This window comes from Giraffa tippelskirchi, chromosome 3 (genome assembly GCF_054371585.1).
Source record: "Giraffa tippelskirchi isolate mGirTip1 chromosome 3, T2T-mGirTip1v1.2.pri, whole genome shotgun sequence".
NCBI classification, from domain to species: domain Eukaryota; kingdom Metazoa; phylum Chordata; class Mammalia; order Artiodactyla; family Giraffidae; genus Giraffa; species Giraffa tippelskirchi.
This window is the reverse complement of record NC_137277.1, coordinates 154,199,718-154,319,176: the sequence shown is the minus strand read 5'-3', so window position 1 is coordinate 154,319,176 and position 119,459 is coordinate 154,199,718. Positions and strand designations below refer to the sequence as shown.

The window sequence follows — 119,459 nt, the reverse complement described above, 5'->3', positions numbered from 1 at the left end:
GCCGCTTAAGGGACACGGATGAATTCCCAGCTCTGCTCTTTACCATGAGCTGTGTGACCTCCAGCAAGTCACTTCACCATCCTGAGCCCTTCCCATCTGTCAAATGGGGTGGTAAAGTTTCCCTTGCAGGATTATGATGAAGACCAAGTATGATTAAGAACCACTGGGAGGTGGGAGAGAGATTCAAGAGGGAGGGGACATAGGTATACTGATGGCTGATGTTTGACAGAAACCAACACAATACTGTAAAGCAATTATCCTTCAATTAAAAACAAATTTTAAAAATTAAAGATTAATAAAAATTAAGTGGGAGAAAAAGAACCACTGTTCCTTTTCTACTCTTTATTCTAGTCTGTGAGTTATTTGATCACGAACTATCCTCATTTTGACAAAACTCATGGCAGTACAGTTTCCCTGGAGTGCTTTTCAAACAGCAGAAACTTGATTTACTATTTCAGAGGCACTTGGCTTTTTTTTTTTTTTCTGAGACTGGTCAACAAGGTTAAACTTAGGGAAAACTGTGCTGTGATGTATCAGTAAGAATTTAGTTCAGTTTCTGGATTTGACTGATCATAGTCATGGGCTGTTCAAAAGTATATCATTTAATCATTTGGTAAATATTTATGGAACACCTACGATGAAGTAGGCCCTGTGCTGCATACAGATGGCTGGCTGTCTCCTTTTATTTTTATAATAATAAAAACTCTTATCAATAACTGTTCCTTAAATAATCAAAGAGATAAGGACAAGGTCTTGGATCTGAATGATGTAGAAACATGTTTAAATGTGTCTAAGTTGCCATATACACAACAGATAAAGACTATCCGGATTACATAAATATTGTTTAAAGTCCCACTAAAAATCAAACCAAAGAATGGGCAACTTACAGAAAACATAACCTAAACTGCCAATAAACATATGAAGTACACAGTGGAAGGTTGTGCAGTATTTAAAAAGAGTGAGTTAACATAAGATTATCATATGATCCAGCAATTCCCCTTCTGATTATTTTCCCAAAAGAATTTAAAGCAGCGACTCAAAAATCTGCACCCCCATGTTCATGGCAGCATTATTCCCAAGAGCCAAAAGGTACAACCACCCGAGTGTCCATTAACAAATGCACATACATACAATGGGCTATATTATTCAGACTTTGAAAAGAAGGAAATTCTATTACATGCTACAACTCGGATGAACCTCAAAGACACTATGCGAAGTGCAATACGCTGGACAAAGAGACATATACTGTATGATTCCACTTATATGAGCCACCTAGAGTAGTCAAATTCACACAGACAGTAAGTAGAACAGTGGCTGCCAGGGGCTGAAGAGGAAGGAATGGAGAGCTGGTGTTTCATGGGTACAGAGTTTAGTGGAACACAGAGTTCTGGAGATGGACAGTGGTAATAATTGTACAACAATGTGAGTGGACTTAATGTCACTGAATTGTAAACCTAAAAATGGTTAAAATGGTAAATTTTATGTTATAGATATTTAATCACAATCTTAAAAGCATTTCTAAATTTGGATTCCAAAGTAACTATTTTTTTAATCTTTAATTAGGTTCACTGGATATTCTTCCTCCCCCTCCCATCACTGAATCTCCTCAGTGAGCGTTTGCTGTTTAAAATGCAAGAGGGGGGAAAAAAAATACACGATAGACAAAGAAAGAAGTCTAAGATAAATCATTTTGTGAAAAGGGGTGATGGCAAGTTTGATGTGTACAGTATTGTCCCATGTATATTAAGGAAAAGAAAACACATCATATGTGAAAAAGCATAAAGAAGTGTCTCCTAGGAAATACCCAATACTGGTCTCAGAGGTTACCTCTGAGGAGGAGAAGAGGAGATAAAGGAGAACTCCTGATTTATCTTTATTGTTGAATAATTAAAAATAGATCCACAATTTCCCAGTACCTGAGAGGAAGGCTGCGGTCTCCTGCCCAGAGGACTTGGCAAGTGAGGCCTCAGATTGCCCCATCTGATTTTGATAGCATCCTACAAAGTGAAAAACAGGCTACTGCATGCCGGGAGACCACGATGACAAATATCATGAACCACTGTCTACAAAGATTGAAGCATATCTGTGATGTCACCACTTTCTGTTTTCAGTGTGGAAAATACTCTCACCATGGCTCTGCCTGGGTGATAATAGCTCAGCTTTGAGCCGGAAATATAGGAATATGAATACACATTTTATTGGTATGAAGTAGGCAAACTTACTTAACCTCTTCATGCATCAGTTTTCTCATCTGTAAAATGGTTATAACAAAAATATAGATTTGGGGAGGTGAGGATTACAAAGCATCTGTCATATACCAAGCACCCAATAAGTACCATTAATATTAAATAATGAGACCTCATTTCTTTAAAAGAGTATTTAGAGTTCAGTTCAGTTCAGTTGTTCAGTCGTGTCACTCTTTGCGACCTCATGGACCGCAGCACACCAGGCCTCCCTGTCCATCACCACCTCCCGAGTTTACTCAAACTCATGTCCATTGAGTCGGTGATGTCATCCAACCATCTCATCCTCTGTCCTCCCCTTCTCCTCTTGCCTTCAATCTTTCCCAGCATCAGGGTCTTTTCAAATGAGTCAGCTCTTCACATCAGGTGGCCAAAGTATTGGAGTTTCAGCTTCAACATCAGTCCTTCCAATAAACACCCAGGACTGATCTCCTTTAGGATGGACTGGTTGGATCTCCTTGCAGTCCAAGGGACTCTCAAGAGTCTTCTCCAACACCACAGTTCAAAGGCATCAATTCTTCGGCATTCAGCTTTCTTCACAGTCCAACTCTCACATCCATACATGACTACTAGAAAAACCATAGTCTTGACTAGACGGACCTTTGTTGACAAAGTAATGTCTCTGCTTTTAAATATGCTATCTAGGTTGGTCATAACTTTACTTCCAAGGAGTATGCGTCTTTTAATTTCATGGCTGCAGTCACCATCTGCAGTGATTTTGGAGCCCAGAAAAATAAAGTCAGCCACTGTTTCCACTGTTTCCCCATCTATCTGCCATGAAGTGATGGGACTGGATGTCATGATCTTAGTTTTCTGAATGCTGAGCTTTAAGCCAACGTTTTCACTCTCCTCTTTCACTTTCATCAAGAGGCTCTTTAGTTCTTCACTTTCTGTCATAAGGGTGGTGTCATCTGCATATCTGAGGTTATTGATATTTCTCCCAGCCATCTTGATTCCAGCTTGTGCATCCTCCAGCCCAGCATTTCTCATCATGTACTCTGCATATAAGTTAAATAAGCAGGGTGACAATATCCAGCCTTAATGTACTCCTTTTCCTATTTGGAACCAGTCTGTTATCCCATGTCCAGTTCTCACTGTTGCTTCCAGACCTGCATACAGATTTCTCAACAGGCAGGTCAGGTGGTCTGGTATTCCCAGTTCTTTCAGAATTTTCCACAGTTTATTGTGATCCACACAGTCAATGGCTTTGGCATAGCCAATAAAGCAGAAATAGATGTTTTTCTGGAACTCTCTTGCTTTTTCAATGATCCAGTGGATGATCTCTGGTTCTTCTGCCTTTTCTAAAACCAGCCTGAACATCTGGAAGCTCACAATTCACGTATTGTTGAATTTAGAGTTATGACCTCTCAAAAGCCAAAGTCAAAGCTATTTCTCTCCCTTTCCCAGTAGCTGGCATTAGAAGTGTTAGTCTCTTAGTCTTATCTGACTCTTTGCGACTCCATGGGGGTGTAGCCTGCAAGGCTCACCTGTCCATGGAATTCTCCAGACAAGAATACTGGAGTGGGTTGCCATTCCCTTCTCTGGGGATCTTTCCAATCCAGGGATCAAACCCAGTCTCCTGCATTGCAGGCAGATTTTCTACTGTCTGAGCCAACAGGGAAGACCCATTTAGAAGGCAATCAATAAATAGGACCCTGTGCCCTATCCACTGGAGAAGGCAATGGCACCCCACTCCAGTACTCTTGCCCGGAAAATCCCATGGATGGAGGAGCCTGGTAGGCTACAGTCCACGGGGTCGCTAAGAGTCAGACACGACTGAGCGACTTCACTTTTACTTTTCCCTTTCATGCACTGGAGAAGGAAATGGCAACCCACTCCAGTATTCTTGCCTGGAGAATCCTAGGGACGGCGGAGCCTGGTGGGCTGCTGTCTATAGGGTTGCAAAGTCAGACACGACTGAAGCGACTTAGCAGCAGCAGCAGCAGCAGCCTTATCCACAGGACCTGTGGTTCACAAACCTCAGTGGGCATCCAAATAACCTGAGGAGCTTGTTAAAAATACAGATTCCCAGGGGGAATTCCCTGGCAGTCCAGTGGTTATGACTCTCTGCTTTCACTGCCAAGAGTGAAGTTTCAATTCTTTTTTTTTTTAATTAATTTATTTAATTGGAGGCTAACTACTTAAGAATATTATAGTGGTTTTTGCCATACATTGACATGAATCAGCCATGGGTGTACATGTGTCCCCCATCCTGAACCCCCCTCCCACATCCTTCCCCATCCCATCCCTCAGGGTCATCCCAGTGCACCGGCCCTGAGTTCCCTGTCTCATGCATCAAACCTGGACTGGCAATCTATTTCACATATGGTAATATACATGTTAGGGTGAAGGTACAATTCTTGATCAGAGAACTAAAATGCTGTAAACCTTGCAGCCAAAAGAAAAAAAAATAAACCTGAAAAACAAAACCAGATTCCCAGAGCCCATATATAGAAACTGTGATCCAGTTGTGACCCCAGAATCTGCAATTTACCTTCTGTGATGCATGAAGCAAAGGTAAGAAACCCTGTTCTAAGAGTAATGTTTGAAAACGGGGGCGGGGGGTGGTGGTGGGAGCAGAGTACTCCACCAGAATGTTCTTCTCCCTACTCTGCCCTCCCCTCCTTCTCTATAAGAAAGTGAGCACTTCCTTTCTTCTCCCTTCTCCAGAGTTTTAGGAAGCACACTTTCTAGAAATGATGCCCTTTCTATTTCTTCACAAAATCTCAACAGGACAGTTTCTAAAAGAAAAGGAAGGGAAGTGGGGAAGGAAGGAAGCAAAAAAGACAGTTTCTTAGAGATGGAGTGGGAGGAGGAAGCAGAGGATTTCCAACTTTTGGTATTTAAACCAAAAAGACTAAAAATCCTTACATATCCCACGTAATGGGGCAGACAGACCCTTTCTATCCTCTGGGATAAAATCCAGAGTTTTCCAGTTGGGATAATAGTGGAAATGAGAGATACAGGAAAAAAAAAAAAAAAACAGGCTGGAGGAAGAGAGGGCAAGATATTGTGGGTCAGGGGTTTGTTTTTAATATAATTTATTTAATTATAGTTTATATATTTATTTAATATTTATTTATTGGCTACTCTGGGTCTTCCTTGCTACACGGATTTTTCTCTAGCTACTCCCTAATTGCAGGAAAACTGAGGACCACAGGATGCAGCCACATAACTGGGATGTGAGTTCAGGACAAGACAAAAGTTCCCCTTTTCAGTAGCTTTTAAACAAAAAAATAAATAAGTAAAAATAAAAACTCACCTAATGCTTTTTTTCGGTTTCCTGCTGCTCAGCAAACACCAACTAATGAATTCATCTGCCCAGGACAGCCCCTCTAGAGGGAGGTAAACAGTTCCAGGCTCTTAGACCCTATCTGCTAAGTAAACCAGAACTACAATGGGCTAGGAGTTAAGCAGCTTGTGTGGTGAGAGGCTGCATAAAGTTAATTAATTGTGTCTCGGCTGTAGCTGATAAAGCAGGTCTAGTGAGTGGCTATTTTACAGTCACACAGCTCTAGGTGAAAGTTGAAAATTAACGTAGCTGCTTCAGCAGGAGCCTTGAGGTTCCAGAGTCAAGCCGTATTAACACTAGGGCTTCAAATGAAGGGGCGGGTTGATTAGAGAAACAGGAGAAGCTGGGGTCGGGGGTTGGTGGGGAGGAGAAAGAGGGCCCATTAAAGTTGGTAGCTAAGGCAGCTGCTAACCTGGAGTTTTAATTCAAAAGACAAGAAAGACACGTGCAGCAGTACAAGGCCTGGATTCTTCCAAGAGAATCCATATTTCTTGTTCTACATCAGCAGCCATCCAGCTATGACCGACCCCTCCTTCATCATACCTACACCCCCCTCCATCCAATATGCTTAATTATTTTTAAAAACTTGTTATTATAGAAAATTTCAAGCATACATATAACCCCCACCCCATCCCTCCACTTCAACCTTAACAACTATGCACTCACGGAGAGTCTTGTTTCACCTAAACCAGTGGTTCTCAAACTTGAGTGGGCATCAGAGTCACCTGAGGAGCTTGCTAAACCGCAGATTGCTGGGCCCTCCTCTCAGGATTTCTAATCCAGTAGCCTGGGGTAGGACCTGAGAATTAGGATTTTTCAAGTTCCCAGGTGTTGTTGATGCTGCTGTCCAGGCAAGCACATCTTGAGAATCATTTATCTCTATACCCTCTCACTTTTTCCTCCAGTATGATTATTATTGAAGCCAATGTCAGAAAACGTATCATTTTATCGGAAATATTCAGTGCTCTAAAAGATAATGGTATTCTCATACCTAAAAAATAATGAAAACTCATTAATGTCATTCAGTTCAGTTCAGTCACTCAGTCATGCCCGACTCTTTGTGACCCCATGAATCGCAGCATGCCAGACCTCCCTGTCCATCACCAACTCCCGGAGTCCACCCAAACTCATGTCCATCGAGTCGGTGATGCCATCCAACCATCTCATCCTCTGTTGTCCCCTTCTCCTCCTGCCCCTAATCCTTCCCAGCATCAGGGTCTTTTCCAATGAGTCAACTCTTCGCATCAGGTGGCCAAAGTATTGGAGTTTCAGCTTCAACATCAGTCCTTCCAATGAACAGCCAGGACTGATCTTCTTTAGGATAGACTGGTTGGATCTCCTTGCAGTCCAAGGGACTCTCAAGAATCTTCTCCAACACCACAGTTCAAAAGCATCAATTCTTCGGCACTCAGCTTTCTTCACAGTCCAACTCTCACATCCATACATGACTACTAGAAAAACCATAGTCTTGACTAGACGGACCTTTGTTGACAAAGTAATGTCTCTGCTTTTAAATATGCTATCTAGGTTGGTCATAACTTTACTTCCAAGGAGTATGCGTCTTTTAATTTCATGGCTGCAATCACCATCTGCAGTAATTTTGGAGACCCAAAAAATAAAGTCATGTCATTAGATACCTAGTAAGAACTCAAATCTCCAAATACTCCATAAATGTCATAATTTATTTTTTAGTTTGCTTACTTTAATCAGAATCCAAGTAAGATGTGCGTATCGTGGTCATGTGATAAGGCTTTAAGTCTCTTTTAATCGTTAACCATTAACATTCCTTGAACTCTTTTATTCCTTGCAATTAACTTGTTAAGGGACCTCTATTATTTTTTAAGAGGTAGAAGAACATAGCGGTAACTGTCTCTGGAATCTTGGCTCCACCACAAGCCTTGTGACCTTGACCAAGTTAGTCAAGCCTCTGTCAGGACAGAGTACTGGTAAATGTTTAACAACCAGTCTGGGCATGGGGCGAGGGTAGGGGCATGGGCAGAGTACAAGCCCTAATTTGTACACTGGCCAATTTTTATGGTATAAATCCCCCCACCGTGGCAGAGTCAAGCCACCAACATGATGTTGCAAAATGGAAAGCTGGGAGGAGACTGCGAAGTTACACATGATTACACAATATTTCCTTTGTATGGGTACAACATACATATACCACCTCCAAAGCACAGATGATAGTGAAAAGTAATAAAATAATTAGGAAGTGATAAATTTGAGTACCTATTACCTTTGTAATATAATTTATTTGTAGTTTATATATTTAATTGTTTCATATTTATTTATTGGCTGTGCTGGGTCTTCACTGCTGCACGAGTTTTTCTCTAGCTACTCCCTAACTGCAGTGCATGGGCTTCTCATTGTGGCGGCTTCTCTTGTTGCGGAGCACGGGCTCTAGGGTGCACAGGCTTCAGTGGTTGTGACAGGGTCTAGAGCACAGGTTCAATAGTTGTCGCACACGGGCTTAATTGCTCCACAGCATGTGGGATCTTCCTGGACCAGGGATCAAATGCGTGTCTCCTGTGTTGGCAGGAGGATTCTTCACCACGGAGGCACCAGGGAAGCCCTATATATTTAATAGTTGTGTGTAACTACTAGCTTGCCAAACTCCTTAAAGTTTACCAGTCAGTGCTGGTTCCTGCACACAGCTGTCTCTAAGTCTTGTCTTTCTTATCTGTGAAATGGGCGACATAATAGCAATGATGCTTAGTGGTGAGGATGGAAGGAGATGGTCCATTTGAGCAAACAATACAGATTCAGAGCATGCACCTGGTCTGGTGGACATCAAATAGAGAATTACTCGCTTGCCCTGGCTGGCAGGGAAAGCAGCGATGTGGGGGCTTGTGATCACTAGATACAGTTTTCAGAATTCTCAGCCACCGAGGCTCCAGGAATTGGCCCTTGGGCCTGCCTCGGTCACCACACAAATTCCAACTGCCCAGAAGAAATGCACTTTCAGCAAGCTGATTCAGGCCTGCTCCACCCTCCACTTTACACAGAGGCCACTTAAACTGTTTGCTAAAATCAAGACCCTTCTTTTGAGATAGATCAGGTTACCGGCAAGGTGATTATTGCTTCTAATGGTCTGCAAACAGGTTCTTAACTGCCAACCCCTCCAGTCTCTGGGGACACTGGGCCAAGCCGATGGGCAGAGCCAACAAAAGCACCAGAGCCTCAAGGGTTGAGAGATGCTAAAAGAAAGCGGCTGGAGTTAGGAGGGCCCATTTCTAGTTAATGAATTGAAGCTCAATTCCAAGCTGAGTGCTTAACACCCACAGTAGTTCCCCAAGGAGAAGGCAATGGCAACCCACACCAGTACTCTTGCCTGGAAAATCCCATGGACGGAGAAGCCTGGTAGGCTGCAGTCCACGGAGTCACTAGGAGTTGGATACGACTGAGCGACTTCACTTTCACTTTCCACTTTCATGCACTGGAGAAGGAAATGGCAACCCACTCCAGTATTCTTGCTTGGAGAATCCCAGGGACGGGGGAGCCTGGTGGGCTGCTGTCTATGGGATCGCACAGAGTCGGACACGACTGAAGCAACTTAGCAGCAGCAGCAGCAGCAGTTCCTCAAACAGCCTATGGACCCCTCCTGGAGGTCTCAGATTCCTAGGAGGCCCAGAGTTTAAGCCAGGGGCAGAAGATTTCATAGGCACACCAATCATTGTCCACAGAATAAGTAAATAAAAGAGGCAGGATGGAGTGGCACTAAATCTTCTAGTTGCCAGGCCACCACTTCCCATCTGTGAGTGTGAGCTTGGACAAGTTACTGAACCTCTCTGAGCCTCCATTTCCTCATCTATACAACGGGAATAACAATGGTTTGCACTCTGTAAGGTTGTGGGATGAACAGAAGATGATGTGTACACAGCACTTAGCAAAATACCTGGCACATAACAAGTACACAATAAATAGTAGCTGCTAGGGACTTCCCTGGTGGTCTGGTGGTTAAGACTCCGTGCTTCCAGTGTAAGGGGCCTGGGTTCAGTTCCTGGGGGGATCCCACATGCCATGAGACGTGGTCAAAAAGAAAAATAGTAGCAGCTAATAATTATTTAATGCTTGTAGATTCTGTCATAATTAATAAAATACACATTTGTTTAAAGATATTGTATTTAATTAAAAGTAGCTTTTCCTTTCCATGTACTGTTTCATTCAAAAGATATTCAAAGTATTATAGGGAATGTCTTTGGGGTGTTTAGACTTTAAGAAAGGGTCCCTATTCCTGGGGAACCACTGATCCAGCCTCTAAGAGAGCAGCACTTTCTCCATGCACCTCAGGAGGTCTCGAGCCCACAAAAAGTGACAGTGTTTTTTGCACAGCTGACAAGGGAAGAAAAATAAAAGCCATAGGGATCAAACAGCATGATCTTAGATATCGAGAAGACAGAGGCTGGAATGAGGTGGATAGAATGGAAAGCTGTACCTCTCTTAAGAGAAAAACTGTTTAGAAAACATATCATCAGAGCATTCTTTTTCCCCTTAGTGGAATATTTAACATGAAAATAGGAATTTGCTGACACTCAGAAATGTCCATCTCTGTCTTGGTGTTCAAGGCACAAAACGCCTTCCTTTGGTTCTAAGCATTGCCATGAAGCAGGGTACAGCCATGTGGATGGGGTGAGCCCATTTATATGGAAGTGTATGCCTAGAAAGAGTACATGGAAGGTTAATGCCTGAAATAGCAAACAGTGGTTGGCTCAGAGGTGCAAAATTCAGATATAAGAATAGTTTTTGCTTTCTTCATTACTTCAGGATAAAGTCTAGTGACAATCATGAACTATGTTTTCTACTTTTTAAATTTAGATATAACTTACAACGTAAAAGCACACAGATACACAGACTGTTCTAACAAATGCATATACCCATGGAATCCACACCTTCATCGAGATATTGAACATTTTTAACACCCCTGAAAGTTCCCTCATGCCCCATCCCAGTTAATCCTTTGCTTCTATACCCCTTCTATCTCCCTGTTCTTCCAGCCCCTGCAAGCAAACACTGCTCTGATTTCTAGTTTTGCCTGATCTAGAACTTCATATAAACAGAACCATATGGAATGAACTCTTGTATCTGGCTTCTTCCACTCATCATAATGTTTGAGATTCATCTGTGTGGTCAAATTTATCAGTAATTGATTCCTTCTTGCCTGGAGAATCCCATGGACAGAGGAGCCTGGCGAGCTATAATCCATGGGTCAAGAGTCGGACACAACTTAGTGATTAAACCACATTGTATTGGTGAGTAATGTTCCGTGGCATAAATCACAGTTTATGTAGCCATCTGTCAATGGGCACCTGGGTTGTATTCAGTTTTTTTATTATTATGAATAAAGATGCAAAAAAAAAAATTCACATCCAAGCTTTTTTCAAGGCATATATTTTCTCTCAGGCAAATGTCTAGGAGTGAGATTGCTGGATTCAAGTTGACTGTTTTATGCGTTACTACTCAGGGCCTCATGAGCCACTGTCAGGATGAAATGGAGGCAAAGAGAGTTGGGGAGAAAAAAGTAAATCTGGAATGAGGAGGATGTGGCATTGTAAGGCAGAAGATACCATAGATGGTGATTTGGGAGACCTCTGATTTCAGCCCCAAACTGGCTCTTTGTCTTTGGGCAAATCAGTTACTTAGGGGGACTTCCCTGGTGGTCCAGTGGTTAAGACTCCGAGCTCCCACTGCAGGGGGCGCAGGTTTGATCCTTGGTCAGAGAACAAAGATTCCACATGCCGCAGTTGAGCTTAAAAAATAAAATCAATCACTCAGGGTCCTGGGTTTCTCATCTGGAAAAGAGGAGCAATAATGCTAGAGGTGGAAGTTAGGAGCAGACATTTTCAGGTAGACACACCAAGAATGCAGTGGGCATGGGGTCATTATTGGACCTCTTGCCCTTTGAGGTGGGAAAACATGGTCAGCATCCCCATTGCTGAGCATCCATGAGGAATAGACATTGTTCATCACAGCTTTCTGGATGTGGCCAGGGAAGAAAAAAGGAAGGATGAGTCTAGCTCTGTGAAGTCTCCGGCTCACAGTTTACCAGGACCAATTTCCTGTCTTCTGAACCTCTTTTTCCTTCCTCCACAACCCAGCCAAGCAGGGGATCCAAGTCCAGATTTCACAGACCACTATCGAAATTCTCTGGTGGGATCAACTTGGTGCTGATGGGAGTGGTGTGCTATGTGGATGATCGAGGAAGTTCTGGAAACCACCCTTTAGTGCTTGTCCAGGGAAGCATTGCCAGTGAGACTTTACCCCTGGACCAGGGGCAGGCAGTGAGAGGATCCCTGGGGGTCATTGATCACTATCTACCAGGCCCCGAGGTTACTCCTGGGTTTGGTCTTCCCTGCTGCATTATCATCTCCTAGATGTCTGGAGAGTGCGGTTTGCACTTCGTATCTCTACAACTTCCCTGGAAATAGTGAGGTCCTTTGAGTTGTGGGTTTTTTGTTTTGTTTTGTTGGTCCTACCACAGCATGGGGGCTTCCCAGGAGCATCAGCCATAAAGAACCTGCCTGCGAATGCAGGAGACGCTGGAGACACAGGTTCGATTCCTGGATCAGGAAGATCCCCTAGAGAAGGAAATGGCAACCCACTCCAGTATTCTTGCCTGGAAAATTTCATGGACAACGGCGCCTGGTGGGCTACAGTCCATAGGGTAGCAAAGAGTTGGACATGACTGAGTGACTGAGCAGGCACGCACACAGCATGCAGGATCTTAGTTCCTTCACCAGGGATTGAACCCCCGCCCGCTGGGGTGGAAGTTTTAACCCCTGGACTGCCAGGGAAGTCCCTCCATGGACTACTGAATAAATGAACAAACTATCCTTTTTGTGACTTCAAGTTGGGAAGAAAAGAAGCTGAAGCAACATTTTTAAGGTCATGTAGGATGGCTGTCCCCCTGAGTGACCAAACACTGGGATCATTCTTTCCTGAGCGCTAGATTTTCCTGTTGCTCATTCCAATATAAGTCTCAAAATTCTAAGTCCCTTCCCTGAAATTTTTCCCTTTGTTTACAGACAGGAATATTTCCCCTCTGTAAGTGATTCATGTAAATGATGTGTGTTATTCACTTACATATTTTTCTGAGTACCTATCCTGCCTCTGGCAAGATCTTAAACACCATCAGGGCAGAAAATTACACAAAGTAAATAGAACTTGGGGCAGTGGGGTGGGGAGAAGAGAGGTGGATGTGAGCCTTAGGATTTTACCGGTTCCTGCACCTGGCCCAGGGAGTGTCTGTGGCTCTGGTCACAGTAATTTCTCCTGGATCTATTAGCTCTTATTTGGTGAAAATGACTTACCCTCGCTTTTCCCTCCTCACTCCTGAAGGCTTGGCCTTGGGAGGGAGACAGTTTTGCAGCTCTAAGAACGGTAGGAGCAGGAGGGGAGGCAAGGGCCTGACGCTAACGCCCGCTGCAGCTCCTGCACCAAGGCTGAGGCCCCTCTGATGACAGCCCCCAGGGAGCAATGACAATGTGGGCTTAGATTTTTGTTTCCAAAAAAAAAAATCAGCAGAGCTTGGAAAGTAAGCTCAGGTTCTTTGGATTGCAGTCCTGGCCACTGCTAACCAGGGTAGCCTGGACAAGCCACTTCAAGTCCAGGCGCCGCAGGGAGCCTTCCTTCAGACACCCAGGGAGAGCAGCAATATAAAACTGACAGAGAAGTATTTCCACAGAAGTCATGAGAGGGGCTGAGGACCAGCGTTTAGGGGCATAGGAAAAAGCAACTCATAAAATTACCCCACACTGTGCTACTTCCTGTCTCTTCCCACCTTCTTGTTCCCTAGTCAAGTAGAACAGCCCTTCAGACACACACACACACTCTCACACTCATACTGCAATGATTTCCCACTGGGCTCCAAGAATGCTCTTCCCTCATCCCTGCAGAGGTGAAGGCCTCAGGTCCTGCAGCTCCAGCATGAAGAGGGTGTAGACAGGTCTGGGGTAGGAGGCTGGCCCCATTCACTCCTGGGCCTATCTGATTGGGCGAGTTACTTAATTTTACTTTCCCTACGTGTTAAGTGGAGCCAGTATCACCTTCCTTGGAGGGTTCTTGTGACGACTAAATTAGAAAATGTCTATTAATATTTAGCATACTGCCCTCATGTAATAGGTACTCAGAAAAATATGTAAGTGAATAACACACATCATTTACATGAATCACTTACAGAATGATCCATGGGTGGCTGGGGAGCTGTGAAATTTTAGATATGAAGAGAACCTGAAATTGTGAGCTCTGTGAAATTAGGAACCCTGTCTTATTTACCTGACGCAGTGCCTGGCATATAGTTGGCACTTTATCAGTGCTTGTCCAATGAGTTGTTCATATAGAAGTTTGTTGGGGGGCAAACTAAGAAGTCTGGGGACCATTTTATGTTTTCACTAAACTCACATTTATTAAGGACCGACTGTGTGCCAGGTAGATTCCGAGGAGAAAAGAAGACAGGCTCTGCCTTCCAGAGGGCTACAGAAAAGCCAGGGCATAGGATCGAGTTGGGGGTGGGGCAGGAAGGGAGAAAGGTTGGATGAACTGGAGAAGAAGGAGCAGGGAGGTTGTGGGCTGGGAGGCTGGCCTGTCAGAGCCCAGTCAGGCTTCGAGTCCACCAGAGGCGCTGGTGAGGGAGAGAGTTCAGGGGAGAACTCTTACCAGGTGGAGGGACAGGGAGGACCTAGGATAAAGTCAAGTTTTGGTCTCCCTGTTCTTGGCCATGGAAAAATGGACCCTCATTTGCCCCATGGTGACAGGTTTCTTGGCCTGGGGAAGGAGGCCTCCTCTCCTTCTAGAAGGGCAGCAGGTTTGTCAGAGACCTCCACAGACAGGACTCCAGAACCCCAGAAGCTTGTTTGAACCTGGAAAGCAGGGGTCTTCCCATTGCCCCTGGGAGAAGACAGCACCCAACCCCACCCTTAACTAGAAACTCTGTCCTGCCCACAGCAAATGTAGAGAACAATCCCCAGCATAACACAAAATGCCACGGTCCAAGACCAAAGGCCTGGAGACTTTCAGAGAGGGAGTGGGGTTTGGGCTGGGCTCAGGAGGAGCTTGCGTCCGTGGGTGCATGCGTGCTCAATTGCTTCAGTCATGTCCGACTCTTTGCGACCCCATGGACTGTACCTGCCAGGCTCTTCTATCCATGAGATTTTCCAGGCAAAAATACTGGAATGGGTTGCCATGCCCTCCTCCAGGGGATCTTCCTGACCTAGGGATCAAACCCGCCTCTCCTGCACTGCAGGTGGATTCTTTACCCCTGAGCCACCGGGGAAGCCCCAGGAGGAGCTTACCTGATCATTAAACAAACATCTTTCATTATACTAACCCAGGGTGTTTCAGTCTGTGTCTCCTTTACATGCAATTAACTGTTCCCACTTTTTTCCATATTATTTCTCTCCCTATGTCTCTCGGTCTCTCTCTCTTCCTCACTCTCTCAATGGTGTGAGATTTTTATGTACCCATTCATTTAACACTTAATTAGCCATTGAGTGCCAACATGCTAGAGATGAAAACAAGTTAGAATTCCAGCTCTCTAGCCTGGCAATAGTTATTAAAAAGTTAAATATTATCACAGCCTTTGACTCAGCAATTCAATTCCCAAGAATATATTTTAAAGATATATGCCCACCAGTGCCAACACTTCTATGTAAAAAGATAATCCCTGAACTATTTTAAATAACAATTCAAAATTAGGAACATTGATAAGGAAGTGATAAAATAGATCATGAAAAATTGAAACAATGGAATACTGTAACTGTCAAAAAAAACAATAAATTTTGTGGAATGATAAGAAAAGATAGCCAGTTAAGATTATTCAGTAAAAGAGCTTGTATATTATACCACTTAATTTGTGTAATTATGTATATAAAAAGTCTATCTAGATGAGCTGTCCAACGTGGTAGCAGTAGCCACACACGGCTATTAAACACGTGAAATGTGGCTGATCTGAATTCATCTATTAGTGCAAAATTTCACAGCCTATTTCAAAGATTTAGTATGAAAACAAGAATCTAAAACATTTCAATAATTATTTTGATTATAGGTTGAAATGATAATATTTGTATATATTAAATAAAAGATAATGTTGAAACTGGTTTTAGGTTTTTTTTTTTTTAAGAAAAACTGGATTTTTTAATGAACCTACAAGAAAATGTAACATTACATGTATGGTTCAAATTATACTTCTATTAGACATCAAGTACCATTTTAGGTCAGGAGACGGCAAACAGTCTCAGGGCCAAATTAGGATGAAGCCTATTTTTGCAAAGCAAGCACTATTGCCACACAGCTATACCTGTTTATTTAGGCGTTCTTTATGGCTACTTCCCTGCTATAATGGAGTAGAAAATGGCAACCCACTCCAGTATTCTTGCCTGGAAAAATCCAATGGACAGAGGATCCTGGCGGGCTACAGTCCACGGGATTGCAAGGAGCTGGACATAACTGAGCGACTAACCTTTCACTTCACTTTTCCCTGCTATAAAGTTGAGTAGTTGTGACAATGATCATATGGCCACAAAGCCAAAAATATTTACTATTCGAACCATAGCAGAAAAGGGGTCTCAAAGTTGCCCCAACCTTTATTCTAGAGAAATCTATAGAAACCACAACCTATAGTGATTATCTTTACAGGCTGAGATGAAAGTCAATTTTTTAAATGTTTTTCTTCCTGGTAAGAAGAGGAGAAAACCAATTAAAATAACTTTAAAAGCCTTCTTTTGAGGGAGTACACAGTCTAGTAGGGGGTCAAGCAAGTAAATAACTAGAGAGTCAAGGAAAAGTATAAAGTCATTGTTAGGTGTTGAAATGTCAAGTAGACAATAACAATAATAATAGCCAGCAATTACTAAACACCTAGTAGATACTGGCCACCATGAGGAAAGTAAGGCTTTGTATATCTTATTTCATTTTATTGTAACATCTTCACTTTACAGTTGAGGAAACTGAAGCCTGGAGACACAAATAGCTTGCTCAATGAAACGAGTGCAAGCTTGTTTCACATTGGACTGAACTTTTCCACACTGGACTCTTCCAGGGAGTCAGCCTGGAGAAGCCATCTCGATGACCTTTATTATCACTCTCCCTGCTTCTGTTTATTTCTCTAACTAACATTTTCCTCTGTTTTCCTATAATAGGCTTGAAACTGAGGAAAGCAATGTGGGGGCTCCTTCTCTGGGGTGTGCTAAGTGCCTTTAAGAATCTTTTCATGATAAGCATTAACCTGCTGGTAAAACTCTGCAGCTATTCAAAAGCAAAAAGGATCTTTCCCAGACTGCGCACCATTCCCCCCACCTCTCCTGTGCCCCAGCTGGAGGGTGACCTCCCAGACTTCATACTTGAGAGTATATATAAAGCTTTTAGCAGAAGTAGTGCATAATGATACTGTCAGAAAGCCTGCTTTTATTACTTAACAATAGAGCATGGACCCCTTTACATGATAGCACTCATAATCTAGTCAGTTTTTTTATTAATGGTGTTATTTTAGTAACCCCCTTTTCAATGAAACCATCAATTAAAATTCTGACCAAATACTAGAAAAATAACTTTAAAGAATCACTTTTGCCCTGTAGCCTTTGTTTTCAGGAAATGGATTTACCTATGTTTATGATTTCTCTGCCAACACAGCAGCAGGCTGGGGCAGCTCGGGGTGTGCTGTAAAACAGGCTCCATATCAGTTTTCAGTTTGCAGTAGCAATCTGCAGAGGAAGAGATGCAACAGAACACAACTGTCTATGGCCCTCGATGTGCTTACACAATCGACAGTGTCATACACCCGTAAAACCCAACACAATAACTGTCACAGTAATTATAACTTGCCAGGGGAACATCAAAGTCATGCCCAGGCAGGGTAGGGTGAGGAATAAGGCCCTAGTGCCTTCCTCTCTTTTTCTACTCTTTCAGCCACTGAACTAGGTTGGGCCTCTTCCCTTTGTCCCTGCACTCCTACCCAGGTCTCCAGGAGTCTCCTAACCTCAGTTCTCCTCTGCTACCATCCACTTGTCAAATGGTGGCCAGATTACACTTCCCCAAACCCTGTCTTGTGCATGTTGCCCCTGGCCCAAATACCTGAGCAAAATTCCAGATCTTTATCTTGGCATCCAAGTTCCTCCTCCGTGTTGCCCTAATCTATTATTCTGGCTTTAGCACCGAGTTCCTCTCTAAACCCATCTCCCTATCTCCAGTCAAAGTGGTCCTCTTGGCCCCCAACTCACCTTGCTCGTTGCACACTCTGCCTCTGCTTGAGTCTCCTGCCTAACTCCCACAACTCTCTTGTTCTATCTAAATCCTTCCCTAACTCAAATGAAATTCTCTGGAAGACTGCTGATCCCCTCAAGCCTAAATGTATTCCTCATCCTAACAGGTTGATTTCATGTTCATTCTCTGATCATGTGATGGTTTCAATCGCTAGTTGTCTTTTATACATAAAGATCGTGTACCTCCCCATGTTTTTCCTTGAGTTTTTTTCAATAATTTGTTTCATAAACAAAATATTAAACCACTTCAATTCATGGATTTGGGGATGGAAGACTTGATTTTAGCCCATTCTAAGAAAAGAAGCAGAAAGATATATAATACTATATTCCCAATTTTATATTTGTTGACGCTCAGCTACATGTGAAACTACTTGTTCTACTAAATGTCATTCTACTATAAATATAATCCTTGATGAATTACATGTTCAGTAACTTAAAGTTGCGTGTTTGCATTGTCCTGCCATGTCTCTCAACAAGAAGCTGTACTTGTAGCTAGGATTCCCCCAACTAGACTGTACTAGATGAAAGTACCTATCATTTTATATCTTTTTCATATAATTTTCTATCTTTCTCATATCATTATATATCTTTTACAGAACGTACCTGAGCACCTTTCATATGATACATTGTCCATAAAAGTGGCACAGATTGATTAACAGGAAACTCACTGTCTCTGTGGGGCTTCCCTGGTGGCTCAGACAGTAAAGAATCTGCCTGAAATGCAGGAGCCCCAGAGGTGGGGAAGATCTGCTGGAGAAGGGAATAGTAACCCACTCCAGTATTCTTGCCTGGAGAATCCTATGGACAGAAGAGCCTGGTGGGCTACAGTCCATAGGCTCGAAAAAAGTCAGACATGACTGAGTAACTAACTTTCTTTTCTTTCTTTCTTTTCACTGCTTCTGATCCAGTAAGTTAAGCCAAGTGATCTTCTCTTCCTGGAATTTCAGAGACTCTGTCTGTCCTCTTTATGGACGTTATGATATTATCATTACCTAGCAGGACATCTTGGAAATGTTCCATGTGAACCAGAAAGAGCCTCTTCCTCCCCCTCCTCCTCTCCCTTCTCCCCTTCTTCCTCCTCCTCTTCCTCTTTCTTCTCTTCTGCCTTCCTCATAGTTGCATGCTATTTTATTCTAAGGATGTACCATAATTTATTTAACTGTTTTCTACTGATCGTCATTTAGATTACTCCCAATATTTTACTAGGAATATAACACTGTTCTGAATAATTTTGTAATCTGTGGATAATTCTGTAGAACAAGATCCTTATGTTAAAATTGTTAAAAACCAATGCGTGTTCATTTGTAGTTTTGAAATATATTTTCAAATTCCCCTCCTCGAGGGGTTACTCCCACCTATAAAGTTGGAGAGATAGTCATTGTATTTAATGTTTTTAAAGAATTCCACTGAGCAGAAGATCCATACTGATCAAGCCATGCCATTATTTCTGTAGTTAAGCTCTTTTCCTATTCAATAGAGAGACCTACTTCCATAGTCCCAGAAATTGAGAACTTGATCCTTTGTCTTATAAATCACACAGCTTCTCCACAGATAAACAATAAAACCCAAGCATTGGGCTTCCCTGGTGGTTCAGTGGTAAAGAATCTGCCTGCCAATGCAGGAGACACGGGTTCGATCCCTGGTCCCGGAAGATCCTACATGCCACGGAGCAGCTAAGCCCATGCGCCACAACTACTGAGCCTATGATCTAAAGCCCAGGAGCTACAATGACTGAGCCCATGAGCTGCCCTAGAACACAGGCTCTGAAACAAGAGAAACCACTGCAATGAGGAGCCTATGCACCGAAACGCAGAGTAACCCCAGCTCTCTGCAACTAGAGAAAGCCCACGCAGCAACAAAGACCCAGCGCAACCAAAAATAAATAAATAAATAAAATTATTTTAAAAAACCCAAGCACCCAACTCTGTTTTACTTTACATACATGGATGTCCTCCAAAAACAACATGTAAAAATTAAATTTTTATAAATTCAATCAAACAACAAGAAGATTCAGCGTAATTCAGTAGAATCAACACAGATTTCAAGGTCAAAGGAGTAAATTTTCATCTTTCTAAGTTGTATGATCTTGGATAAGCCACTTAATCTCTCTGAGCCATAATTTTCCCCTCTGAAAAATAATCTAGTATTACATGTTTTGACATGAATGACAATGTAAGGATAGAAGGCTCAGGGAACATGTCTTACTCAGTTTCATCCCCTGGGTCCAGGGCACTTCCTGGGATGTTGCATCTATTCAATATGTAGTGGATAAATGAAGCATACTTCCACTTACCCTTAGGATAAGTGACCTGTCCAAGGTCATGTAACAAATGACCAAGAAAAGTTAAAGGTAGTGAAGGTAGGAGCTCACAAAGGTATATCTGACTATTACCTTTCTATCTTTCTTTCTTTCTATCTGACCAAAGACTTCATAATTGTCCTCAACTTTGCTTTATTTCAAGTGAAGAGCTGTCAGGAAGGCACCTTCTATAAGAATTTTCACAGTCATTTGCTTCCCTTACTTATTCATGTATCTCACACTTTTAAGACAGCATCTTTTTCTTTAGACAAATGAGACTTGATTTTATATCTGGGTCCCAACTCTATCTCTTAGCCTTAAATCAAACTTGTTGTTTAAAATCAGCCAATACTCAATGGATCTGACCCTTGCCTTTGAGTATAATATGATGCATGCATGCCAAGTCACTTCAGTTGTGTCAGACTCTGTGTGACCCTACGGGCTGTAGCCTGCCAGGCTCCTCTGTCCATGGGATTCTCCAAGCAAGAATACTAGAGTGGGTTGCCATGCCCTCCTCTAGGGATCTTTCCAACTCAGGGATCAAACCTGAGTCTCTTATGTCTCCTGCATTGGCAGGCAGTTTCTTTGCCACTAATGCCACATATTTACACCTGAAGAAAATACCTTCTGACCTCTGTCCCATATTCCCTATCCCTTTCTTAACTCTTCCCCAATGAGGTTCTGGGACCCATATTAATTTTCTGATATTATCTCAAGCTCTCATAGTTTGAGTCTGCAAGCCAGCTCTATAATTTGATGATAAGACCTAGAAATTTTACCTTTTTATTATTTGGGTTTTTTTTTTTTCAGTGTAGTTGATTTACAATGTTGTGTTAATTTCAAGTGTTCAGCAAATTGAATCAGTTATACATATACATACCAGAAAATTTAAATTATCTGTCCAAGTTTACAGAGTAAATTGAGGGCCTAGATGGACCCCATGATCTGGGTGGACTCAGATCTTCAGGTTCTAGATCCAGAGCTTGGTCAACAGTCTACTCCCTTATACTCACCCCCTACAATTTTAAGTTTGCAAAGTGCTTTTGTTTCTAGTTGCTTATGTAATCATCATAATAGTCTTGGAGGCATGGCCTCATTGCAATTGCTGGGGTGGCAAAACACCTCAAAATTCAGAGTCTTAAAATAACAAGCACTTCCTATTTCAGCTCCGGCATCTGCAGTTTATGTGAAGTTTTGTTAGGCAGACTTGCTGACCTTGGCTGGGTTTGTTCCTATATCTCTGGGTCAACTGGACAGCTCTGTTCCAGGCTGGGCTGGGAAGGCTTCCTTGGGGCAGTTTTGACCAATATATCTCTCATCCCCCCTGGGACCAGTGGGCCAGCCCAGGGATGCACTTCTCATAGAAAGAGAAAGATGCAAGAGGCCAAGGTCCAATGACACAAGCATACTTTCAAGCCTCTCCTAACATCCTATTGAACAAAGCAGGTGTCATGGTCAGAATCAGTAAATTGGAGAGGCTTCCCTGGCAGTCCAGTGGTTAAGACTCCCAGCTCCCAATGCAGAAGGCATGGGTTCGATTCTTGGTCAGGGAAAATCCCACATGACCAAAAAAGAAAAAAAAAAAAGTGGGTTGGAGAAGACATTCATCTCTTTACAGGAAGAACTACAAAGTCACGTGGAAGAGGGTAGAAATATAGGGAGGATTGAAGATTTGAGGCATTAAGACAATCTACTTAAATATCAAGCCATCCTAGCTTAAGCTAATTTTTCTTCATGCCTCCAAGCACAAGCCAATGCTCTAAAGCATGGTCTCCACTCACAGGTACCAGAGCACATGAGTACAGCTAGAATGGGTCCTGAGGGTACTTCCTTTGCTGATAACTCCAGCACAAGGCCACATTTTGGCCTGTTGCAGCAGCGTCAACAGAAAATGAGAGTGACAAACTGGCCCTGGCTTCAACTTCCTGGCTCTGTATCCAGCTGTCCCAGGCTAACAGCTTCTTGAAATGTGACTCACTGCTCTAGGAAGAGAAAAGTAATTGAGGGTGTAATTTATATTGGGAAAATTGCTCTGAAAAAGAAAATTAGAGCAACAGACCAAACACTCTGGCTTGAAGGGAGTCTTATACCAAAAGTCTAAGGGAAGTGAACAAACCAGGAAAAGGGATGTGATGAACTGGAAGGGTAGGTGGGTGCCCTGCAGAGGCAGAAGCTAGAGATGGAGGAGAGATCTAAAACCAGAAAGAACAATGGGCAATACCAAGAAATTCTGAAATAATTGCAGAAGAGAAATATGGAAGAGCAACAAGCCTCACAGTTTCTGAGATTTGTTTTGCTTCTTAGAAGGGCTCAAGAAGGAAGACTTGTATAACACCAAGTTTTTAAGAGAAACGTCTCCAATAGATTTCTTGCATATCCTACGCCTTCCATTGCCAAAATAAATACACTAGGAAGCTGATCACCTATGACAGAAATCCAAACAAACTGCTAAACTCAGGGAAACCTGGGAAGATCCAGTTTCCAACTCAGATAACTCGGTGATCATCAGTTCTCTCTCTGGTTTAGATTAGAAGCTCACTATATTCCCTGGTGGCTCAGATGGTAAAGAATCTGCTGGAAATTTGGGAGGTCTGGGTTTGATCCCTGAGTTGGGAAGATCCTCTGGAGAAGGAAATGGCAACCCACTCCAGTATTCTCGCCTGGAGAATTCCATGGACAGAGGAGCCTGACAAGCTACAGTCCGTGGGGTCGCAGAGTCAGACACGACTGAGTGACTAACACATAAAGAAACTTTCATAATTACACAAATAACAATATTCAAATGTGAATACGCTACCAGTGTTAAATTAAATAATAATAAAAATGTCACCAGTCACAAAGCTGTCCTGACCAAGGCCACACATCTGTGCATCTGAGGACTGGAGGAATAGTTCAATGCCCACAGCTGCCCGATGAAAGCCTTTCCTAGCCCCTCCACTAGGAGTGTTTGGACTTTATTATTTTTCTCTTATTCAGTTTGTTAAGCTATCCCAAATTTTTCTTCTTGGCCTGTTTCCTCATCTGTAAAAGAAAGAAATAAAAATACATGACCATTGGGCTTTCCTGGTGGCGCAGTGGATAAGAATTCACCTGCCAATGCATGAGACATGGGTTTGATCCCTGGTCTGGGAAGATCCCACTTGCTGAGGAGCAGCTAAGCCTGTGCTCCACAGCTACTGAGCTCACGTGCTCTGGAGCCCATGTGCCACAACTAGAGTTCTCACACCACAACGAAAGATCTTGCATGATTCATTGAAGATTCCACATGCCACAACCAAGACCCAATGCAGCCAAATTAATTAATTAAAAAAAGACAAAACTTTTTTTATCCTTGTATCTGGGTGTTCCCTTTGGTGGGCCTTACCTAAGTCAAGCTAGCTTTGCGTCCCTTGAGAGAAGACTCTAATTTCTCATTTGCACTTTCTGCTTACCTCACCAAAGAAGACATACAGATAGCAAATAAACCTATTAGAAGATGTTCCATATCATGTCATTAGAGAACTGCAAGTTAAAACAAAATTAAAATTACATGTTTATTAGAATGGCAAAATCCAAAATGCCTGCAACAATGAATATTGACTGGGATGTAGAACAACAGAAATTCTCATTTGCTGTTGGTGGGAATAGGAAATGGTACAGCTACTTTGCAAGACAGTTTGGGAGCTTCTTACCAAATTAAGCGTACTCTTACCAGACGTTCTAGCACTCCTTGGCATTTATTTACCCAAAGGAGCTGCAAACTTCTGTCACACAAAAACTCAAATACAGTTGTTTTTGGCAGCTTCATTCCTATTTACCAAAACCTAGAAGCCACCAACATGTCCTTCATTAGGTGACTGGAAAGATAAACTCTGGTACATCTAGATAATGAAATGTCATTCAGTGCTAAACAAGAAAAGAGCTATCAAATCATGAACAGACATAGAGCATCCTTAAAATGCTACTACTAAATGAAAGAAGCCAATCTTAAAGGACTACTTACGCTTATTCCAATTATATGACAATCTGGAAAAAGGCAAACTGGATCAGTGGTTACTAGAGGTTGAGAGGAGGAAGGGATTAATAAGTGGAACACAGATGATTTTTAAGGCAGTGAAAATATTTCTTATGATACTATAATGGTAGATACATGTTATAACACATTTGTCAAAACCTATAGACTACAACACCAACAGTGAACCCTAATGTAATCTATGGTTGCTGGTGATAATAATGTGTCAGTGTAGGTCCATTTATTATAACAAATGGACTACTCTGGTGCAGGATGTTGGTAATGGGGAAGGCTGTGCAAGTGTGGGGGCAGGGGGAGTATATGGGAAATCTGTACTTTCTGAACATTTTTGCTAATGTGTTGTAATTTGTTCTTTAAAAAAAGGCTTTTAAAAAAAAGAAGTGAGCTATCACACCATGAAAAGACATAAAGGAATCTTAAGTGCATATTGCTAAGTAAAAGAAGCCAATCTGAAAAGGCTACATACTGAATGACTCCAACTAGACGACATCCTAAAAAAGGCAAAACTATGAAGAGGGTAAAAAGATCAGTGATAGTCAGGGGTCAAGGGTCAAAGCATGGTTGGGAAGTGATGATTAGGTGAAACACAGGAGATTTTTAGGGCAGTGAAACTATTCTGTAGCATACTGTATTGAGGGATACATGACATTTTTTGTCAAAACATATAGAACTGTATAACACAAAGGGTGAATCCTAATGCAAACTATGGACTTTAGTTAATAATAGTAAATCAATATTGGTTCATCAAATGTAACAAGTTGTAACCACACTAAATGCAAAATGTTAATAACAGGAGAAATTGTGAGTGGAAAAAGGAGAGGATATACGGAAACTCTCTGTACTATCTGCTCAATTTTCTGTACACCTAAAACCGCCCTAAAAAATTGTCTACTAAACTTTAAAAAAGTGCAACCCATTGCTTGACCAGTTCTGTATGCACTACTTTCTTAGACAGTAAATTATCTTTGCAGAGCACCTTTGGGCTACAAGCAATGATGCAGCCCGGCCCATATAGGCAGAAGGCTTTCAAAGCCAACAAGCCTTCAGAATCATCCCCCTGCTAGAGTGTGAGCAGAAGGGGGAACAGAATATGGTGTGTGGAGCACTGGGTCCCTCTTTTAGCTATGACCAAAGAGTCACTGAGCACAGGAGGACAGCCTACTATGGGTAGCGCCTCTCTAAGAAACAAGCCACACTTCTGATTCGTTTCACGCAAATAATCTAAATAAGCAAATAACAACCAAGTGATTCAACCTACATGATCTTCAGTTTTGCCACTGGTACATCTGACAGTATTATTCATTATAGATGCTGCTGTGATGTTTTCAAGTCTTCCTTGAAGGCCTTAATAAGAACCTCAAAACATTCTTGCATATTGGAGAAGGAAATGGCAACCCACTCCAGTACATTTGCCAGGAGAATTCCATGGACAGAGGAGCTGGCGGGCTGTGGACACAGAGTACCATGCATGGGTCACAAAGAGTTGGACACAACTGAGTGACTAACGCTTTCACTTTCATTCTTGTGTATGAAAGATGGTACTGATGAACCTATTTGCAGAGCAGCAGTGGAGACACAGACATTGAGAACAGACTTATGCACCTGGCTGGTGGGGGAGGAAGGAGAGGGTGGGATGTATGGAGGGAAGAACATGGAAACATACATTACCATATGTAAAGTAGATAGCCAGTGGGGATTTGCTGTATGACTCCAGGAATTCAAACCGGCTGGGTTACAACCTAGTGGGGGTGGGGTGGGGAGGGAGGTGAGAGGGATGTTAAAGTGGGAAGGGATATGGGTAAACCTATGGTTGATTCATGTTGATGTTTGGGAGAAACCAAGACAATACTGTAAAGCAATTAACCTTCAATTAAAAATAAGTAAATTTTTAAAAAGTTCTTGCATATAATGCTAATGATAAGGAAGGAGACATGCATAATCATACATGAGGTATCTTATTAAGGAAAGTGTGCGAGGATTCTTCTTTAGAATATTTTCAAAAAGTTCTTCTAAACACTAGATACATATTTTTAATTACTTTCACTGCTGTGATTCTCCTACTTGTTACCTGAAGTTTTGTCTAAATCTTTATCCTCCATGAATTACAAAGACCTCAGGGGTTTTGTTTTGTTTTGTTTTTAACATTGCAAAGAGGTTTCTGTTGAGTAGGACCTTGTCATGCTACTTGTTGCTGTTGATAGAATTTGTTAATCCAACAGTGAAAGCAATCTGTTCTCCCAATGCATGGTAGCTCCTCAATAGTGGAAATTCTCTACTAAATTTTAAAATCAGAGATGAGAAGCCTTTCTTCCACCTGGGACTGGAAAGTGAAAATTCAATAAGACAAAACAGAAGGCAGAGTGATTTCCTTGGTGGTCCAGTGGTTAAGATGCCATGCTCCCAATGTGGGGGGCATGGGTTCAGTCATTGGTTGGGGAAGTAAGACCCTGCATGCTGTGTGTGTGGCCAAAAAACAAACAACAACAACAACAAAACCAACCTGGATGCAGAGTTTAAGAAGTGGGTTAGAGTCCACGAAGTTCTAAGAATCACAACTGTTGAAGAAATGTTAAGGAGACCAGAAAATAAGCAAAATGAGTCTAGGCTGAGTGAGACTGAATGTTTTCAGCAAACCTACATGGTAACAGCTTTGTTCCTTCTACACGGAGAAAAAGGGGCTTCCCTGGTGGCTCAGACTGTAAAGAATCTGCCTGCAATGCAGGAGACTCAGGTTCAATCCCTGGTTTGGGAATATCCCTGGAGGAGGGCATGGCAACCCACTCCAGTATTCTTGCCTGGAGAATTCCATGGACAGAGGAACCTGGTAGGCTACAGTCCATGGGGTCACAAAGAGTTGGACATGACTTGGCAATTAACACTTTCACTTTCATGGAGCAAAAGGATTGGGGAGAGATTTCAGATTTCTTGAGATTCACTTGAATGGTTCCTGCTGCATTGCTCACTGAGACAATATTCTTTTTCCTCCCCAAGGTGGCCATGCAGAGGCAGTTCACCCCATCCATTCATTCTCATTCCTTAGCATGGGGTTGTTCCCATGCAGACATCCATCAAGGGCACCATAAGAATTGATAGGTTCATGAAATGGGAGCCCTGGGGTGCGCCACCAAACTAAAAGGACTCAGGTTGCAAGAACTGTCACTTAACAGTCACAGCAGGAATATATTTTTGGTAACTGAAGCCTAATTTGGATTCTGTTTTTGGAAAATAACATTTGTTTTCCAAAAACTAGAGAATATTTTTGTGGGGGAAGGTGATTCTTTCCAATCCCACTTTAGAGCTAAAAAGGCAAACTGTTTAGAGGATAAATGTTTCCTTTCCAAGGATTTATGTAGTAGATATATACTGGCAAGTATACAGAATTCATAGAATGTTAAAGGGAAAGGGGGGCTCTGGGATCCTCTTGTTGTGTATCTCCTTACTCTAAAGTTGAAGAAAACGAGCCCCAGAGAAGTGTTATGCCCAAGGGCACAGAGTTGGCTTACAAGATGAGACCTGAATCCAGATTGCCCATGTACTGGCCAATGCCCTTCCCACAATACTGTGTTCCATTTCCCTGCACCACAAGAAGATATCCGTTGCATCTTGCAGAAATTAAGACTATTTTAAATTAGTCACAAGTCTAACTTGTGACTAATTAGAATACAGTGTTCCACCATCTTTAAGTCACTAACTAAAATCCACTGCTCCCCATCATGGTACACCCAAGGCCTTCTGGTTGACCAGAGAAAGAATTAATCTCAACTCAATTCTCTGTGTCTAGGCACCCACAAAACGGAAATCGTTGTACTTGGGGAAGAACAAGAGGACAAGATGAGATGAAAAGGAAGTATGTTTAAAATGGATAAAAGGAGGTACTTTTTTCCCACTACACACAACTGACCTGGGGAACTCACTGCAGCAGGATATTAAGATCAATGGTGAAGATTTGTGTTTTAAAAGATTAGACATTTCACATGCATATCATCAACAGCCACACTCAATAGGATGAAAGTAAGATGGATGAAAGTTCTCAAGCTTCAGTGCAGAAGTTGATCACCAACTGGGTCAGGTGAAAAGAAAAAAGTTGTCTACTCAAGTAAGATTTTACACAAGGGCAGAACTGGGGGTATTCCAGGCATCGCTGCCGAGTAACAAACCACTCCAAAATAATGGTGTAAACCAACAGGCATTTTATTATGCGCCTGGATACTGTGGGTCAGGAATTTGCAGAGGGCACAGTAGGGATGGATGATATCTGGGGCCTCAGTTTGGAAGATTTGAACAGGTGGGGGTGACTTGAAGCTGGGGGCTGGAATCATCTGGAAGCTTCTTTACTCATATATCAGACACCTAACCTGGAATGACTTGAAAGCTCATTCGGCTGGGATTGTCAACTGGAGCCACATCTTATGCAGGTGTCAAGTGGGTGTCCCAACCAAAGGCACTTCCAAAAACCAGGTGTCCCAAGGGAACCAGGTTGAAGCTACATGGCCTTTTATGACCTATTTGTGAAAGTCTCATAGCATTACTTCCAACATAGTCTGTAAGTCAAAGCCATCACAAGTCCATTGAGATTCAAGAGGAGGAGACTTAGGACCTTTTACATCCCTCCCCTATGGGGAACTGCAGAAAAATATGTGGGATGGGAGAGGTTTTTGCAGTCATCTTTAGAAAATGCAATCTCCCAAAGAATGGTTGGGTGATGTGAGGTTTCAAGAACACAAAATCTAGTGGAAAAAAACTGACGATGAAGAGATAATCACAGTACAATAAAATAAATATCAAGGTAATTATTTCTCCTCTTTTATAAGAATCCCCCCTTTTTTTTTGTCCCTTTTAAAAGAGTCATCACATTTAAATTTTTTCATTCATTTTCTGTCTTCCACTAGATTGGAATCTCCATGCATTTAGTTCCTTGCCATAACCCCTGTGCCTAAAACATTACCAAGCCGCGAATAGGTACTCAATAAATATTTGTTGAAAGAGTAAGTGCTGTAATAGAGAAGTAGTGGAAGAACTGAGGAAGTAAAGGCAACAACAAAGAACCCAGCTTGATGGAAATGACATTTGAGTGGGTCTTGAATGCTTTTGAAGGATAAATACAATTTTGCTGGTAAAAAAGGGGGGAATAAATTTTTGTCTTTAAATCTCCTCCAGAGACTTCCATTAGCCCAGTTTAAGTGGGCAGATCCTCATCCTAAATGTACAGACTGCATGTAGTAGTTACAATGTTCTTGGTTGAAAGTGAAAGGAAAGAGGGACTCAAATGGATTAAAAAATAAGTAGTGTATTGTATCACATAACAAGAAGTCTGGAGGCCTGCAGTTCAGGCAGCCTCAATGCCATCCTTCCTCATGGGGTCAGCTTGGCACCTGCACGTTTGCAAGCTGGCACCTACAGTGGTAGGCATCACAGGCAGACAAAACAATACCCAGCAGGGGAGAGGACTGTTTCTCTTTTGGAATAAATCTTTCCCTTAATCCCCTGACAGATTACCTCATGCTGGCCCCCATGGCATCCCTTGTTGGCCAGAATTGTGTCCCATGCACATATGTAACCCAAATGCTGATGGGAAAAAGGGGAGCAACATGAGCAAATGGACTAGTCACATGTTACTTCTTGGGGTGTGCTGGAAGTTCCTGCCTCTCCTAAAACACAGAGCTGTTCAGTAAAGGATGGACACCCCAAAAGAACAAAACAAACCACTGCGGTTTTGTTAGAAGAAGAAAAGAGAAGTGACTCTTAAGCATGTAGTCAACCCTACATGGAAGTTTCCAAAACTTTAGCCTTGGAGAAGGTTAAAGTTCTGTTTGCTTTGTAGATAGATATCATCTAACATTTCTATTTATTCTTTTTCATGCTTTTAGGTCCTTTCCTTTCTCCTTCTGTGTTAGTAATTAGTTGAATAAATTAAGTGCTGTATCAAAAGGAAAGAGTGTTATGTGTAGAGTGTATATACAAGTGGAATTAGTCAAAAATACATTGATTAGACATGAGTGCACTTTCAGGTAAAAGCCTTGATTCAGATGCTTCTGATGGCCTAGCCACACCTAGCTGTTCACCACTTCTATCACACTCTTTCATGGCCTTATACCCTTTATTTGTGCCAATTCTTCTGTCTAGGAAGTCCTTCCAGTTGCCTCATCTGTAGTGGATACTGAGGATTGCCTATCTAGCCTCCATTCTATCCTTCTAGCAATTTACTTAAAGAGATTGAGAATTGCAAAACTACTTTTTTCAGACTCCCTTGCAGCTAGGATCTGGCTCTGAAGTAAGTTCAGTCAATGAGGTACACTTGTGTGAGATTTGGAGACAGATGCAAGAAGAAGGTATCATTCTGCTGCTGGTGCTGCTGGCAAGCAAGGTGTGAGCAATAATCCTAAGAGGCATTTAACTCTGTTGGACTACATGTCCTATTTCAGTGTCTAGTCACCAGTTTCATGGGTGTGAAGAGCTGTGGCTTCAGAAGCACCATCCCGACTTCTGGAACATAGCTACTGTGGTGGGCCCTTGAACTCAATAGCCCAGGAGTAGCCCCCTGACTTCAGCCCCTCCAGCCCATCAACTTTGTAAGCCTCTGCTTGATTCTCAGTATTAAATCTTTCTCTGTTTGAAATACCTAGAGTGCTTTCTGTTTCCTGTGCTAAACCCTAACTCACAGATCACCTAATTCATGTTTAGCCTGCTAGGCACCAGATTGGGCCAGGTGCCTCCTCTTTCCTCCTTCCACGCTCTGCCTGGTAAGCCCATGCCTCTTCACCTTTGCACCCCTAACACCAGAGCTTGGCTCATAGCACGTGCAGCATCAATATTTACTGAACTGAAACTTCCTCTGCCAAGATACTAGGATGGTCCTGAAATCTAGACAAAGGTTTAGATTATGCCCATCTCATGCCTGTCCTGCAAAGTCCAAAGGACAAGTCCATTCTAGACTACAACTGCATTCTAGAGGAATCCAGAGCCCTCAGCAATTCCATACTTTAGCCCACCACACAAGAAGTCACACCAGAATTGAAGATCCGATCTGGTGCCCAGGAAAGGGAAGATAAGGAGCGAGGGAAGCCGCTATCTCAAGAACTATCATCTGGTGGTTCTCAGGACCCTCTACTGCTGGGCCTACAACAAGGCCTGCAGTCAGTGGCATAGGCTTTGGAATGAGGAAAACCCAAGTTGGAAGGTATGTGCGTTTGTGTAGCAAGTTATGTAACCTGTCTGAACCTCAGATTCTTCATCTATAAAATGAAGTTGATATTACAGGATTCTTGGGGGTAGAAGAGATTATATATGTAAAATGTTTAGCAGAGTGCGTGAAACATTGGAAATGCCCAGTACCCATCCATCAGTTGCTATTATTATGGTCACCACTGTTCTTGGCTGTGCCATCACTATACAATTCTGTTACATATTTTTTACTTTGCATACATATATTTTCCTTCAGCCCAAACAGACTCACACACAATCAGACTAGAATACACTTCTCTATATCCTCTCCAGAGATGTTCCATTTTGTATTCTGTTTTGATTAACCCTTTTTTGCAGAAGATCCAGCTAGGCACAAGATTGGGGCTGTGCTGAGAAAAAAACAAAAACCATCTGTGTCAGTGGCTCTCAACCCTAGCTGAAGTTCAGGATCACTTGAGAGTTAAGAACAAAACGGCAACAAAAATAAACAAAACAAAACCAAGAAACAACATCTGGGTCCCTCAGCCAGAGATTATGATTCAATAGGGCCCAAGCATCAGTATTTCTTAAGGCTCCCCACGTGCTCGTAATGCACACCTGAAAGCCACTGCTCAGTGTAGAAAAGATTAGTACGTCTATCGCCTCTGGGAAAGAAGAAAGAAGCTCTTACTTTTCTATAATCTCCACCACAGTGGCAGAGGGGAGAGGACTAAAGATTATAGTTGCATGATTCCACTTATAATGTGAACAAGGCATTCTTATTATGAACCTGGATAAATGACTCATCATGTTAATCCTCTGGTTAGTGTCTTGGTTCCTCCTTTAGAGGTGTCTCATGAGAAGAGGAGTGATTAGAAATGCTCTGCTGCTGCTGCTAAGTCACTTCAGTTGTGTCCGACTCTGTGCGACCCCATAGATGGCAGCCCACCAGGCTCCCCGTCCCTGGGATTCTCCAGGCAAGAGTACTGGAGTGGGTTGCCATTTCCTTCTCCAGTGCATGAAAGGGAAAAGTGAAAGTGAAGTCGCTCAGTCGTGTCCAACTCTTAGCGACCCCATGGACTGCAGCCTATCAGGCTCCTCCGTCCATGGGATTTTCCAGGCAAGAGTACTGGAGTGGGGTGCCATCACCTTCTCCACAGAAATGCTCTAGGACATGAAAAAAGCTAGTCTGGAAATACCCAGTGAGGGATATATGTTGGTTCATAGGTATTTGTTCTGTGCCAACCCTGTGCAAGTTTGCACACTTTCAGGCTGGTTGCTGATGTCAGGTGAATGTACTTTGATCCAGAGCAAGTGAAATGATCCCTGTGTTGGCATAAAATCTAGCTAATATCTAAATACTAGAGATAGTTGGTGACAGCTGGGAGTGTGCTTGGACATAAAGTACAAGCCTACCTCATTTTACTGCGCTTCGCAGATATTGCTTTTCTTACAAATCGAAGGTTTGTGAAAACCCTGAGTTGTCAGATAATGGCTAGTATTTTTCAGAGACAAAGTATTTTTCAATTAAGGTATGTGCATTTTTTAGACATAATGCTATTGCACACTTAAGAGACTGGAGAATAGTATAAACATCAGTTTAGACACTATTGGAAAAGCAAAGAATTTGTGTGATTCAATTTATTGTGATATTTGTTTTATTGCAGTAGTCTGGAACCAAACCCATAATATCTGAGGTATGCCTGTACATCTAAAAACTAACTTTTTTCCCATTATTAAAATGACACACGAAAGAAAATAAAGAAGAGTGCTGAGCTAAGTCACTTCAGTCATGTCTGACTCTTTGTGGCCATATGAGCCTCCTAGGCTCCTCTGTCCATGGGATTCTCTAGGCAGGAATACTGGAGTGGGTTGCCATGCCCTCCTCCAGGGGATCTTCCCGAACCAGGGATCAAACTCACGTCTCTTATGTCTCCTGCGTTGGCAGGCGGGTTCTTTACCACTAGTGCCACCTGGGAAGCCCAAAGAAGACTGGAAGAACAGAAAAATACAATAAACCCAGTAGAAACTAATAATAGAATTACATAGCCTTACAAGGTGCAAGCCATGGTTCTAACCCTTTACCAAGTAAACAAATTTACTCCTCACTACAGCTCTGCTGCTGCTGCTGATGCTAAGTCGCGTCAGTCGTGTCCAACTCTGTGCGACCCCATAGACGGCAGCCCACCAGGCTCCCCTGTCCCTGGGATTCTCCAGGCAAGAACACTGGAATGGGTTGCCATTTCCTTCTCCAGTGCATGAAAGTGAAAAGTGAAAGTGAAGTCGCTCAGTCGTGTCCAACTCTTAGCAACCCCATGGACCGTAGCCTACCGGGCTCCTCCGTCCATGGGATTTTCCAGGCAAGAGTACTGGAGTGGGGTGCCATTGCCTTCTCCGCACTACAGCTCTATGAGGTAACTAACTATTTGTGACTCCACTTTACAGATGAAGAAAGAGGATCTGGTGCTGTTAGGTGACGTGTCCAAGGTGGCACAGCTAGTAAAGGGAGAGCCACGGTTCGGACTTGTGTTGCATTCAACAGGGCATGGTCAACCTCAGAGACAGCTCATAAGATAAGCTTTATTCAAGGATTCAATACCACTTGCTAAAGTTTAAAAAGTTACTCTCAGTTGCCATTCACTCATCCATTTATTTCACAAATATTTATGGAAGGCATCTATGGGCAGCATGCTGTTCCACACTGGATTATCAAGATATTGAAGAGTAACAGAGGCTAATTGTCCAGTCATTCCTATAGCACTAAACTCTCAAGTGTCTCTCCAGAATACAGTTATAATCTAGTCTTAAAATTAGAAACACAGTAACTATTCCGAGTACAAAATCCAACACTGATACTTCAAAACTTTTGGAGTGTCCTACACTTACTAGATGGAACGTTTAGCATGACCCTCTGTATTTTCATCAATTAATAAGTACACCTGGGACAATAATTTAAGTTGAATCTCATAATTTCACTTTGGAGTAACATGTTTAATATAGCAGTAGTGTCTTCAACTCAGAAATTTGATGCTTTTGGGTGGATGGATAGATGGATGGATGGTTAGATGGAAGACAGATAAGTGAATTAATAGGTGAAAAGGCATGGCAATGTTCTAGTTGCTTAAAAATTGCATCTTTAAAAATAATTTAGTGTTTTCCAGTTTGTTAAACAATAACTATTACTCGGGAGAAAAATCAAGATTTCTGCCCTTTCCATGGACTAAATATGTAATTTCAAGCAAGTCATGTTGTGAGGATTAAATGAGCTAACTGAAATGAATTATGTAGCACCTAACTCATGTTAAACAGCATATTTTAAGCTGCCTTTAAAGTGAGGTAATATAGGTGAAAAAGCAAAAATTCAAATGACATGAAAAGCTATACAATGCAAAATAACTTTCTTTTGGCAAAGTTTCCCACCGTTATTACTATTACAATACTATTATTAGAGATCTCCAAGCAAAAATAACATTTCCCTGTTGACTGAAAAGGGAGAAGTTTACAGACTAGGAGATAACAGCCTTTGAGTCAGAACCAAGTGAAATAACACATGTATTCTGGCTAAATTCCAGCATGAGTGATTAACATTCTCCAACTTCAAATAATTTTTATTATTAGCCAACACTTGTCCATCCCCAGTAATACACACGTTGCATAAAGGCCACAGAATGAGGCAGCCTCTCTTGGCATGTTCACAATCTGTGCATACTTTCCACTGAGGGTTTCCCTTTCTTTTTGATTGCTATTCCATAGCTGAAAACTCCCACTGCTTTCAACCCTGGGATGTTTGCCGACACTGACTGCCAAGTAGTCCCCCCAAACAAACAAACAAAATATAAGCACAGGTACAATCCCAGGGAATGAACTAAGTAATGCACATTTTAAACATATTTATTAATAGTTTTGATGTTTGTGAAGCGATTGATATTTAACTTTGAGGCTGGAATTAATACACATATTCTTCATTACAAGTCTTGTTGATAAGCAGGGAGGAGAGGACTGTTCTGCAATTTAGTTTCCCAGTCTACGTAAGTGGGATCCAGCACACAAGAACGACAATAGCCGCGGTGTGTCTCGTTCCTTTAGTCCAGTCCTGAGTACTTGGAGAACTCAGGCCCTCCTGCCTTTTTTCCGCCTTCTTCCCAGTAGAAGGAAGGGGTTGGGGAAAGGGAAACAATTCAAACCCTCTTTGTAAGCGTGTGAATGAATTTCAAGAATGCTAAACACCTCAGTCTTCCAACCTAATTAGAACACGTAGAAAAGAGGCATTTTTAGGACATTTAAAACTTGCAGCATAATAACCCATCTGGAGAGCGCCACAGTGCGTCCCAGTGGTTGGGGCGCCCAGCAGCTCTTCCCGTGGGCTCCCGCTGCTCCGTGTGCCCCGGATCCCCGGCGGCGAGCGGCTGCACCTCGAAGCAGTGGGTAGCCCCGGGGAGAGACGGGGGCGGGCCGGGGGTTGGGGGAGGGGGTACAGCCCCTGCCCACTACACTGCCCGGAGCCAGTGTTGCTTTTCTCTGCAGGCGGCTTCGGAACTGCCTGGATTTTTAACCCGATAAACTGATAAAGGACCAACATGTTTGAGTCTTCCAAAGACGGAAAGAAAATCACTTTCTTGTTGCAACAGTAAGATTTTGTTACGAAATGCAAAAGTAAAGGTTAAAGCCTGGGAGATAACCGGTAGAATATGAGAGGGGGGAGGGGAAAGAGGTGGTAAAAATTGTGGATGTCGCGGCCCAGCTATCTCGATTCGAATCCCGGGTTTGCCATTTGAGCGCCTACTCTGCGCCAGGCGCTCGGAATATCGTGCTGAACAAGATTATCTGAGTTGTGGTTTTCTTGGGAGGCATTAATATTAGCTCGGTTGCTTTGGTCAAGTTTCTAAACTCTGTTTCTTCACCTGTAAGGAGTGTCTGATTCATTGAATTATTTTAAAGATCTGAGACATCCTGTATTAAGATGTGAATGACTAACGTGCTGTCCGACACAGTAGGGACTCGGTAAGCATTTGTTCCTCTCTAAATCTGAGCTCACCTGGTGTGAGGGCGGCGCAGAGCGGAGACAGGTGCCACGGTTAAGAGTGATCCTTTGAGCAGTCTTTTAAACAAGCGCTGGACTCTAAGGATACTTAGCTGCAGAGAAGAGATCTGGTAGGTGCCCTGGAAGCAAGGGTTCATAAGCTAGAACATTACGGGAAAGTGAGCCCCGCATAAGTGGGGATCAGCAGAGAACTCGGGAGGGACTTCTAGCCAGGGTTTCCCGCTCAGGGTCTCAAGAAGGCGAGATTAGCATTCGCCCCGCCCTCCATAGCTTCCCGGCCGGCGATTGGCCCGCGCTCCTCGGCTACCCGCTCCGGGCTGGACCAGAGGGCGCCTGGGGAGAGGCCGAGCCGGAGGGGCAGTGGGCGGGGACGCACGGAGAGTGTGGCGGGGCGGCCCACCAACCGAGCCCCAGCGCGAAGGGGCGGGGCCGGGGCGGAGTCTCCCGGCGGGCATTAGAAGCAGGTGACCCGGGCGGGGCGGGAGAGGCCAGTCCGCCCGCGACCGTGACTCTACTGTGGCTACCGCCGCCGCGTGCAGTTCAATACCCGGCGGAGGTGGGCGAAAGGGTGTTAGAGTGCGGGGGAGGAGCCGAGCCCGGCGCGTCCCGGGAGCGCCGCCACCGCCCCCAGGAGTCCGCTTGGAGCGCGGAGCCCCCTGCAGGGGAGGAGGCGAGCGGCGGGCGGGCGGGACGCGGCGGCGGGCGCTCACCGTGCAGTCCCGGCAGGGCCAGCGCTGGCTGTTCGCGGTGCTGTGAGGCGGCGGGATCCGCCAGTCGCCTTCCTCTCGCCCAAGTGCAGCCAGGCGCACTCGCCCCTCTGTCCGGCTCCCGGACCCTGGTGGAACGCACGGCCTGTCCCCGCCCTGCCCCGGTCCGGATCATGCGGGGGGCCCCGGAGGAGGAGAGGGCGAGTGACCGGTCTGCGGCGACCTCGTTCAGGGGGCGACCCCCTCTCTGAGACGCCCCCACCTGCTGCCATGTGCTGCTTCCTCGGATACCCAGCCTCTCGCCAAACTTTCCCGATGCCAGTCCGTCTCTGAGAAACGCGGAGTGTCCCAGAGACGGGGGACCCAGGCTGGCTACGGACTATCTGCTTCTCTCGGGATCCTCGGAGGTGAGAGCCCGCGCCTTCCCCTTCTCCCCGTTCTTTTCCCTGTCCCTCAGCCCTTTTCCTGGGGGGCTGAGCGCTGTGACCTCGGGGTGCAGCCTGGCAGGCCCAGGGAAAAGGGACGCAGGGTGAGGGACGGGGAGTCTGTAGTTGGGTTCAAGGAGGTGGCGGGGAGGGAAGGGAGAGAGGTTAACTTAAGAGATTTGGAGACCGCTTGCGGGGATTGTACCGTTGACGCCCCTCTAATTGGGAGTGGTTGCCATTTTTCTTCTCCTCCACCTTTTTTTTTTTTAAAGAGTACTTTCCCCAGAATCGGAGCCTAACCGTCCCTCTCCAGCCCTGTCCAGCGAAGTGCTGAGCGCTCCCTGCGGAGGCAGCGCCCTCCCGAAACAGTTGGTCTTTGGACGGATTTCTTGAAAAAGAAACCAACAGGTTGCCAGCCCCGGCGCCACACAAGTCCGCGGAAAGGGAAGCTCCGATCCCGGTTTCCTCCTGCCTGAGCTGGCCCCGCGCGGGCTGCCGGAGACGCGGGGAGGGAGGGGGCTATGGCTCGGCCTGACCCGTCCGCGCCGCCTTCGCTGCTGCTGCTGCTCCTGGCGCAGCTGGCGGGCCGGGCGGCCGCCGCCTCCAAGGCCCCGGCGTGCCAGGAGATCACAGTGCCCATGTGCCGCGGCATCGGCTACAACCTGACGCACATGCCCAACCAGTTCAACCACGACACGCAGGACGAGGCGGGCCTGGAGGTGCACCAGTTTTGGCCGCTGGTGGAGATCCACTGCTCTCCGGACCTGCGTTTTTTCCTGTGCTCCATGTACACGCCCATCTGCCTGCCGGACTACCACAAGCCGCTGCCGCCCTGCCGCTCGGTGTGCGAGCGCGCCAAGGCCGGCTGCTCGCCGCTCATGCGCCAGTACGGCTTTGCCTGGCCGGAACGCATGAGCTGCGACCGCCTTCCTGTGCTGGGCCGCGACGCCGAGGTCCTGTGCATGGATTACAACCGCAGCGAGGCCACCACGGCTCCCCCCAGGCCCTTCCCGGTCAAGCCCACCCTCTCCGGCCTGCCGGGGTCGCCGGCCTCGGGGAGCGACTGCGCCGCTGGGGGCCCGTCGGTGTGCAAGTGCCGCGAGCCCTTCGTGCCCATTCTGAAGGAGTCACACCCGCTTTACAACAAGGTACGGACGGGCCAGGTACCCAACTGCGCGGTGCCCTGCTACCAGCCGTCCTTCAGCCCCGACGAGCGCACGTTCGCCACCTTCTGGATCGGCCTGTGGTCTGTGCTGTGCTTCATCTCCACCTCCACCACAGTGGCCACCTTCCTCATAGACATGGAACGCTTCCGCTACCCGGAGCGCCCCATCATTTTCCTGTCAGCCTGCTACCTTTGCGTGTCGCTGGGCTTCCTGGTGCGCCTGGTCGTGGGCCATGCCAGCGTCGCCTGCAGCCGCGAGCACAGCCACATCCACTACGAGACCACGGGCCCTGCGCTGTGCACTGTCGTCTTCCTGCTGGTCTACTTCTTCGGCATGGCCAGCTCCATCTGGTGGGTCATCCTGTCGCTCACCTGGTTCTTGGCGGCTGGCATGAAGTGGGGCAACGAGGCCATCGCGGGCTACGCGCAGTACTTCCACCTGGCCGCGTGGCTCATCCCCAGCGTCAAGTCCATCACCGCGCTGGCCCTGAGCTCCGTGGACGGGGACCCGGTAGCCGGCATCTGCTACGTGGGGAACCAGAACCTGAACTCGCTGCGCGGCTTCGTGCTGGGCCCGCTGGTGCTCTACCTACTGGTGGGCACGCTCTTCCTCCTGGCGGGCTTCGTGTCGCTCTTCCGCATCCGCAGCGTCATCAAGCAGGGCGGCACCAAGACGGACAAGCTGGAGAAGCTCATGATCCGCATCGGCATCTTCACGCTGCTCTACACGGTGCCCGCCAGCATCGTGGTGGCCTGCTACCTGTACGAACAGCACTATCGCGAGAGCTGGGAGGCCGCGCTCACGTGCGCGTGCCCGGGCCCGGACTCCGGCCAGCCGCGCGCCAAGCCCGAGTACTGGGTGCTCATGCTCAAGTATTTCATGTGCCTCGTGGTGGGCATCACGTCGGGCGTCTGGATTTGGTCCGGCAAGACTGTGGAGTCGTGGCGACGTTTCACCAGCCGCTGCTGCTGCCGTCCGCGGCGGGGCCACAAGAGCGGCGGCGCCACGGCTGCGGGGGACTACGCCGAGGCAAGCGCCGCTCTCACGGGCAGGACCGGGCCCCCCGGCCCCGCCGCCGCCTACCACAAGCAGGTGTCCCTGTCGCACGTGTAGGAGGAGGCCAAGGGACCCGGAGCCGGGCGGGAGTTGAGGGAGCTAGGTTGTTTTTGTTTGGTAGCTTTGCCAAGGTCACTTCCGTTTACCTTCATGGTGCTGACGCCCCCTCCTGGGGCAACTTAGAGAGAGGGGGGAAGGGGCTGTTTCCAGGGGGGAACCTGTCCCAGGACTTCTCAGAGGGGCTCAGCTGACGTCTGCTCTATCTTCCTGCCTTTTCGAGGGGAATCCTGTTTTTAATTTATATGTCGTTTTCTTAATTTTTAACTTTGTTGCATTTTGGCAACAAAATTTACCTTTGCTTTGGGGGGCTTTACAATCCTAAGGTTGGCATTATAATGAAGTTCCGCTTAGTTCAGGTTTCTGTGAACTGTGTGGTCTCAATTGGGAAAATTTATTTCCTATACTTGTGTCTTTAAAAATAATGTGAACAGTGAAAGTTTAGGTTGCTGTGACCGGGAAGTTGTCCCATGGGCTTCTCCAGCTTACTTCTTCCACTGCTTAAAGTGTCCCAGATGCTTTAAGGTGAGCTGCTTGACCCTTTCCCTAACGTAGGGGGCACCCTAAGTCATACCGAGGAGAGGGAGCATAATGGGTTTAGGGCCTCCGGAAAGTGACAAGGTTAGGAAGTGTTTAGAGTTTCTGTGTGCGTCCTAGCTTTGTTTAGCAAGCTTGGGTTTCTTTTCTGTCTTACTTGTAATCATTCTCATTCTTAACAGTGCCAGCTTTGCTTGAATGACTTAGAGGTAGCATTGTAAGTGTCCAGAATAAATGTTTGGAACAGTGCTAACCTAAGGGATGGAGATTGGTTGAACTTCAATTCTAGACTGTTAAGATGGCAGCTTTGTGCTGGAGGAGTGGGTGGTTCTTAATAGACTCCAGTGATCTTACTTTAAAAAAAAACAAAACTTGTGTTATATTTTGGTAAAAATGAACCCACTTCCTTCTTCTGGAAGTACTTAGTGATAGAGCTGAAGGGGGCTCCATTTTACATTTAAGGACTAAACTGAATATACCTCCTGTAATTAAGTAAATTTCCAACACTTCTCTTATCTGCTCCACCCCCATCCCACCTCCTTTATCATGTTAAACAGTCCTTTTGCTTTTCTTATTCCTCCTCTCCTGGAGAGCTGTGATTAGAAACCACACCCATCCTTGAATGAGGTGCTTGAAAGGGGGGTGGGGTGGGAGGGAGGCTGGCTACCTGTGAACAAACATTGGCAGCAATGAGGGAAAATGAGTGTCCCTGGACTTTGGACTAGATTACAGCCAGCTATTTCAAAAGCAGCGAGACACTGCTCTCTGCAGCCTCTGACAACAAATGAGACCCATAACACACTTGCTTAAGCTTTTGAAACGTGGATCAGTGTAGCAAAAGGAAAGCTGTTTTCCCCACCCCACCTCAATATATTTTTCTTTTCCTCCTCTTCCGAGAAAGCCTGTATATTGGTGAGCACACCCTCACACACTTTACTGTTAGAGAATTCTGTTTGCTTTTCTAATCTGTTGAACCATTCCCTCATTCATATATGAAAGCCTGCATATTGTTGAATACACACGTACACACACTACATACACACACTTTACTATTAAAAATGCTGTTTGCTTTCCTAATCTGTTTAACCATTCATTCATTCAAGAAGAGTGTGAGGCTATAGCTGGGGAAGGGAGTGACAGTGCATTTTCCTGTAAAATAATGGGGACTAAATTTAAGAGGCTAAAATGGCAAATGCAGTTAAAATTTGGGAAGGCCTTTCTAGAAAAATGGCAAGCATAAAGATTTGCACTTCATTTATACCAAAGTTGGAAAAGTAAGATTTAAGCCCAGGTCAGGTTTTACTTTATGGATATTAAGTAAACAAGTGTATATTTTCTACAGTGGATTTAAGCACTATGCTGGTGGGAAGAAGCATGATGTTAATAGTTTTCACGAACTTTCAAAGGCTGTTCATGTTTATAAAAATGCACTGCTCTTACACACTCATCTAAATCAAAATTAAATTCAGTATATTTGACAAAACCTGGTACACCGAGCTACAGAACTTTTTGCACATCTAATTCCTCTACTTATTCTGCAGCTTCTTAGAACCTTGAAATAGATCCCCTGCCTGAGGGCCAGTTCCTCTCCTGTTTTTCAAATGAGGACCTTTTCTGATCACCTTGACCTCTTCCCAGAAAGTACATAGATTATTCTGCTGCCTTCAGTCATTGTGTCTAATTTGGGTTGTTCCTCTTTTTTTTTTTTTTTTGTGGAAGAGTGTAAAGATGATGCAGAATTTATCTAAAAGTGGTGAGAGGATGTGGTTGAAGTGATTTAATTCTTACTTTAAAACAATTATTTTTTTATTTTGGCAACATACCAAACCTAAAAAGAACAACCAATTTACTTAAAAGATTAAGCCCACCTGCTTCCTGAAGTCTTGCATCAACCACCCCTCCCCCAACCCAGGCAGAGAAACCCATCTATTTATGCTCACCCCCTATTTCCATCCCATACTCGATTTTCTCCTGATTTTTATTTTCATTAGGCAGACAATCCATACTCCTGAAAACAATTATGAAATGAAATGTTGTGAGGTAGTGTAGCAACTTCTTTACAGCTAGCTCTGATTTTAGTGAGGATTTAAGGCCCAGTTTAGTCTCATATGCAGCTTTTGGGCTGTCCCTTTCATGGTTCAATTTTAAACAATGTCTCTCATCATAGATAGGAGGGTGAAGATTTAGAAGGAACTAATATGTGACCTATCAGTGAATCAGTTGACAAGAAACTTAGGAAGTCTTTTTAATACGTATTATTAACCTCACATTTTGAAGCTGTCTAAATTGACTGGAAGTAAGTTCTCTTGGTGCCTTATTGGTTTATCCTTGCAAACCTTTGTCATATTTTCTTGCGGTCGTTTCCAACGACAGGCCCGTGTGTGTGTTGTGTGTCATTGTGCGCGTGTACAGGCTTAAATAATGTGCCAACAGCACTGTTTCCAAGTTGGTATTCATTAGGCCCTTTCCTCCTGGGCTAGGGCTGCACTAATCCTGACACCGGCTGCCAGGAGAAAACCTCATGGATCCCACACCGAACCTTAATAACAGCATCCGTGACCTGCAGTCTCAAGTACAGAATGGGAACCCCAGAGCTAGGAAATGTAGTTGTATATTTTAATGAACTGCCACCCTTGCTAAAGAGGCTTCTTTCACTTTTGTACTCTACAGAAAGACCAAGGGGGGTAGGAGGGACAAAGCTTTGAATCACTGCTTTCTAACACCGAATGGGGCCAACAGGACAGAGAACATCACAAATCTAGGCAGGTGTGAGGTGCAGTGGCTGAGAATTGCCTGCTCCCTCTGCATGCCCTTTCTAGCCTCCAAAGTCCAATCAAGTGATCCTGGGAAAGAAATCTGCCCAGGTTGAGGAGGGTTGTTCTGAAAGAAAAAGCTACCAAGACATGAAAGCAGGGTGAAGAGTAGGCAGGATGAAAGTAAGTAAGTAACCTGACTCAGAACTCTCAAAAGCTTCTAGCAGCTTGATGACAATTACAGGATTTATTTCAGCCAGGATAATGTCTGTGGTACATCATTTGAAGACAATTTTACTTCATGTTGTTACAAACTGTATGTATAGTATGTATGTGTTGTGGGTGTATATAAATAATATATATGATATATATGGGAGATTTAGTGACTTTTGATACGGGTTTGGTGCAGGTGAATTTATTACTGAGCCAAATGAGGCACATACCGAGTCAGCAGTTCGAGTCCAGGGCATTCTTACTTTTTCTGATTTTCGCATATGTGTATGGCCTGTCCCATGAGATATTGTCGATGTCATGTCAAATCCAGAACTCACAAAGCAACGCCAGTGGTATTTTATTTGTAGACAATCAGCTCAAATCTATAAATTATTACTGGCAGATGATGATAATTCTGAATCTCGTAACACTAACAAAAGGAAACCCAGAGCATCTTGATAAGTTTTTTGTTTTTGTTTTGTTCCTGGAAGTCAGTAGAACAGCAGTTGTATGTGGTTATGTTAGTTTCAAGGTACTTAATTTGCTGACACTATTTCAGAAAAAAAATCTGTATGTATTATATTTGTGGGAAGCTAAAATAATGGTTTGAGATTTTTATCAAATATGGAGAGTAGTTATTTATGAAAAACAAAGAAATGTCTATTTTTGTTTCTTTGTTCCCAATTAATGTAGATAAATTTTAAAGTGCATTAAAGTAATGGTAAAGTAAATAAAAAGATGCTATACAAGTATTTTTCTCCTCATGCTTTTACAAAGAGACACACTGCTTTCTAAGTGATTCCCTGGAGTAGGAAATGGCAAACCACTCCAGTATTCTTGCCTGAAAAATTCCAAGGAGAGAGGAGCCTGGTGGGCTACAGTCCACAGCATCTCACAGAGGTGGACATGACTGAGCATGCGCTGGCTGAAGGCACAATGTGGATTCTAACTTAATTATCCGATTTCTCAGATATGAGTGGCAACCTTTTTATTGATAATGAAATCAAGCAAATTCCAATCACAGAAGCAGAACTAATGAAAACATGTTTTACTTGAATATACTTCTTAAGTTTCTCCTGCCAATCCTGTGATTGTTTTATGATTCACTTGAAGAAATGAAGGGAAATACACAAGAACAGAGACACTGCCTGACATTGTGTTCTGTTTTGTCAGCTCCGTCTAGACTCTGCTGAAGCAATTTGGATGGAAGTGGTGGTGTTCTGTGTGCCTGCTTGGCAGTCATGAACTCCCCAAACTTTATCACTAGATTTACAAGTTGGTATTAAGGCTTCCCAGGTGGCTCAGATGGTAAAGTATCTGCCTGCAATGCTGGAGACCTGGGTTCAATCCCTGGGTCTGGAAGATCCCCTGGAGAAAGAAATGGCAACCTACTCCAGTATTCTTGTCTGGAGAATTCCATGGACAGAGGAGCCTGGTGGGCTATATAGTCCATGCGGTCACAAAGAGTTGGACATGACTGAGCAACTAACACTTTCACTTTCATTAAGGTCTAAACACCAGTCAGGGAGCCCTCTGTATTTGTGGAGAATTGGTTCCAGGAACTTTCCCTCTGGCAAATACCAAAATCCACAGATGCTCAAGTCCTTTATATAAAATGGTGCAATATTTCCATATAACCTACACACAGCCCTTCCGTCTTCCCCCTGCATCCTCCCATATACTTTAAATCATGTCTAGATTACTTCTAATACCTAATGCAAATCCTCAGTAAGGAATTGTTTTAAGTATAATGCAAGTGGTTGGTGGTATGCAGCATATTAAAGTTTTTTCGGTACTTTCTGAAATTTTTTCCCCAAGTATTTCCAACCCATGGTTGATTGAATCTACTGATCAGAACCTGTGGATACAGAGGACCTATTGTAAGTTGATTTAAAGTTGCCACTTCCCTGACAATATGGACAGATGCTTAGCAAACCTGGAGAGAATGTAGTGTCGAAGTGAGTGAGATGAGCATTGTTAGATTGGTACACATTAGGGCATTTGAGAGAATAGAAAAGATAGCAGTTGAGCTGGATCCTGGTGGAAGAGCCACTGTGCCTTCCCCGTACAGGTCTCCGTAGTTGACACATCTTCCAGATGTTTTCTCATGGCTTATTCCCCACCAGTAGAAAAGGGGCCTGTTAGACTTAGGTGGCTAGAGAAATAGGTCATAATGCTTTTTTAGTGGTTTAGTTGCAGAGCTCTTGAATTGGTCACGTCCAACAGAATGAGAGGCAGTAGAATTGTTCTATGCATAGATTTGAGAGCTAGACTGACTAGGGACTCCAGTTCCAGCTCCATCAATCATGGGCTGCTTGATCCTAGACAGATTACTTAACCTTTTAGTACTCTCTCATCTGTGAAAGGGGGATAATGATATATGTATATTTTAGAGTTGAGAGGATCTGAAGGATTAAACCAGTTTAAGGTAAGTATCAATAAAACAAGGAGGAAGCAGCCATTTAGGCATGGGATGGAAGAGAATTGAAAGACTAGTTTTCAAGCTTGTCTGTGTAAGAATCATTGGGGGTTCCTATTAGAAATGTAGATTTCCTGGCTTCAGCTCCAGGAATTGAGATTCATTTAGTCTAGGGTCCAGGAAGTGGGTCTTTTTGTTTTGTTTGCTTGTTTTAGTAAACTTTTAGAATTATTTTAGGTTTACAGAGAAGTTGCAAAAATATATACATCTTGCCCTAATATTATCATATTATCATAGCACATTTGTTAAACTGAAGTCAACATTATCATATTAACTCCAGACTTCATTTGGATCTCACCAGATTTTCCACCAATGTTTCTTTATATCTGTTCCAGGATTCCACTCATTTCTTATAGGCTTTCAGCCCATGAGAGGCAGGTGGTCTAGGACCACATCTTGTGAAATACTAGGACACCTAAAGGACCAAGCAAGGTCAAATTGCCCTATCCTCATGTTGGGAAGATGAATGCAGTTTTGAAGCAGGGAATAAATTGGTGAGGGGAGGGGATGGGGGTGGATAGAGAAGCTTGATTTTAAGAGTTGGGATGGAATTGCCTCCGTTGGATGAGAGGGGTTACCTTAAGACTGAGGCATCTGTGCCTAACGCCAGGTGAAACAAGTTGTGGAGTTTGGAAGGTGGGGTTGCTGCTTATCCTGAGGAGATACATCTAGAATTGTGGGCAGGTCAGGGGACTGAGTGCAGCAAATGGGGAACAAGTACCTTGAAGAGGGCCCAAGTAGTTGATTAAAGGGGATCACAGGGACCAGTTGGCCTGTGAGCCATATAAATCCTCTATTTCCTGGAACCTGATAAGGCATTGGAAATGGATCATAATAGTAACCAGCATCAAGCACTGCCACGTTGGGCACTAGCAGAAAGTCAGAGGGTGAAGCTGTGACGATCCTCTTGAGAGAGGCCAGTGGGAGGTGACCGAACACTGAATCTCTGCCTTTGGAAGAGTCAGTTCCCACAGTGAGGAAATACAGGGCCACCGTCTGGGGAGCTAGAAGTAAAGGTTGGAAATGAGAATGCTAAGATGAAGGAACAGATGTTTTAAGAAAAAGCTAGGAGAACAATCTGAGGTCTTGAAGTAGATATGGACACATTCTTGAGGACCTTAGGTTCTGAGGCTGTCACTGAATTTTTCTAATATTCAAATTACTAGCTCCCTTCACATTGACAATAATCACCTAACCTGGCCTTTTTTAAAGAATGTTAACCACTTTTCATTTGACTCTGGATTCCTCTTGATTTCACTTTCTTAGTTCTTTCTGCATCCTAGAGATCCTAAACCACAAACTGGTATTCTTAACATTTGAGTAAATGTTCTCTTATCTGCCAAACCCAAACAGACTGCACCTGTGTACAAGGGACCAGGCTTTGCTGAAGAGCTCCTAGATTTTTATTTTTGCTGGCACAGTGTCAGGCTGGCCAGGTTGGTAAGTGGCTAACAGTTAAGATTTTAGGTGATCTAATCCTTGATAGATGCTGAGTATAATCTACAGATTCTGCATAAAAACTAGCACTTGCCTGAGAGAGGCTCTGCCAGCTGTCAAGTGCTTTACCAAGTAGCTCTGTACTCAAAGACTACAACTTCTGGGTGAGGGAACAGTTCTAGTCACTTTACATGTGGTTAGAAGGCTTGTGTGATGAAAGAGTTCAGGTAACCTACATGCTGTAGGTAAACACTTCCAAAAACATTGCAAAACCTGAAATATAGTGGGAATTATTTTCCAGTAAGTACTGACTTCAGCAATTTTAAAAAAAATCAAGTAATGGTATATTTTATAGAATGGGAAAACTAACAAATGAAACATGAGCTGTTATAAAACCAGGATTTAGTAATGTTGAATTTCAATAATGGGCATACAGGGTACTTTAGGAATAGCTGTGATAGAATAGGGTCATGATAGAATCTGATACAGGATGGAAAAAACTCAGAAACACTGGGCCCTACGTTGTCTTAGGGTGAACCACATGAATTAAATGTAGAAAAATGACAATTTCACTTGGTTCAAACATAGATTTGAAACCTTTGTCTTTTCCTTATAAAGTTCAGTTCACAGTATTCCAGTTACAATTGCACTGTCTAAAAACAAAAATAAATTTGAGTTGAGGTATTCTTTTATAGTCTTACCACTTTAGGGAATAAACCCTTCCTAGGTATGAAATCTCAAAACTACCCTATTGCCCCTACTAGGAACTAGTTTCCATGCCCTATAGTATTTATGAGAACCTACTTTCAGTGATGTTTAAGTCTTTACCTTAAGTTTTCCATTTATCAAAATGGCTGTAATTGTCTCTAAAATTAACACTGAAAGAGCAATTTTTAGTGATTCTACTAACTTGTCTTGAAGCTACAATCGTGTTCAAGCAATGTTCCTACCCCTACTTTTTTTCAACCTTTGACCACTCAAGATGTCAGCATTTCTGCTTAGTAACTGGCATATTATTACACGGTACAAACTATCTTAGTAACAGTGATTCGTCATAGTTTTCTCTCCTTCTGCACCAATTCAGATCATTTCTCCTAATCAACAACTTATCAAGAACAGAGTTAAAAGATCTTACCTTAGGTAGTGAATAAAGGTGGATGAAAACACAGTAATACCATCAGGAGTGATGGAATATTGCTTGAGTGCAGTGACTAGGGTCTTAAAGAAACCTTGTGGTGATTTGGTATATTACATGGCTTGTTTAAAAGGCACCCTTTTTATAACAACCGCAATTCTACTTCCTCTTCTTCCATTTTCTTTCCTGTTCAATGGCTTGAAATCCTCAAATAACTCATGTTCTGATTCAACAGTATTTCCGTAATTCCTTTCTGTGTTTTACCTTTTATCTTCCAATGTGCTTTTCCCTTTTGGTACAATAACACACAATTCCAAAGTGCCATCTAATGCACTATGCCACTGAGCACTACAGCCAGTGATTTTAAGTGTACTAAATTATCTTCTGGTTGAAAAGAACATAAGCCAAAGAAATAAATGCCTACCTCTTAACTAAAGGCAGCGGTCAAAACAACTTTTGAATGGTTAGTCGGAAAATGCTTTAAGGCCTGACTATCAGAGCTGATTGAAAACATTTGAGCTAGGCAGAACCGTAATGTTATGTGAACAGTGAGAAGTTACACAGCAGCCATGCATTTTAATTAAAATAGAGTTTATTAGCTTTTCTTTTAATATAAACATGAGGAAGAAAAACCACATTAAGTTGTAGCATTCTTTTCAAAATAAAACTGTAATCAGTACTTGAATCTCCAAGCTCCATAAACAATATTTTTTGAGGTGGTAGATTGTAATATTTTATATCCATTATTTATCATTTATGTCTCTGTCCTTTAAAAATGATGGAACCTGTGGCACTCATAATATAATATGAAGCCTTGCTATAAAAAGAGAAAGTATTTCTGGCCCAGAAATGCTTTGTTTACAGGCAAAATTCCTAGGATTACATTTGAGAAGGTAGGAAGAGAAAGATTTTACATAGTTGAGAACATTTTTTTTTTTAATGTTTTAAGTTTAGGTGACATCATTACCAATTTCCTAAAAGAGTGATTACTGGACCTCCCTGTCTTTTAATGGGCTTCCTGGTGGCTAAGTGGTACCCTGTGTTTTAAAAAGCCTGAGGTAAGGGTTCCTAAGATTTATCTTTCCTCAAATAACAGAACTTGAAGTGACACATCTATAGCCAGGTTAACACACAGGATAGAAAAGCTGTTTCATATCACTTACTTTCCTATCACTATTAGGGTCCAGTTCCTTTCAATTTATTACAGAAGAATTAATGCTATTGTTCATAATTCCTTTACCAAATCTAGAAAAAAGAAACTTTGGTGATCAAGCAGATAAACAGCCCAGCCAGGCAAAGACTGTTTTAAAAAGAGGAGGCCAGGTCTATAAAGATACAAGATATCCTCCTGAAGTCTTTGTGCAATTTGAAGCTTTGATACTTGTAGAAGTATAAATGCTACAAACTTACAAAAGATCACCTGAGAGTTTACTTGAATTTCTTCTAAACTCATTTAGTTTTGTAAATTTTAAACATTAAGCTCTTAATTTTAGTTTTTTGTTTCAGCCCATTGTTTGCCATCTGCAAGAGGGCTGAAACAAAAAAAATTAAAATTAAAAGCTTAACATCTAAGATTTACACAACTAAATGAGTTTAGGAGAAATTCAGGCAAACTTTCAAGTGATGTTTTGCGTCTGTAGCATTTATACTTCTGCAGCAGTGTCCTGGAGTGTCCAAGCACACTGTATTAAAGCTTAAAATTGCACCAAGACTTTTGGGACACCTTCTATTTCACTATCTGCTTATTCCTGGACTAACAGGTTGGCTGGAATTATGAAAATATCCTTTAATACAAGTATTTAACAAAGAGGAAAATCATCAGGAAATGAGAAGCACCATTAGTTAACAAGAAATGCAGCACGGACCCAATAGAAGTAGGTAACAACATACCTTCTCTTGCTTATGATCCCAAACATGCTAATATGCTAATAAGTAGTGCTTGCAAAAAATCTGAATGCCAAGTGTTATTCAGCAGCTTTTTGGTTTAAACTGATTGCCAAAAATGACTAGCAGCTTCAATGAAATAGTAGGGAGGAAGAATCCTTCAAAACCTAACAATGCTACAACAGTCTGTTCCTAAGTGGCTTTATGAGTTGTTAGGAGTCTCATGTTTGAATGGTAATACTGCATTGATTCTAAAGGAATATGCAGCAATATGGGCGAGAAAAATAGGAAAAAGTAAAAGTTGTATAGTTAGTGTCTTTAAAGTCTAAAAATTTAAACTGTTAATTAAAAAAACCTCACATAGTTCACAGTTATCAGCCTACATAGTAAGCAAATATCTGTGGGTGGGTTGGGAGCTTTTAGCTTTGGAGTGGTTTTTGTAACTCTGTTTACATTAAAAAGGACAGAAGAGTGTGTTGCATTGACAAGGTCCAGTTTTTTCCTATGACCATAATCTTTGCTGTCCGTGAGTCTCTTGAATTCAGTGTCTTTCTTTTAGGTGAAAATACTAATTTTGCTGGTTTCTGAGCAGGAGAGGTGGTATTTCTCCAGTCCTTGTTACGAGGGGTAATATGCTAATAAGTAGTGCTTGCAAAAAATCTGAATGCCAAGTGTTATTCAGCAGCTTTTTGGTTTAAACTGATTGCCAAAAATGACTAGCAGCTTCAATGAAATAGTAGGGAGGAAGAATCCTTCAAAACCTAACAATGCTACAACAGTCTGTTCCTAAGTGGCTTTGAGTTGTTAGGAGTCTCATGTTTGAATGGTAATACTGCATTGATTCTAAAGGAATATGCAGCAATATGGGCGAGAAAAATAGGAAAAAGTAAAAGTTATATAGTTAGTGTCTTTAAAGTCTAAAAATTTAAACTGTTAATTAAAAAAACCTCACATAGTTCACAGTTATCAGCCTACATAGTAAGCAAATATCTGTGGGTGGGTTGGGAGCTTTTAGCTTTGGAGTGGTTTTTGTAACTCTGTTTACATTAAAAAGGACAGAAGAGTGTGTTGCATTGACAAGGTCCAGTTTTTTCCTATGACCATAATCTTTGCTGTCCGTGAGTCTCTTGAATTCAGTGTCTTTCTTTTAGGTGAAAATACTAATTTTGCTGGTTTCTGAGCAGGAGAGGTGGTATTTCTCCAGTCCTTGTTACGAGGGGTTCATGATGTTACAACCCCTCACCTCTCTCTGTTCATGAGAGGATGGCATTGGAGCGCTGAATACCAATGAAATTATCAGCGCTGAAAGACCTTCTCACAGCAACTCTGCACCAGTCTTTGTATTGGTCTTCACACAATCTGGAGATGGCCTAAGAAAGTCAATCAGATAGAACATAGGTATAATTAGGGGGAAAAAAATGTTCCAACCTTAAAAAAAGAAAGCATCATTGATAAGCCACACATCTGCATTCATTTAGGTTCAGTTACTGCTACTTTGGATAGCTCATATCTACACTGCTGATTCCCTAAGGTAATATCCTTGAAGGGCTATGATGCGATTGCTGGGGCAGGGGAGAACTTATTTAAAAACTGGGTTCCCAAAATAGGCCCCATCTAACAGCAATATGATGTTACCCACATACTAGATCCTTAAACATAATGAACACAACTGAGCAACATCAGTGTTTACCCAGCTATTCAACTTCTATTCACTTTTCATTATTTACTACACACTCTTAAGAAAATTTTAATGAGGTAGGTGTGTGTTGAAGGCAAGAAAGGTCTAATGATGAAGGACTGCAAGGTGCTATTTCACATGCATGTAAATTACTGTAGAAAAACATCTTATTCTAAAGTACCAAGGTACCAGAAAAAGTGTCAATTTTATATGTATTCATTTCAGCTGTAAATTTTGCTGTGTACCCACCAGAAATCACAAACTACTTCAAATTACTCTTCAAATCACTACAAAAATTACTTCATCCCATGTATGTTACCATTTCCATTAAAAACCCATGTACTTTCTACATCCAGTTTCTGAACCCACATTGTAATTTCCAAGTATAGGTCTCGCAGGTTAGCCACTGAGGCTTCTAGTCTAATAAACTCACGGGACTGAACTGTGATACACACACACACACACACACACACATTGCAAGCTTAGACAGTTAAGAATGGTAAGTGGATTTTCAGTGTACATATGATTAGGATACAATTGTAAGAAATTATTCCTGTATGGTTATATGTAAGTGTGGGGGTTCAAATGGGAAACCATTAAGAACAGATTAAATCTGATTTAAAATATTCTGAATTATGGTTCCAGAAGAGATAATATCTGTATTCTTTTTTTAAATAATGTGAGATCCCTGTCTAACCCATAAAAGACACAAGGAATAAGATGCCAACAGGTTAATAAGCTCTTCAAACTGTTAATTTAACAGCTTTTCATTTTCCTAGTCACTGCTTAGTGTAAGTTAGCCACAGATGTTGGCTTTGGTGGCTGACAGAAAACCCAGTTAGTGATTGCACAGTCTTACCTCGAGGTTCTGTGCTCTTTCTTTGCTAAGAGGAGCAAATAGAAAATTCAGGTTGTTGTCATCTGCTAAGGAGCGAAGGTCAAAGTAGTATTTGGCATAAACACTGGCGGGAACATTAATATTAAACTGAAGGAGCTCCAGGAAGTGCCTCTCCATCTCATTCCTGGGGGAGGACAAGACAAAACCAATATAGGACAATTTTAGTCAACTGGGCTATCTTCAGAAACCCCATTCTGAGCCACTACGACAGCTCTAAATACTGTTTTGAAACAAATAATGGCTCCCCAGCTGGATTAATACACTAATGTTCAAACAAGGTACAGCTATTTGTGGTTCTTTCTGCGTCCTGGCACTTTGAGTTTGGGACAAGGGGGGAGAGGTTACGGCCCTCTTATGCACCCGTGCTGCTGACTCGGGGGCTCATTCTTCAGAGTTCCATTAGTGCAGCCGTGCATTCATGCTCCACGCTCACTCACAAGGCCCTGCTATAGTCATCAGATGAAAGGAATGATGTATGCTGTTTATTAGCTCTGGAGAACTTGCAGACATTTTCACAGGGCCGATAACAGGAAGGGGCTTATTGAAGTAGAGACACGCCAACAAAAGGAGTAGGCACATCACCACGGCAACAAATGGAGCCATGGAGAGCCACTGCTATTATCTCTGAGGGGAGAAGACTCTTGAGGCAACAAGGATTCATCTCAGATAAATAAATAAATAAGCTACACTCGATGGGAAAGGGAATCCCCTCCCCCTGCCCCGGTGCAGGGGACTGTGGCAAAGGGCAGAATGCAAGTTTCTGTTCCTCTTAACCCCAGTAGGATGAGAAGGTGTTCGTGGGACAGGATGGGATATACTTTTTAAGCTATGGGAGGCAGCAGGATTAAGGGCAGACGTCTTGGCTAGACTAAATGCACTTGAGCACAGGACCTCTGATGGAGCAGTTTCCTCTTTGCTCCACCCGCCGCTCCTAGCTAGGACAGAAGGTGCATACGCACGCCGGAGGCGAATTCAATGAAGTGGGAGAGTAGGGTGCTGGGTGCAGGTCTTTGCTATGGGACCATACACAGTGATTTGCTTGTCTAATGTTTAAGTAAATAAACAAAATCAGAGTAAGTCTTACCACTTTCACAGCAATCACTTTAAAGAGTTAATTATATAAAAATGATAAATACCCAGACAAAAGAGTGTGACTTATTTTTCAATATATTTGTTTCCTGGTTTTAAAGTGTTAATATTTTATCCATTGGATAAGTCATCAAATGCTTGATGTTCTCCTGTGTGGAGAGCAGAGTGTGAGCAGAAATGAGGTTTCTCATTTGTTGAACTTTAAACCTAACTGAACCTACCTCCAAAATTAATTTCCTGTTCATATGGCCATAAGTCTATAGAAATGTAAATCAGATAATGTTTTGATAATCAGCTAATCAGGACTTAATTTATTACAGGAATAAATGCACTTCACTATCCTTTTATATTCTCTTCCACTAATACATTTTAATTGTGTGGAAATACAGTACTTCACAGGATTAACATGTCTATTAATAGAGCTTTACTTACTGAAGAAAAAAGCATTAGGCCTACAGAATATGCATCTTCTGTGGTTTTTTTGTTGTTGTTTTTTAAATGACTAGATGACTGAAGAGCATGCCATTTATAGGCGCAGCAAATTTTCTGAGCAGCAGCTGCTCAGTTTAACTTATTCTTTTGAAGGGAAATATATTCAAACAAGATACATGGATGTTAGAAAACTTTTAAGGAAAAGCTGATAAATGCCAATTTTTCAATTTAGACTCAAAATGAGACCATTACAAATAGCAGCCAACAGCAGGGGGATGCGACAAATGTGACTTGAACACTTGGTTGTAATGCTTTCCAGTTTCCAAAGATCATAAACAAAAGCAACCTATTACGAACACAGCTCCTGGAGATGCTGTTTTACACAGAAAAGTGCTGTTTACAATTAGCTTCTTCCTGTAGCTAGACACTGCGATCAGTGCTATTGGGCTCACATCTATGAACACCCACACACTTCCCTGCATGTTCTCTGATGCTGTAACTGGACCCAAAGCCCCCGTCAGCTTAGTTGCAGGTTCTGAGAAAATTTCAGCTGCCATCATGGGAGGCCTGGTGTTTATGATTACACATTTTTCTTACTTCAAGGAACCAGTTTAAAGATGGATGATAGTGGTGCTCAACGTCACTTTAGTTTCTACAACTTCCAAAGTTGTAGAAGTTTAGTTTCTACAACTTTCTACTCATCTCGAATTATCTGCCATAACACTAAGGTGGCTACCAGCAACATCACCAAGACACTTTTTATAACCAAAGTGGACATTTCCGCCGAAAGTCACTTTGACAGCTACCAACAATCACTGGTCCCTTCTCTTAGTCACAAGCTTCTTTGCTTTAGTTGTAAATATGCACTTTGATAATTCTGAATTAAGAGTCAGGGGCAAAGGTAACAAAAAACAAACTCTTGCCACTGCCTGCCATGACCTTGATCGTCCTCTGCTGTTCACTATAAAAAAGAGGTACCCCTTTATGTTTTCCTAAATGCCACCCACAAGGACATTTTTGCTGTCAAGCGAGCACTTCGAGAGTCTGCTGCAAATACCTGTTTGGTTCCTGCTGCCTTCCACCCTCGGGGCCCTTCCCTGCAACCAGACTGGAAGCCTGATGTTTCATGCCCATATGAGTGTGCCATCTGTGAGGAACCCCCCAAGTTAACTCAAGGCCCCATCAAGTGCTGCTGTGGTTGCTGAGTGCCCCGGGTGAGGCCCCTGTGACATTTCCTGGGCTACCTGAGACAAAGGAGTTTCCTAACTCAGTAGACCTATTTCTAAACATGAGGAACACTCCCAACAGCGGAGGAGACAGAACACAGAGATCTGAAACCTTTCTATGTAGTTATCTGTACATCATGGTTTCTGTTTTAACAATAGAACCTTAGATACAACCTCAGATTACAAAAGAAGAAAAGACCTGAAAAAACAAATGTACAATGTGTGGCTCAAGTTGAAGTTATAACCTCTCAGTAGTCTGGAGGTGCTAAGACCTCAGTAGTGACCACTTAACTTCCAAGGCCACACATGTGCCTCTTAAAAACAGACTGGACCTGGCAGACAGCTTTAAGAAAGATGTGAAGTTATTTACTGCATCTGGTAGTAAGCTTGTAAAATGTTTGGCAAAAACCACCAGAAAAGTAATTTCAATTTATCAACAGAGTATTACAACAATAACACACCAAGATGTAACTGATTAATGAGGGGAAATACAAATGGTTATACTACAACTAGACATAAAGAAGTCTAATTTTATATTTATACCTAATTCAGCTCTCTGCACAATGTAACCTTTCTTAAAATGTAACATTTCGTAAGATGTAAACTTTATGGGAGCAAATGAGGTATTGGAAAATGGTTAGACAGTTCACCGTAACCTTACAAACTCACATGTCCTCAACTGTAATGTCCTTGAGGATTTGGCAGTAGTCCACATTCCAAACAGCCTGATCGTCCCAAACCTTGGAGGCAAGAAGAATGGATCCCAAAACAATTCTTTTCCAGTTAGTGGGGCAAATGTCGATCTCAGCATAAGTTAAAAGCCTTTCTAAGTAAACCTGCAAAAGTAGAGGACTGATCTTTGATTTTAGTTCAGTTTAAGGGCTGTGATAAGAATTGTTAGGAATGATAGATTTCATCTGTTTTTAACATGTCTTTTATTCTTTTATTCTTTGGTTCTACAGAGACTTTTGCTCGGCCAGCCAAGGCCAAAGGCCAGGTCATAGTTGTAAGGCAGATATTTCTGTTAGTCTGGTATTTCTACTCTGCCTATGTGAATTTCCAACCCAACTTTGGTTGCAGGAATGAAAGGACGTCTCAGCAAAGGGCATTCTAAAGACAGGCATTGTTATTACCTTCCCATTTGTAAAAGGCAGCACATATAGCCCAGCATTGATTCAACCGTTCAGTAAATGCTTGAGTGCCTACCGTGTGCAATGTACCTACCATACTGGTGGTGGGTACGTGGCAATTTTACATAAAGCTTGAGTATGTAAAACTCTGGTAAGACTGAGCAGTTCTTTATCTTCTCTACAGAGGATAAACTTGAAGATGATAACTGGTGGTCAAGAGAGCCTCCCAGTGGCTGCTGTGTGGCACAGCAGGACAGGCAGTACAAAGCAGCTTTACAATAGCACATTTAGTGCCTTTACCATACCACATTTAGTGCCTTTTTAAGGAAGACTCATGCACACAAAGAGCTCTTTTTCCATATCCCCTATTTTTCACATCTCCATTATTTCATAATTCATTTGTCTTACATATTCTTCAATTTAGTCAATTTGTTTGGTTCTAAGGTGGTTAAGAGCTGCCGGTGTCTGAATCCCTGGGGCTCCTCTAAATCTGCCAGGTAGTTTGTGGGATGACTTCATGGTTTCTTTTATATGTGACAAATGGCTATTCTATAAAGAACCAGACCAAGTTAACAGCTGAGTAAATATTAAAGACATAAGTTGTGATGGTGTTACCTCTGCAGAAAAGAATATATGCCATTTGACAAAAAGCAAAACGTCCAGTTTTTATCAGAGTATGTTATCAGATTGACAGCTCAAATCTGCCAAAGCTCTCCAAACTCAACCGTGTTTCAAACATGGTTACTGAGATTATATACCCTTAGTGAAATTCTGCCCCCATTCCCCAGAGCACTCAGCATGCTCCAGTACTCTCTAAGAGTCTCCCTACAGGGTCCACCTCTACTTTATGGCACTAATAGAGGCAGTTCAACCTTAGGGGCAATCCCTCAGTTTCCTCTCACCTTTACTAAAGGCAAACTTGGTCTCATTTATACCACTTGCCCTCCTGTCTCAGTGGAAAGTGACATCTCTTTCTTTTCCCTGAAGCTAACTCTTCTATGAATGAAGTCAGTCCCATCTCTCATTTCTGTAGAACACTGTTCCCGCAATTCATCTCTTTTTGAACCCCATCTCTGTCAGAGATTTTCTCCAATGTTCTCAGCCCATCCCTCACCATCCCTTAGGACACTTCCCTCAGGAAATGTCCTGAGGCTGGCTCCTCATGACCCATCCTCTCCTTAGCCCACTTTAGTCTGCCCCTGGCCGCCACTGCTCCACTGAAACTACTCAGGCACGGTCACTGCTGCCTTCATAACAAACAACCAGAGCTCTTCATCACAATGCCCCACAACCCAGGCTTGCTCTCAGAGCTGAAAGACACTGCCACATGCCTGGCTGCTGGGACCAAAAACCTCCACCTGAGTTATCTCACTCCAATTTGTTTGGAATTCTTATCTCCACTTTCACTGGTCACCTGATGGCTCTGCTCTTCTGTCTGTCACTTCTGACTTGTATCACTGCCATTGCCTCCTAACTTCTCTGCCTCCACTGACTGCCAACCAGTCTGTTCTCCCCAGAGCAGCCAGGACAGCCTCTTAGATTAAGTGCACTTCACGGGCCTGCTCAACATCTGCCAGGGCTTTCCCATCAAACAGATAACTTCTGTGGCCTGCAAGTTACGAGGCTCTGTGTGCGATGCCACTGTCCTTCTGTGACCTCATCACCTGTGCTCTTTCCTTCATTCCCTACTCTGATCACAGTGGCCACCTTGCTGATCCCTCAACATGGAACCTGTTCCTGTCTCAGTGCCTTCTGCTCTGCCCCTCTGCCAGTGGTATCAGTGCCCCTCATCTTCCTCAGTCCAGACAGGTCCTGGTTCAGATCTCACCTCTGTAAAGAGGCTCTTCCTGGTCTTTCTAGCATGTTAAGTCGCTCAGTCGTGTGCAACTCTTTGTGACTCCATGGACCTGTCTGGCTCCTCTGTCCATGGGGAATTCTCCAGGCAAGAATACTGCAGTGGGTTGCCACTCCCTTCTCCAGGGGATCTTCCCAAACCAGGGATCGAACCCAGGTCTCCTGCACTGCAGGAAGATTGTTTACTGTCTGAGCCACCAGGGAAGCCTCTCTAATGTCTTTATCCCTTTACCTTGCTTTCTCTTTCTAGTTTTCACTACTACTTGAAATAGTCATCCTTTTAAAAATACTCATTTAAAAAAAGTCTTATACTCTGCTGTACACCTAATATTAATACAACACTGTAAATCAACCATACTCCAATAAAAACTAAAAAAAAAAAAACCCCAAAAAACAAAAACCCTTATGTCTACTACACTTACTTCATAAAGGCAAGAACTCGCCTCTATCCCCAGCACTTAGAACCGTGACACAGGTAGGTATTTGGTGCGTATTTATGCCTTGAGGAACTCCTTGGAAGCACTCGGCATGTGCACCATGCTCTCCTTGAATCTCTCCTGGCATCTCTTCTGATTCTCTCCTGGGTTTCCTACCACTCCGGCCATTCCTCTGGGGATGTGTCCCTTAAGTCCTGATAGTCCCCACAGATCTATCTTCTCCTCAGTTTTTATTTAACGTACTTTCTCTGCATTTGAACAGCTACACGTAATTCCCTGCCTCTCGCTCAGCTTCAGGCTCCAATCCCATACAGTCAAACGATTGCTAGACAGTCACTCTGCTGTCTCACAGGTCCATCAGGCGTAACCTGTCTACAAAGAAGCGCCCCTCTTCCAACCCACATACTCTCCCTGCCTGCATTTCCAGCTCTCCACGTGCCAGCGCCACTCCTGCCTCTCTCAAGCACGTGCTAACTAAGCACTGCAAGTGGCTTGCAGCTCCAAGAAAAGGCCTGTGTCTGACCCGGTGCCCACTGAGGGGTCTCTCTGCAAAAGGAGAAGCCTCCTCTCCTACACTCTGCCTGGAGGGAAGCAGGCAGTGGTGGATGTATTCCTTCCCTCCAGACCATGCAATTGACTTTCCCCTATAGGTTTGCTATAGGGAGGAGTTAGGCAATCCCAACTACCTCTCAGCTGAATATGATTTATTATTCAAATGACAGAATCTTACCATAGGAATTCAGTATGGATGACACAAAGGTCCTTACACAGCTGGAGCTTGACAGGCTAAGTTGAGTAAAGCCTTTCCAAGCACTATTGACACCCCAATCCCGGGTACCTTCACATGCAGGCACCAGAGGACAAGAGAGATGGTTAACACTATCGTCCAAGGACAGGGAGTTGAAGGCAGTCGGTCTCAATCAAGACACACATTAGAACTGCCTAGGCAACACAGCCTGAGATGCAGAAACACACTGAATCTGCACCTGCCATGAACCAGAGAGTTTAGTGATTGCCTGCCTTCATCCTACCACCCAGCACACTTTTTTGGTGTGTACCTGTATGCACCATGTGTGTATGTGTGCTGGGGTGTGGAAGGAGAAACCAGAAGTCTCTCCTGCTGCCTTTAACACCAACTGTTTTGTGATGAGAAAAGCAATGGCAACACTTTAAATCATCATGATTACTAAAGCTCAAATCTGTATATTTTACTTCCTTTTGATACATTTCTCTTTAATAAAGTTCTGATAGTCATTTCAGGAACCTACTTTGATTTGAAAAACAGGCCTATACCTTCTGTACAAGAAAAAAATTTCTAGAGATGCTTATATTAAGAGAAAAATATATTACCAAAGTCACTATTGCACATTCAGCAGTCAGTTGTGCGGCACTGAAAAGAGTACGAACAAATCTGTAAATGAATTTGTGTTCAGGGTCATGCTTAAAGTACTCCTCTGGAACCTTTTCTCGCTGAAAGAAGAAAAAACACAATATAAGTATCCACTGAAGAAAAATACTTAAAAAGTACCCTCAAGACAGCAATCTTCACACGTGGGCCCACATGCTACTTAAAATAATTTTGACTAGGTGATATGTCTTGTAGTCTTTTAAACAATGGGATCCTAAAGTAACAAAGTGATTCAATACTCACTAGCATTCATTAAAGAAAAATGCAGGCACAACCTCAGAAAATTTATTTTCACCTTCTTCCCCAAAGAATTCTAACCAAATGCAAACTATTTTTAGGCTCAAAAGTCTTGCTGATCATAGTATATCATCATACTTTTCTGCAGTCAACTATGAAAACACCTTTCCAGTGTCCTGTAACCAGAAGGCTCTAAGAGTGTGCCGTCTTACACAGCAGTCACCAGTCACATGTGTCTGCTGAGCAACTGAAGAAGTGAATTTTAAAACCCTGTCATTTTAATTAGTTTAAAATTTAAACAGTTTTTTAATTTTCTCCTTAGAGGTCTTACATAATTGTTAGGAAATGTTTATATTGTGTGATGCTATGGAAAATCGTCCTTTAAAAAGCTACATTTTCTGTTACTTGGGTATGTTTACTTACCTGCTCACTCGTCATACAAAGCGCAACTCGGTTCTTATCAGTCACACCCTGACACAACACATGCCTTTGGTAAAATGACTAGATATAACATGGGGTGGGGGAAGAAGACTTAAAGGAAGACAATCTTGGCTTCGAGCTGGAGGCAGTAATTTTCTTCTAGTAACTAATTTCAAAGCAAATCAGCATGAAATAAACACAGCTGTAATAAGAGAAAAATACAACTTCAATAAAAGTGACACTTACTGTGAGTGGATGTGATCTCTCATCAAAAATATCCAAGGATCTATTGGCATCTCTATAAAATAAGAATGTGTATTTTAAAAATTAATTCAGGAGTTACTAGCTTAGTAAAGTATCTGCTAAGAGTAGAGAGAGGAGCAGAGGAAGCTTAACCTTCAATAAAGCAGTTTTAGATTCTCCTGGATTCTGCCCTTAGAAAGGTTTTCTGACCTATTTTATACTCAGCACACCAAGTTGCATGAAATCTTTTCTACAACCAGCCAGAGTTGCCTTTACCTGCACAGACCCCTTCTAGCAGGCAATGTTAGTAGACCAATACATTTTCACTTCACTAACCTCACACTGGAATATACAAGAACATTTTATAAAGTGGTAGTAGCAGGCAATAAAGTCTTCTAACTTCAATGAATGTACATATGAGATTCATGCTTTTTTCTTGTTTTTTCCCGCTCTTTTGTTCTTTATATTATATTCTTATTGTTTATTTCTTCTGGTCTCTTTTAAATAGTTTGAGTTAAAAATGTTAATTGTCTTTTAAGAGAGACCAGGCTTTTTATTTTAAATTCCACCACACTGCTACACTGTGCCCATTTAAACAGCAGTTCTGCAAATGTGGTCTATAGGCCTCTGGGAATCTCCCCTGGCCCCTCTTCAGAAAGCCTGAAAGTCCAAGAGGTCAAAACTGTTTTTTATAAGAATACCAAGACATCACCTGCCTTTACACTAGTTGACACTTAACTATGATTGTATAAAAGCAAAAGTGGGTAAAATTGATCGTTTTTGAGTGTGAATCAAGGCAGTGGTATGAAACTAAATTAGAAGTCATTCAGTTATTCCTGGCCACATGAATGTAAAAACTGCTTCACTTGAGAACATTCTTGATGAAAGAGTAAAAATTAAGTGTTCTTAAACCTTTACTCTTCTTTTACGTATTCTAAGTGGAAAGTATGCATTAAGCACTTGTATGTACTGAAATATGGCTGTGTTAAGGAAGAGCACTTGTAACTCACTAAGTCACTTTTTTTCCCCTAGAACATCATATTTGAACCACTTTTTTCATGAAACACCAACTGACAGTCATTTTTTCAAAAATGAACAAAGTGAGCCTATCACTTCAAAGAAAACTAAACTATTTGCTGCCAATGATAAAATTCAAACCATCAAGCTAAAAATATTAGGATTTTTGGAAAACTTGGCAACTTCTAGTGTGAGCTTTATTTATGGTGAGCTTGATTTCTCAATACTTAAAAGACTTTTCTGATAAGATTGGTGGTGATACTAACAAGAGTGAGTTTTTGACACTGTCTAAAGAAATGTGAACCAATACTTTGCAAATGACAATGTATAATATTATAAAATCATGTACAGATAAAAAGATCCACTCAGCACTCAGCATGCATGACAGATCAATGGGCATTAATTTAACATAGTATCTACTTCAAGTTCACTGATAATGACTTGGAACTCCATCTTAACTAATTTAATAAACTAGCACATGTGGATTTTTGGGACAGTATCAAAGAATATGCCAAATCATCTCAAGGCTTTAAAAATACACCTTTCCCCAACTATATGTCTGCATGTGGCTGGATCTTCATATTGCTTCTTCAAAGCAAATGACTGAAGACAGTGTTGATATGAGTATCAACTGTCTCCTATTAATGAGATACTTTACTCTCCACTATTTTGTTGTGGAAAATGGTTATTTTTCATTAAAAAAATGACTTATGTTAAACACTGGGGTCCCCAATCAGATGGTGATCTCATTCCTCAGGAGACAGTTTTTGTTGTCCTAATGTGGAGAGAAGCAGAACGTGCTGCTGGCACCTAGAGAGTAGAGGCCAGGGTGCTGTTAAACACTCTATATATAATGCACAGGACAGCACCCTACAACAAAGCTTCATCCAGCTCAAAATTTCAATAGGGCTAAGGAAAGCCTGTTTTAACATACAATGGATTTAATTCTTAAATTTTTCAATTTCTAATACAGTAAATATCCATATAAACCACATAAAACTTAAAGAATTAAGAGTCCCAAAATAAAAATAAATGATTCACTTCAATACTGTAATAAAAGCACTCTAACAGTAACAGCTTACTCTAATATTGTCTATACCGTTATAGACAGTTATTACTGTCTATAGTTATTACTTAACACTGAACTTGATACTGTGTAAATTAATTAGCTGGAATAACAAGATAGGTTTTAAAAGAGCTCACCTGTTCTTTATGTGGTAATATATTGCTAAGGTCACACTGTGGAGGAAAAAAATATATTGTAATAACTGGTTTTTATCACATTAGGCCTGAAGACTGAAGACATTTTAAAAGGGTTGGCAGAGAGGTAAGACCTTCCAGATGCCCAGTGGCCCCACATCCTCTAATTAGATAGTATACGTAGGTGCTATCCCCCATGTTTTAGGTTCTTTGGCTTTTAGCAAAATTAGGAGACCCAAAATGCTAGATGTGCTCTTAGAAGACATGTTTGGGTTGATTACTATAATACATAAATGACTACATATTTCCCCAGTCATTTGTCCTTCTATGCACAGAATCTTTCGTCCCACACAAGATATATCATCTATCCACATGGTTAAATTTAAGCCATACAGCAGACTTTGTGTGTATGGCTTTTGTTAGGTAGTTGATTTAATTTGGTATCCCCCTAACACATCTATTTTCCATTATTTCTCTAAAAGTAAATAATACAAGTGCTCCATACCAAATAAAATGGATTTAAAATCACTTTCACACATAATTATTAGAAAATTTAATAGCAAAATTTTATAGTCACAAAACTGATGATAAGCCTAGTTATCCTGAAATGAGCTCTGCTAATAAGGCAGCACAATATAGCACAGTACACTATTAATGACAGGTATTTCCAAATTATTTTAAATAAAGTATTAACTAACCAATAGATACAAGTCCTCAGATACTTTTTACATTACTATAGCCCTAAGTTAGTCACAGATGCTGTGTATTAGGCAATTAAGGGATTCTCTGGTTATGTTACTTGCTTCCTTTTGTTCTCAGTATCTAAAATGAAACTCAAAATAATTGAGAGAAGGCAAATCTGAATTTTGTAACTAGTCTATAGAATCTTAGCATTTGCAGAAAGGCCTGTAACACTGTTAGCATCAAAGATGGATACTTCTATAGTGCTTCAAAGTTTCTTCAAATTGATTTTAAAGTCACAGAATTAAAAGTTACATGATAAAAAGGGCAACTGAACCTTCTATGACATTTAACCCATTTTATAAATAAGGGAATCAAGGCTTAAAATTGACTTACTCAAGGTCCCACCAATTATCAGAAGTAGTTCTCTTTCTCCTACCCTCGAAGCAGAGAGTGGTTCCCAAGCTCAGCTGCACGCTGGGATCACCCGGGACACTTTAAACACTGCCTGGCTTCTGCTTCAAAATGTTCTCATTTAACTGCATTAGGTACGACCTGGGCAAGGATTGTATTTAAAGCTCCCCATGTGACTGCAACGTGCAACCAAGTTTAGGAATGAATGAATTAGGGTTAAGATCAAAATCTCTCAGGATGCTTTTGTCTATAAAATCATGCCTCACACATCATTCCCCAGCTTGTCAAAAGGGGTGTGTGTGAGAAAGAGACAGAGGGACAGACAGGCCGATAGACCCACAGACTCTGTGTCTTGGAGGCAGGGAGGAAAGGTGCAATTCATGTGTTCAGAGACATACATCTTGAAAAAGTTGCATAGGTGATTCTAATAAGGTTCACCTACCCCACTGAAAACTAATCCCATGGTGTTTTTCAAAATCATTCCTAAAAGCCAATTTGCCCTACTAATTTTCTCAGTAAACCTTTATTTCACCAATAATGAATGTGCTGAATGGTCATTTTAAAACTTAATGAGAGAAAAATTTACTGTATTTCCAAACATTAAGACTAGGTTGAGAATAAAAAGCATGAAACCTACTAGTCTGAGCAAGGTTAATCTTTAAAACGACTTCTGAATTATATACTGGAACATCAGGCTCTTTTGAATTCAAAAGAAGCTGTGAGTCTAGCCACAGTGAGAGTAGTTTTTTTAACCCACAGATTTAGTGTCTTGACGGAGAAGGCAGTGGCACCCCACTCCAGTACTCTTGCCTGGAAAATCCCATGGATGGAGGAGCCTGGTAGGCTACAGTCCATGGGGTCGCTAAGAGTCGGACATGACTAGCGACTTCACTTTTACTTTTCCCTTTCGTGCACTGGAGAAGGAAATGGCAACCCACTCCAGTATTCTTGCCTGGAGAATCCCAGGGACGGGGGAGCCTGGTGGGCTGCCGTCTATGGGGTCGCACAGAGTCGGACACGACTGAAGCGACTTAGCAGCAGCAGCAGTTAGTGTCTTGGCTGAATAAAAACATTCAGTGATTACGAGAGAAGTGCTAAAACTCAGGACTTTAAAGAGCAATGGGACTCAAGTTTTTGCTGAAACACAATTTGACCAAAACTAACATTAACACTGTTCGTGTCTTCTTAAGTATAAGCCTGACCACAGCCTTGTTTCTGAAACTTCATCTCTTTTATTGTTCTCTGCTTTTACAGTGTGTTGGAGATACACATATATAAACAAAAATTAAATGTGTCTATTAAGTTGAAATCTCAGTTGAACAAATTTCATCTATGGAGAAATTAAGCTTGAGAATATGCCCCTTAAAATGGTTTTGATATATTTTCCCCCTCTTTGGGGGAGAGGAAGGAGAAGTAAAATTTCATACAGAAATATTGCAGGAAAAAAATGCACAGTGGGATAAATCTGACCAAGTCCAACTAAATTTAACTGCAGATTCGCTTTGGTGCCAGCAGGGGACAAGCTGTTCCTTCTAATGGTTGCTTCCAAACTAGTATACATTGTTGTAGGATGCTCCCAATTCATAAAGAAATAATTTTTTCTAGAAACATACAATAAAAAGGTACCTCTCTTTCTCGTTATGTTCAACATTATCTTAACAATAGGAATGCATCAAATAAGATTTATATTTTTCCTGGGATTTCTTACTTGCTAACTGACTTTCCCTTCTATCATTAAAATACATGTATTACTCTGATTAAAATGGAAGCTGAAGACTCATATTTAGGTCCTTGAAACCAACATATAGTTGACACCAGTTTCTTAACCTGATAACTGAAAAGGACAAATCAAATGAATGAGATTACGTATGGCTAGGATGCTTTCAGCAAGAAGGGGGTCTGTCACTCAGCCTTTGGCAACCTAGTTGTACTCACCATTTTATTGTGGTTCTAAGATTAGGCTGGCTGACTGTGCTGTCATCTAGAAATATGGTTGAGCATGAGCTATACTTTTTAGTAAGCTGCCCTGGAGATACCTGAAGGGGAAGGGAGATAGAAGAAAATGTCACAGTAAGTTAAACCTATAAAAGTGTGTTTTTTCCTTGGTTAAAATGTCAAACGATAAAGCATTAAGATCTTCCTTACACTCCATGAACTGCTGAGTGTTGCATCACGTGCAGCTCTATGGGAAACCTCTGTACTCTAACTTCCACAGGCAAGATCTGAGAAATGTGGTATAAACTGCTGCCCTTGATATAGGACCCACAAATGAACCTGGCAAGCACCTATTATAAATTGCCTTTATAATAATGTAGAAAGCTTATAGTAAGATTTTTCCTTAAGCAATGAAATGCAGTGGAGGTTTCTATTTCTATTCAATTACTACAATAAAACGCAATGCTTTATATAATATTGATGTGAGAGCATTTCATTGCAGTAAATGAACGCCAATCATACATGTATTAGTTTGGGAGACAGTGTGAGGAAACCAACGTTTTTGAATCAGAGGCTGGGCACGCCAGGGCTGCTCTATCACTAGTGACCTGGAGGCCATAGATCTCTTTGAGCCTCAGTTTCCTTATATGGAGGACAAAAGGGTACAGCTTTAAGATTCTCTCACAGCCAAGAAACAGATAAAGCAGCTCTGAGAATTTAACTTCTCACTTCATGTTTAAGTAAGACTGCCATTATATTATACAAGTGAGAGCCTCAGAGAATACTTCCGACTCATTTCACAGTTTTATTAATTCTACGCTACATGTTATCTGACACTCATCACGGCACTCTGCTGCCTTGCGCATGCTGCTCTCTGCCTGCAATGGTTTCTTCTTCCTCCTTGTCCCAGCAACCTTGACCCCATCGACTTCCAGCATACCTCGGCCAGCAGCCACACCACCAAACTTCTCCCTTTCTGCACACTTACACATCTAATTCACCACTTGTTTACATGGTCTCAACTGCTTGCCTGGTATCCCCCTCCTAAGTAAGCAAGCAAGCTCCTCCAGGTTACAGAGATTCTTACTCCTCCTATTCCAACTGCTGAGCACAGACTCTGGGACAAATCAGGATTCAACAAGTGTTTGACAAATTATTTAAAATCAATTACAACTGGAAGGTAAATCAGACTAATGATACACATTAGAATTATCTGCAGTGGTGCTGGATAGGTGACAAAGAACTTTGTGAGACCCTCTAGAGAATAAACTATCTTTAAAACACTTTAGAAGTATCCATGTATTTGTGAAGAGCCCAAGAACACAGCCATAGTCAAATACTAAAATAGCCTCAACTATGTTAGGACAATTCTCTTCCTTTAAGTAAAGGCCAATAATCAAATTCTAGTCATTGTCAGTAGCTCGAAGTAATAGCATTCGTTAATACCACAGAACACAAACAATTTTAACACTTGGTTTTGTTGGGTTTTGTTTACTAATTCAGATGAGCCTTCCTTCCTCCTATTAATATAAAGTAGTTTTCACCATGCTGTCACACTCTATCAGTGTCCTCCACAAATACATCAAAGATGAAACAAGGAGAAAATTTAGTCGATGTTTTTTTAAAATACAGAGCATTTAAATAAACATTGCCAGTAGCCAATAATAAGAACTATCCAAATGGTGTATAAACCACCGTTTTGCTTGTTCCAGATATTTTATGGCAAGGCCACTTACTCCTTATTAACAAAAAGTTCTAGACATAACATACCTGAAAAGTACCACTATTTGGAGGAATTTCTCCTTCAAGCTTGAAATGGTTTAAACTGAAACTCATATATTCCTTAAGCTATCTGGTTAATGTGTAATTTTAGAATCTCAAAAGAGACACAGCATGAGAACTGTTCATTCAAATGCTTATATTCTAAATGAAGTTATCTTTTAAAAGGTCACTCCTATTAAGAGTATGACACACTACACATAGTAAAACATAGTAAAAGTCAGTTCTGACTATATCTATCTATGAGGGGAATAAAAATAGTAAGAAAATGCACCAAAATACACACTAGTTGGTAGAGCTTTGGCTTTGGATGATATTTATCCCGTTTTTCTCTATTAAAACTTTTTCTCTATTATGAATTATATCTGTTTATCTTTGGAAATATTAGTGCTGAAACATTTAAGAAGTTTAATTAGACATGGCCCTACAGACTATGGGGGCTCATTTCTTCTATCAGCAACCTACAGACTACTGGCTAGATCTTACCAAAGAAACAGTGAACACTTTTCCAGGGCTACTCCTGAAGTGACTCAAACTTTTGGCATCTACTATTCACTAAAGGATGGCAGAATTAAAGCCTCTGAGCAAAACCTGGATATATTAGCTGCCAACAGGTTACTTTCCCCTCATCTCACTTTAAAATTTAAGGTAACTGTCCTTTATGATTAAAGCCTTATCATTGCTGGCTCAAAACCTCAATAAACTACACTGACAAAGATTAATGAGATAAAATGCAAATACAAAAATCAAACAGCAAAACCCACCACTGACAGTTTAATGTTCACTGAAGAAGAGTATTTACCTTCATTCAGAGCTAAGGACAGAACAGATGGACTTTTACAATCTTTACAAGAAGGAAAAAGGCTTACTTAGTAGGCTTCAGGTTTAATGGCAAAGATTAGAAAATAATCATACTGAAGACTAATAAGTAACAATCCCCCCCAAAACTTATCATTAAAAGTCAAGCACCTGTTGAAATTCTGCCCCCACCCAGTGAATCTTCCCATCCTGCCTATTGCCTCTGAGTTTAACCCAGCAAAAAAATTAAGCTGAAATTCACTTTTTTCCTCCCCTTTCCACAAGTTTTAGATATGTTTATTAATAATTATTAAGAGTTTAACTTAAAATTTTATAATACTCTATACATTAGTGTGGGGCTTCCCTGGTGGCTCATTGGGTAAAGAATCCACCTGCTAACGCAGGAGACGTGGGTTTGATCCCTCAGTCGGGAAGATCCCCTGGAGAAGGAAATAGCAACCCACTCCAGTATTCTTGCCTGGAAAAGTCCATGGACAGGGGAGCCTGGTGGGCTCCAGTCCATGGGGTTGCAAAAGAGTCATGTCTGACTCAGCAACAAAACAACAAGTGCATTAGTGTAATCTACTCCATCTACATTACTGCACATTTGAATGGACAATGTGGCAGGATGAGTAGTTTGAATAGGATTCTTAATTAAGGCCTTAGTAGAAATGTACAGTATTCTAATTATAGGTATAATAGAAAGTATTGTCTGAATCAGTATCATTAATTATACTGAATTAAAACTTTTAAACTTAGAATTTATATTTAAAGTATAAATCCAACTTTGAGTAGACTAACCACAAATCTACTTTCTTTCCCCCTTCTTTCAGAGCTATCATCTCATCAGAATTAAAAGTATTTTTTAAAAAGGCTATACCCAAGACAGGATAAACAGCAGATGATTTTTTATGTCTGAAAGATGAAAAAACTAGATAAAGGAGTGATAACTGACATGGCAGAACAGAGGAAGCACAACCTTGGTACCTACAGAGTGACTGGGATGGGAACAACAAAACCAATTTGTCTTACAGAACCCAAGGCAGGTTCAGAATTCAGAGGCATGGTTGCCAAATCCTTGCAGTGAGGTCTATCGGTTAACGAGTTCGCCAAATGATGCGTCCAATTAGATCTTAACAGACAGCGAGGGACCATCACATATTTGAGAGAAAACTCCAAGAAGTCAGAAATTAAAACAGGAAGAAGAAATTGACAGGAATGATAAAAACCCAGGAGCAAATAAAAACTAAAAAAAAAAAAAATCTTCAACATTTACAGAAAGATGAGAAATTGCATCAGTGGAAAAAAGAACGAAAGGATGGAAGAGAACTCTATAAAAATAAGGTAGACAAAACAATATATTCAATAGAAGGATTAAAGCAGTCAAGGAAACCTCCAAGAAGTAGGACAAGAAGACAAAACGGAAAACAGGAGGGGAAAAAAAAATCTGTGCAGAAATACTGCTCTAAAATTTTCAACATCTGACTAACAGGAATCCAAAAGAAAAAAAATAGAAAATACCAAAGAAGCACACAAAAAAATTCACTAGAAGAAGAGATGTTCTGCATGTTTAAAGGCACCAATAGAGTGACAAGGTCTATACCAAACCATATTATGAAATTTCAAAACCCCACAAAGACAGAAGGTACTACAAGGTTCCACAGAAGGAAGGAATGGAGAAATGACTAACTTGGTAATATACAATGTATCAAATTCAATAGATTTAAGAGCAACACTATAAATGAGAAGACAAGAGGAAAATGTTTTTAGAACTGCAAAAATTAGTTTCAACCTAGAATTCCACACTTTATCAAATATAAGGAGTTTCATAGAGGCTAGGTCTTTATAAAACTTTTGCCCATGTGCCTTTTTCCAGGAAAATGTGCTCCAGTAAAACAAGGGAGTATAACAAGACAGAGGGAAACAGAATCTAGGACATAGGGGATTCAACACGTGAGAGCAGTGATGTGAGATTCCAGGTGACTTCACACAGATATCCCAGGAAAACAGGCACAGAGCCAGTCTAGGGAACACTAGTATGTAGGGGGTAGGGAGACAAAAGGCTGGCGAAGAGTGTCTCCAAGAAGAAAGGGAACAGATGTGGTTTTGTGGACGGAAAATATTTTTGATAGGCATGTGACAAATGTTACAACATTTGGGGGAAAAATAACTGTTAGAAAACAGGCAAGTGAATATAGTCAAGAAATTAATTCCACAGAAAAAAATGAAGAATGTGAAAACAGAGAGACTGGCCAGAGAGCTACTCAACTGTGTTTGGCTGTGTGAGATCATGTTTGCTAGAAAAAGCAGCATTAGATTATCCTGAGAAGTGCAAAAGTGCTCAGATTTCCTTAATATTGAAGAAAAAGAATGAAAGGTGTACAAGGAGGTGGCACAGAGAACTATATAGCTCAGCAATGAACAATACTTGCTTAGTCATAGTAATGTAAACAGTGATTCTGATTTAATAAAAACTGATGCATGTAAAGGGAACAGAAGGAGGAAAATAAATCACGGTGGATGAGGAAGTTTAGCTTTCACCTGCTGTGCCAAGAAGTCAATGGACAATGCTAAAAATTAAATTACCTATTACACTTTTATTACTTTGGTTAAAAACTAAGATCAAAAATTTAAGGCAAAAGAATTTAAGGTAGATCTTTATACTACAACCATATTATTGAAATTTAACTTAAATGTCAGGGCCCCTAAAAAATGAGAACTTCTAAGTCAAAAACCTTTCTGAATATATTTGATAATTAGGAACTAGAGATTCAGAAAATTTATAAATAAGAGGTCAATGCTAACAGTATTGGATCCATCATACGTTTTAGGAATCATGGCAGATATGCTTTTAATGAATCAAATTATTGATTTCTTAACTTTTCAACTATTTACTTACATGGTTTAAATGGTTGCTCTTCCTCTTTTCTCGCACTAAGAATAAAAAAAATTAACTGATGAATTCTGATACAAATACCATAGGAAAATAAGTCACTAATTATCTGATGGATTACCAATATGCACAATGAGTTAAAATTTCATTCTATTTTTTAAAATAATTTCCAACAAAATATATAATTTAAATCACCCAAGCAAAATGAATCCTATAAATAATACCTAAAAACTTAGTTTTTACTATTTGACCTAATACTAACAGATACTCTGTATTAGGTACAAATCAGAGAGTCTCCACTGACAAAAGAAAAGGACAAAGCAAATTACGCCAGCTGAGATATTTAGCTAATAAAAAAATTTACCAGCTGCATAGTATGTAGTATTTTCTAGTTCTACATGTACTTTAGTCACCAGGATTAACAGAGGACAACTCTAAGAACCAGTTTCTGGTTGAGCACCCATGTCTCTGGAAGCATTCGGAACCACTTATCAGTGACCTACTCTAACACCCAACTTAAAAAATACAAGGTGTCTTTATAAACTGGAAAGTAATCTATAAATTTTAACATGTGTGCTGACCTTACTGAACATACATCGACAGCACACAGAACTGTTTTGCTCCAACAGAGGCCAGAAGAATATAAGCTCTAAGAGGGTCCTGGGCCACACTCTTTCCCATGGCATCACAAGCACGAATTCCTTTAGACTGAGGAGAGACAGGGGCATGGGGTAGTATTTCTTTTACTCTCTCCACCGTCTCTCAACAGTATGAGCAGCTCATGACTCTGGACAAGACTGAGAAATACAGTAATGCTAACTAGAAATAACTGCCTCAAGACAAAGTCCACACACTTTAAGAAAATGCAAGTTAGAAACCCCGGGAGCTCCCAGGTTGGAGAACACGTGGCGCACTCGGAGAGGGCCTGAGCGCTCTGTGCCCTGCCCCACGCCTGGCCCTCTTCTGTCTGGCTGTTCCTGAGACAGACCCTTTTATAAAAACCAGTAATCTAATGAAAATACAAGAGAAAAAGAACCCTCTATTTTTTATTGTGCTGCATTACTTCAAATATTATAGAACGTTCACTTCTTGTATTCCTGCTCTCATAAACAACCGAAAAACTTGATCATGTATGGCTTTTTAGCAAATAAACTAGGATTTAACATAATATTAAGGAAGATAAGCAGGCAAGACAAGCAGGAGTGCAAAAACTTCTGGTTCTGATTCTCATCTTAAAACAAGCAGGACACCAGAAATTTACACAAGGTTTTCCCATGCTGCGGATAGCCTTCTGGAAAACCCCATATGGCAGGCACATTGCTCTGATTACCCTGGCCCAGCACTACATTAGGATGAGAGAACTTTGAAGAGCTAAAAGTTCTTGTAAGAACTTTTAAAAGAACTTAAAAATTCACATGAATCTGGATGTGAGAGAGGCTCATCTGGTTGAGCACTGTGCAAAATGGTGCCAAAGTCACAAGACTTGGTTCCCATACATAACAACTGATTTTTTTTTGTTTGTTTTTTTGATCAAATGAAAACCTAACTGTGACCTAAACCCTATCATTCATCTTTAACTCAGGTGCTCTTAGAGCAAGAGGAAAAGGACAAAGTAGCATGGAAAAACAGACCACAACTAAATCATGTGGCAAGCTGACTATGTTGATCAAGAAGTAGCAAAGTGTATAAACAGATGGTCTAAGTGTTTCTCCTCATTAAAACAGTGACACCTAAAGGAAAAATGTATCATCACATATTAAAATAAAACACCGTATATTAAAATATTATCACATATGAAAAAATAAATATTTAAACCATTCTAAGTGTTTTTCTGTGTCTTTCTATAATACACAAAACAAAAACAGTTTTCAGTCTTTCTCAGGGGGGAAAAACACTGTCTTACCGTCCGTTTGAGATTTGCTCAGGAAAATTGTGCTTGCCCTTGGGTGGTCAGAAGGGTTTGATTCCAAAGCTAAGTCTGCACAGGAAGAAGAGAAAAAGGTGTGACAATTTAGTTGAGTAGAAAAAGACATGACTTTTAAAACAGCTACACATTGATTTTAATCACGTTTAATAGTCTTAAGAAGAGCTTTTAGTAATGACAAGAAGGAAACTGTAGTAAAGGCAACAATATAAAAATTTTATTGGGAAACAGAAAAATTGTAGAAATTCTCCATACATGTGGAATAAAACCAGGGCTATGTCTTAGGCTTTTTTTTTTTTTCCAACTTGCACCTAATATATGCCACTTTTAGGCAAATCATGTATGTGATTCCCCTCCTACTTATTGATTAAAAATTCAGTCACCTCTCTTTAAGCTGATATTACTAGCACATTTCAGCAAGTCTCAAGAAGCAAGTTATGCTGTAGTCAATTACTGTCAGATACCAGCTCAATCTATCAAATATGCTATAACCAAATGAGCTGCTTTTGGCAAATGTTCTTCAGACAATCCAATGGCTAGTTCTAACTCCACTCAAGAAATGATCTAATTTAGTTGGCTGCCGTTTATCTGGGGGCTATTCATCATGGCAGATTTAAGAGGACTACGTAAGAGTTCAATGTTCTGATCCACAGAACACTTCCAGGATAGTGATTTTTAACTTTGCCCTCTATTTCCAAAGCTAAACTCTCACTTCTTCCTTTCATGCTGCATGATTAATAGAGGGCTTCAATAAAGAGTACTTCCTGGAGCACATCAAAGGGCTGCTTGAAAAAAATTTTGCCCATACCTATGTAAAAAAGGTGGGTCTGCTGGCAGTTCACCTTGCACCAAGGTGGGACAGTCTTCTATTTAGGCAGAAATATCAAGCAAGCACAAGCTATCACATTGGACAGTAAGGTTGTTGTTTAAAACAAACATAAAAGCCCTATGGGCACTTACTCAGTGAAGTCCACCTCAAACCAATTAAACAATCTTTTAAGAAACCGGACCAAGATTTTTAAAGAGTAATAGTTAAGGCAGTATTTCCCAAACCACATAATAATTGGCCTATTTTTAAATGGGAGTTTGGTGGTCAAAGTTATTTACACATTATCCCTGACTCTTAAAAAGAGAATCAAAAGAATATACACATTGATATATTAAAAACTAACCAGTGCAGCAGTGAATTTCGTCTAACCCAGCATTTCACAAATGTATCTACCTAGAACCCTTTTCTTCCCCAAAGAAGGAATTTTGCATGAACAGTAATTGGGACTTCCTGGTTTAATGGGAATTTTAATGTTACTGCCAGCACTAGAAATTTACGTAGCTAAACCAACTACTTTGTTCTTCACGAAAATTCCTTCACTGCATTTGGAGTTCATTAAGCTGTTTTTGGAGAAAATATTCTATTCAACAGTTTTATGTAAAAGACCCATAAAATTATTTTAAAGTTTTTTCCCACCTACATATTTGAACAATGGGACACTGGGAAAATAAATTATTTCAGTTGTACACAAAGTTGACAGGCAGAGACTTTCGACCTACCAGAAAGTAAACAGACTACACTGGAATCTAAACCCGGTAAAATTTAACAATAGTCAATGAAATCCAGGAAAAGTTAAGTGTCAGGATCAAAGAGAAGCAAGCTTTAACACACACACACACACACACACACACACACACACACACACACACACACACACAGGATCAAAGAGAAGCAAGCTTTAACACACACACACACACACACACACACACACACACACACACAGGATCAAAGAGAAGCAAGCTTTAACACACACACACACACACACACACACACACACACACACACACACACACACACACACACACACACACACACACACACACACACACACACACACACACACACACACACACACACACACACACACACACACACACACACACACACACCTGCTGCTGGTATTCTATGATGTGCTACTACGGATCTATATACAGAGAGCAAGAAGGCTGGGATAAAAGAAATGACAACATGCAGGAAAAAAGTAAACTTGCCCAAGTGACCTGAAGAGAGTTGGCACTCCCCCTACCCTACCCTAGAGGTTTCAAGGGTAGGCACATGACCCAGAACTGGCTGATTGATCACAGCTTTCCTAGGACTTCCCAAGAAGCAGAAAAAGGCAGAGTGGTACCCTAGGATCCTTAGCTAGTCTGGAGCTGCTGGACACTCCTCTTGCCATCATGAGGGGAAAGGCTTTTCAGGAGAGATCAACAGAGAGGAGCAGAACTGAGACAGGATGTGAGATCACTGAACTCCGGGGTCAAGTACTGCTTAATTTACTCTATCAACTCCAGTTATGTAAAAGTCAATATATATATATTTTTAATTTAAGCTATTCTGAGACATTTTCTCAAACTTGCAACTGAAAGAGACCTGGTTAACCAGCAGTACTGATGGTCACACTGAAGGTGGGGAAAGTAAAAGTCACTTGCTCATTCCTTAAACAAATGTCATGAACAAAAATTTGCATGAGCCAAAATGACAGTTTAAAAATTAACCCACAGATTCACAGCCCTTACTTTTAGTTGTTCTCCTTACACATTAGAAAAAGCTCTAATTAGTGTATAATTTATGTCTTCTTGTTACTAACAACCCTTCTCCATCTGACTGTTGCATATTTACTGTTTAATGAATACACAACGGCCCGTCAAGTGTTATTCCTACACTGTACTTAGCCAATCCCCTATTGCTGGGGTTTAAGTAGTTACAAAATTCTATTCTTTGATGAGGAAACTTTTCACCTATTGTTATACAGCTTTTAAAATAAATAATGGTTTTATATCCTTAGCAAAGATCTTCAGAACTGGGATGTCTAAGCCAAAAGGTTAGATCATTTTCATAGCTCAAGGTACAGTGCTAAACTGCTTCCTGAAGAAGGTGGGGCCACATTAATGTATAATACTACCAATCATGACAGTTTTAGTTCCTACCCCTGCTCTGTATAATTGGGGGGAAAAAAGTCCTACTAATAGAAATAAGGAACAGCACTGTAGATCTAACCTGTATTTCTTTCGACTACACAGTTCTGACCACTTTCCCATAATTATCAGTGTCATTTCCACTTTGGTGAGCTGCCTATCACTTATATGTACTAAACATACTAGGGCCCTACTGCTGTCAATTTGCATGAGGTTTTCAGAAAATATTAATCTTCTGTTTACCACCTATATAACAATTTTCTATACAACTTGCACTTTTTGCCAGTGAAAACATCACTATAGACTTGACAGGTAAACCATTAGACAGTAAACTCATACATACACACAATATTTCTGCATGCTCCATTAACTGTTTTGCCAAGAGTCTAAGGAGACAATGAAAAAAATCTAGCGTACTCTTCACTGTCACAAAGGTAAGACTGTCAACTATGAAGCAAAGCATTACCACCCACCCTTCCCCTCATCCTCTCTCCCACAACAAGTACACACAGTAATGTTAGAGATATTTTGAGAAATTACTGTGCATTTTATATGTGAATTCTCCCTGAAATTACTTCTTTAGCAATCTTTAAGAATGTTTTAACCCAGGAGGAGAAATATTCTTGAGCTCATGATTAGGGGTTATCATTAAAGTTATATTTTAAGATCCATCACTTTTATATTATCAATTTAAACTGCAACTTATTTGACAGCATGATAGACTTATGTAGAAAAAGGATGACTAAAAAAAATTAAGCTCAAGTCTTAATATAAACACTTCCAGAAGGAAACCTGTAGAATACCAGGACACTGAACATTGCTTTTCCTCCAACCTAAGATTCTATCAAATGTAAGCTCCATCTCAATTGCAGATGTTAAAAATGTGAAAATAAAGGCAACTCAGAACAAAATGCATTACAGAAGCCTAAAAGTGTTAAAATTATGCTGTCAAATGGTCAATAAATGATTTTTCCCTGTCAAAATATCAGAGAGAGGGTAGTGACCAAGAAATCATCTGACAGAAGGAGACTAATGCCCACATATTGACTTCAATATACTGCAATTAAATAGGATTGTCAGCATTTTCTGGGCCAACTTCTGGGCTCCAGTTTATTTAAAGGTTTACTCCATTTACTGAACTGCCCTATCACCTCTAGTAGTATACTATATTAGTTTTATGGCTAATAATACATTTCATGTCTCACAATTATCCGGTGATTTCATCTGAGTCCACACTTTTCACCCTAGCCAAGTGGTTCTTGCCAGCCGATGCTGAACTGGGCTGTCTCACCAGAGGGCACACAGCATGCTCCTGCAACCCCCATCTACTGCTCCTGCTTCCCTAACTTCTGACCATCCTGGCTTCCAAACTTCCAAACTTAGAGGCTCCTGAACTTGCCTCTGACTTGGTTCTCAGTCCTGCCTTACCTTAATCCTCAATCAATGTTGTAATGATCATGACCAAGAGATGATATACAGGTAAGCATACCTGGCTTTATGTATTTCTAAAGAGTACTTAGCTCAGGCTTCTTGGACTTGTAAGAACCTTTCTGGGTTGCAAGCTACGGTGATTTCATTTCACATTATGCAATGTTACTGTTTTAACTCTTAAAGTTTTATTACTTTAGTACCTTAAAAATAAACAATTTTTTAAAAAGGGGTGAGAAAAAAGGTGGTATTCCAAAGCAGCACACAAAATGTCATCAATAAATTCTGTTCCTAAATGTCATGTATTTGGAATTTACAGTCCTGATCTATCAAGGTTTTAAAAATGAGTAAAACCTTGGACAACTCTATACCTCAGAGAACAATACCTACACTGCCTAACTCAGAACATTATGAGAATCAAATGAAATTCAAGAGCAATCTATACACTATAGCTTCACTGAGTTACACAAGCCCCTTTGCCATGACAAGGCTGCGATCCATGAAGGGGATATACTATATAAAGCATAATAAATGACACATCAAAGCTTTCACAAATTAACTCAAAAGCCAAAAGTGAACATTTAGCATTTCACAGGAAAATTTATGTCCACTCATCACCCTCACCCAAATAACATCTTAAATAAATACTGCTTTCTTGTTGTTCAGTCACTAAGTTGTGTCTGACTCTTTGCAACTCTATGGACTGCAGCATGTCAGGCTTCCCAGTCCTACACCATTCTCCCTGAGCTTGTGCAAACTCATGTTATTGAGTCAGGCTACCCACTAAAGGAAAGAGAATAAGAGTACACAAGGGCAAGGATTTCTCCTAGTGTTCTTCCTTTTTCTTCTTTAATGAGCAAATACGTATCATTTCTCCTGCTTCTGTCATGGAGATTAGTGTATATTCTCTCCCCATTTTTTTTCAGGTTAACATCCCCTGGAGATGAAGTCATTATCAGTGGAGAGAGCTCTTTCATGGCTCCCTAATTCTTCACTGTCTGGATATGCTCGTTTACCAGTCCCTTACTGGACATGTGAATTATTTCCAATATTTTGCTACTGAAGATAATGCAACATATGCGACCTACACCTTCAGAATAAATTCCTTTAGTAGGATCTCTGGATTAAGTGAGACTGTTCTAACTTCCCATTCAAGGGGTTGACCGATTTCCCATTTCAACCAGCAATATATGAATGTAACTTTCTTCAGTGGCATCAAAGAATGCAGTGCCAAGTTTCTGAATTTTCTCCCAACAGAAGCTACAGTAGTTTTATTTTCATTTCTCTTATGTGTGAGGATATGTTTAAAAGCCATCTGCATTTCTTTTTCTGTGACTTGTCCCATTCATATTGTTGTTAGCCTACTTTTAGATTCACTCAGTTTCTTCAAGTCAGCCTATTTTAGGCCCTTATTAATATTGCTTTTTTGTTCAAACCACTGTTGGCTCTCAGCTGAGCAACTACACCAGCCTCCTAGCTGGTCTCCCTGCTTCATTCTACCCCTGCCCACACTAGAGTAGCTGGTCTGATCTCCCTCCCCGCTCCCTACACCTCCTTTCCCTTCTTTAAGAATTATCATCATTCCCTTGCATATAACCTTTCAATGGTTTCCCATTACAATTAGACTAAAATCCGTATTTTTTTCTTGTCAAGGCCTACTAGACACATAAGGCCTTAATCCCCCGATATTCCTCCTGGCATTCTTTCACTCAGCTGCAGCCACCCTCTTTCTGTCCTCTGCCTACACCAAGCCTATTCCCTTCTGAGGAGCTTACATGGCTCCCCCTCACTCCTAGGATGCTCACTGGTCACTTAAGGAAACCACCCCCAGTAACACTGCTCTCCTCCCCAGTCCATGACCATCATTTTCTTTCTTCTCAGTGTCTCGCTACTTGACATTATTCCTGTGTCATCAGCCCCCAGGTACCTCTAGGAAGTAAAGACCAGAGTTAGGGTTTGGGTTTTGTCTGTATAACCTTTGTCTGTCCTGCTCCTAAATGGTGCCCAATAATCATGCATTTCAGTGTACCCCAAAGCATTTATGCTTCTCCCAATTTTCCCTCATCATCTAAGATTTCTTCTAATGCTGTCCTTTGATGTGTCTGTCACCTAAGACCAGCATTAATTTCAGATCTCTTAGAGTGGTAGTTTAGTTACTCAGAATCAAAGACATCGACAGGTTACCAAGAACCACAAAAACCTAAAAGAGGAAATCTACTGTTCAGTGAAAAAATCAATGGTAACTTTAATTTGGGGAAAGAACATTTAATGTTAAAATACCTTAACTACAAAATGACTCACCCTATGAATTTAATTAAGTCATAAGACAAAGTGTACTACCAGAATTCTACAGGCAAGTACAATACATCACTTTTTATGTCTATGCACAGAATAAAGCAATATAATGGGATTATAAAAGACAACCATAAAGGGTGGGTAAATGAATGATGCTCCAACCATTAAACCGGAGGTAAAAAGCAGACTGTACAGCTACATGCAGCTGCATGGAAATACATCCCGGAGCACGCTCCAGGTGTCAGCATGGTTCCAGCAGCTTCCCGTCTTCACTTTACAAGAGAAAAGTCACAAAGTGGCACACAAAGAACAATTTCATACAATAAACACAATGTTCTGTTTATATGTATACAAAAGGTTCAGGAAGAATCAACACCAAAATATTAATAAAAATTCTGGACATTCTGAGTATGAGTGAACGACTTTTCAGTATTTTGTAAATCTTTTACCTCAAATGTTTGTTGTTATCAAAAGAGTAAAAAAAAAAAAAGTGTTTATAATAGCTACTGAAAAGAGGAAAGACCTGTTGCTGTTGCTCAGAGGTTTTCCCCCATTACGATGTCAATTCCTTCCCTACCCACTCCTTGGAGGATGGAAGGAAGGAATCATTTGAGAGAGCAGCTTGCACTAGAAAATGAGCAAAGTTCCAAAGGGCAGAATATAAAGGCTGTTTGAAAAGCTGATGCATAATAGTAAAATCAGATAATAGGACCATAGCATCTTATTTTCTATTATTGACACTAACATCAGTTACATTAGATACACTGTTAAAGGCAAGGTAGCAACAAAATTCTTTTGAGTCTATCTGATATTTATACTAGGTTCTTAGGAGTTAACTGAAACGGCTTGAAGAAATCATGTTCTTCCCAAAGGTTTCTGAAGAACAAGACACAGCATCATTTATGTTTGATTTTGTCTAAGTAACCAAATAATTCTTCACTGCAGAAAAGCCAAAATGTTTTATATCAATGTAGATATTTCTCAGTTTCCAGGGAAACCGATATAAAACTGCCTGAAATAAAAACATTAAGAGCAAACTTCCAATGTGCTTGCACTTTACATTCGGTGTTCTGACCTTGTTTCTATGGAAACTTAATAATAGGCAAATGCTGAAATTGAGGTTTCTCTTACCACTTTATTGAATGCCAAAAAAAGATAAATTTAAGTAAAATTTTAACAATCATGTCAAACATAAAAAGGTAAATTCTGTACTCATGAACTCTCTTTTTCTCGCTCCTGACTTAGCACTCCTCCTCACTAAATGCTTTGTACCTTACCTGCCCGCTTACCAGTTTCTCCTAATATCCCTCTGTCCAGGGCATTCTCAGCTTCAATTCGAGGTCAGCAGAACAAAGTCTTTAAAATATACCAACATGTTTACCTGACTGGTAAATTTAGGCTATTTCACGACTTCTTTTATTCCTATCCATTGTAATAAATGTACAGACATAGAATGGAGAGGTAAATGTTGCTTCTGAGTTGTGAACAATAAGCTCAAATGGGAATAATCAAAACTGAAGTTGAGATAGGCCTATCTTATGGATAAATTATAAAATAAAAAGTGCACTCCAGTTTTTTTTAAGCACCCAACAACTGAATTTGGTGTTATCTATCACTCTCAAGTCTGTCTCTTCTCTTCAGTAGCTACATAACACAGTTATTTCAGATCTCTTAAGTCTTGGCTTTTTCATTGGCAACACAGGGAGAATATTCACACGTCTTATTTATAGAGGGAAGGGTCAAGTGAAATACACCCGAAAATACGTTGTAAATCTTAAAAGAATTATACAAAAGTCCAACTTTGGTCTCCCTACACTAGCCTACTACTGTTTTTTAAAATCACTTACAGGCTTACCTTATAGCAACAAGCTGAGCAGTTTTCACAAGTATGCACAAGCTTTGTTTTTAAAGCTACAGTTAATTTACATAATTTATTCTTCCACAGTATCTGACTATTCTGAAAAGGGAGTACTTTCCACTTACAAAGCCATGTCCATCATATGGGTGAGTTCACAGGCTTACCTATTCCAACTTTGAAAGAAATTAAGTAAACCCAAATAAAATTTCAACAGAAGAGCTGCTGTAAGACATTTCCTCTATGAAATAAAGAAATACTCTGGCATTTAAATGAAACAATTGGGCCAGTGGGGCTTTAACATCTTCAAGACACAATGTTTTCTACTTTAAAGAACACAGTCTTTATTAATGAGCCACAGTGTTATCCAGAATCTTTTTTTTTTTTAAAAACCTAGAGCTGTCCAGTTTCAAAATTCTAGAGGAAAAAAAATCAAACATTTCCTCTCCTCTCTCTCTTCTCCGTGACAACCCACCCCCACCCCCAGCCGTTTCGTCTTCAGAATTTTACCTGAACATTCTGAAAGTTGAATAGGATTCCACTGGCAGGAGGGGGTTGGAAGGAGAGGTAGCCATGGAGACAACTTTTCTGCAGGATCTGCCATCTTAACTGCCAAATCTTTGTATTACAAATTAAAGTCTGAATTTTTCTCCTTTGAAAGTTTTGACCAACGGTCTCAGGAACCACCCCCACCCCTCTGTTAGAAGAGGCAACATGCAAGTGAAGTTGGTTAAAGCTGGTGAGCTGAAGACATGTTTGTGTCAAAGTGGGAATCTTAATCAGAGCTCCGTGGGGTCGTCTTTGGGTAAAAAAAATAAAAATAAAAACAAAAAAACTATTCCCTGCAGCCGTTGCAGTAACGTTTCACACCGTTCACAGTTATTTTAAGCCCCCCTCTCACCTTTTTCTTTCCTATCGTGTTCAGATTATAGTTAGAATAAGGTCGCTTCAATCAGGACAACTCTAGACAGAATTTTACTTACCGCCACACTAACTGTCGATCTGAGTTTTGATTTTAAATAACAAATCCTAAAATCTGTCTCAATTGTCCCGAGTATCAACTATCTTAACGAGTGGAAAGGTATCTAGATTCTTACCTCGTTCCTTCACTTAGGTACCATCTGGATAGGTAAGGATAGGGAGATGGGATGGATAACGCCGAAGTTGGGAGTATTTAAGTTTTTATTGAGAAAAGAGAGAATACATCAGAAAGTCTTTACAAAGTCCCACGAGATGGTAAAGAGAATCACGAACAGGAGGGGCCACAGACTTGAGGGTCTCAGGTCGGGGTGCGAAATGGGAATAGGGGAAGAACTGGGCGTTCGGGCAGAGAAGAGGGAGAGAGACTGGCCGGACGCGACGGGGAAAGAATAAGGGGTGGGGACGCTAGACAGGGCCAGCCTCCGTCCCCGGTGCCCAGCCCCGAGAGAGTCAACTCCAGGCAGGAAGGAGCCCTAGGCGGCGGCTCCCTCCCGGGGGACCCGGGGGTCCGCGGAGGCCAGAGGTAAGCCCGAGAGCAGACGGCGCCGGCCCCGCGAGGGGAGAGGCGCGCCGGCCGCTTCCTTACCTTCGGGCATCTCCCGGTCGCTGATGTGCTGCAGGTGGTGGCCTTCACCCGCTCCGAAATCCAACTCGGTGGGTTCCACGGCAGCCGGCGCTGGCGCTACTGCCACCGCGTCTCCGGCCGCCGCCTCGTAGACCTCAGACTCGTAGTCTGGCTCCGCCGGCCCCGAGCGCCGGCCCAACTTGGGGCTGGCATTGGGGGACACGCAACAGCTCAGCGTGTTCCCCATGGGGCGCCTCCGCTCGGCCCCTGACTCCGCCGAGCTCAGAAGCCGCCCCTTCCCCCAACAATGGCGCGGCGGGCACCGGCAGCCCCGGGCTATGCCGGGGCTGCGCCGCGCTTGTAGACGCGGCCTCGCCTGCCTCTGGCCTGTCCGCCCCGCCGCCGGGCCCGGGGCAGGGCTCCGGCCCCGGCCGCACCCCCGCTGTCTCGCTGCCGCCGCCTCCCCGGAGTCAACTAGTCTATGAAGGCGGCGACCAGCCCGGCTTATTTAAAAGGGGTGGGGACCCGACAAGCGCTGAGACGCGCAGCCACTGCCGGGAGAGAGCGCGGCCGGAGCTCCTCCTCCTTCCGCCGCCGCCTCTCGACTGAAAGCCGCTCGCCTGGCAGCCCCTTGCCAACCGGAACGCGTCTTTCGGTCACCTGGTTACGACGAACCAATCACACACAGAGTTTCCTCCCCGCGCCCGCCTCAGAGAGCAGGCACGTGACTCACAATGCCCCGCCCCCGCCCCGCGGCTGCTCCGCCCCTCGAGTGGCGCGCCCCGAACTCCTGTTTCCATTCATCGTGCGGCACTCGGAGCTTTCCGGTCCTTCGGGAAGCGTTGCGGGAGTTAGTGAATCGAAGCTGTCCTGAGTCAGTGGGCTCTATGGAAGGCTTGTTAGTAAAAAGTCAGTTCCGTTAGCAACTTGGTTTCACCGGGTCTGACAGCTGACTCATTTGATGCATTGCTCAACGAACTTAGTTACACCCGAATTGTTGACAGTTTTTTGTAACTAAATGCTCCTCTCTAACTGACTTCGAAAGAGTGTTAGTTTCCGCCTTCAGTTTAACCATAGCAACCCCCCGGGTCCTCAATAAAGAGCTGTGTCCGTGTCTTGAATAAGACTCGAGGACACGTCACCCCTCCACTTCCTCATCGGTAAATTAGGGACCGAACTCCTCCCTCCCAACTCTGAAACGCTGGGATTCAGCAACTCGATTTTCTCGCTGTTTCTCTCTTCCACGGCACGAGTCTCCATGTTTCCCTACTTTCGCCAGTAACATAAAGCATAAAGCATGATTTTCTCATACAAAACTGAGAGTCACAAAGTGAAGTACCACGGTTTTGATTTAATGAAGATGATGGTTAAGATATGTTCCCAAGGTCACATGATTGCTCAGGGGTATCGCCAGGATTTGGTCTCCGATTGTGTGGATCCCCGAAGGCACCTTATTGTGATTATCAGAAAATAAAGGTAGAAGTCAAATTTGATTGGAAGTGGCATAGGATTTTCTCTAAGGGAGAACAATTTTTTGAAGTGGATTTTAAAATACTTTCCCTTTTTTCAACATTGGTTAGTCCCTCCTACTTTCTAGGCACTGTGTTCCTGCAATAGCCCTGCCTTCGATGAGCTCAGTCAGGCACATGAGAAAACAAAGGCTTAGAAAGTCCAGTTGTCTGAGGTCAGTCACACTGCTGCCAAGTACTTGAACCTGAAATTCAAACCTAGGTCTATCTAACCCCTAAGTAGGTTCTGGGGTAAAGGGCTTGATTTTTTTCCCCCAGAAACATGAAAGCCTTTGAATGTTGTGATGTTAAGGAGTCACAATCAGGTGGTTTCTAGTGAGGTCACTCTGGACAATAAGGAGGATTGATGGAAGAAACGAGACCAGTTAAGAGACTTTATATTCATCTAAGAGGGGAGTGAGAGTTCAAACTAAAGGCAGGGGCAGAGATGGTGTGATGGGAAAGGATTTGAGGTCATTTGGTGACTAGATATGGAGCAAGAGGGGGAAAAGAGAGGCGAAAATGGCTGCTAGGGTTCTGACTTAGGGAACTAGGGAGAGCAGAGTGACTTTTTCCTAGATAGAGTGCAGAAAGAGGAAGAGGTTTGAGGAGGAAGATCGTTTGGGGCTTTGTTAATGGGAGCCAGGAAGTAGAGCTCTCAGGTTGAAAGTTAGATGTAAACTTCTGTAGGCTAAGTCCATTTTGTGATATCCCATCTTATGTTTTTGAAAATAACACATACTAAATCAATTTTAAAATGTAATTGGGCAAATCCCCTAATGTTGACAGTTAAGAATATAATATTTTTCATGGAGCAACTTGGAATCTATGGTTTTAGTAAATGACATGACCTATGTAAAATAAAACTGTTCAATGAGAACAATATTAATATTGCCATTGAAGTACATACAAAGTAGTTGAAGCTGTGGGTGTAGAAGTGATGGCCTTGAGGAGACGTGTATAATAAGGAAAGGAAGGAAGGGAGGGAGGGAGAGGGAGAGAGGGAACTTCAAAAATAGGGAAATTTAAATGGCATTTAAGTAAACCTTTGCCAAAGGGAGTAGTGGAAATCAAGGGACCTGTGTATTAATCAGAAATGGCTGATCAGCTGAGTTCCATGAGGGTAGAAATCACATCTTCTTCTCTTTTCTGGAACAGAGCACCTAGCACAGTACCTGGCCAGTAGAAGCTCTATTTGTAATTCCCTAAACAGAGTCCAATGTTGTCTGGAGGGCAGGAAAATTACAAATACCACCGACTGTGGTACATGGGTGACTGGGGATGGGTGCAAACTGGAAGGCAAGCAGTGAGTAAAAGAAATAAATAGGAGGTGATAAAGTGGAGACAAGGATTTTCTTCCCAAACATTTGGCTGAGAAGAGAGACGTGCCAGTCATTAGAAGGAAATGTACAGTTAAGAATTTTTTTTAAGATGGAAAAAAAATGTGAGAATATTTATATGTTAAAGGGTATGAGCTGATGGAGAAAAAGGAGTTCGAGGTTAGAGGAGATGGGAAAATTGACAGAGCGAGGTCCTCAAGAAGGCAGAAGTGGATGTACTCCAGGGCAGGCATAGATTAGCTTTGGATTGAGAGAAAAGCAAGGAAGGAAACAGGACCTGGATGACGGACACCTATTCTGGGTCTGTCAGAATAGAGACATTTCTGATAGAGAATAGGTTTAGGAAGAGCTCATCTGAGGACCTCTATTTTTCTCTGTTATAATAGGCTTATGGTTGGAAAGCTACTCCAGGAAAGTGAGGATAATGTGTAAAGAAGTTTAAACATTAGAAAAGCTTAATATACCTAATAAAAAGCAAATGATAGCTTCCCTCAAAATTGGAAAAATTGAAAATAAATTTGAGCAAAAAACCAAGGAGCTCTGGTATAAAACAGGTATGTCACAAAAGTGGATTTGTTCCTCCAAATAGTAAAAAGAAATAGCAACAACTTTGAAGGGGGAAGAGTTTAAAAAAATTAAGACATGACATGTAATTGCAAAAAATGTGAACTTTTACAAACCCTTTAATGACACATGAGACCAAAATGAAAGGAAAAAAACCCAGAGGGAGTATTCTCCTTTATTAAAAGGATACCAGTATAGAAAGGTCACCTCAAAAATCAAGGAAGCAAGGATGATTAACATTTAATTTAATTGTTTAAAAGATATAAGTAAGGTTTGGATACAAAAACAGGCAATATATTGAAATGTGGGAAGCCATGGTAGAATGGGAAAGGATTCAAGGAAGTTCAGTTTCAGTGAACAACATCTCGTTAAATCCTTAGGACCTAGTGACTACATTCCATGACAATAATAATATTGTCTGAAGTCCTAGGAATGTCATTAGATACCATTTTGGATGATTCTTATAGACTTGAGACAACGCCTAAGATTAAGTTTCAAAATAGTGCCTGCATTTAACATCAGACACATACAAAAATAGATATGCATGACCTTGAAAATAAAAGACTTTTAAACTTGCTAAGCAGAAAAAATATTCAGAAGCACCATTATGAAAGTATTAATAGATTTGAAAATATTTTGTTTTAAAAGAACATTGGAGGGCAGTGAGAAAAAACCTTATCCTTTTATGACAGTGGCAAATCTGGGAGAGAAAAGGGAAGCAGAGGAGTAATGACATTTGAATTAAGCTAGAGTTTGATTCTGTGATAGAACCTGACATTTGCATATGCCAACTGATGTATGAACATTCCCTGTTTTACATGGATCTGGAATAAACTGGAGAAGGAAATGGCAACCCACTCCAGTGTTCTTGCCTGGAGAATCCCAGGGATGGCGGAGCCTGGTGGGCTGCCGTCTATGGGGTCGCACAGAGTCGGACACGACTGAAGCGACTTAGCAGCAGGAATAAACACATTCATTAATTCAACTTATTCATTTAATAGCTGTTCAATACCCTGATGACTCAGAAGGTAAAGAATCTGCCTGTAATGTGGGAGACCTGGGTTTGATCCCTGGGTTGGGGCAAAGAACCCTTTCCAGTATTCTTGCCTGGAGAATCCCCATGGACAGAAGAGCCTGGCAGGCTATAGTCCATGGAGTCGCAAAGAATCAGGCACGACTGAACAATTAAGCACAACACCTGAACTCTTGGGCTTCCCAGGTGGCGCTAGTGGTAAAGAACCTGCCTGCCAATGCAGGAGATGCAAGTTCAATCCCTGGGTCAGGAAGATACCCTGGAGGAGGGCATGGCAACTCACTCCAGTATTCTTGCCTGGAGAATCCCGTGGACAGAGGAGCCTGGCAGGCTACAGTCCATATGGTCCCACAGAGTAAGATACAACTGAAGAGATAGCATGCACACTCCCGAGCTCTTACTATAGGCCACACTTTTTAGGTTCAGGTTTAGGTTGCTTTGACCAAGAAAAACAAGGTCCCTGTTCTCATGAAATTTATCTTCTAATAAGGGAGTCCACAAACCAGTCTTATCCATCACCCCTCAAACTCATGGCCCAGGATGTCTATTTCTCTCCAGCTATTGTGTCTTCATTCTAGACAGTAGGGTGGAAGAGGAGAAGGGAGATTTTTTCAGAAATCCACATAGCACAGTGCTTACATATCATTGACTTAAAGCTTAGCCCCATGGCCATACATAGCTGCAAGGGAGGCTCAAAAAATGTAGTTATATAGCTGACTAACTAATGCAGAAGGGAGAACTAGACATTGAAACTGGATATTGAAAGCACTCTCTGTAAGGAACAATCTGTAAGGAAAGATTAGAGAAATTTCAACTTAAAGCAAGAATGATCATGATAAAATTTCATAGCCTTTTGCAAGCATATTTGAAAAAGTTATACAAGGATTTCTGTAATGATCTTTTCTTAAGCTTAAAGGACAAAAAAAAAAGTGGAGAAAGACAAACTGTAGAATGAAACTAGGTCAGATGCAAGAAAGAGTCTACAATGGTCAAGTAAACAGGTTCATATATTATATGTGTGTGTTGTAAGTAATTGGATTCTATCCTGAGTATTACAACCAGTTGGTCTTATAGAAGAGGATTTTGTGTGTAATAGGTACATTTTTTTCCGGATGTAGAGTCCACCCTTATCATCATATTCTCAATGGCATATGTGAACAAAAAAGTTGAGAATTACTATTATACCTGATTTCATGTGGAAAAACTTGACTTCTCTCATTCCTGACTTCAGAACATTATAATCCAGATTTTGGAGTAAGTGGGGCATTAGAAAGTACTGGGAGTCATATTGTAATAAACTACCCTGTGTCTCTTCCAGCTGTCTTTCTTCCCTACTCCATCTGAACTGTTCTCCCACCTTCTTTCTCTTCTCACACCATCTAGGTTTCCTTCTGCCAAGTGAGTCTGTTGAGATGAGAATGCGAATTTAGTTGAAATGATGCTCTAAAAAAATGCAAAAATTGTTAGTTTACCATACCATCAGGGCAATGAATGCTCCCTGGACAAGTCACTGTGGCTACAATCCTAAATATTGGGGCATTTTCTCAGACAAGTTCTAGGAAAAGTCTGCAGTTCTAGAAGAGTTGAGGGGTTTCCTTCTGCCTTCTTGGGGCCATTATTTTCTTTGCCATTTAATGGTTTATTTGCTTCTAGTTCCATTTGTCTAAGTATGATAGGAGATCTAAAATCTTTCTCAGTCCACGGTGCTTCCTCTGATCACCTCCAAGTGAAGGCAGAGGAGCCGTTCTCTACTGGAAGTGCCTTGTCCAGGCTGCTGGTTTTCTAAAGCAGATGACAGCTCTGCTCCCAGCTCCAAAGACTGTAACAGTATGTGGTCTATACTTAACTAGTCTCATAAGAGAGCTCCTCCCCTCTATACTTACCCAGGAAATAACTCACTGACAAATCCATTTAGAACAAGACAGAGTGTTTTTTAAAAACACACACATTAGATGCTTTCAGTTGTTTGTTCTTAATTATGCCAACGCTCCTTTCCCCCCCAGCATTTCCAAATTTCGCTGTTTCCACTTGTTTCCCTTGTGTGTTATCTTGGGATGTTTAAGATGTTTATTCTCTGCACTTCCATTTAATTTTATACTCTTAAAATGGAATCCTTGGCCAAGTTGCCTTATCGAAGTTAGAACCATTTTCTTGCAGTGGTTCACCATGTTCCCCTCAGTTTCTCCTAGTAGCCTTTTTGACAACGGCCTCCTGAAACAAAGCTGATGTTAGAAACATTGCAGAAAAAGGAGTTTCATTAAACTTGGCAGTAGGGAAAAGTTTGAAGATGTCTTTTTCACCAAGTTTGTCTCCTAGAAACAAAGCTCATAGATTTTTAGGACATGAAATTTTTCTCATATGACTCTATTTCCCTATTCTGGAGACAAATCAATTTTTATCCTCATAGCATGGCATTCACCCTGAAGTACTTCTAGAACTTTCCTATCAAAAGGGATTAAGACAGCAAACTGGAAGGAGGTAGGGGCCAGGGAACTTGTCTTAAGAGTCAGATTTGAATAGACAGCACACTTGAAAAAAAAAAACCAATAACACAGGTTACATTGGGGGTGGGGGTGGGGGGGACTAAGGCCTTGTCCCCTCTGGTGAGTAAGTTTAGCTTACGTAGGGCACTTGTTTGACAAGCCTAGGTTGAGTAAGGCCATATACCCCATGAGCTGTGTTTTTCCAGTCATACTTACCATGCGGATAAAATCAAATACTCATCTGAAAGTAATACTCTGGTTATGCAATCAATGCTTTGCCCAGGAGAGGCAAGGAAAAATTGAGACCACAGGAGCAGCTGAGGCTACTGTCCAAAAACAAATCCACTGTTCTTTGTAGTCATAGAATTTGCCCTGTCCCACCTTGGCCATCTGGTAAACCTCTACTCATTCTTTTCAGGCTTATCTAAAGCAGAACCTCCTATGCAGTGCTCTCTGACTCTGTTAAAGCTACGAAACTCTGCATCTTCAGTGCAATCAGTTCCTTCTCTAAAGCAGCCTTGTATCCCATTGTATGGTAATTGCTTGATATCCTCATTAAACTAGCCATTCCCCTGAGGACAGAGCTATTTTATTCAGCTTTTTGGTATCCCCAGCGTAAAGTATAATGCCTGGCTTGCAGCAGTCTTAATATGTTTTTTCTTGAATGAATAAATGAATGATAAAAGTTGGAAAAATGAAAAAGTAGGACTGAGAGTACCAGCAAGCACAGTTTGAGAACTGATACAATTATTCTTTACTTTTCAGCCTTCTCTATTTTTTTTGTGTGTGCCTCTGCTTCTAGTTTCTGTTCCCCTACAGTATTTTTTAAAAACAATAGTCATTTTCTAATGGCATAGATGACTATATTTACAAGGAAAAAAATAGAGATACAGACATAGAGAACAAATGCAGGTACACCAAGGGGGAACGGGAGGTGGTGGGATGGATTGAGAGATTGGGATTGACATATATACACTACTATGTATAAAATAGATCACTAATGAGAACCCCCTGTATAGCACAGGGAAGTCTACTCAATGCTCTGTGGTGACCTAAATGGGAAGGCAGTCCAAAAATGAGGGGATATATGTATGCGTATAACTGATTCACTCTGCTATACAGTAGAAACTAACATAACATTGTAAAGCAACTGTACTCCAATAAAAATCAATTTAAAAAATAGTCATTTTCTAGTGCTCACAATTTTGTGGGTCCCCACGGGCAGGGCACAGTGGGGACCACTCCTCTCTGCCTCGGAACAGTTCTGGCCTCATTTGGAGTGGATCTAGCAACTGAACATGGCTCAGGCAGGGCCACACAGCTGGAGTGTCTGTTCTGGCTGTCAGCTGGGTTCCTCACTCTCCTGTCAGGTGCCTAGTCTATGAAGGCTGGGACATCTGGAACTAGCTGGACATCCATCAGCACATGGTGGTCTCAGGAGAGTCAGACTTCTTACTGGATGCAGGTATGTAATCCCAGTGTATTTTGCTTCCTTAGTAAGTGTATTAATCTAAAAATACGGAGGAGGAAGGGAGAGGTATGGTGAGCAACATTCCTTAAATCAGAGGAAAAAAAAACCTCAAAGTTAACTTATTCACCGAAGTTCATCAACCTCTGAAGTTCATCCAGACCATCACCTTATAATGTACAATGCTAAACTTGTAACCAAATCTAAGTCTTATGCACTATCTGCCATTCAAACAATTCCTTTCCCCCCTTGGTCTCTGAGTTTTTTGGTAGCTAGAAAGAACACAGGTTTGTGCAGAAACAAATTTGCCATAGGTTATGTTCATTTTGTGATGTCTCACCTTATGTGTTTGAAAACAACGTGGTGGTGGTGGTTAGTTGCTCAGTCGTGTCCGACTCTTGCAACCCCCATGGACTGTAGCCCACCAGGCTCCTCTGTCCATGGGATTCTTCAAGCAAGAATACTGGAGTGTGTAGCCATTTCCTTCTCCAGGGGATCTTTCCCTCCCAGGAATAGAACCTGGGTCTCCTGCACTGCCGGCAGATTCTTTCTTGAAAACGACGTACAGTACATTAAATGGAGAAGAGTGATAGGAGAAATTTCCTAAAGTTTATATGCTAAGAATATCTTATTTTTCTAGTGATTACCTTGACAGAGCAACTTAGAATCTATGGTTTCAGCAAAAAAAGTGTCCTATGTAAAATGAAACCACTGATGAAAACAAACCTCCAAACATTATTAACAGTGCTACTTTTTTTTCCTTTATTTACTTCTGACTGTGCTGGGTCTTTATTGCTGCCCAGGCTATTCTATAATTGTGGCTAAGAGGGCTTCTCTTCGTTGTGGTGCATGGGCTTCTCTTTGTGGTGGCTTCTCTTGTCATGGAGCACAGGCTCTAGGCGCATGGGCTTCGGTAGTTGTGGCCCCCCTGCTGTAGAGTACAGGCTCAAAGGTTGTGGCATACAGGCTTAGTTGCCCCATGGCATGTGGTATTCTCTGGGGCGAGGGATCAAACTCCTGTCTCTTGCATTGGCAGGTGGATTCTTTACCACTGAGCCACCGGGGAAGCTCCACAGCTGCTACATTTAACTAGCGATTTCCATGTGAATGTATACTGTGAAGTGTTTGATGTGCAGAAACAAATATCCAAAAACCACCCCCATAATACATTGATATGAAAGCCCTTCAGGGAAACTCTCCACTTGGGACCAATGGCCCATCTGATCCCATCTCATAAGGATCTTCCCTTCTCCAGGGAAGTAGGTGGAATGAATATGCTGTTTGCTATTGCCTGTTTTTGAAACAAGGTGTATGCCAAGGTCAGTGTGCCCTTCCCCAGAAGCATCAGGGGAGGAGTTTGCAACATCTGCAAATTCTGTTTAGCCCTCTTTTAGGTAGAAATCCTGCTTTGCTGGCATTTTATGTTTCTATAAAAGAATAGGAAGAAACTTGCCCCTCAGAGTCTTCAACAAGATAAGGTTGTGTCTAGGTAGCAATTGTGATGAGGTATCTACTGAGGTGAAAGAAATAAATAGGATCAGAAAAATACACATTTCCTACCTTAGAGTCACAAAGAGTCAGACACAACTGAGTGACTGAACACACACACACACACACACGTATCCTTACAGGGCCTTGACTGAGGGCCAAACAATCACAGAAAGAGCAATGCTCGTTCTGAGACTCAGGACAACTTAGATAATTAATTATAATTAAGTAGAAATTAATAATGATTTGAATAATTGAAGTTTCCCCACCTTCAGTCTGTGGGCTGGGAGCAGTGCCATGCTGAGCCATAATGGAGCCTGAAACAAAAGAGGAATTAGTAATGCTTATCTGTCTCTATTAAAGTTGTTGACATTTTGTTCATTATAGATTTTTAAACATATATTTATTAAAAATATTCCATCCAAATATTATTTCTCTTGATCAGTGAGAGGAGGGGATCAGTGGGGTCCCCTTAAAACTTTGGCACTTGCAGCAAGTGCCTCATGATTTCCTGATGCCCGTCCCTGCCCAGGCCCAGAAGCAATGCATGGGATACTCTGGATGTTGCCTGGCCTGTTCTTGACCACAGACTAAAGAAGAGTCAGATCCTTGGATTGGTCCTTGACCTTTGGTGTCTAATCATTGAACTCAAAAGAATCAAATTCCAGCCTGGGCCAGAGACGGAAGGCAGCCCCAAGCCCCTTGTGTACCACTGTTAGCCCATTGTACGGACAAGAAACTTGGACTCAGTACAATTGGCAAGTGTGCCTGAGATGACAAATCTAGAAAGTGACACATGAGGGCTTGAATCCAGGCTGGGCAGATTCCATGGGCTGTGCTCTCAGTCACTGGGCTCCAAGAGACTGTCCATTCACTGTATTTCCTACCATTTCCCAGTGAAAAGGACAAATAATGTATTTTTTTCTCTCTTAACATAGAGTCAGTTACAAGTTATGGGAAAATATGTTCTATTAACTTTTGATAAATGTATTGTGTTTTACCTCTTACAGAGGTAATACATATTTACTGAAGAGAAATTAGAAAATAAACATATATGAGAAATCAAAATCTAACCTCCAGTGCCACCCACTATTAGTATTTTGTTGTGTATCTCTCCAAGATTTATTTATTTTTTGTTCTTTAAGCTTTCTTTTAATAAAGATAAATTATATGTGTATGATTTTAAAATGAAACCATGCTCAGCAGGCAGCTTTTTAAAGTGTGCTTTCTTCATTTAACAATATACCTTGAACATCATTCTGTGTCATTGTTTTTTGCAGAGTAATTTGTAATGTCTTCATAATACACATTCATCCTTTCATGAATATTTATTGGGGGCCTGCTGCTTTCCAACTAGGCACTAGAGATACATCGATTAACAAAACAAAGAATTTGGCCCACTAGGGTTGACACTGAGGTAGAAGATGACCTTTAATAAAAAAGGACAGTAAATGTATGTCACTTAATAGGGACACTATTTTGGATGTATCAGGGAGTTTTCCATGATAAGAGGTGTGTGTGGATGCATACTAAGTCACTTCAGTCCTGTCCGACTCTGTGTGATCCTATGGACTGTAGTCCCCCAGGTTCTTCTGTCCTTGGGATTCTCCAGACAAGAATACTGGAGTGGGTTGCCATTCCCTCCTCCAAGGGATCTTCTTGACCTAGGGATCAAACTTACATCTCCTGCATTGGCAGACGGGTCCTTTACCACTAGCACCACCTGGGAAGCCCACGTATTTGCTTATTAAAGAACCAAAAAACACTAGGAGAAACACTTCTGGTTGTATATTCTTATCCTGCATTGCAGGCAGAGACTTCAACGCTGAACCACCAGGGAAGTCCATTATGGGCTTAACGGTTCCATAAAACTGTCCCCCTAAAATCTGTACGTTGAAGTCCCAACCGCCAGTACCTCAAAACGTGACTATATTTACAGATAGGGTCTTTAGAGCGGTGATAAGCTATGATGAGATCATTAGGGTAACCTCTAATCCATTATGACTGGAATCTTTGCAAGAAGAGGAAATTTGGACACCAATGCGTAGAAGGAGGACACTGGGAGAAGTTGGCCACCTGTAAGCCAAGGAGAGAGAACAGGAGCTGATCCTTCCCTCACAGCTCGCAGAAGAAGCCAACCCGCTGGCATCTTCATCTTAGACTTTCAGCCTCCAGAACGGTGAGGAAACTAATTTCCATTGTTTAAGCCACACAGTCTGTAGTATTTTGTCACAGCTGCCCCGGGAAACTAATAAATTTGGAGAAAGAGGCCAGAATGAAGTGGAAAGGTGCAATCTCTGTGAAGTCCGGGGACCACAAGGGCCAAGGCTTGGTATCTTGAATTAGAGAAAAGCAAAGGCCTTTGGGGCCCTGAGGGAGGCTGAGCGGAGAAAGGAGGTCAGAAGAGGCAGCAGGGCACTGCTGGGTCCTAAAGCACCCCGCAGACCTCGGAAAGAACTTCAGATTATATTTTGGGAAAACAGGAAAGCGCTGGAAGACAGTTGGACCTGACATTTTAACAAAGGTCCTTGGCTCCTGAGTGGAACCCAGATAAGACGTATCAAAAAGTTTGTAACCCTTTTTTTTTTTTTTTTAAGTTTTTTGGTTTTTTTGTGGACCATTTTTAAAGTCTTTATTGAATTTGTTACGATATTGCTTCTTTTTATGTTTTGGTGTTTTGGCCCCTAAGCATGTGGGATCTTAGCTCTACCACTAAAGATGGAACCCTTGCCCCCTGTCTTGGAAGGCAAAATCTTAACCATTGGACCACCAGGGATGTCCTTGTAACCCTTTTATGAGTTCATGAAATGATTTATCAGTGCATCTTAGTGAGAGGAATGAGAAGCAGGGGGAGGGGCTTCTCAGACATTGGCCCCAAGCCCTAAGCCTTCTTTGTACCCCAAGCACCTCACTCCCCAATCTGACAAACTGTATAAACTGTCACTGTAAACCAGCCTCTGATTTTGCCATTAGTCCTTCTCTACAGGGTCATAGTGTGGGGCCTCTCCTACCCCAGGCTGAGGCCAGCTGGTTACTGGTTGCTTCCTTCACTGATGTCTATTCCTACTCACCGGGTCTCATACCCAGGATCCCAACCCTCAGGCTCCCTCCACCATCTCAAACCTCTTAGCTCATGGGCACCAACTGCCATCTGCCAAGATTCCATCTTACTCTTCTCTCTGTCTCTCTTCCTCCTTCTTTCCCTCATTCCTAGTTTTTCCTGGGAAATGGAGACAGGGAAGCCACCTCTGATATCTACAAATGAAATTTCATGGAAGTGGACAATCCCCAGGTGAAGTCACAGCTACTCAACCCAGTTAGAAACTTCGGGCCTTTCTAACAAACCAGAGGTAACAGCTGCATGGGCAATAACAATGCAGGTTGGACTGAACTTTGATCAGTGTGCTGAGCACTCTCAGGAGGTTTTCATCAGTTTCCAGACTCCTCTTACGCTATTGAGGGGTCCTCTTTCGTAGAAAGAGCCCCCATCAGTAACTTCCTTTAAGAATATGTGTGTTTATTGTTACCTTCTGCCAAAGTCTTTCCATATACGCCACTGCCTCCCACCCAAGTCCTATTGACTCCATCAGTGTACACTTGTCATTCTATTTTGGCTGCATTTTGACTGTTATTCGTTGAAAATAAAAGATCAAACGGATCATCTTTCTCAAAGCACAATAAACACATAAAACTGGAAAAAAGCAGATTCCTTTAGTAAGTGTGCCTGTGCAGCCCAGACTTGAAGGTTAATCCCCTCTTTGACCACAGGAGAGAGTTGACATTACCAGGTGGATGTATAAGCTGGATATTCACCAGTGCAGATGCCCCGGGCCTCTAGGGAAGGGAAACACCAGGAGGGTCACTGGCCCTGGTCCTCTCTGTCACAAAGAGCCTGAATGCCACCCAGTTATACGTATGATTACAGAGAAGCATTGGCAGGTTTGAAGAAAGAAGATATAACTGCTCAACCTACCTCTGTGTCTCATTACTGGGCCACACCTGTTGTGTATCATGGATCAATATTTTTAATAAATCCCCTAATAACTCCTTTAATCATCTTGGGAATGGCATAATTATATTGAACTGAATAAATACACGTGAGCATGTGTGGGTTGAAACAGTTCACTCCTTAGACACTAACATTCAAAATATATCACAACTTTTGTAACTCTGTTTTGCTTTCTTTTCCTTCTTTTTTTTTTTTTAATTTTGTTTTGATTTAATATGGAAGTGGCCTGTGCCTGTCTTGACCTCTGATAGGCCCCATGAAAACCTGAAACCGAGGCGAGGTGACAAAGTCTGGTCCTTCAGCACTAAGGGCCTCCTCATGTTACTTCTTTACTTAGAAAAATAAAATGTTATTGCAGAAGACCCAGAGCCACAAATATTCTTCCCAGGCAAATTTGTTTCCAGAATTCTTAGCTTTTTAGTTAAATTTAGCCATCAGGGAATTGTCTAGACTGGAAATATCTAGGCAAGACCAAAACAAAATCTCAAGTGTGCATCCATCTCTTCCAAGTTGAGTTAGAATCAGATATGCCTTTGGGAGGAAGCAGGCAAGGGAACTCTTCCCACCACACACAGTCACCTCAAAATCAGATAGAAGGCGAGTCAACAGTTACGTGTCTGTTTGCATATCTTACCAGAGTCCCATTTCTACTTTTTTGAGCAAAAGAGCAAAAAGTATCTAATACGTATCATTAAATATGTTTGCAAAACTATAATCTTTGTAACTACCATTGCTAACCAGACACTAGCATGCCTTTATGCTCAGTATTAGAAATGACAGCATGAAACTTTTTAGCAACTCCTTCTCTTTCATAATGATACTGGGTCATCTTGAGTGTGAGGGATCATGACACCGTCTGTATGTAGTTTTAGATTCCCTAGTGATGCCAAATATATTCATGTCAACAGATACCGTTCCAAAATACCCGAGTTCAGTTTAGCTGAATACCAGAGGACTGACTCCAATTACTGCAGAGGGAATAAATATATCTTTAACTCAGACGGCTAAACATTAAAAACTCAGAAAATCTATCTTGCAAAGAGCTGGGAAGTAGTAAAGTAAGACCTTTCTAGAAAGGCCAATCAATTTTGTGCTTTCGTTAACTGTATTATTATAACCCTTTTCAATTAACATCTTTTCTTAGCCGTATGTGAAAAACTGCTCTTTTTTTTTTTTAACTAACTTATGATAGCACCTAATTCAGTTCCGTTCAGTTGCTCAGTCATGTCCGACTCTTTGTGACCCCATGAACCGCAGCACACCAGGCCTCCCTGTCCATCACCAACTCCCGGAGTTTACCCAAACTCATGTCCATTGAGTCAGTGATGCTATCCAACCATCTCATTAATTAATGAATGAATAATAAATTATTAATTATGAATAATAAATTATTAATTAATTAATTATGAATGATAAATCATTAGAAATGTAAAAATCTGTTTTATACTACTCGATACAGTGGTGGTGGTAGTGGTTTAGTAGCTAAGCCATGTCCGACTTTTGTGACCCCATGGACTCTAGCCTGCCAGGCTCCTCTGTCCACGGAATTCTCCAGGGGAGAATACTGGAATGGGTTGCCATTTCCTTCTTCAATGTACTCAATATAGTACAATACCAATAATCATAGTAATAATAATCATTGAAGTAATATACCACTCTGATTGAGTGCTTAGCACAAGCTAGAAGCTTTGGTAAGTACCTTTATGAATGGTCTTATATTAACCTCCCAACAACCTTGATAGATTGGTAAAATAATTTACTAATTCCTACTGTGTGTGTGTGTGTGCACGTGTGTGCGCACACATGCATGCACTCAGACATATTTGACGCTTTGCGACACTTTGTTTTTGTTTTTTTTTTTCCAATGTTCATATTTATTACTGAGTCTCAGATTGATAGTGAGGAAATAAGAAACATCAGGAGCCAAGCATTATAGTAGTGATGTTCTCACTGATTTGGCTGCTTAAAAAAAGGTCTTAACATGTGTGCCACTTTTTATGTGAGGCTTCTTATAGACCCAGCTTGGTTCTTCTCCAATGTCTTCTCTTGGAGTTGTACCTGATCTTATTGCCAGTTTTCATTCGAATCCATTGAGGAATGGGACGATTCTGCTTTTGTTTCTTGGCCAGGAATCGCTTGATCCTGAAAGTCTTGTGAGAAGACATGGTGAGGAGAGAACTCAACCACGCATAGGATGGCGGAGAAGAGAAAAGAGGAGGCTTTGCGACACTTTGGACTGTAGCCTGCCAGGCTTCTCTGTCCATGAGATTTTCCAGGCAATACTCAAGTGGGTTGCCATTCCCTCTTCCAGGAGATCTTCCCAACTCAGGGATCAAATTCATGTCTCCTGCGTCTCCTGCATTGCAGGCAGATTCTTTACATGCTGAGCCACCAGGGGCTCACTGCAATGAATGGCTAAGATTTTTATTGAGAATTTATGGTGTGTCAGGCACTGTACATGTATTAGGTGTTTTTAAGTATAAGTGTTAATTGCTCAGTCTTATCTGACTCTTTGCGACCTAACGGACTGCAGCTTTCCAGGCTCCTCTGTCCATGGGATTTCCAGGCAAGAATACTGGAATGGGTTGCCATTTCCTCCTCCAGGGGATCTTCCCAACCCAGGGTTTGAGCCCGGGTCTCCCACATTACAAGCAGATTCTTTACTGTCTAGCCACCAGGGAAGCTTATTTCTCACAGTTTTCCATAAAGCAGGTGCTCTCATTATCCCCATTTTAGGGATGAGGAAACTGAGGTACAGAGTGGAAGTGACACGCCCAGGGCTACTAAGCTGTAGGTGACATAACCAAGCCTCCATCTGTCTAGCAGCAGCTCTTCCTTACTAAGCAGCTGCTCAATACCTGCTATATTTTCTTTGAACCTTTTGTGTGCCAGCCACTGTAGCAAATGGTCTTCATGTGTTAACTGTCTCTCCGTGAGGAGCTCATTGTTTGCTCATTTTTCAGATGAAGAAAGAAAGGCACGTGCCCAGGGTTTAAAACCCAGTCTTACCTGACTCGCAAGGAAAGTGCTGGCCCCAGAAACAGAAAGTAAAGAGGCTGGCATCTTCAGCAGCCGGTGCTCGACAGCACCCATCAGTCTCGAGGCAAACCGGACTTTTTATGGGCATGCTTCAGCTGAGAGACACAGGGTCAGAATCTACCCTCCTGGGTTCCGATTCCACTCCTTTCTTAGATTTTTTTGAGTTGGTTGTTGAGGCCAATGGGTTTGAAAAGATTCAAGTCACAGGTGGGGAGTAGAAGCACAGCGAAACTATTCTTGTTGAGTGAAAACCTTCAGCTTGTAGTTTTTCCTGTTATTCATTTTGAGCTTCCTCTTCCTTACCATTGAACATTGTTTGAGGAAATATTTCAGTACTAAATTGCAGTAATTTCTATTTTCTTAAATTTCTTCTGACATAGGTTCATAGCCTCAAGCTATTTTTAAAATATCTTCTGCTTTTCTACCGTATGTATTCTTATATGCTTATATTCCAAATCAGCTCCAAGCTACATCATATTCAAGGTCTATATCTTACTCAAGCTTTTAATCCTTATAGAACCTCACATCTTATATTACACAAAGTGGGTGTTTGAGAAATATTCGGTAGTCAATATGAGCAGCATATTTGGAACTTCATTATGCCACCTAAAACTATCCTAAAGGGCAAGCATCTACATTCCCAGCACATAAAATCACATATATAAAGACACAGAATCCATCTTTTTGATACATAGCTTTAGCTTTTGACAGCCACTGTTCAAAAATTTGGTGATGGTTCCAGCTCAGCCTGGTGCACTGTGCAAAAGACACTTCCCTTGCAAAAAAGGTGTTTCATTCTCCTGAAGTGTGTGCAGGATTGTCACTTTTCTTTGTTTCTTCAAAAATGAGTCCCTTCATACAATAAGCCATTGTCATTTCTTCTCTCTGAAGTCATCTCAGTCTGTAATATTTAATAGATACATATATATTCACAAATTGACTTAATATAAAAATGTTGTTTTCATATGTAGATAGATACATAGATGTGTGCGTGCTAAGTAGCTCCAGTCTTGTCCGACTCTTTGCGACCCTATGGACTGTAGCCCACCAGGCTCCTCTGTCCATGGGATTCTCCAGGCAAGAATACTGGAGTGGGTTGCCATGCCCTCCTCCAAGGGATCTTACTGACCCAGGAATCAAATCTGAGTCTGCTGTGGCTCCTGCATTGCAGGTGGGATTGTTTACCACTGAGCCACCAGGGAAACCCAGATACATAGACAGATAGACACAAATAGACTTACAGAGCTTGAGTCCTCAGCCAGAGCTCACTGTGAATGGTACCCCCTAGGAATATTCAGTGCACAAATGCATAACCCCATGCAGTGCCCTTAAAGTTAGAGCTCTGTGCTAGAAGAATTCTGGCTTCCCTGATGGCTCAGTGAGTAAAAAGAATCCTCCTATAATGCAGGAGACACAAGAAACATGAATTTAATCTCTGGCTGAGGAGGGTCCTCTGGAGAAGAAAATAACAAGTCACTCCAGTATTCTTGCGTGGGAAAGTCCATGGACAGAGGAACCTGCTGGGCTACAATCCCTAGGGCTCCAAATAGTCAAACACAACTGACCAATTAAACATTAGAAAAATCCAGCACTAGAGCAGAGAGTTTAATAATAGGAATTTACTGTCCTTTGATTTTTTTCCCCCTGATTTTTTTTCTATCTACATGATCCTTTACCTTATTTCCAGATTTTAGCATTGTGACTTTAAAATTCTTTTCTCTGCAATGCAGAACCTGAACAGACAAGCAAAACAATGTATCTACCTATGTGTAAGACAGAAATTCAGGTGTTGGCCTATTTGAAAGAGATTCAACTTAATTTTTTTAATTTGGATTTTTCAGGAAGTTCTTGCTGTGGGATAAATTTGATTCATTTTATCACATTAGGTTAGTGTTGCTTCTCTGAGTTGAAATGTAATGAGAAGCTTTAAGTTTATATACATGGCTCTGATGGGTGTATGCTTCAGATGAACAGATATCTTGGTAAGCTAATATCATTTTTGAATATAGCTACAAAAGTTGTCATCAAATCCTAGAGTTATGATGGGAGAAATTCTGGGAAGGAAGTAATCTAATTTACCTGTTGTAGTACAGATATGTTCTAAAGATTGGGGTTTCCCAGGTGGCACAGTGGTAAAGAATTCACCTGCCAATATAGGAGACACAGGAGACTCAGGTTCAATTCCTGGGTGAGGAAGATCCCCTAGAGTATGAAATGGCAACTCATTCCAGTATTCTTGCCTGGAAAATTCCATGGGCGGAGGAGCTTGGCGGGCTACAGTTCATGGGGTTGCAAAGAGTTGGACACGACTGAGCAACTGAGCAAATGTTCTTCTAACTGGAGTTTTCTCTTTGCTGGCTTAGATCCAGAGAAGTAGGTGAATTCCCTTATACATCCTCTTTCCTACTTTGTCCATTTACACACACACACACTTTTGCACATGTGTGTACAATTGCCAAATTTTCTACAGTGCATGTGATAATTTTGACAATTAGGAAAAAAAAACATAGTAATAAGTGTATGGTTATCTGGCACACAGTAGATATTCAATAAGTTTTGTTGAATGGAAAAAATACATTTGAAAATATGAATTATGAAATCAAGACTTGTCTCTTGATTCAAAAAAATCATATATAGCCTCAGGACATAACCCCATTAAGAAAGATTCATGCACAAATGTTTATTGGAGATTTATAGCAATAAAAAATGGAAGCAATCTAATAGGGCAATAATAAGAGAATTATAAAATAAATGGTATATCCGTGAGGAAACATTACGCAAGTCTTTAAGCTATATTTATAACAACTTTAAAGAACATGCATAAATGCTTATGGTATAATGTTTAATTTATAAAATCAAGGGCCTGCTAAGTTATATTTCAGTACAAATATTTTCAGGGAGGTGAGACTATTAGAATGTGGTGAGGGTTTTTTTGCCTCTTTTCCATATTTCAGAATTTGTCTCAAATATGAAGATGAATTGTTTTGATAATGAGAAAAGAGTTAAAAAATAGAAAAACATTTATATGAAAGAAAATTTATTCATATACCAGCTCAAAAATCAATGAAAAGCTTATGTAATTATTATCTAAACTAAACCTATCTGATGGTTTTAATATAATTCTATGACAGTCACATAATTAAGTTTCTGTTATCCCTGTAGGTAATCTATTCTGAAGTATAATGATCAAAATATGTCAAATCTACTTTTAATTCTTTGGCTTCCATTTGGATCCCTTATGACTCAGTGACTTTATAGGAATATGTGTGCTTATATCACATTCTAACATATTTCATTTACTAAATAATCTATTCATCTCATCTTCTCTTCCTTGATTATTTTATTCTCTGTTATCTCAAATTCCTTGAGTGCTAATTCTCCCATTTATTGTCTCCTGACTCTCTCCTTTGCCAACAAAGTTTTGTCTAGTCAAAGCTATGGCTTTCCCAGTAGTCATGTATGGATGTGAGAGTTGGACCATAAAGAAGGCTGAGCGTCAAAGAATTGATGCTTTTGAACTGTGGTGTTGGAGAAGACTCTTGAGAGTCCCTTGGACTGCAAGGAGATCCAACCAGTCAATCCTAAAGGAAATCAGTCATGGGTGTTCATTGGAAGGACTGATGTTGAAGCTGAAACTACAATAGTTTGGCCCCCTGATGTGAAGAACTGACTCATTGGAAAAGACCCTGATGCTGGGAAAGATTGAAGGCAGGAAGAGAAGGGGATGACATCACCTTCATGTCAGAGAAGGGTAGATGGCATCACCGACTTGATGGACATGAGTTTGAGTAAGCTCTGGGAGTTGGTGATGGACAGGGAAGCCTGGCATGCTGCTGTCCATGGGGTCACAAAGAGTCAGACACGACTGAGTGACTGAACTGAAATGACTGACTCTCCCTCACAGTGGATCATTTCCTCATGTAGTCTGTAACTTTTAATTGTGAGCATGTCTTTAGCAGGCACATTGGTTCTTTAGATTTTCCACATGCTTTGCATTATAAAAGTGCCTCAAAGAAAGATTTTGCGTTTGCTTCCGGTCTAGCTCTCAGAGATTCCATCCCACTCAGGATACATTTTCATACTGGTTTCTGGGCTTGGGATTCTCATACCTCATGGACAATATCAATTCAGATCTTACATCTCTATTTGGGGTTTTAATTTCTCAGTGGAGACTCCTTTTTATGCACCAAGTGCCAAGGGCACTAGCTTCCTTGAGGCCACTGGTGTGTTGTGTCTAATACTCTCTTCACAGAGGGACCAGACCTCTAGGACTCTGCTCTGAAGCAGCAATCTTGGTTCCCGTTCCCCACCTAGTGTGAGCCCTCAGTCATGACCTTTATTCCTATATGGTTGCTAAAATGCCAGTCCACAGCCATTAGGACCTGTGTCTGGGCCCAGTGCCCCAGGGGCTTGGATGTCATCCCATACACATATTGCTCTAGTTTTGAGTTCTATCTTCTGTTCTGATGCCTCAACACTTCCTTTTCAAGCTTATATGTATTTTAAAAATTTTTGTGTCTTATCCAGAAATCCTATGGTTTGTAAGAGTTCTGAGGGATTCTTGGAACTCTAAAAGGGGAAGGGTTGTCTCAGCTCGATCTCTCAAGAGATTTTCTGGACAAGATCATCTCAGACTATTAAATTAACACATCCGGTGCATCGCCCTCATTTTGAGGAGAGTCACTAGAGATTCGTCATTAACAACAGTTAGAGCACCTAACTTTTTCAATTTTCACAGCTCTTTGTGTATGGTTTTCCCCGTGGTCATGTATGGATGTGAGAGCTGGACTATAAAGAAAGCTGAGCGCTGAAGAATTGATGCTTTTGAGCTGTGGTGTTGGAGAAGACTCTTGAGAGTCCCTTGGACTGCAAGGAGATCCAATCAATCCATCCTAAAGGAGATCAGTCCTGGGTGTTCTTTGGAAGGACTGATGTTGAAGCTGAAACTCCAATACTTTGGCCACCTGATGTGAAGAGCTGACTCATTGGAAAAGACCCTGATGCTGGGAAAGATTGAGGGCAGAAGGAGAAGGGGACGACAGAGGATGAGATGGTTGGATGGCATCACCGACTCGATGGACATGGGTTTGGGTAGACTCCGGGAGTTGGTGATGGACAGAGAGGCCTGGCATGCTGCAATTCATGGGGTCGCAAAGAGTCGGACACGACTGAGCGACTGAACTGAACTGAACTGAGCGACTGAACTGAACTGAACTGTATATGATCACATGACCTTCATTTCCTTAAATTCTTTCAGTTCATTTCAGTCACTAAGTCATGTCTGACTCTTTGTGACCCCATGGACTGCAGCACATCAGGCTTCCTTGTCCATCACCAACTCCTGAAGCTTGCTCAGACTCATGTCCATCGAGTTTAAATTCTTTAGTAGGTAGAAATGCTCTAAGTATGTCACTTTTGTATGTTGAAGTAGGCAAAAAAGCTAAGAAATTACTCTGGACTGTATTCACCATTCTCTTAGGCATCATCTGAAAACACCCTCAACACCAAACCATGGTTAAGGTAATTCTTTAAAACTAAACATAATGACCAGAAGAAAACTAGATATACTTTTTGTGTCTTTCCCAAGTTTTTTCTTATGATAAATTCCAAAATGACATTTCATCCAAATGAAACATAATTGATTAAGTATAGGCTATAGTTGCTCAGTTACCATAATAAGGAAATGATTTGGGCTTCTTCCCTCACCACAAGTCCAGTTCTGAGCTTAGGCAAAGAGCCCCAAAGAGGAAAACGAAAGCTACCTTAATGGGGCACCTCTTACCCACACTTCTTGTCTGTGGCCAGTGGCCACTGGCGACTCTCACTCCTGAGATCTCTGTCATTTGCACCCATGTTCTCCTTGTTGTTGATGAAAGATTTGACAGGGCTGGATACAGATAAGCACAACCCAAGGGCCATTGACTGGTAGGTTCTGATTTTTAGCTACATCACTAAAATGAATGAAATGGAAGTCACTAAGTAGCGTCTGACTCTTTGCAACACCATGGACTATACAGTTCATGGAGTTCTCCAGGCCAGAATACTGGAGTTGGTAGCTGTTGCCTTCTCCAAGGGCTCTTTCCAACCCAGGGATAGAACTGAGGTCTCCCACATCGCAGGTGGGTTCTTTACCAGCTGAGCCACAGGGGAATCACTAAAATGAGTTTTCCTTAATTATATGATGCCTCAACAGAGAGTAATGGTAGGAATTACCTTTGAAAAAAAGATATAAAATTTGTTTCCTGCTGTATGGGACATCACCAAGATTTGTGTAAACTCTTTTTGTCACCTGTCATCTCATTGGCTTTAAGAGAGTCCTCTGAGAAAAGGAAAGGGAGTTATTATTCATCTCATAGCAGAAGCTGCCTGAAGACCCTCTGGTGTCCCCGGGGCAAACCTGGGGTATCTAGGTTAGCATTGACCTGACACCTTCCTTGACTCAAGTTGCCGTTTGCAGCAGTGATCTGGATTCAGCAGTTCTTTCTAAACTTTACTTCTCTCAGCCCAATAGTTGGGTTTCACCCTCTCATTCTGATCCCTCTGCGTCTCAGCTCCACAGCAGCTGAAATTCCCACACATGTCACTGCCTTCTCACCATAAATCTTCCCCGTTACTCCTGAAATGAACCCACATGGGCTTTCACACAAGCCAACTGCACATTTATCATTTCGATTATATTGACCATTGGCTGCAATCTTCTTAGTCATAACAGACGAGCCAGAGTGATTCATGCAGGAATGATAGGAATGACTGTGACAAATCTTCGGAAAGACAAACATTACATGGTACCTCATTTGTGATGGGAAAATATCCTAGCATAGAAAAGGCATCTGAGTTTGTTAGCTTGGCGAAGCTATAACGTAGCCACTAACATATGGGATTTTTTTTTCTCACAGTCTGATAACAGCTTTATTGCATATGAGTCTATCATTTATCGCTTCCTATGACTGTAAAAAGGGGAAAGAGCATGCTATGCCTTGACTGCCTGACTTATATTCATGATTTATTTGATCAGAAATGTGCCCTTTAACTGTAGCACTTCAATTTATGGTCGTGGTTGGTTTAACAATAAATGAAAAACATAATTAGAGAACATTTAGGAAATCGAGCTGCTACCTTAAATTAGAGCTTCTAATTTGGTCATTATTTTAGCCCCAAACTCTGCTTGAGTTTTGATTTTTGCCCTATAACTTTATAAAAATGATAGAATAAATCAAAAGGGCTAACTAGGTGATGAAAAGTCTTCGCTGGTGGCTCAGTGGTAAAGAATTTGCCTGCCAATGCAGGAGACGCAGGTTCGATCCCAGGGTCAGGAAGATCCTCTGGAGAAGGAAATGGCAACCCACTCCAGTATTCTTGCCTGGGAAATCCCATGGACAAGGAGGCTGGCAGGTTACAGTCCACGGGGTTGCAAAGAGTCGGACACGACTTAGTGACTAACCAACGAAAACCACAGATGAGGAAAAGGCCATGAAGTCTCTTTACGTTGCTTCAGCCTGAAGAGGAGGATCTGTCCAGGGTCACACATTTGTGAGAAGCAGGAAACAACAGGGAGACAAAAGGCAAGGGGCTGCAGGCAACAAGTCTGTGGCACAAAGATGAAAACAGAGAGGAAAGACAGAGAGGAAAGTGGACGAAAGACAGAGAGGCCTGGGGTTCTGCTTTGCCCCGTGCCTGGGCACAGAAACAGTGGTACAGCATCACTCTGAAGAGAAACATAAGAAAAATATATCTCCCAGAAACAGACTCACAGATACAGAGAACAGACTGTGGTTGCCAAGGTAGGGGGTTGGGTGGGGAAGGGAGGACTGGGAGTTGGGGTTAGCAGCAGATACAAACTATCATATGTAGGTGGATAAACAGTAAAGTCCTACTGTATAGCACCGCAGGTGCATGCGTCCTCAGTTGTGTCCAGCTCTTTGGGGCCACGTGGACTGTAGCCTATCAGGCTCCTCTGTCCATGGGATTTCCCAGGTAAGAATACTGGAGTGGGTTGGCATTTCCTTCTCTAGGGATCTTCACCCGACCCAGGGATCAAACCCACGTCTCCTGCATTGGCAGGCAGTTTCTCTGCCACTAAGCCATTGGGGAAGCCCCATTTAGCAGATATACTAGATTTCTTTTAAGTCTTCCCCACTTTCTTTTTTTTAAATCAAAAGATTGGTTTAAGAGACAATGACAGTTGTGAGAAAAGGTGGGAAATTTAGAGTCTGGCACTTATGGGTTCTTATTCAGAAATCTCATAAAAATCCAGAGTAGACAAATATAAAGAGATGAGAGGTATTAACAAAGACAGTAATGTCAAGCCCATGAGGTCAAGAAAAGGCTGAAGCAACATTCCAGTATGTAGGACACTACAGAGGCAAGACAACTGCATATAATACCTGACTCTGAAGTGGAAACTCGCTGTAAAGCAGTTATTAGAACAATTGGCAGACTTGAATGGGTACCATGAATTATTAGATGGTAGTAGTGTATCAAAGTTAAATTCTGGACTTGCATTTTTATTTTATGGTTAAGTGGGAGAATGTTCTTATTTTTAGGTAAGCACATATAGAAATATTCAAGGGTGATATGGCATCAGATAGATAACTGACTCTCAAATGATTAAAGAAAGTAAAATTCTTTGAACTGTACTTAAAACTTTTCTGTAATTGTTTCAAAATTTAAATCTATTTAAAAAATTCTAAAAATTAAAAGTACAGTCAGAAAGGTCAATGTATTCACATCTGTCCATTGCAGCATGATATCAAAAAACTAAAAACAATGAAAATGTGTAACAATTTGTACATGATCATCTCAACTGAGTTTAAAAATATGGAAGAAATGATTATAAAGAAATCTGTGAAAGTGTTATGGTTATGTATATCTATGTGGAAGAACTATGATTTTGTGTTTTTTGGAGGGGCATGTATTATCTACAGAGGAATATATGGTTCACTAGGACTAGATGGTAGAATTTAATCATAAAGTAACAGAAGTGAGGAAAGGGATTAGATGACATAATATTAAGTAAATAGTAGAATTGAATCATACAGAAAAATTGCATATATATGACTTTAGTTTCTGACAAGTCAACTGTGCATATTCAAATTGTAGTTTTCATATAACCTAGGCCTGAAATGCAAGCCAACAACTTTATCTGTTGCCTAACAATAGAAATGGTGAAGGACTCCAATGCTGTGGGAAGAACTGGCAGTGCTGGATTCATTAAGAAATGGTAAAGACTAAACTAATCCTGAATATTAATGTATCCTGGGCAATTCATGGACTTTTCCAGAGTAATTTTCATTTGACATGCTGTGTAGGATGTAACCTTTGGTTGAAAAGTGACTCTAGCTTTGATTTTAGGTTAAGTTTTAATATTTAATTCCTTCTAGGGATCTTAGCTAAATCATCTAATTTTTTTTAAACTGAGGTAGCTCAAATGGTAGAGAATCCACCTGCAATGCAGAAGACCTGGGTTTGATCCGTGGATTGGGAAGATCCTCTGGAGGAGGGCATGGCAACCAATTCCAGTATTCTTGCCTGGAGAATCCCCATGGACAGAAGAGCCCGGCTAGCTACTGTCCATGGGGTTGCAAAGAGTCAGACACGACTGAACGACTAAGCACAGCACAGCACATAATCACAAAGCATAAAAATTTCATTTCAATGATTCATTTTTAACATGGTACAGGACAGTGAAAAAAGAATTTTCATTTTCCATAATTCTACAGATTTGTTTAAAAGAAAAGGAAACTCACATTTAACATTTGGAAAGAAAAGTGATTAGATCAAATCACTGGGGAAAGGCCCTTCAGTAACGGCAATCAAGGTAGGGACCCACCTGAGCCTGGCTTCTGTAGCCAAAGTAGAAGTAAAGACTTTGTTTAGAGGCATGAGGCATCCCCCCTAAAGAGACTAGGTAAAATAGTATGAAGACGCACACAGAGACACACCTCCACACGGACATACTCCTTCCCCCGGCCCCCACCACACCCTTTTGTCTTTCTCTCTCTTCAGCGAAGCCTTTCTTTTTCCCTGGGTGCCTGCATTTGTGCTCAGTTGTGCTGACTCTTTGGGACTGCATGGACTGCAGCCTGCCAGGCTCCTCTGCCCATGGAATTTTCCAGGCAAGAATACTGGAATGAGTTGCCAATTCATACTCCAGGGGATCTTCCCCAACCAGGAACTGAACCCGTGTCTCCTGTGTCTCCTGCATTGGCAGGCAAATTCTTTACCACTGAGCCACCTGGGAAGCCCCTTTTCTTTTTCCCTACCTATGGACAAATTCTCTTTCCCCATTCAGAATCCTCCCTGGGGCGAAGTTGTAGTTTACTATGTATGAGACTCTCATAGCATTTTCACAGCCTCTCCAAGCCTCACTTTCCTCCTGGTAAAACAGCTATAAGAGTAGTTCCAGCTTTGTTAGGATGTGTGAATATTTTTTAAAGGATTCATGTGAAGTGCTTTACATGAATCCTTTAATGTTACTTCTCTTCTGTATTAGTTTCCTGTTGTTGCTGTAACAAATAACCACAGACTTAGTGGCCTAAATAACACGCTTTGATAACTCGCAGCTGTGAAGGTTAGGAGTCTAACGTGGGTCTCCCTGAGCTGAGATCAAAGGTGTGGGCAGGGCTGTAGTCTCTCTGACTCCGGTGTTATTGCTTTGGTTGTGTCCAACTCTTTGCGACCCCATAGGCTGTTGCCCCCCAGGCTCCTATGACCATGGTATTCTCCAGGCAAGAATACTGGAGTGGGTTGCTATGCCCTCCTCCAGGGAGGCTGGAGGAGATCAATTTCCTTGCATTTTCAACTTCTGGAGGTTGCCTGCCTTCCACGGTTAGTGGCCCCCTTCTTTCTATCCCTCCAAGCTCTGCTTCCATGATCAGATCTCCTTTAGACTCGCCTACTTTCTTCTTCTGGATAAGGACCCTTGTGATCCCATTGTACCCACCCAGATAAACCAGGATTATCTTCTCATCTCAATATCCATAACTCACATCTGCAGAGTCCGTTTTGCCATGTAAAGTGACATATATGGTCATGGATGTCTTGGGGTCAGCATGGATTATTCTGCCTACCACACTTTCCCTTTCTGCCCATATTTTTTAACCCCCAGGTGTTCCTCAATCTGGCCTAAACCTCCCTTTCTTGCTTGAATTCTCTCAGGTCTCCTACTCATTCATCCTGCTTCCTGCTATTAATTTCTCCTTCTCTTCCAATTCAAATCCTGCCCATTCCACAAGTCCCAGTCAAATCGTAAGCCCTTTAGTAAAGCCTGTCCAGGCCATCAGCTTATAAGGATAGCTGCCTAAACCCTATTGCATGTAGTAGCTGTACCATTCATTTGGCAGATACTCTGCCTTCTTGTCACATATTCATGGCACATGTGAAAGTTGTTCAGTTGTGTCTGACTCTTTGTGACCCCATGGACTTTCCAGCCCACAGAATTCTCTAGGCCAAAATACTAGAGTGGGTAGCCTTTTCCTTTTCCAGGGGATCTTCCCAACCTAGGGATTGAACCCAGGTTTCCAGCACTACAGGCAGATTTTTTTAACCAGCTGAGCCACCAGGGAATCCCATCATGGCACATAGGTGCTGCATACACATTGAATAAATAAATGAATCTCCACCACCAGACTTTAAGAAATTGAGTCTTTTTGTCTTTTTTCCCCAGCTTTATTGAGGTATAATTAACATATAATATTGTGTTAGTTTAAGGTATACAATATGATGATATTATATACATATATATTGGAAAATGATTACCATAATAAGTTTAATTAACACATCGATTGCCTAACCTAATTACCATTTTTTGGTATGGAAACATTTAAGATCAACTCTGTTAACAATTTTCAAGTACACAATACAGTTTTGCTAACTGAGGACATAAGAAACACAGAACTTATTCACATATAACTGGAAGTTTGTATTCTTTGGCCAACATCTCCCCATTTCCCCGCCCCAACCCCTGGCAACCACCAACCTACTTATAGAGCCATGTCTTATGCTGCTTTCTAATTCAACACTGAAGTGTGGTTGAGGGGAGATACATGGCAATGATGAAAAGATAAATCATGTCCAGGAGCTCCAGGGAGGAAATATTTCCAGAGTCCCATCTGCTTCCTTAATTTAGAGCAATACCAGCTTACCTCCTACAAAAACATCTAGGGCAAGGGGTCTTTATTCTCGTTGATCTAGGGTCTATGACAACCTTTACTAACAATTTTTCCTAAACTCTTCCTGTCCAACTTCTCATGCTCTCTTAATATGGTACCCATGTGTATGGCCAATAGAAGCTCTTACAGAACCACAATGTCACTGCTGAGAAGAGATCCAGAGGCCACCATTGTCTGTGCAGGGTAGGGCAGAAGTGAGACATGGGAAGACTCAAACCCTCTCATTCTACCTGAGGATGCCATTCTTAAGAATCTGTGACCTCCCTTAATTTGCATATCACTAGTATATTATTTATTGGCTGATAGTTTTCATTGTTTAAAGAGTTTTGGAGAGGAGGCTTTTGTTATTCTATTTCACTCCCAAAGATAGATATCACTACTTCATGTGTAATTTTGTCTTTCCAGTTTTTGATGACCAAATTTCTGTAAGTAAATATTTTTACTTTTCTACTACTATTTTTTAAAAAATATCTTTAATGGACCTATCTTTGTCAGCTCATAGCATATATTGAGCAGTTTTTTGCAGTCAAGGAAAAGGGAAAAGAAAATTTGGTTTCTTTTTTCCTTATGATTCTACCAGCCTAAAGTTCATATGGAAATACACATCACACAATGCTATTTGTTGAGACAAAAATTTGTCTCACATTTTGACAGATGAGTTGAAACCTTTTTATATAATTCAGCAAACAATTAATACATGAACACTTAAAGGGTTTTTGAGAAACAAATAGATGAAAAAGAAATAGTTCTGACCATCATGGAAGATCACACATGAGCATATAAAGCTGCCCATGAACTATTTCAGGCATCCATTCTTGCTCACCACTCGTGATAGATTGGGCACTAGACCAAGAAAAATTAAACCCTAGATGTGAAAAAAAAAAAAGTTCCTTTCAACTTACTGGGCAAACAACCAAGACTGCAGACCTCTCAGGTTTCAGAAAAATTACAGAGACTCTTTACTGATGGTAAATTTGCTCTTCCAGCAACATACAACTTTTTCTGTATCCGTAGTTTTTGTGCCTTTTCTGTGACTGTGTTTCACAGTTGGGCACAGATGTGGAGTTTCACTTGTGTTCAACTGTAGAAAATTAATTTGTAACTTTCCCCCCTCCCTTTGGGGAAAAAAATCAGGAAGGAACTTAAATACAAGGCTTTTCCTCCTATTTTACATTCAAACATGTCTTGCAGGAAATGAACAAATAGTGATTCTCAAATATAACATTGTGCTTCTATGTGCTGCAGTACAAAAAGAGCTTTACTGGAATTTTGTGTGTTCCGGAAGTTGAGATTTTTTAAGGACAAATGTGGGACTTGCATTTTTCCACTTCCTGTAGAATATAAATGCCAAATTCCTTAGCCTAACACTCAAGATCTCCAAAAGCTCATCCCAGCTCACTTCCAATCTTATCTAGGTCCATCCTGATTTCATGAACCCAGCAATGTCTTGTGAGCCATGCTAAAGATTTTTACCTCCAAATCGTTTTTTCCTCTGGATTATCCTTCTATCTTTCCTTCCCTCACCCCCCAATCCCACTGTCAAATTATTTATTCTTCAAGGTACATCTTCAGAGAAAAGGCATCCATAAAGCAACCCACACATCATCTCCAAGTTAGAATTTCCTCCTTTCTTGGGTTTTCATAATTTTGCATAACTAAGGATTACAGCTTTTGTAATGAGGAATAAAAAGTAAAAGTGACTTAACAGCTTATCAAATAAAACTTGAACATAGTTTTTTTTTTTAAAGGGCAAGAAATTCTTTCAGAACCAAAGAGGTACATTCATACCTTCAAATGCTCTCCCTAATAAGCAAAAAGAATAGAAATGCCAACCAACATAGGAAGCAGTAACAAGATAGAGTTGTCCTATGGGTCAAATGTTACTATTTTTAAAAATAATGGAAAGATGGGGAGAAAGCAATTAAAAAGCTAAAAAAAAAAAAAATTGGATGTGACCTACAAGAAGAAAGTCAACAACATTTTAATGGGAGATTTAAAAATGATAAATGAATACATGCATACTCCTGCAAAATTTCTTCAATTAATGTGTGGGTTTAATGCAAATACTAATAAAAATTCCAATGTGATTTTTTTAATTAAATAAAGGAAGTGAAGTTTATTGGGAAAAACTAAACAGACATGATTTAAAATATATATTGGAAAAAGAAAGAATAACGCAGTGACATTAGTTCTGCCTGATACCAAAACATATAAAAGCTACACTAATTAAAGTAGAATGCTGTTGGAAGATGACTAAAGAGATAACAGAACAGAACAGATAGCCTAGAAATAAATCTCATTATATATAATACTTTAGGAAATGATAAAGAGAAAAGAAAGACTTTTCTTTTTTTTTTTAAGAAAGGACTTTTCAATAACTGGTGTTGAAGATTTTAGCTATTTAAGAAGAATTTTCTCATTCCACACTTCAGAATAAAATGTGTTCTAAGTGGAATTTTAAAACTAATGATTAAAATAGTAAAACCTTCAGACAAAGTAGAAGAGGTGAATATTTTTTTAATGTCTGGAGGAGAAGGTTCTTTAAGGTTAGAAGTATGAAAAGGAAGCAAAAGAGGAATGAAGTAATATTTGATCACATAAGTCCCAAAGGTTTGCATATTAAATATAAACAAGTAACTGACTGATGTCTGGTCAGTTGGTGAAGCAGCTTCAGGCTCTGATAAAATGTTCCCCTCCACCTTTAGTGCCTACATCTATTCCAAACACACAGTAATAATAAATAGGATATGAAAAGGAAAAATCGAAATGATATAATTGAGTTCAAGAAAGGAGACCAAATAATAATAATAAAGAAAGGAGACAAAAGCAAAAATAAACAAGTAGGACCTAATCAAACTTTTTTGCACAGCAAAGGAAGCTGTCAAGAAAATAAAAAAGAGAACCTACTGAATGGGGGAAAACACTTGCAAATGATATGACTAATAATGAGTTAATATACATACAAAATATATAAACAGCTCTTACAACTCAGTATCAAAAAAACAAACAACCCAATTTTAAAAATGGGCAGAAAACCTGAGTAGACATTTTTCTAAAGATATACAGATCGTTAACAGGCACATGAAAAGATACTCAACATTCCTAATCATCAGAGAAATGCAAATCAAAACCACAATGAGATATACCTCACATTTGTCAGAAAGGCTATCATCAAAAAGAACATAAATAAAAAATTTTGGCAAGGATCTGAAGAAAAGGGAACTCTTGTACATTTCTTGGGGGAATGTAATTAGTGCAGCTACAGTGGAAAAGAGTATGGAGGTTCCTTAAAAAAACTAAAAATAGACCTACCATATGACCCAGCAATTCCACTCCTGGATACATATCCGAAAAAACAAAAACACCAATTCAAAAAGATACAGGCATCCTAGTGTTCATAGAAGCATTATTTACAATCGCCAAGACATGGAAGCAATCTAAGTGTCCACCAACAGATGATTGAATAAAGAAGATGTGGTATATATAAACAATGCAATACTACTCAGCCATAAAGAAGAATGAAATTTTGCCTTTTGCAAAAAGGGATGGGCCTGTAGGGTATTATGCTTAGTGAAATAAGTCAGATAGATAAAGACAAATAGTATATGTCATTACTGATATGTGGAATCTAAATAAAACAAACATAGCCAAATAGAAAAACTTTCAGTTACAAAAAAACAAACTGTTGGTCACTAGTGGGGACAGGGAAAGGGTTTGTAGTAAGAAAAATGTAGGAGATTAGGGAATATAATTACTATGTATAAAATAACTAAGATACAAAGATATAGTATACAGCACAGAGGGTATTACATAAAAATTTTAATGGAATATAATCTATAAAAATTTTGAATCACTATATTGTACACCTTTATTTTCTTGGGCTCCAAAATCACTCCAGATGGTGACTGCAGACATGAAATTAAAAGATGCTCATTGGGAGAAAAGCTATGACAAACCTAGGCAGTGTGTTAAAAAGCAGAGACATCACTTTGCTGACAAAGGTCCATATAGTCGAAGCTATAGCTTTTTCAGTAGTCAAGTATGGATGTGAGAGTTGGACCATAAAGGCTGAGTGCCAAAGAATTGATGCTTTCAAATTGTGGTGCTGGAGAAGACTCTTGAGAGTCTCTTGGACTGCAAGGAGTTCAAGCCAGTCAAACTTAAAGGAAATCATCCCTGCATATTCATTGGAAGGACTGATGCTGAAGCTGAAGCTCCAATACTTTGGCCAAAGGCAGGAGGAGAAGGGGACAACAGAGGATGAGATGGTTGGATGGCATCACCGACTCAATGGTCATGAGTTTGAGCAAACTCTGGGCGATGGTGAAGGACGGGAAAGCCTGGCATGCTGCAGTCCATGGGGTCACAAAGAGTTGGATACGACTTAGTGACTGAACAATTGTATATTGTAACTATACCTCAATGAACAAATTAAAAAAACATAAATGTAAATACCACCATGGAATTGAAGCAAACAAAACCCACCACAGTTGAAGAGAGAAGAATTTCAGCTGTATACCTTCCAGTCTTCCATTCCCATGTCCAAGGCTGCAGCTCGCACAGATACAGCATCATACAGAGAACACTGAGGACAAAGATTAGGGCTGAGACTCCCTCTAGTCATATGAAACTGAAAGGAAAAGTTGGCTTACCCATAGCTTAGAGGTGTGGGTTCATAGGCAGCTGCAGAAGTTGGGAAGTAGGAATTCAAAGACACAACTTGAGGCATGAAAGAGTTTGTGATATCTACAATGTATCTTATCCTGGTACTAACCAGATTCGACCCTACTTAGCTTCCAAGATCAGAGGAGATCAGGGGTGTTCAGGGTGGCAAGGCACACTGGGGTCTCCAGTTCAGAACTGGGTATGCAGTAGAAGTTTGATGTTCCGGACTTACTTTGATATTGTAGGTTTCAGTCTATGGCCATATCATCTAAAACAAAACCATGTGAAATTTGAAAGAAAAAAAGAGGATGGGAAAGACTGGTATGTGCCAAAAGCAATGTCATATAGGAAGGGGTGAACTTGGAGGGAAAGGGGAAGAGAAGAAATAAAAAAAAGTCTAAAAACCTTTCTACTAAAAATGAGCCACAGTGTTCTCATGTCAGTAGACCAGGTTGAGGCCTTGACTTAGAGGGAAAGTCAGCTTCGAGGTGACAGCCAGGTTCACTTCTGAGCAGGGAGGGGAAAGGAGAGACAGAACACACTCACATGGAAGACAGGGTATCTTTAAAGTCATATTGTGCCATTGTAGATGAGAGTAACTACAGCCTCCTTTGGGATGAAATGTGAACGCTGAATGGCTCCAATAATTTAGGACAAAGCAGAAAATCAAAGGACCCTAAAAGGATGTTAATTACCGGAAGAGTACAGAATCTCTTAGAACAGACGCCCTTTCTGAAAAGATAGCAATCCTAGTCCTGAAGGGGTAAATTTAATACTGAGACCACACAGAAAAGTAAGATTGCAAAGGAGATCTAAACAACTTTAAATAAGGATTTTCCATAGAAAGCATCTTCTTCAAAGAAAATACTTTTAAATATTTTGTCCTATTTTACAAACACATTCCTAGACATCCCAAAGTTCTCCCTAAAGAGAGACAGCATCTCCAAGACAAGAAATAGGATTTTGCAAGCTTTTGAAAAAACATATCTATGAGTTGAACATTTGTTTTGTCTCAATGGTTGAAATAGGTTCCAGTTCTACAAAGGTGGACTTGGTCCTCCTACAGAATAAAGCATGATTTGATTATTAAAGGATTTGCCAATGTAGCTACAGTCAGAAAAGAAGACGTCTACTTGCTAGATTTATCCTTCTTCTCTCTCTTTCTTCATCTTTCCTGTCTTCCTTGAATTACAAATTCCCACGTCCATAAAGGCCAGGCAAGCTGTGTAAACACAAGTTGTGGATGTGAGTGTGGGAAGTCTGGGGCAATGGTGGGCTGGAGAACACAGGCTCCATGGGAATGGGCAAAGTTACCGGCCAGCAAGAGCCAGCAGGCACCTTGCAGGAATGCAGGCCCAGTGCTAAGAGACAATCCCATTTTTGCAATAAGCCAGAATTATAGATATTCATATGAAATCCATCAGGTTTTGAAATGGCTGCAATTGATTCAAATATTTGTTTAAATTCGGCAGGCCAACTTTGGCCTTTTTGGCCACTTTGCAGTCTCTGATTTAACCTATTTAAGGCTAATGGTCTCATCTACCTCACAGGAGTATTATATAGATTGATAGATTTCTTTTTTTAAATAACAAAAGCTATACTCATTGAGCCTTTACTTTTTGCTAGTCAATACTTGAAGTGCTCTGCAGGTATTAATTCATTTTTACCTCATGTCAACTCCATGATGAAAGGACCTCATTTTGTAGATGAGAAATAGAGGTACATAAAAAACAGATGAGATGATGCACAATTAGCATGCT

At 41.4% G+C, this 119,459-nt stretch overlaps 3 protein-coding genes and 1 long non-coding RNA gene across 6 annotated transcripts; 1 reads left to right on the top strand and 3 right to left on the bottom strand.

Moving 5' to 3' along the window:
- The first annotated feature begins 36,792 nt into the window (after positions 1-36,792).
- FZD5 (frizzled class receptor 5) lies at positions 36,793-43,965 on the top strand. Its single transcript, XM_081578173.1, has 2 exons — positions 36,793-37,416; positions 37,707-43,965. The coding sequence occupies exon 2, from the start codon at positions 37,956-37,958 to the stop codon at positions 39,711-39,713; it is 1,758 nt and encodes a 585-aa protein (XP_081434299.1). The 5' UTR covers positions 36,793-37,416; positions 37,707-37,955; the 3' UTR covers positions 39,714-43,965.
- Positions 43,966-48,841: 4,876 nt separating this feature from the next.
- On the bottom strand, positions 48,842-84,539 carry CCNYL1 (cyclin Y like 1). 3 transcript variants are annotated; one of them, XM_081578170.1, is made up of 10 exons: positions 83,954-84,539; positions 73,824-73,898; positions 71,927-71,961; positions 66,451-66,551; positions 63,424-63,459; positions 61,207-61,258; positions 60,246-60,365; positions 56,144-56,310; positions 52,689-52,851; positions 48,842-51,521 (listed from the first exon to the last, which is right to left on the bottom strand). In XM_081578170.1, the coding sequence occupies exons 1-10, from the start codon at positions 84,177-84,179 to the stop codon at positions 51,405-51,407; spliced, it is 1,092 nt and encodes a 363-aa protein (XP_081434296.1). In that variant the 5' UTR covers positions 84,180-84,539; the 3' UTR covers positions 48,842-51,404. The 3 variants fall into 3 exon arrangements, with proteins under 3 accessions (XP_081434296.1, XP_081434297.1, XP_081434298.1); XM_081578171.1 differs by having other exon boundaries at positions 56,144-56,214; XM_081578172.1 differs by lacking the exons at positions 61,207-61,258; positions 66,451-66,551.
- A 724-nt stretch (positions 84,540-85,263) lies between these two features.
- LOC145541506 (uncharacterized) lies at positions 85,264-97,699 on the bottom strand. The gene is made up of 6 exons (XR_014079074.1): positions 97,602-97,699; positions 94,086-94,133; positions 92,062-92,370; positions 90,261-90,588; positions 89,563-89,781; positions 85,264-88,951 (listed from the first exon to the last, which is right to left on the bottom strand). It is a non-coding gene; the product is annotated as an uncharacterized LOC145541506 (long non-coding RNA).
- A 1,966-nt stretch (positions 97,700-99,665) lies between these two features.
- On the bottom strand, positions 99,666-100,039 carry LOC145541505 (large ribosomal subunit protein eL39). The gene has a single exon (XM_081578168.1). It carries the CDS (start codon positions 99,988-99,990, stop codon positions 99,835-99,837), a length of 156 nt encoding a protein of 51 aa, XP_081434294.1. The 5' UTR covers positions 99,991-100,039; the 3' UTR covers positions 99,666-99,834.
- Between the last annotated feature and the right edge of the window lie 19,420 nt (positions 100,040-119,459).

Bases quoted from the DNA above. Each gene is read 5' to 3' on its own strand.
- FZD5 (XM_081578173.1), top strand. From the start codon at position 37,956: ATGGCTCGGCCTGACCCGTCCGCGCCGCCTTCGCTGCTGCTGCTGCTC.
- CCNYL1 (XM_081578170.1), bottom strand. From the start codon at position 84,179: ATGGGGAACACGCTGAGCTGTTGCGTGTCCCCCAATGCCAGCCCCAAG. The intron at 73,899-83,953 runs GTAAGGAAGCGG...CTTCCTGTGCAG, and splicing joins CGACCGGGAGATGCCCGAAG to ACTTAGCTTTGGAATCAAAC. The intron at 51,522-52,688 runs GTAAGACTGTGC...TGACTTTCTTAG, and splicing joins AAAGAGCACAGAACCTCGAG to GCCATCTCCAGATTGTGTGA.
- LOC145541505 (XM_081578168.1), bottom strand. From the start codon at position 99,990: ATGTCTTCTCACAAGACTTTCAGGATCAAGCGATTCCTGGCCAAGAAA.